We start from the raw sequence: 144,179 nt of genomic DNA on the forward strand, positions 1-144,179 counted from the left end.
TTACGCCTGCTACTTTAGATTATGTGGGATGGAACAATTGGCCCACATAATGACATCACAATTTGATCTCATTATAACAGACCAATGACTGTTCATCTGGGTAAGGGGGTGGGCTCTAGACCATCCTACAATCAGACTAAGCATTTCGAGGGACAAAGGATGTTCAGGGAAATAAATTATTAAAAACATTTGGAGTTATTTTCCTTAATAATTAAATGAACAGACGCAGTATTTCTTAGACATACACTACAGTGATGATTTAAAAATACAACTACAAAGACTGCTGCGGGCTTTAAACATCTATCTATCGAATTTTCTTGATTTCGCCTGCTGCTGTTTGGAGAATTTAGCCATCGTAGCCTCGGTTGTCAGATCAGGAGCTGCTTGGTTTCGAGCAAGCTCAGGACTTTTTTTTGTGACACTGGACTTCTCTTATGTTGCATGCAGGGCATTTTCCGCCATGAATTATAGATCGGTATCGGCCTTGGAATTATTGTTTCAGGGAGTTTGCTACTTGAGTAACATTGGGTTTCCCATTCATTTGCTGAATAATTCGTCATACCTTCAATGAGCCCCAACGTGCACCAACATTAGCTTGCAAGCTTGCGAGGTCGACCATTGTCATCAACATTGTTTTAAGAGTGCACGCAAATACCCGGGGTTTTGTTAAATTTCTACAATGAACACAACTATAAATCAATATACAACAATTTCAAAGGGTTACAGTTCATATAAGGAAATCAGTCAATTGAAATAAATTCATTAGGGCCTAATCTATGGATTTCACATGACTGGGAATACAGATATGCATCTGTGGTCACAGATACCTTTTTAAAAAAGGTAGGAGAATGGATCAGAAAACCAGTCAGTATTTGGTGTGACCACCAATTGTCTCATGCAGCGCAGCACATATTCTTCGCATAGACTTGATCAGGCCATTTTTTGTGGCCTGTGGAATGTTGTCCTACTCCTCTTCAATAGCTGTGAGAAGTTTCTGGATATCGGCAAGAACTGAAACTCGCTGTTGTAAACACCACCATGGGGCACTCTGTTCATAACATTGACATCAGCAAAAAGCTCGCCCACATGACCCCCTAAACACTGTCTGCCATCTTTTTCTTAATCTAATAATACATTCCAGTCAAATCGAATGTACAGTGCATTCGGGAAGTATTCAAACCCCTTGACTTTTCCACATTTTGTTACATTACAGCCTTTTCTAAAACTGAGTAAATAATTGTTTTCCTTTAATCTACACAATACCCTATGATGACAAAGTGAAACAGGTTTTAGAAATTTTTGCAAATGTATTAAAAATAAAAACAGAAATACCTTATTTACATAAGAATTCAAACCCCTCGTTTACACGACCGTGGGACAGACAATGTTTGTTCCCACACTAGCGACTCTGACTCTGTCGGTTACACTGTGTATAAAATATCACTTTTCCAGAATGTTCTCCAATGAAAAAAGAATAAATGCAGTATGATTCAATTAAATAACCACTCTTGGCCTCCCATCCTATTCTAACACCCTCTCGTCGGCTTTCTATTAATGTTACCTGATGAAATTGCTGTACAATATGACCTTGTTGCCAGCTGATGCACATTCAAATGCCATAAAAAAACACACTGCAAAGCTCTCATTGTCCTCTGCAGTTCCCTGATTGTATTACTGGTGATCATACTGTATCTGGAAATGTGAATGTACACCCTGGTCAGTCTACTGTTGCTAGCACATATTCTGACTTCTGAGCTCTGATTTCTGCTTCACTGATTTCAGCTCTCGTGAAAACCTGGGTTTTCTGAACATTAACACCAGAAGTTTATTACCTAAAGTTGATCAATTGAAAGTATGGGTTCACAGCTCCATTCCAGATTTGTTGGTCTTTACTGAGATATGGTTAAGAAAGAATGTTCGACACACTGATGTTAACCTGTCTGGTTTAACCTTTTTCGACAAGACATGTCTTTCAAGTGTGGTGGAGTGACAATCTTTACCAAGGAACACTTTCAATTGCTCGGTTGTCTACACCAACTCTGTCCCAAACTATTTGATTTGCTGGTTTTAAGCATTAAGCTTTCAAATAGCTCTTTGTTGACTGTTGCTGGGTGTTATCATCCATCATCAACACCGGCCTGTACCCTACCTGCCCTAAACTCTCTCTTGACCCCTTACACTTTACTTACACAATGTAAGTAACCTCATTTATGTCTCTCTAACTGCCCTGAATGCTCCTGCTGATCCCAAATCTATTGTATCCAGTAATCATGTGCCTATGAAACATAATTATCTCTGAAACTCACTGAGATAATACCTTTGATGATACAGTGGTAGCAATGCATAGTTATAACATCTACAGAAAATGCAGAAATGCCAATGGGGGCAGTGTTGCGGTCTATATTAAGAACTACATTCCTGTAAAGCTTAGAGAGGATCTCATGTTAAACACTGTTGAAGTATTATGGCTGCAGGTTCATCTGCCTCACCAAAAGCCCATTCTTGTGGGAAGCTGCTATAGACCACCAAGTGCTAACAGTCAGTATCTGGATAATATGCGTGAAATGCTTGATAATGTATGTAATATCAACAAAGAGGTATATTTTCTGGGTGATTTCAATATTAACTGGCTTTGCTCAAGCTGCCCACTCAAGAAAAAGCGTCAAACTGTAACCTGTGCCTGCAACTGGGTTCAGGTTATCAGTCAACCTAAAAGGGTAGTTACAAACAACACATGAATGAAATCATCAACATGTCGTTCTGCCCCTGAACAGGCAGTTAACCCACTGTTCCTAGGCCGTCCTTGAAAATAAGAATTTGTTCTTAACTGACTTGCCTAGTTAAATAAAGGTAAATAAAATTTTAAAAAACGTCTTTACTAATGCTGCAGATATTTACTTTAAAGCAATTTCCAAATCCAGCGGATGTGGTGATCGCAATATAGTAGCCATATCTAGAAAAAACAAAGTTCCAAAGGCTGGGCCTAATATAGTGTATAAGAGGTCATTCAATAACTTTTGTAGTGATTCTTATGTTGAAGAGGTAAAGCATATTTGCTGGTCTGTGGTGTGTAATGAGATGCAATCAGATACCGCACTTGACACATTTTTGATATTGCTTATTTATGTTACTAATAAGCATTCACCCATTAAGAAAATTACTGTAAAAACTGTTAAATCCCCTTGGATTGATGAGGAATTGAAAAATGGTATGGTTGAGAGGGATGAGGCAAAAGATATGGCAAATCAGTCTGGCAGCACAACCGATTGGCAAATGTACTGCAAATTGAGAAATCATGTGACTAAATTGAATAAAAAGAAGAAGAAACTATACTATGAAACAAAGATAATTGATATGAAGAATGATAGTAAAAAGCTTTGAAGCACCTTAAATGAAATTTTGGGCAAAAAGGCAAACTCAGCTCCATCATTCATTGAATCAGATGGCTTTTTATGTGGTACTTTTACCCCTTTTTGTGATATCCAATTGGTAGTTACAGTCTTGTCCCATCGCTGCAACTATTTTAAAGATTTTTCATTGGAAAGATTAGCAAACTTAGGCATGACATGCCAGCGACAAACACTTACACTACACATCCAAGTATATCTGACCTAATTATGAAAGACAAGCATTGTAATTTTGAAATCAGTAAAGTGAGTGTGAAAGTTATTGTTGTCTATGAAGAATGACAAGCCACCGGGGTCTGACAACTTGGATGGAAAATTGCTGAGGAGAATAGCGGACGATATTGCCACTCCTATTTGCCATATCTTCAATTTAAGCCTACCAGAAAGTGTGTGCCCTCAAGCCTGGAGGAAAGTAAAAGTCATTCAGTAACCTAAGAATAGTGTGGCTCAGTTGGTAGAGCATGGTGGCATGGCGCTTGCAATGCCAGCGTTGTGGGTTCGCTTTGGATAAGAGCATCTGATAAATGATTAAAATGTTTAAAAAAAGATTGAAGCCCCATTTACTGGCTCAAATAGCTGACCAATCAGCCTATTACCAACTCTTAGTAACCTTTTGGAAAAAAATTGTGTTTGACCAGGTACAATGCTATTTTACAGTAAACAAATTGACAACAGTCTTCCAACACGCTTATAGAGAAAGACATTCAACAAGCACAGCACTTACAAAAATGTCATGACTGATGGCTGAGAGAAATGTATGATAAAACAATTTTAAGTGCTGTTTTGTAAGACTTCAGTGTGGCTTTTGACATTATTGATCATAGTTTTCTGCTGGAAAAACATATGTGTTATGGCTTTGCACCCCCTGCTATATTGTAGATAAAGAGTTACCTTTCTAACAGAACACAGAGGGTGTTCCTTAATGGAAGCCTCTCCAACATAATCCAGGTAGAATCAGGAATTCCCCAGGGCAGCTTTCTAGGGCCTTTACTTTTTTCAATCTTTACTAACGACATGCCACTGAGTGAAGACAGTGTGTCTATGTATGCGGATGACTCAACACTATACACGTCAGCTACTACAGAGACTGAAATGACTGCAACACTTAACAAAGAGCTGCAGTTAGTTTCAGAATGGGTGGCAAGTGTCATGTCTTTGGCTATGCCGGATTAATTGCTAAAACATGCTATTCTATAAAATAATTTCTCAGTAATTAATATCACCTGATTGAGCTAATCATGTAAATGTAATTAACTAGAGAGTCGGGCACCACAAAATAACATTTATAGAGCTGTTATCTTCCGAATACACTCAAAAAAACTAGTGATATTTTACATCAATAGCAGTCAACATTAATCTTCATCTTACTTCAGTCTCATGATCTGAAAGTTGTAAATTCTTGGTTATCTGCAAGAACCCTGGCTAACAAGTTGAATCAGCAATACAAAATTGAGTTTAATTATTTATTTACTAAATACCTAACTAATCACACAGAATTACATATACAAAGGATGAATTATGCCTGGATAATTCTTTACGTCATAGGAAAACGTCCCTAGCGGGCGGAACAGATATGACAGCTTGTTACACAAAGGAAACTGATCATCCCATTGATCATCCCTAAAGCCAACACCTCATTTGGCCGCCTTTCGTTTCAGTTCTCTGCTGCCTGTGACTGGAACGAATTGCAAAAATTGCTGAAGTTGAAGACTTTTATCTCCCTCACCAACTTCAAACATCTGCTATCTGAGCAGCTAACCGATCGCTGCAGCTGTACATAGTCTATCGGTAAATAGCCCACCCAATTTTACCTACCTCATCCCCATACTGTTTTTATTTATTTACTTTTCTGCTCTTTTGCACACCAATATCTCTACCTGTACATGACCATCTGATCATTTATCACTCCAGTGTTAATCTGCAAAATTGTAATTATTTGCCTACCTCCTCATGCCTTTTGCACACAATGTATATAGACTCTCTTTTTTTCTACTGTGTTATTGACTTGTTTATTGTTTACTCCATGTGTAACTCTGTGTTGTCTGTTCACACTGCTATGCTTTATCTTGGCCAGGTCGCAGTTGCAAATGAGAACTTGTTCTCAACTAGCCTACCTGGTTAAATAAAGGTGAAATAAAAAAATAAAAAATAAAATAAAAAGGGGCTTGTTTGAGTAAAAGAGCGGGAGACTGGGGGATCAAAGGGAAGAAGCTGCGTTATCGTAAATACAGTATCTTATGCATTCTAAATTGCCACCCATTTGGAAAAGGAAAATACAATAAATATTTACTCTGAGCTGCTCTTCAGTAGGTTGGTGGTAGATGGAAGACCGTGTTGCCAAACCGTGTCCTCTGTCCTTTGAAGAATGGCTCTGGTGGTCACTTGGATAAGTTGTAGTAACGTCGTTGGGTGGTAGATGGGATACTCTTGTCTGTTCCTTCCTAACCTGCGTTTGCAGCTGCGGTCGCTAACTTAACGGCTAGGAGGTATAACTTCTGTCGTGAATAAGAGTTCAACGTTCATACCATTCGCAACCAAAGCTCATGCTGATGTTGGCTTCGTTCTATAGTTTTATCTGAACCATTCTGACATAGGATCATCATCGTACCTCATTGGAACAGGAAGTTATGTTGTCGTCAAGAGCTTATATAGGAATGAAGAGGAGGGTGTGTTTGAAAAGTTTTATAGCCCTTGTCCCTTCACAGGGGAGGGCCACTGATTGAGCAGCCCTATTTTATGAAAATCCAAATCTCACATTTTAGAAGCTAAAATCACATTTCATCCCATCACAAATAATTTCATATTCAAACATTTAAATTGAACAACAATTCCATGTGAATCTAATAACTCTGATGTATAGACTTTCCACTGTAGAGTTATGTCATCTTATCATTGATGAGAATGTCTCAGATGACGACCAAACTGACATCATATTGTCACGACTTCTACCGAAGGTAACTCCTCTCCCTGTTCGGGCGGCGCTCGGCGCTCGGCGTCGCCGGTTTACTAGCCGCTACCGATCCCTTTTCTTTTTCTGGTTGTTTTGTCTGTGTTCCTTTTCACACCTGGTTTCAATTGCTTTGATTTCTGTGGGTATATAGGGCACCTGTTACCTGCCGTAATTCGTGCAGGATTAAGTTTGTGAGTATTAGCGTTCGGTATTCTATTTATTGTTTTCGCATTTGTATGTAGTGTCGGGACTGTGGTTGTTCCTCCGTGTACTGACACAAGTTTGTTTTCCTTCGAGCGCGTTGTTTGGGCATTTATCTGGGCCAATTTTGTATTGGTGGACTATGTGTACAGATCTCTACATTAAACACGCTTCTCAAAGAAAATCCCTGCTCTCCTGCGCCTGACTCCTACACCTCTCACCGAGACGCACTTTATCACACATATTCATTAAATACCACTGCATATGTTCAATAGTTCGGATTACCAGAATATAGTTCATTTCCCACAAAATACTGATGTTCCCAGAATCTCTATGTTAACCAAGGTTTTTTTTTAATGTAACCTCAGTAGGTTCGAGAGAGGAAAAAGGGGGGAAGAGGTATTTATGACTGTCATAAACCAACCCCCCCAGGCCAACATCATGACACAAGGAAGAAGTTATTCCTAAATTTAAAAAAAAAAACTAAAAGCATTGTATTTGGGGAAAATCATTTGCTAAACATCAACTAAATATTGTAATCAGTCATGTTGAAATTTATCAAGTTGAGGGGACAAAACTGCTTGAAGTAACCCTGTATTGTAAACTGTCATGGTCAAACATATTAATACAACAGTCGCTCAGATGGGGAGAAGTCTGTCCATAATAAAGCATTGCTCTGCCTTCTTACCAACACTATCATCAAGGCAGGCCCCACAGGCCCTAGTATTGTCGCACCTGGACTACTGTTCAGTCGTGTGGTCAGATGCCACAAAGAGGGACTTAGGAAAATTACTATTGGCTAAGAACAGGGCAGCACGACTGGCCCTTAAATGTACACGGGGAGCTAACATTAATTTGTGTTGACAAGCTGAATGCACCGAGCTGTCTGTTTAAACTGCTATCACACAGCTCGGACACCCATGCATACCTCACAAGACATGCCACCAGAGGTCTCTTCACAATCCCCAAGTCCAGAACAGACTATGGGAGGTGTACAGTACTAGATAGAGCCATGACTACATGGAACTCTATTCCACATCAGGTAGCTGTAAAATCAGCTAAAAAAAAATCTTATGGAACAGCACGGACTGTGAAGAGACACACAGGTACAGACATACGCAAACGCACACACACGGTAGCACTCAAACTCTAAAAGCACGTACAATGTGATGTTGTTGTATGGTGGTATTATACATTTAGAATTGTGAATATGTAGTGGTGTAATAATGTCAATGTACTGTTTTATCTTTTGTTTTATGTGTAATGTAAATGCCTTAACTTCTTAAGGTATAGGGGGCAGCATTTTCACTTTTGGATAAATAGCGTGTCCAATTTCAATGGCCATCTAGGAACTGCGTTACAATGTTGAGAGTTGCGCAAGGCTTGAAAAGTAGCTTGGTTTGTTGTCTTCCTGTATTGAACACAGATAAACCCGTCTTCAATTTGATCGATTATTAACTTTTAAAAATACCTAAAGTTGTATTACAAAAGTAGTTTGAAATATTTTGGCAAAGTTTATAGGCAGCTTTTGAAATATTTTGTAGTGACTTTGCGCATTTTGGAAGCTGTTTTTTTCTGGATAAAACGCGCCAAATATATTGACATTTTGGATATATATGGACGGAATTAATCGAACAAAAGGACCAATTGTTATGTTTATGGGACATATTGGAGTGCCAACCAAAGAAGCTCGTCAAAGGTAAGGCGTGTTTTATATTTTATTTCTGCGTTTTGTGTAGCGCCTGCGGGGTTTAAATATGCTACCCTCTTTGTTTACTGTTGTGCTATCATCAGATAATAGCTACTTATGCTTTCGCCGAAAAGCCTTTTAAAAGGCTGACATGTTGGCTGGATTCACAACGAGTGTAGCTTTAATTGAGTATCTTACATGTGTGATTTAATGAAAGTTTGATTTTTATATCAATTTATTTGAATTTGCCGCTCTGCATTTTCCCTGGTTTTTGGCCAAGTGGGATGCAAGCGTCCCTTATACCATAAGAAGTTCATGTGTTTGGACACCAGGAAGAGTAGCTGATGCCTTATTTGTATTTTATTTAACCTTTATTTAACTTGGCAAGCTAATGCAGCTAATGGGGATCCCTAATACATATAAAAACAAATACACTAAGTCTGAATTTGTCCTGCTAGGTGACCTAAACTGGGACATGCTTAAACCACCTGAACAAGTCTTAAAACAATGGGACTGTAATGTGGTCGGTGTGTAGCTTGTGTAGAGGAGTCTGGCAGCAGATATGAGTAAATAAACGTAATATACTCAAAATAGACAAATATAATACAATAAAGCGAGCCCACATAACGGACCGTATTACATACAAAAAAATGACTCACGAACAAACATGGGGGAACAGAAGGTTAAATAATGAACAAGTAATTGGGGAATTGAAACCAGGTGTGTAAAACAGAGACAAAACAAATGGAAAATGAAAAGTGGATCGGGGATGGCTAGAAGGCTGGTGATGTCGACCGCCGAACGCCACCCAACAAGGAGAAGGACCGACTTCGGCGGAAGTTGTGACATTACCCCCCTCTTGATGTGAGCTCCAGCAGCGTGCCGACACCAACCTCGGGGACGACCTGGAGGACGAGGCGCAGGGAAATCCGGATGGAGACGGTGGAACTCCCGCAGCAACGAAGTGTCCAAGATGTCCTCCAACGGCGCCCAGCATCTCCCAGTCACATTATTGTAGACGTAAGTCCAATAATCACATACACAATAATATTTATACATTGAAAAACAAAAAGTGTGCACCCAATACAAAAAGCTATTTTTTGTGTTTACAGCTGACATACAGCCAAGAAGGATAAGGGGCTCCTTATGGACCCTGAACGACTTCGGCAGAGCAGATGACACATCAGATGGTACAGAGGCAATTCTCCCGTTCTGTACAAACGTTTTTTCAAACACACCGAGAACAGAGGATTTAAACGTTCTGGCGTCGCTCCATATTCCATACCCTAACAAGCAACGCACAACTCGGGCTATAGTACTGTTCAGTATTGCTCAGAATCCTCCCCTCCAGAAAAGTACTACTGGGCAAGGCTTCACGAGACGGCGCTCCATGGACACGGTATGAAGCCATTATATATATATTATTGGTTATACATAGTTTATTATTTATACATTTTGTAGGCTTGAATATGTTAAAACACAGACAAATAATGTTTTTTCAGGCTCCAACGAGACAGGCTGTCACGTTCTGACCTTTATTTCCTTTGTTTTGTCTTTATTTAGTATGGTCAGGGCGTGAGTTGGGCGGGCAGTCTATGTTTGTTTGTTCTATATTTTGGGTATTTCTATGTTTCGGCCTAGTATGGTTCTCAATCAGAGGCAGGTGTCATTAGTTGTCTCTGATTGAGAATCATACTTAGGTAGCCTGGGTTTCACTGTGTGTTTGTGGGTGATTGTTCCTGTCTCTGCACCAGATAGGACTGTTTAGGGTTTTCACATTTCTTGTTTTTTGTAGTCAGTTGTTCATGTGTACATTACGTATTAAAAAGAACCATGGACACTTACCACGCCGCATATTGGTCCTCTGATCCTTTTCGCCTCTCCTCTTCGGAAGAAGAGTAGGAAATCCCTTACACAGGCCCTGCAGAATCGGGAATGCTTGATAAAACCCCCCCCCCCCCCAGTTTCAGCAATTCGTCAGAACAGCCCTCATCAAAAAAGCAGAGGTATTTTAATTATGTATTGTTAATATATACAGTAGTATTATACCTGAAATGTATTTGACATTTTTGTATCTAACATATTTGTATATTTAATAACCTATTTTGTATGTATTATTTTCTTTCAGACTCCTCCCCGGCGTATAACGGCACAGAAGACTACACACATCTAGAGCACTCGGAGGATTCCAGCTCACCGAACATTCCCAATGAAACAACCAAACCGGAGGATTTTACCGTTTTAAATTACATTTCAGAGGCAGACGACCGGCTATTATGGCATGCGGCCAACCTTCTTGATTCAGCCAATTCTTTGGCGGAAACATCCGGATCTGAAATAGAACAAGCTAGGTTTATCGCAGCCTTTTCCAGGGCTCTAAAATCCCGAAAGGTTTTGCTACACAAACGAGTGGGGTTTTTACTTGAGCGACAATACCGCCAGGATCTATCATTCTGGCATAGAACAATTCCAAGTATGTTAAACAGCATTCTGATTAAAGCCTCTTACCACAGATACCGCCAGAACTCCAAGCTATAATTAAACATATGAATGAGGTGGGGGTAACAGACATAATACCGATAGATGAAAGCATATTATCACAGATTCCAGCCGAACTCCTAGAAATGATTAATCGTATGAACGAGTCACGGACGTCCGATGAAAATGTGTTATCACAGGTTCCCGAAGCCCACATATCCCTAATAAATCAGATTAATGAGAGTGACATCTTCGGGATCGCACACCCCCCAAAACCAGCCGTTAAAGCCCATGTCAGAAGAGTCTGAAACGCAATACGATGTTTTTGAGGAATTGGAAAATTGTCTATAAAATCAGGATAGAGCCGGTATCGATAGAAGTGTTCGGGTTGTGTACCGAATTACATTCAACAATACAGAGATTCTACAGTTTTTAAATTTCATATGGGTGAATCAGAATCTTGACTATGCTGTGTTTTACGTAATGATATTGGATACTCTGAAGGAACTGTTAGACAGGGCAAGAGATTATGGTGAACCACGCGATGTCTTACAGTTGGAAATTTGTGGAGATAGCCTGCATAACACGGTATCTCTTATTTTACCCAATGGCAAAGTAGATCTTGAACAATTTATCGCCCTGCTAGAACGACTTGTTCAGTCAAATTTATCCATCATAGCCGATAGGACCCTCGAGCTTGTCGTGCAAATAATACGTCAACCCCAGGGTGGTGGGGGTCAGAGAAGGAAGCTAGATAGCCTAATGCAATCAGAAATCATAAGCAATAAAACGGCCTACTTCATAAACGTTCACAATCCAGGTAATAAGCTATGCTTTGCAATAGGGCTATCCCATTTACTCAATCCTGGATGTACGGATCTAGCGGCATTACAAAAGGCTAGAGAGCTCCAAATGGCCGTGGGTCTAGGTATACAGGATGCTGTGGCTTCCTCAGACATTGTCAAATTTGAAAACTTTCTGAATATCAAGATTGTGGATATGTACCACAGTAGAGCTAATGCAGCTCTCTTGAAGTTCCAAAACAACCCCCAACCTCATCTTCAGATTCTGTACTGTTATGTGCAAAACGAACATTACTATGCCATTACTAACATCACAGCATTTTTAGGCGCACCATATGTCTGTACATTGTGCCATACCGGCTACACCCGGATGGGGGTCACTCGTGCTGGTATAACTGTTCAGTATGTCTGGATGAAAATTGTCCTATGCAACCCTTAAACTTGACACCCTGTAAGGATTGCCACCGCACATGTCGTTCGGCCTACTGTTACGAAAAACACAAAATTGAAACATTAACAAGAAATGTCCTAAATGCCATTGCATTTACAACCTTAAAATAGATAGCCCTAAATGGCATGTGTGTGGAATCATACATTGTCCAATCTGTAAAGGGCCTTTGAAAAGCAGAGATGCGGAAGTGGTTCAAGAAGTGCCACACGAGTGTTATATTCAGCCCTTGGATGAAGATGAACATTCAGATAAATACGTGTTCTATGACTTTGAGACAAATCAGCAATCGTGGGTTCATTTGCCTATATTTGTATCTATCATGACTTTCAAGGGTGAAAAGTGGTCGTCAGAGGGATTCAATTGTGCACTGCTCTTTCTAAAACACTTCAGAAAACCTCAGTACAGAAAATTCACGTTTATAGCGCAGACTGCTAGAGCCTATGACTCTTACCTTCTTCTGAACCACTTGATACAGCAAGGCGTTGCACCCAGTGTCAGAGCTCAAGGTAGTGAAATCGTGTGTTTTGTAGAACCCGCCTTCAACCAGAGATACATTGACAGTTTAAGCTTCTTACCCATGAGATTGGCTCAAATGCCAGAGGCCTTGGGTTTTGAAAACTCTGTGAAAGGTTGGTTCCCCCACTTCTTCACATCTGAGGAGAATCTACATTATATTGGATCTTATCCCAGCCCCGAAAAGTACGGGTGTGATCAAATGTCTCCCAAAGAGCATGAGAGATTCATGACGTTGTACGAGACAATAAGACATGGCACCTTTGATTTCCGTAAAGAGATGGAATCATACTGCGACAATGATGTGGTTATACTTCGTGAAGGATGCCTCAGATTCAGAGAAGAGGTAATCAAAGAAGCAAGCATTGACCCCTGGATTTGTACAACTATTGCATCGGCAATATCGTACACACTTTCTACCTACAGCATCTATAACTATCCCCTCGCCTGACAATAACCAACGCCAATTTAAGTCATACTCTGGTGGGTCCATTCAATGGTTGGAGTACTTGGCTCAGGATGAACACATTTTTATTCAACATGCTTTGAATCGGGGGGAGAAGGCGTTTGGCTCTTACAATGTAGATGGATACACACAGATTGACTGGGTTAAGACCGTGTATGAGTACAACTGTTGTTTCTTCCACAGTTGTAAGTCATGCTTTGTTCCCCAGGCCATGTGTGTCCTAACCCAAAATATGTTTGGGGAAATGTACCAAGAGTTTCAAGACAAATTGGATTCTTTCCAGGCTACTTACAGGTTAAAAGTGGAGGTTTTGTGGGAGCATGAATGGACCCCCCTCAAAAAGTCTGATCCTCATGTTCAAGCCTTCCTTTCCAGCTATGACACACCAGAACCCCTGGAACCCCGGCAGACCTTGTATGGAGGCCGTACCAATGCTTTGACATTGAGGTATGTAGCGCAACCTGACTAGACAATAGGATATGTAGATTTTACATCCCTTTATCCTCATGTAATGAGTTCCTCATGCTATCCTATGGGGCATCCGGAAATTATTAATCGCGACTTTGACTTACCTCAAAACTATTTTGGTCTGATCAAAGCAACTGTCTACCCTCCTAGGGGTTTGTTTATACCAGTGTTGCCTTACAAGGGCCCTCAAGGAAAACTTTTCTTTCCCCTTTGTCACACCTGCAGTGAAACCACAACCAGCAAAACCCATGTGATCATTCAGATCAAGAAAGAGCCCTGACAGGGGTATGGGTCACAGTTGAATTCTCTAAGGCTCTAGAGACGGGGAATCGTGTGGCCAAAATCTTTGAAGTGTGGAACTTCAGACACTCTTTTTAAAGAGTACATCAAGACCTTCTTGATATGCAAGCAAATGGCTTCAGGCTATCCTGCATCGGTCACAGATCAAGAAAGACAGGTACATTCAAGACTATCACGACAGAGAAGGCATACTTCTTGACCCTGACAGAATAGAGGTCAACAAAACCAAAAGAAGTGTGTCGAAATTGTACTTGAACCCACGTTGGGGCAAATTATCGCAGAGATGCAATATGATAACAAAGTCGATCATTAAAGACCCCAAAGAATTTTTGGAATTTGTTTTTTCGGACCAATACAAAATTTCACATTTTTCATTCTTAAGTCAAGACATTGCCCTGGTGCAATGGAGGAGCAACAAGAAGTGGGTTCTGCCCCCGGGTAATGTAAATGTGTTTCTTGCAGCATTTACCACGGCCGACTTGAACTGTACACGCTCATAGAGTAGATTCAGAGCCGGGTTCTTTACCAAGACACAGACTCTGTGGTCTATGTAAGCAAACAGGGTGATTGGAACCCCCCACTCAGCAACTATCTGGGTGGTTTAACGAGTGAACTCGAAGATGGTGACCTTATCAAAGAATGGTCCTCCTGTGGTCCCAAAAGCTATGCTTTTAGGACTAAAGACAATCACGTGGTGTTGAAAGCCAAAGGCGTGACTCAAAACTATGAAAATGCCCAGTGTGTAAACTTGGAATCAATCACACGCTTGGTCGAGGGGTTCATAAACGACAGAAATAGTGACTTGGAGATTTTGAGCTCCTACAAAAAAATTGTTAGGGATAAAAAGGGCTTCCATCTAAGGAATGCCCCACTTACTAAATGATTCAGGGTAGTCTATGACAAGAGACTGCTTTTGCCTGACGGACCACATTGCCCTTTGGCTACTGACTTATGCTACAAGCTACAGTGTGTCTTAAAGCTTAAGATATAATGACTGCTGTAGAAGGTTTTGACCCCCGGTTGCAACTACCATTTTCGGCCTTAATTGCAGGCCCATCTAATAGTGGTAAAACTCGTTTTGTAAAAGGTATTTTAGAGAATTCTGAACATGTGTTATCTCAAAAGCCTGATAATATTGTGTGGTGTTATTCGTGTTATCAACCTCTGTATGATGAATTGTTGAAGAAAATAAAAATCAAGTTTGTTGAAGGAATACCTGAATCCCTGTCTGATGATGAACTTCTCCCTCCTCATAAAAACAATCTGCTGGTTTTGGACGATATGCTATTTGCAGGTAGCGAACATCCCGAAGATATCGGGCTCTCATTAATCTGATTTATTAGGGATATGAGGGCTTCGGGAACCTGTGATAACAGGTTTTCATCGGGCTTTCCTGACTCGTTCATACGATTAATCATTTCTAGGAGTTCGGCTGGAATCTGTGATAATATGCTTTCATCTATCGGTATTATGTCTGTTACCCCCACCTCATTCATATGTTTAATTATAGCTTGGAGTTCTGGCGGTATCTGTGGTAAGAGGCTTTCAACTGTCTCAATTAGGTCTGTTGGCTCTGCCATTTGGATAATTAATGATGCACGTTCTTGGGTTATTCTGGAAGGATCCGTGTTACATATATGATTTTAGCGCCTGTATTTGCGATTTTTAATCGGAATGCTGTTTAACATACGTGGAATTGTTCTATGCCAGAATGATAGATCCTGGCGGTATTGTTGCTCAAGTAAAACACCACTCGTTTGTGTAGAAAAACCTTTCGGGATTTTAGAGCCCTGGAAAAGGCTGTGAAAAACCTAGCTTGTTCTATTTCAGATCCGGATGTTGCCGCCAAAGAATTGGCTGAATCAAGAAGGTTGGCCGCATCCCATAATAGCCTCTGAAATGTCATTTAAAACGGTAAAATCCTCCGGTTTAGTTGTTTCATTGGGAATGTTCGGTGAGCTGGAATCCTCCGAGTGCTCTAGATGTGTGTGGTCTTCTGTGCCGTTATACGCCGGGGAGGAGTCTGAAAGAATATAATACATACAAAATAGGTTATTAAATGTACAAATATGTTAGATACAAAAATGTCAAATACATTTCAGGTATAATACTACTGTATACATTAACAATACATAATTAAAATAGGACGATGGCTGTTCTGACGAATTGCTGAAACCGGGGGGGCGTGACTTTTTTCATCAAGCATTCCCGATTCTGCAGGGCCTGTCTCGTTGGAGCCTGAAAAAACATTATTTGTCCGTGTTTTAACATATTCAAGCCTAAAAAAATGTATAAATAATAAACTATGTATAACCAGTAATATATATGTAATGGCTTCATACCGTGTCCATGGAGCGCCGTCTCGCGAAGCCTTGCCCAGTACTACTTTTCTGGAGGGGAGGATTCTGAGGAATGTACTATAGCCCGAGTTGTGCGTTGCTTGTTAGGGTCTGGAATATGCGAGCGGGTGGAGGTTCCGGGGGAGTTGCCGCGAAGTTTAAATCCTCTGTTCTCGGTGTGTTTGAAAAAACGTTCGTACAGAACGGGAGAATTGCCTCTGTGCCATCTGATGTGCCATCTGCTCCGCCAAAGTCGTCCAGAGTCCATAAGGAGCCCGTTATCCTTCTTGGCTGTATGTCAGCTGTAAACACAAAAATAGCTTTTAGTATAGGGTGCACACTTTTTGTTTTTTAATGTATAAATATTATTGTGTATGTGATTATTGGATTTACGTCTACAATAATGTGACGGGGATTGGCAGCAGGCGTTTTGCTCCTGAGAATCCCCGTCTAACGCTGTCTGTTCCAGATCATTTAACCCTCAGAGCAGTTGCGTAAAGGATTGAGAACCTAGTAACGTTAGATAATATTAACATTTATGTGTCCTATATTTTTTTTAAAGTACTTATACGTAAAAAAGTACCATACGTGCAGTGCCCCCCCCCCCCCCACACACAGTTTTAAAACACATATAACTCATGTTTAATATTCCAATGATATCAATAATATTCAAACAATTCCCCGCTTCCAAATCTTAAAATATATTATTTTCCCTAGCTCACCTTCAGAAAGCAACCATTAGGAGGGATTCACGGATGATCTTCGATAACTCTTCTGGGCTGTTGGCCTGGTGTTTGTAGTTGCGCTAAAGCCATGCGAACAGAGATAGTACAGAATGAGTTTACAGATCCTGGGGTGATGTTTTTCGGGCGATATCCTGTATGTTAGAAATGGGCCTGGAGTACCCCCACAATGTTTTAGATTACAAAGGCAGGAGGGGATGTCTATACCAGTAGGAGGGGATGTCTATACATTATGTCTACCGGTATTGCCTTTTGATTTCCTACATCCTCAGGCGTAGCAGCTTGGGGGGTGTCTGATGTAAATGTATAGACCGGTAATGGGGGGACCGTTAGCATATGCGCTGATTATAAATAACAATGTTTAACCTCCAGGGGGCTGTCTGGACTTATTGTATTCTTTCTGGGGCTGTTTGACTTTTTAGCCCCCACATCTGGGTGAGATAAATTCGGATTTGAAAACGTGTGATGTTCCGATTTTAAGAGACGCCGAGACACATTTCGATGGGGGGGTAGTCAGATATCTGTACATACAGTTGGCCTGATAGTGCAAACCATGGTTTCAAATTAACCCTGCAGAGACACACACCCCCACCCCTTTGTTTTTGAAACACACACCCATACACACCCGCACACGCACACCCGCGCACGCCCACAGCTTTTCAGAAATTATTTTTCTCCGAGACATGCATGATAGTGAGAAAAGACAGAGCTCCTTCGTTAAATGGTGAGATACTGCTTTCAAAAACATTTATTTAATTCAAAATATTTAGTAAATACAGTTTAAAACATGTTATAATTAATTAACCAATTTTACTGCTCAATATTTAAACATGCCCTAATGTTTTATGTATAAACATTGGTGTACAACAGTTGTACATCATTACCAAACACAGTACTACACTTTTAATAATATATAAAATGTTTAGAACTATCTGTTGTAGGAAGACTGTATTTGTATAAAATAATACATAGGTTTTTTGAAAACGTACATGGCCATTTTCCCAGAAAAGCCTTTCTCCGACAGGGGCGCGACAGAAAATGAGAGCTTCCCGTTCATTAGGGGGTGAGATACAATTTTAAAACCATTTATTTAATTCTAAATCTTTAGTATATCTAGTTAAAAACACCAAAACCAACGCCAAGACAGGCTCTCTTGCACGCTCCATCAAAGCTCCGTAAGTTTTCACTCCAGGGAAAGATCCTCCGTCGGGCCTGTAGATCCTGGGTATGCCGTAATTGTTCACGATTTTGGAAAAGACTGCCCAGCTTATTCATAAGGGTTATGAATATGGGATAATCAATCCATTTAAAGCTAAACACTGGCATAAAAAAGTTGACATCCTTGCATGCTTTGGAAAATACATATGAACGTACAGATTTCGTCGCTTTTGCACTGTCAAATTGTTCACATGCTAAAATTGTCACTTTGGAGTCAGGGCTATACGCCATTGAAGCGATTCTTAGGGCCTTCAGATCACTTCGTCCGCAGACCAGTTCTTCCAGTGCATATCCAGGGAGCGTTGTACCGCTCAGGGCCTGTTCAATTTGACAGAGTGCTAGCCTTATTTTAAGCCATTCTCTCATCCGCAGCGCAGGAGAAAAACTCCCGGGTTTTGCCTGATAAAGGGGTTTGGGGCCGCTGTCTGTGAATATTTTAACCGTAGATTCCTCGGGTTGGAATATGTAAGACCTATGTCCCTCACTCGTACCCAAAACTCCTTTAAAATATTCTGGGGTCTCACACAAAACTTTCTCGAGGCCTTTGTCATTAGGTTCATGACAAGAGACACATAGCACCCGAGAATAGGCCTAGGAGACATAATTTTCTGTTTAATGTTCTGGGTTTTATTTAAAAATCTTGTTTAGTGTTCTGGGGCTGCATGTCTTGTTCTGGGCTTTATTTATAATGTGTCTGCCACACCCAATACCCCCAGACATTCCTGTTTCATAGACAACAGCCCTAAGGTCAATAAAACAGGGGGTGGGGGGGCCATACTCTTTGAAATGTTCAAACACATCCCCCCAGTTCAAATAGGTCCCTAGACATCAATCATCATGACAACTTCAAAGGAATAGATGCAATATATGCATAAATTAGCACACCCTCTAACGCATGAGAACAGGAACAGGATGCCCATATATAGGCATAAGCACATGATAAGTTCCGGCCAGGATGTCCTGATAGGATACCCAGACATGGGCACTCCCTAGAGCACGTGATAAGTTCCTGACAGGATGTCCTGACAGGATGCCCAAACATGGGCATACACACGTCATCCGGACATAGGGCCATCAATCAATCTTTTGACGTGTGCCGTGTAGCCTAGTGGTTAGTGTAGCCTAGTGGTTAGAGCATTCGGCTAGTAACCGGAAGGTTGCAAGTTCAAATCCCTGAGCTGACAAGATACAAATCTGTTGTTCTGCCCCTGAACAGGCAGTTAACCCACTGTTCCTAGGCTGTCATTGAAAATAAGAATTTGTTCTTAACTGACTTGCCTGGTTAAATAAAGGTAAAATAAATTTAAAAAAGTACTTTATTTGAGATTCTTCAAATTAGCCACCCTTTACCTTGTTGACAGCTTTGCACACTAGGCATTCTCTAAACCAGCTTCATGAGGTAGTCACCTGGAATGCATTTCAATGAACAGGTGTGCTTTGTTAAAAGTTCATTTGTGGATTGTATTTCCTTCTTAATGCGTTTGAGCCAATCAATTGTGTTTGAACAGGTAGGGGTGGTATACAGAAGATATCCATATTTGGTAAAAGACAAAGTCTGTATTATGGCAAGAACAGCTTAAATAAGCAAAGAGAATCGACAGTCCATCGTATGTGTTATTTCATAGTTTTGATGTATTTACTATATTTCTACAATGTAGAAAATAGTGAAAACAAAGATAGACCCTTGAATGAGTAGGTGTGTCAAAACTTTTGACTTGTACTATATATATATTATGTATTCCTTGGGTGGTTATTTCATTCAGTCATGCTACATTTTTTCTTATTTCATTGGATAACATCCTGAAAAAGGTATTCAAAGCCTGTATACACTTAGTGTACAAAACATTAGGAACAACTTCCTAATATTGGGTTGCTCCCTCTTTTGCTCTCAGAACAGCATCAATTCGCCGGGGTATGGACTTGAAAGCGTTCCACAGTTGTATCAGGTTGGCTGCATGTCCTTTGGGTGGTGGACCATTCTTGATACATACGAGAAACTGTTGAGTGTGAAAAACCCAGCAGTGTTGCAGTTCTTGACACACTCAAAACATACTACCATACCCCATTCAAAGGCACTGAAATATTTAGTCTTACCCATTCACACTCTGAATTGTACACATACACAAACCATGTCTCAATTGTCTCAATGCTTAAAAATCCTTCTTTAACCTGTCTCTTCCCTTTCATCTAGACTGATTGAAGTGGATCTAACAAGTGACATCAATAAGGGATCATAGCTTTCACCTGGATTCACCTGGTCAGTCTATCAGGGAAAGGTGTTCCTAATGTCTTTTACATTCAGTGTCTATATTTTAATATAGTAATATCTCTAGCCTCTTGTTTTTCCCCTCACTTATCATACAAGTTAATTTACAGAGATGTCATTTTCACCATTATTCCCAAGGTGATTTATCCAAGCCTTGTGGTGAGGGGGTTACACAGTGAATTCTAATGAAGCATGTTCTGTGAGGGCCAGGAGTCTTTCCAGTCCACCCTAGTTATTATAACTTATAACTACTAATGACTCCATCAAGCTCCCTCGCTAAACCAACCATTCCTACTTGTGCTGCTTTCCCACTAAGCTTCCCACCTCTGTAGAGGTGTGACAATTAGACATAAACAGGCAGAATCACTTCAACATCCAGCTAGACCCCTGACCTTAGAACTCCACAGTGCATGTTAACATGACCCATGTGGGCCAGCATATAGTACCTTTTAGACTAGAGACGTAACACTTATTACTGATGGAGTCATGCTCCAGTGATTCAAGTACAACAGCATCCAGCCCTACACAACTTGTACACACATATTTTGAGCAGATATTGTACTTTGAGGCAGGTCCAGGAAGGCGGGCCAAACCCGTGGGCTTCATGGCTCTGTTCCATTACATAATTGTCCGTGCTCATGTCTTCCTGTCTGGTGTGTGAGAGAGAGACTCTCTGGCTGACTCTATCACTTCTAGACCTGTCTATCCTCTTCGACCCAGACCTACATCACTCAGCCACCAGAGACCATACAGATGAATTATTCATGGAAATATTATGCTTACATCACACTGTGAGTCTGATGATTCATGCTAAACAGGTGTAAAGAGTTGACATTTCACTAATACAGCACTGTGCTTTTAGTATAGTACAGCTTGTCCTACTTTGTCAGTCCTGCAGAGTCGTAGTCCAGAACCCAAGTCATGGAGACCCATAACATCAAAAAGAAGGCACAAAATAACAGAAGAACAATTTTAAAAGATTTTGCCTTTTTAATAAAGAGAAATGAATACTCCCGTTGATACATAAAGATACTTTCACAAGAGCAACATTTTGTTATAATCATTTTAATTAATTTTCATAAGCATTAGACATCAGATATACAAACAGTGTGTTCTGTAGCAAATATACTCTATAGGACAGCAGCAGGATGGGCATCATGTACAAAAATACACATACAATTTCTTTCAGGTCGTACAACACTATAACAAAGCATCATATGAACATAAATATAGAGCTCTACCTGTTGTTGAACGACAGACATGCAGAAACAGAGCTCAAGCACAACCAAACATCTACTATAACTGCACATATATGACAATATAAACACCAACAACAATACCATATAAACATACAAACGATATGCTATAAACAACATTGACCAGCCATATAAAAACAAACCCAGACACTCTTAAAATCCTCTTGGATGTATTAAACGTAAGACTCTTCAGCAAAGAACATTTGGTCAAAGTCGTCAACACACGGGTCACTACACTTCCTGCTCTGCCACTCCCTCTTCCCCTGGATGAGGGCCAGAGCCACCTCTTGACTCCTACCCAGGCATGCGTCTGCATCCACCCGCCCCTGCGAGGAAAAGTAGTCCCTCACTGCCCGTGTGGTGGAGGGTGATAGGCAGATCCCTGGCTCTGAGTTTGGGCCTGCTCCGTTCCGCTGTGGCTCCACGTCAGAGACTCTAAGTCCGCTCTCAGGGAGCTGCTGATCTTTGACCCTGTGGGTCCGGGACTTGACTCTGGGCCTCTCCAGGGTAAGGCTAGAGGCTGCATCTGTCAGGCATGAGGGCTCGGAGGCTCTGCGAGGCATGGTGAGGATCTTGCGGCTGGCCTCCATGGCCGGGGTGAGGAAATGAGACTTATGCCTCTGGAGGGTAAGTGTTGAGCTACTCTGTCCATAGAACACACCCTGGGGGGGCTGAGTGACCTCACTTCCTATTCCAGTGGGCTGCTGGGTGACGTCACTTCCTGTGGGGGGTCTGTGGGTGACTTTGCAGGACTGGTCGTGCAGCAGCCGTAGCTCCCTTACGGTGAGGGGTTTCTCCGTGCCTCTGTAGAAGGGAGACCTACTCCCCTGTAGCTGTAGGATAGCCTGCTGGTAGGATGGAGGGCTACTGGACCTCCTCTTGGTGGTCACCTCTACACCTTTAACCTCTGGGGATTTTGGGAGGCTAACCCCTTCCCCCTCCCCCACTTCCTCCTCCAGATGTCCGTTGTCAGGTTGCCGAAGCGACAGCCGTCGGTCCCTCTTGAACCAAGTGTTGGGGTGCAGGCCGTGGTGGGTGGACAGGGTCCGGGAGGAGTGGGGGGGGTGGCTTTGGATCCAGTCCACTGTGTCTCTCTTGGGGGGTGAGCCCTGGGGGGAGCGGGGTGAGAGGGGGAAGCGGGGTGAAAGTGGGGAGTGGGGGGAAGGCTCAGCCAAATGGAAGCCGGTGCTGGTGACATAGTCTGTGGAATACTGGGAGAAGGCAGAGTCTAGGGAGCTGAGGGAGGAGCCTGTGGGTGAGGTTGCTGGGGACGACAGGCTGGAGCAGCTTGCATCCAATCGTAAAGGAGGGGGCGGGGCGTGCTTCAGCGTCCTCCGCTCTAGAGTTCCAACCCCTCCTCTTTCTCCACCTGTGACTACAATGTCTTTCAGCTGCAGAGCCCTGAGCCCCTGCTTCAGAAACACTTCATCTTCCCCTTCCTCCTCCTCTTCTTCCTCTCCCTCCATCGCCGCATCGTAGCTCGCTTTACGTGATGCCAAACTGTGCTTATCTGATTGGACAATCAGAGCTCCGGGGGTGTGTCCAAGGGCGGGCTCCGAGCTGCGTCGTAACCTCCGAGGGCCATGTGATTGGACAAAGGACTGACGTGGCTGTGGTTGGCGTACGGTGGAGGTGAACTTCCTGGGTCTGGGCAGTGGAGGGAGATGTAGGAGGTCAGGGTCAGGGTCTGGGTCACAGTCACTCAGCGTGATGACAGAGTCTCTGCTGTGGCTGTCTGGCATGGCCTTGTCTCTCAGAGGGAGGGACTTCTGGAAGGGCGACTCTGGGTCCTCGTTTAACTCGTTCTCCAGGCTGTCGTAGGATGAGTCATTCATCTGGAAAGATGACACATCTATGGAGGGAGAGAGAGAGGGAAAGAGAGAAGGGGGAGTTTGAGTTTGAACAAACCTCCATTTCGTTAGATAGACACAGGATTTGAAAACTAAGCATAAAGTTCTGTAATGGTCCCTAGCATACAGCTGCCATTCAAAGAGGTTGGTTTAGGTGGTTTAGGGGAGAAGGAGGAAATTGGCTGGTGTGTTAATGAGTCACTGAGAGTGTACTAATCACTGAAGTGACTGAGGTCAGCATATTGACCCCAATCAGCAAACCTCACCGAGACACAGGCTTATGGAGAGGCCACGTCTGAGAAAACACTCAACTCGGACACACACACACACACACACACACACACACACACACACACACACACACACACACACACACTGCAGCTAGTCAGGGTTAATACGCTTTTTAACGATGATAAGGGCTCCAATACACAGAACCACTGTCTTGCTGTCGACACACATACACACACACTCGTGACTTTTTTGACCCTTGTGAAGAGCTGTGTCAAATTAAACCACCTCTGTGTTGTTTCAGTTCTGCTTGGTTTGTGACCTCTCTTCCTCACTCCACCTCTAGGAGGCATCTATTTTCTCCCTGTCTTTTCTGTTCCTATTCAACTTTATCTCATCAAGTTTTCTGCCACCAAAACGAACAGCATTTGTTTAGAGCACTGTACAACATAATTTGGATTTCAATGTTATTTCTTCAGTAAATAAATGGAGACTTTGTTTACCTGATCCATGGTCACTGCTGTTGGTCTTCTGAGGGAATGCACCAAACAGAGAGGTGACATCATCTCCCAGGACCTTCCTGCAGTTCTCAATCAGTAACCGTACCAGCTCACAGACCTGGAAACAGAACATAGACCTTGTTACACAGTCACACAAGTTAATGACTGGTCCCAGATCAGGGCTCAGACTGCAATTTATACTGTAGGTTATTTCACAGGTAGTTTCCCGGGAAGACTGTGTCATGGTTTTCACAATATGTCAGCCTGTTTTATACGCCTCTGTTCAGAGGGCTACGGGAGTGAATGGACTGATAGAGAATGGCTTTGAATTTCACAGGCTAGTCTGACACAACAGAACTCCAGCAAGGGAATAAGGCTAAACTGTCTTCTCTCTCGCTCTCCTTCTGTCCCTCCCTGTATTTAGCCTGATTCTGTCTATCATGGGGGCTGCCAATCAAACTCACTGAGATAAGATCGAGAAACCCAATCATTAATCCAGAACCTGTTGTTATTGGTGAAGAAGTAGGGGGGCTTTTTCTGAGGTAAGGTATGATAGCATGCGTATTTATTGTGCAAACTTTTCTGACAAACATTTACTCAAGCTACTCAGAGACTAACATGTCTGTAGGAGCCACAAACTGTGAAATGATAACCGTGGAGTGATGGAGAAGGGAGCAGAAGTGAAGTGGGGGAAAATATGGGAGCGGAGGAGAGCGGAGGGGAGCGGAGGGGAGCGGAGGGAAGGGGAGTGTTCCAGACTGCCCAGTGCCGTTAGAGACCAGACCCACGCCAGCCCACTTTGACTTGGCTCCTTGTGAGGCCGCGACCGACGAGGGGAATGTCAAAATCTCACATTTTCCCCCTTCAGAGGCCTTGGAGCCAGTGGGCCACACATACAAACAAACAGAAAGAAGTGTGTGTTGTGTGTGAGAGAGAGTGTGTGCTAGAGAGAGCAAGAGTGTCTCCGTGTGCGTGCGTGCGTGCGCACGCGTGTGTGCGTATCCGTGTGAGTTTGCGCCTGTGTGTAAAGACAGAGAGGAGTGTTGAAAGAGGTGGGTTTGTCAAAACACACTCGTCCTCAGGAATCTGTAGGAAATGCTTTGGATTTTTTCCCAGTGAACCTCAACAGGCCCAAACCTCACCAGAAACAAACACACATTTGACACGGATTGAGAAAGATCGGGAAACAACCAGATTGAGTGTGTTCCAACAACAATGTGTCCAAAATCGACCGTAATTCAGAGAATATTATAGACGTGATGACTTATTCTTGTTATTATTAACCTTACAATACATCTGGGGCCACTCGTTACATATTGAATCATTTCAGGACTAGCATGTGTTGGACAGAGTCTAGTGGTAGGGTTAGTACTGTCATGTGTTGGACACAGTCTAGTGGTAAAGGTAGTACTGTCATGTGTGCTCCCTCTCCGGCCTCTAGGTCAGCAGGTTGCTCATTATGGCGCACACCTGTTTACCATCGTTAAAACGCACCTGCGCGTCATTAGACTCACCTGGACTCCATCACTTCCCTGATTACCTACTCAGAATATGTCAGAATATGTCACTCCCATCGGTGACTAAATCAATGTAAAATGAGAGTGTAAGTAGGTCAGTCCAGGTTTAAAGAGGAAACATACATAGTATAGCCCAGCCTGAGGCTCCTAGCAGGAGGTTGACACACTCTCTAACTCCACACTGCTGTTTGTTCTTCCATTGGACATCCTGCTTTTTCAGACAGCTACAGTAGCAGCAACAGTATGACTTTCCTTTACACCCTGTCCTGGCCCTTAGCCTCAGCCCTCCAAACCTCCAGACCTTTAGGCGTACATTACACTACCGTTCAAAAGTTTGGGGTCACTTAGAAATGTCCTTGTTTTTCATGAAAACGTAAATTAAATGAGTTGCAAAATGAATAGGAAATATAATAGTCAAGATGTTGACAAGGTTATAAATAATGATTTTTCACTGATATAATAATTGTGTCCTTCAAACTTTGCTTTGTCAAAGAATCCTCCATTTGCAGCAATTACAGCCCTGCAGACCTTTGGCATTCTAGTCGTCAATTTGTTGAGGTATTCTGAAGAGATTTCACCCCATGCTTCCTGAAGCACCTCCCACAAGTTGGATTGGCTTGATTGGCACTTCTTATGTACCATACGGTCAAGCTGCTCCTACAACAACTCAATAGGGTTGAGATCCGGTGACTGTGCTGGACACTCCATTAAAAATAGAATACCAGCTGATTGCTTCTTCCTTAAATAGTTTTTGCATAGTTTGAAGCTGTGTTTTGGGTCATTATCCTGTTGTAGGAAGAAATTGGCTCCAATTAAGTGCCGTTCACAGGGTATGGCATGGCGTTGCAAAATGGAGTGATAGCCTTCCCTTTTCAAGATCCCTTTTACCCTGTACAAATCTCCCACTTTACCATCACCAAAACACCCCCAGACCATCACATTGTCTCCACAATGCTTGACAGATGGCGTCAAGCACTCCCACAGCATCTTTTAATTTTTTCTGTGTCTCACGAATGTTCTTCTTTGTGTTCTGAACACCTCAAACTTAGGTTTGTCTGTCCATAACACTTTTTTCCAATTTTCCTGTCACGCCCTGACCTTAAGAGAGCTTTTTATGTCTCTATTTTGGTTTGGTCAGGGTGTGATTTGGGTGGGCATTCTATGTTCATTTTTCTATGTTTTGTATTTCTTTGTTTTGGCAGGGTATGTGTCAGGATTTGGCCAGGGTTGTTCCGGGTTTTGGTCACTAGATGCCCCCACTGTGCTTTTTGACCTTATGTTTTTTCCCTAGTTCCCCATTATTATTTGCACCTGTGCCTCGTTTCCCCTGATTGTATTTAAACCCTTAGTTTCCCTCAATTCTGTGCTCTGTGTTTGTATGTTAGCACCCAGCCCTAGTGTTCTGTGTATTCTTGTCGATTCCGGTGGATGCTCTTGTGGAATTCTGTTTTTGTTTTCGAGTATCTCTTGAGGCTTTTTTGTGCTATTCCTACCACCTTTTGGATTTGCCATTTTTTTGTATTGAAGGACTTCTCCTTTTTACTTTATTAAATACACCGTCTTAAGTACTGCTGTGTCTGCCTCATCTTCTGGGTTCTGCTGACTATTCGTGGCTCAGTTGGTTAAGTGTCTGTTTCTCACTCCGGAGACCCAGGTTCGTAACCGGGTCCTGACAGAAACACAGAGCCAAAAATGAACCCAGAGGCAGCCAGTTCCCAGGACCTTTTTGCCATGCTGTCCCACCACCAGGAGACTGTCCAACGCCACGAAGCCGCCCTGGTTCAGCAAGAGGCCTTAATGGCTAGACATTCTCATCTTCTGTCGGAGATGCTGACTTCCATTAAGCAAATATCTGATCGACTTACCCCGGCAACAGTTCCCGTCCCAGTACCTCAGATTCACGTACCCATGGCAGTTAACCCCCTGGCTGAACCTCGTCTTCCACCTCCCCAACGGTTCTCAGGTGATCCAAGTGCTTGTAAAGGGTTTCTCACCCAATGTTCTCTCTCCTTTGAGCTACAACCCTCGTCGTTTCCCACCGACCGGTCTAAGATCGCTTATATCATCACCCTGCTGTCGGAAAAAGCCCTGGCCTGGGCTACTGCTGTGTGGGATGCCCATAGTTCCTGCTGTGCCAGCTACTCTGCCTTTGCTGAGGAATTCAAACGAGTGTTTCAAGGCCCAAGCAGTGGTTCTGACTCAGCCAAACAGCCATCCAGTTCCGCACGGTGGCAGCAGCAAGTGGCTGGAACAACGAGGCGCTCACGGTGTGCTTTCTGAAAGGCCTTTCCGACACTATCCAAGATGAACTGGCCACTCGGGAACCACCGGACAATCTCGAGTCCCTGATCAAGTTGGCCTCACGCATTGACCAGCGTCTGAGAGAGAGAGAACTCAACCGTAGACCTCTAGCCCCTATCAGTCCCAGCTCCGAGTCCTCACCTTTATCCTCGCTGGCTCCATCGGAACCCATGCAGATTGGACGCATCTCCCAGGCTGAGAGAGACCGCCGGATGAGGAGCGACGCTGTCTATATTGCGGCAAACCGGGCCATTTCCGTTCCACGTGTCCCGGGCTCCAGGGAAACGCTCTGTCCCGTACAGACCGGGGGAACTGTAACGGGAAACATAACCTCCTCCCATCCGTCCAACTCCCGTCTGCTCATTCCAGTCACTCTCTCCTGGGACAACCACAAGCTTCACCTTCAAGCCTTGGTAGACTCTGGAGCCGCAGGTAACTTCATGGATGGTGTCTGGGCGAAGGAGAATGGCGTTCCCTCTGAACCTCTAAGTGAACCCATGAGGGTCACTACATTGGATGGAAGCCCTTTGGGATCTGGACTTGTCACTCATGTCACTACCTCCTTGCGACTTTCAGTTTCACAACACCAGGAATTGATGAACTTTCATTTGATCTCCTGTTCCGAGTTCCCTCTCGTCCTTGGATACCCCTGGCTTCACAGCCATAACCCTCACATCGACTGGTCTGTGGGCACTATCAAGCAGTGGGGTCCTACGTGCCAAGCTACTTGTATTTTCCAGAATTCCCCGAGTTCTACTCCCGAGTCTTTAGAATCCATCGACCTGACCCGAGTTCCCGAGTGTTACCATGACCTCAAACTGGTGTTTAGCAAACAGAGGGCCACCATGCTACCACCCCATAGACCTTACGATTGCCCCATCGACCTGTTTCCGGGCACTTGCCCCCCAGGGTTCGGATCTTTTCCCTATCTCCACCCGAACGAGCTGCTATGGATACCTACATCAAGGACGCTCTGGAAGCAGGCCTCATGCGTCCATCCACCTCCCCGGCGGGAGCAGGGTTTTTCTTTGTGGCCAAGAAAGACGGTGGATTACGTCCTTGCATCAACTACCGGGGACTCAATGCCATAACCGTCCGTAACCGTTACCCGCTACCCCTTATGGCCACAGCCTTCGAGCTGCTCCAGGAAGCAGTTGTTTTCACTAAGCTTGACCTGCGGAACGCATACCATCTTGTGCGGATCAGACCTGGTGACGAGTGGAAGACCGCTTTCAACACGCCTACTGGTCACTATGAATACTTGGTGATGCCCTTCGGCCTGACCAACGCCCCAGCGGTGTTCCAAGCGCTCATAAACGATGTGCTTAGGGATATGCTTAACATATTTGTGTTCGTTTACTTGGATGACATCCTCATCTTTTCGAGCTCCCTTCAAGAACACACTAAGCATGTCAGACAAGTACTCAAACGCCTCCTGGACAGCCATCTGTACGTTAAGCCGGAAAAATGTGAATTCCATTCATCCCGAGTACAATTCCTGGGATTTGTAGTGGAACCCGGTCGAGTCCAAATGGACCCCAGGAAGGTAGGGGCGGTAGCGGATTGGCCCACCCCCAAATCCGTTAAGGAAGTTCAGCGTTTCCTGGGCTTCACAAACTTTTACCGCAAGTTCATCAAGAACTTCAGCTTGGTGGCAGCCCCTCTCTCAGCTTTAACCAAGGGTGGCAATGCAAGGTTTTTGTGGGGAAGAGAAGCTGAGACGGCCTTCCAAGGACTCAAGCAGCGCGTTCTCTCTGCTCCCATCCTGATACTACCGACTACGGATGAACCATTTGTGGTGGAGGTAGACGCATCAGAGGTTGGTGTTGGAGCTGTCCTGTCTCAGAGGGGTGAAGACAAGAAGCTTCATCCGTGCGCTTTCTTCTCACACCGGCTTACCCCGACTGAGAGGAACTACGATGTGGGGGATCGTGAACTCCTAGCGGTTAAGATGGCATTGAAGGAATGGAGACACTGGCTCGAGGGGGCTTCTCACCCGTTTCAAGTGCTTACGGACCACAAAAATCTGGAGTATATCCAGCAGGCGAAGCGGTTGAACTCTAGACAAGCTAGATGGTCTCTTTTCTTCAATCGATTCCAGTTTATCCTCACCTATTGGCCCGGGTCGAAGAATCTCAAACCGGATGCCCTGTCCCGAGTCTACGCTCCTGCCATTCGAGATGACACGGACATGCCTGTCCTTCCTGCTGCTAAGATTGTGGCTCCGATCTCGTGGCAAGTTGAGGATACCGTGAGACGTGCTCAAGCTAGCGAACCGGACCCGAAAGGAGGTCCTGCCAATCGGTTGTTTGTCCCCAAGGCAGTGAGGACTCAGGTCCTTCTGTGGGGGCACTCCTCTCGCCTCACCTGTCATCCGGGCGTAGGTCGCACCTTGGAGTTCATCCAGCGTAAGTTCTGGTGGCCTACCATAAGAGAAGACGTTGCCACTTTCGTCAATGCCTGTCCCGTGTGCTGCCAGGGCAAATCTTCTCACCTCCGCCCTCAAGGACTCCTTCACCCTTTACCTGTTCCCCACAGACCCTGGTCCCATATCTCATTGGACTTTATTACTGGACTTCCTCCATCCCATGGCAATACTACTATCCTAGTCATAATCGACAGGTTTTCAAAGGCGGCCAGGTTCGTCCCTCTGACTAAGTTACCTTCTGCCAAGGAAACGGCTGAGTTGGTAATTAATCATGTGTTCCGAGTCTTCGGCATTCCTCAAGATATGGTTTCTGACAGAGGTCCCCAGTTCGCCTCAAGGTTTTGGAAGGCCTTCTGCCAACTCATGGGGGCTTCTGCCAGTCTATCTTCAGGGTACCATCCGGAGTCCAACGGCCAAACAGAGAGGATGAATCAAGAGCTGGAAACCACCCTCCGATGTATGACTCGTGACAACCCGTCCACATGGTCATCCTTTATTGTTTGGGCCGAATACGCGCACAACACCTTGCGCTCCTCCTCCACTGGTATGTCCCCACACGAGTGTCAGTTTGGCTATGCTCCTCCATTGTTCCCGGACCAGGAGGCAGAAGTCAGAGTGCCTTCAGCCTTGAAGTTCGTCAGACGCTGTCGGCTTATGTGGAGGAAGACCCGTCTTAATCTTATGCGTTCCTCAGAGGTACCAACAACAAGCCAACAGACGTCGCCGTCCCGGGCCTACCCTGCGCCCGGCCAGAGAGTCTGGCTCTCCACAAGAGACTTACCTCTACGGGTGGAGTCTCGCAAGCTGTCCCAAAAATACATCGGTCCCTTCAAGGTTGCCAGGAGAGTTAACCCAGTTTCTTATCGCCTACACTTACCCAGATCCCTTAAGATTAATCCCACATTTCACATTTCATTGTTAAAACCTGTTGTTTTTCTCCCCTTGTCCCGGCAGACAGACCTCCCCTCCGCCTCGTGTCATTGGAGGCCAGCCGGCTTATACCGTCCATCGGATACTGGATTCCCGCCGGGTGCAGCGGTCCTGGCAGTATCTGGTGGACTGGGAAGGCTACGGTCCCGAGGAGCGCTCCTGGGTTCCTGCCAAAGACATCTTGGACCCTGACCTCATTCGTCAGTTCAGGGCCCTCCACCCTGAGAGAGCTGGTAGGAACGTCAGGAGCTGTTCCTAGGGGGGGGGATTCTGTCAGGATTTGGCCAGGGTTGTTCCGGGTTTTGGTCACTAGATGCCCCCATTGTGCTTTTTGACCTTATGTTTTTTCCCTTGTTCCCCATTATTATTTGCACCTGTGCCTCGTTTTCCCTGATTGTATTTAAACCCTTAGTTTCCCTCAGTTCTGTGCTCTGTGTTTGTATGTTAGCACCCAGCCCTTGTGTTCTGTGTATTCTTGTCGATTCCGGTGGATGCTCTTGTGGAATTCTGTTTTTGTTTTCGAGTATCTCTTGAGGCTTTTTTGTGCTATTCCTACCACCTTTTGGATTTGCCATTTTTTTGTATTGAAGGACTTCTCCTTTTTACTTTATTAAATACACCGTCTTAAGTACTGCTGTGTCTGCCTCATCTTCTGGGTTCTGCTGACTATTCGTGGCTCAGTTGGTTAAGTGACTGTTTCTCACTCCGGAGACCCAGGTTCGTAACCGGGTCCTGACAGTATGGTTCTCAATCAGGGACAGCTGTCTATCGTTGTCTTTGATTGGGAACCATACTTAGGCAGCCCTTTTTCCCACCTGTCTTTGTGGGTAGTTGTCTTTGTTTGTTGGCACTAGTTTGGATTGTTTATTGTTGGAGTCATAAATAAAGGAATATGTACGCTCACCATGCTGCACCTTGGTCCTCTTCTTTCGACAGCCGTGACACTTCCTCTGTCCAGTGTCTGTGTTCTTTTGCCCATCTTAATATTTTAATTTTTATTGGCCAGTCTGAGATGGCTTTTTCTTTGCAACTCTGCCTAGAAGTCCAGCATCCCGGAGTTGCCTCTTCACTGACGTTGAGACTGGTGTTTTGTGGGTACTATTTAATGAAGCAGCCAGTTGAGGACTTGTGATGTGTCTGTTTCTCAAACTAGACACTCTAATGTACTTGTCCTCTTGCTCAGTTGTGCACGGGGCCTTCCACTCACTCCTTTTTCTGTTCTGTGAAGGGAGTAGTACACAGCGTTGTACGAGCTTTTCAGTTTCTTGGCAATTTCTTGCATGGAATAGCATTCATTTCTCAGATCAAGAATAGACTGACGAGTTTTAGAAGAAAGTTAATTGTTTCTGGCCATTTCGAGCCTGTAATCGAACCCACAAATGCTGATGCTTCAGATACTCAACTAATCTAAAGAAGGACAGTTTTCTTGATTCTTTAATCAGAATAACAGTTTTCAGCTGTGCTAACATAATTGCAAAAGTTTTCTAATGATCAATTAGCCTTTTAAAAACGATAAACTTGGATTAGCTAGCACAAGATGCCATTGGAACACAGGAGTGATGGTTGCTGATAATGGGCCTCTGTACGCCTATGTAGAAATTCCATTAAAAAAAACAGCTGTTTCCAGCTACAATAGTCATTTACAACATTAACAATGTCTACACTGTATTTCTGATCAATTTGATGTTATTTTAATGGACAGAGAATGTGCTTTTCTTTCAAAAACATTGACATTTCTAAGTGACCCCAAACTTTTGAATGGTAATGTGTTTGTTTTTTTGTGGGTTTTTTCCACCTTTATATAACCAGGTAGGCAAGTTGAGAACAAGTTCTCATCAACAATTGAGACCTAGCCAAGATAAAGCAAAGCAGTTCGACACATACAACAACACAGAGTTACATATGGAGTAAAACAAACACAGTCAATAATACAATAGAAAATAAGTCAATATACAATGTGAGCAAATGAGGTGAGATAAGGGAGGTAAAGGCAAAAAAAGGCCATGGTGTCAAAGTAAATACAATATAGCAAGTAAAACACTGGAATGGTAGATTTGCAGTGGAAGAATGTGAAAAGTAGAAATAGAAATATTGGGGTGCAAAGGAGCAAAATAAATAAATACAGTAGGGGAAGAGGTAGTTGTTTGGGCTAAATTATAGGTGGGCTATGTACAGGTGCAGTAATCTGTGAGCTGCTCTGACAGTTGGTGCTTAAAGCTGGTGGGGGAGATGTGTTTCCAGTTTCAGAGATTTTTGTAGTTCGTTCCAGTCATTGGCAGCAGAGAACTGGAAGGAGAGGCGGCCAAAGAAAGAATTGGTTTTGGGGGTGACCAGAGAGATATACCTGCTGGAGCGCGTGCTACAGGTGGGTGTTGCTATGGTGACCAGCGAGCTGAGATAAGGGGGGACTTTACCTAGCAGGGTCTTGTAGATGACCTGGAGCCAGTGGGTTTGGCGACGAGTATGATGCGAGGGCCAGCCAACGAGAGCGTACAGGTCGCAGTGGTGGGTAGTATATGGGGCGTTGGTTGGCACAAAACGGATAGCACTGTGATAGACTGCATCCAATTTAGTAGGGTATTGGAGGCTATTTTGTAAACGACATCGCCGAAGTCGAGGATTGGTAGGATGGTCAGTTTTACGATGGTATGTTTGGCAGCATGAGTGAAGGATGCTTTGTTGCGAAATAGGAAGCCAATTCTAGATTTAACTTTGGATTGGAGATGTTTGATGTGAGTCTAATAGGAGAGTTTTTTTGTTGTTTTTTTTCACCTTTATTTAACCAGGTAAGTTGAGGACAAGTTCTCATTTGCAACTGCGACATGGCCAAGATAAAGCATAGCAATTCGACACATACAACAACACAGAGTTACACATGGAATGAACAAAACATACAGTCAATAATACAGTAGAAAAAAAGATGTAGTGAGTGCAAATAAGGTCAAATAAGGGAGTTATTAAGGCAATAAATAGGCCATGGTGGCGAAGTAATTACAATATGGCAATTAAACACTGGAATGGTAGATGTGCCAAAGTTGGATGTGCAAGTAGAGATACTGTGGTGCAAAAGGAGCAAAATAAATAAATACAGTATGGGAATGAGGTAGATAGATGGGCTGTATACAGATGGGCTATGAACAAGTGCAGTGATCTGTGAGCTGCTCTGACAAGCTGGTTCTTAAAGCTAGTGAGGGAGATGGGAATCTCCAGCTTCAGTGATTTTTGCAGTTCGTTCCAGTCAGTGGCAGCAGAGAACTGGAAGGAAAGGCGACAGGCCCTTGAATTTGTCACACTGAGCTCTATCAGAGAAGTAGTTAGTGAACCAGGTGAGGCAATCATTTGAGAAACCAAGGCTGTTGAGTCTGCCAATAAGAATGTGGTGATTGACAGAGTCGAACGCCTTGAACAGGTCGATGAATACAGCTGCACAGTAATGTCTCTTAACAATGGCGGTTATGATATCGTTAAGGACCTTGAGCGTGGCTCAGCTCGGAAACCAGATTGCATAGCGGAGAAGGTACGATGTGATTCAAAATCAATAATCTGTTTGTTAACTTGGCTTCCGAAGACCTTAGAGATGCAGGGTAGGATAGATATAGGTCTGTAGCAGTTTGGGTCAAGAGTGTCCCCCCCTTTGAAGAGGGGGATGACCGCGGCAGCTTTCCAATCTTTGGGAATCTCAGACAATACGAAAGAGAGGTTGAACAGGCTAGTAATAGGGGTTGCAACAATTTCGGCAGATCATTTAAGAAAGAGAGGGTCCAGATTGTCTAGCCCGGCTGATTTGTAGGGGTCCAGATTTTGCAGCTCTTTCAGAACATCAGCTATCTGGATTTGGGTAAAGGAGAAATGGTAGGGGCTTGGGCGGGTTGCTGTGGAGGGTGCCGGGCAGTTGACCGGGTTAGGGGTAGCCAGCTGGAAAGCATGGCCAGCCGTAGGGAAATGCTTATTGAAATTCTCAATTATAGTGGATTTGTCGGTTGTAACAGTGTTTCCTAGCCTGAGAGCAGTGGGCAGCAGGGAGGAGGTGCTCTTATTCTTCATGGACTTTACAGTGACCCATAACTTTTTTGAGTTTGTGTTGCAGGAAGCAAATTTCTGCTTGAAAAAGCTAGCCTTGGCTTTTCTAACTGCCTGTGTATATTGGTTTCTAACTTCCCTGAAAGTTGCACTACACGAGGGATGCTAATGCAGAACGCCACATGATGTTTTTGTGTTGGTTAAGGGCAGTCAGGTCTGGAGAGAACCAAGGGCTATATCTGTTCCTGGTTCTAAATTTCTTAAATGGGGCATGCTTATTTAAGATGGTGAGGAAGGCATTTTTTTAAAAACAGGTCAATATCCTTACAGGATACCCGGGGCAGGTCGATTAGAAAGGCCTGCTAGCTGAAGTGTTTCAGGGAGCGTTTGACAGTGATGAGTGGAGGTCGTTTGACCGCTGACCCATTACGGATGCAGGCAATGAGGCAGTGATCGCTGAGATCTTGGTTGAAAACAGCAGAGGTGTAATGTATGTATGTATGTATGTATGTATGTATTTATGTCTGTATGTATGGACATATGTATGGGGCCCTTGTTCTTAACTGGAAGTACACGTGAGCAACTCACTCTCACCCAAATTTCCCATTGACATTAATACTTAATATAGGCAAGAGTATGATGTAGTAACACACATACACTGTGTGGTAGAATTATGTGATTGATAAGACATGAAAGTAAATTAAATAAATGAAAAGGTTTGTTAGCAGAGAGGGAAATCTACAAAAAAGTTTGAGGTTTGGGTCCATTCTCACCTTCTTGGTGGCCTCCCCCTCTCCCCGTGGGCTACAGGGGGCTGGTGTCCACAGCATGCTGGGAGCGATGCACACAGACAGATTGAAGGCATTCATCTGGTTGTCTTCTGCATTTCCTTGGATACAGTGGAGCACGGCAACCACGTGTCTGAGAAGCAAGAGGTTTTCACTGGGCAGAAGATGGACTAACCTGAGGTGGGGGACGACGACAAAGATATCAGTGATGAAAACACAACATTGACAACATCTGGTAAGACTGGATGTGTCAGACAAAGATTTAAATAGTGGGCAGAGAATGATGAGGGTGATCCTTGTTTTTCCTATGTGTTTGTGAAGGTGTGTTACGGGGAGTGTCAGTACCTATGGATGGCTAGCCATTTCTCCTCTTCCTCCTCTCTCTCCATCACTCCAACCCACTGCTCATACAGATCCACACAAAGCAGACTGCCTGGAACGTTCCGCAGGAAGTCCTGTTGGGGGACACAACCACAGGGACACAATTTAGGTTAGAACACCCCTTAAAAACGTATGTGAATATATTGAAGCAACATCTCAAGACATCAGTCAGGAAGTTAAAGCTTGGTCGCAAATGGGTCTTCCAAATGGACAATGACCTCAAGCATACTTCCAAAGTTGTGGCAAAATGGCTTAAGGACAACAAAGTCAAGGTATTGGAGTGGCCATCACAAAGCCCTGACCTCAATCTTATAGAAAATTTGTGGGCAGAACTGAAAAAGTGTGTGTGTGCAAGGAGGCCTACAAACCTGACTCAGTTGCACCAGCTCTGTCAGGAGGAATGGGCCAAAATTCACCCAACTTATTGTGGTAAGCTTGTGGAAGGCTACCCGAAATGTTTGACCCAAGTTAAACAATGTAAAGGCAATGCCAATCAAATACTAATTGAGTGTATGTAAACTTCTGACCCACTGGGAATGTGATGAAAGAAATAAAAGATGAAATAAATCATTCTCTCTACTATTATTCTGACATTTCACATTCTTAAAATAAAGTGGTGATCCTAACTGACCTAAGACAGGTCATTTTTACTTGGATTAAATGTAAGGAATTGTGAAGAACTGAGTTTAAATGTATTGGCCTAAGATGTATGTAAACTTCCGACTTCAACTGTATGCTTCTTTTCTGTAGAGATTATATGAATCCTAAAAATATGGCACATAAAGTAGAACAGAATGCTATGAAAGAATCTGTGCAACTCAACTATTATGCAGTAATATTTTAGAGTAGTTGAAAGATGGCACAGCCAGGTGTGTTTTACTGAAGCAATCTATCCTTTTACACTCAACATTGTTTGTTTGTCAGCTCAGTTGTTTTCAGTTTGTTGGCTAGGATTGGGTATAGTAATATAGTAATATGCCTAACTGAACAGCAGCACGTGTTCTGTGTGTGTGTCCTGTTCTGTCTGATCAACTACAGCTACAGGTTTCCAGTAAAGCCTTCCAACATGTGCTTTGAATTGAGTGTGTTTTTCTACCTAACCTTTGTCTTCCACTCCAATCACTTCACTACTTTCTGTCTGTCTAAGACTTTCTATGATTTCACACACACACACACACACTGGATATGGTGGTGAACGTGTGTCTACAGCTGTATTAGCTCTGTGCTGTGAATTATTCTAATGTGTTGAAGCAGGATGAAACAGATCCTTCAAACCTCCTCTCTCTCATGTCCCATTTTATCTGATCTGACAAGCCTGGCTAAACCCTTTAAACTCTGATTAATACAAAAGGACCCTGGTGTGTGTGTGTGCTTGCTTGCATTCTGTCCTACCTTGAAAACTGCAGCGGTGACGAACACAGACTCGTGTGTGAGTGTGTGTGTGTCCTCTGTCCCATTGTCCAGTCTGTCTCTCAGCTCTCTGCAGGCTTTGGCCCCTGCAGAGCGACGGAATATACCCCTGGTGTAGGGACCCTCCTGGTACAGAAACACCAGCATATCCATGACAGGTTTGGGCAGGGTGTGGTCAGGGCGGCAGACGGAACTGAGAGACCGTCCGAACAGGCGTCCCGGGGTGGGGGACAGGGAGGTGGGGGACAGGGGGACACCGTCCAGTTGGCTACTGGACCCCCTCCAGAAGGCCCAGTTTATCAACAACCTCTTCCTCTTAACAGACTTCTGACCTGGCTCTATAGGGAGAGAGAGGGAGAGAGGACATTATTATATTATGAAGTAGGGCCTACTGCTCAATAAAACACAATGAGAGGGAGAGAGAGGGGGAGAGAGATGAAGACTTAATGGTGTTTGGAGAGAGCAGAGGAAGGGGGGAGAGAGAGAGAGAGAGAGAAGGAGGCATTGATTCAGAAAGAGACGTGACTAGAGAGGGGTCTGAGTCTAATGGGGTGGAGATGGGGCAGTCTGTCTGGAGAGAGAGAGAGAGCTAGAGAGAGACAGAGAAAGAAAAAGTGTTTTGTGTGCTTAGTGAAACCATATTTCTGAGACTTGGTATATCATGTTAAGTACTTGTGAGTCCTTTGGAATTATTTCCAAAGGAAATGAATATGTAAAAAAGTATGAAATAAGTATTGTGAACCCTTTGGAATTATTTGGATTTCTGCATAAATTGGTCATCAAACTTGATCTGATCTTCATCTAAGTCACAACAATAGACAAACATTATGTGCATAAACTAATAACACAAAAATTATTGTATTTTTCTTGTCTATATTGAATACATCACTTAAATATTCACGGTGTAGGTCGGACAAAGTATGTGAACCCCTAGGCTAATGAATTGGAGTCAGGACTCAGCTAACATGGAGTCCAATCAATGAGACGAGATTGGAAAAATTGGTTACAGCTGCCTTGCCCTATAAAAAACACTCACAAAATTTCAGTTTGCTATTCACAAGAAGCATTGCCTGATGTGATCCATGCCTCAAACAAAAGAGATCTCAGAATAACTCAGAAGACTTGCATAAAGCTGGAAAGGGTTACACAGGTATCTCTAAAAGCCTTGATGTTCATCTGTCCATGGTAAGACAAATTGTCTATAAATTGAGTTCAGCACTGTTGCTACTATCCCTAGGAGTGACAGTCCTGCAAAGATGACTGCACGAGCACAGCGCAGAATGCAGGATGCTCAATGAGGTTAAGAAGAATCAGCTAGTATCAGCTAAAGACTTCTCTGGAACATGCTAACATCTCTGTTGACGAGTCTACGATACGTAAAACACGAAACAAAAATGTTGTTCATGGGAGGACACCACAAAGAAGCCCTTGATGTCCAAAAAAAAGCATTGCTGCACGTCTGAAGTATGCAAAAGTGCACCTGTATGTTCCACAGTACTACTGGCAAAATATTATGTGGACAGATGAAACTTCAGTTGAGTTGTTTAGAAGGAACAATGTAGAAAAAAAGGCACAGCACACCAACATCAAAACCTCATCCCAACTGTAAAGTACGGTGGACGGAGCATCATGGTTTGGGGCGGCTTTGCTGCCTCTGGGCCTGGACAGCTTTCTATCTTCGACAGAAAAATGAATTCCCAAGATCTGTCAGGACCCGGTTACGAACCCGGGTCTCCGGAGTGAGAAACAGTCACTTAACCAACTGAGCCACGAATAGTCAGCAGAACCCAGAAGATGAGGCAGACACAGCAGTACTTGAGACGGTGTATTTAATAAAGTAAAAAGTGAAGTCCTTCAGGAAAACATGTAACTCCACAACCTCAAAAGGAATTCCACAAGAACAAGGTAATCCACAAGGTAATCCTCCAAGACAAAAGGTAAATCCACAAGGTGGTAGGTAAAGCATAAAAAGCCTCAAAAGATACTCAAAAATAAATAAACAAGAACAAAAAACAGAATTCCACAAGAGCGTCCACCGGGATCAACAAGAGTACACAGAATACTAGGGCTGGGTGCTAACATACAAACACAGAGCAAAGAACTGAGGGAAACTAAGGGTTTAAATACAATCAGGGGAAACGAGGCACAGGTGCAAATAATAATGGGGATCAAGGGAAAGCAAAAGGTCAAAAAGCACAATGGGGGCATCTAGTGACCAAAAACCGGAACAACCCTGGCCAAATCCTGACAAGATCATCAAGACATTTTGCAGGAGAATGCAATTTGTCCGCGAATTGAAGCTCAACAGAAGTTGGGTGATGCAACAGGACAACGACCCAAAACACAGAAGTAAATCAAGAACAGAATGGCTTCAACAGAAGAAAATACACCTTCTGTAGTGGCCCAGTCAGAGTCCTGACCTCAACCCGATTGAGATGCTGTGACATGACCTCAAGAGAACAGTTTACACCAGACATCCCAAGAATATTGCTGAACTGAAACAGTTTTGTAAAGAGGAATGGTCCAAAATTCCTCCTGACCGTTGTGCAGGTCTGATCCGCAACTACAGAAAACGTTTGGTTGAGGTTATTGTTGCCAAAGAAGGGTCAACCAGTTATTAAATCCAAGGGTTCACATACTTTTCCCACCCTGCACTGTGAATGTTTACAGTGTGTTCAATAAATACATGAAAATGTATAATTGTTTGTGTGTTACTAGTTTAAGCAGACTGTGTTTGTCTAATGTTGTGACCTAGATGAAGGTCAGATCAAATGTGATGACCAGTTTATGCAGAAATCCATGTATTTCCAAAGGGTTCACATACTTTTTCTTGCCACTGTATGTTACATACCGTGTGTGTCTATGTACAGTACCAGTCAAAAGTTTAGACACACCTACTCATTGAAGGGTTTTTCTTTATTGTTACTATTTTCTACATTGCAGAGTAATATTGAAGTGATCAAAACTATGAAATAACACATACGGAATCATATAGTAACCAAAAATAAAACCAAAATAATGTCCATTGCTCGTGTTTCTTGGCCCAAGCAAGTCTCTACTTATTATTTGTGTCCTTCAGTAGTGGTTTCTTTGCAGAACAATTGATGTTGAGATGTGTCTGTTTCTTGAACTCTGTGAAGCATTTATTTGGGCTGCAATTGCTGAGGCTGGTAACTCTAATGAACTTATTCTCATGTCTTAAAGTAATGATAGACAATTGTTTCTCTTTGGTTATTTGAGCACTTGTTCATTGAAATGCATTCCAAATGACTACCTTATGAAGCTGGTTGAGAGGATGCCAAGAGTGTGCAAAGCTGTCATCAAGGCAAAGGGTGGCTACTTTGAAGAATCTCAAATATAAAATATAGTTTGATTTGTTGAACACTTTTTTGGTTACTACATGATTCCATATGTGTTATTTCATAGTTTTAATGTCTTCACTATTATTCTACAATGTAGAAAATAGTTAAAAAATAAAGAAAAACCCATGAATGAGTAGGTGTGTCCAAACTTTTGACTGGTACTGTATGTTTGACAGACTATGAGCTCTCTGTCTGTGTGTTTATTTGAGTTACGTTGCGTGTGTGGGTACCTGTTTGTCTGTCTACTTGGACTTTCTGGATAAAAACATTAAATGTGTGTGAAGCACAGTTTATACTGTGTTTATAAGGGTGGGGGGTGGACAATAAAAGGCCCTTCCACATTAGCGGCACAACACCCCTAGCTGCCCAGGACCCTGCACGTTCAAATCTGACTTTAACACTCCACTCCAGCTTTACACTCAGTTACATTTTGGAATCCAAATCAAAACAACATTGTAATAGAGCCGCTCCAACATTCTTAAACGAGCCCAAGCATCGTTAAATGTTCATAAAGTTGTAAATCACGCATCACTATATACCAGTGTGAGAAATCTTGGAGAGGGGGAATATTTAAAAGAGAGGGAACGAGGGGGAGAGAAAGAGAGAGAGGGCTGGTTGTATGGGCAATGTTTTGATCCTTTTATGGATTTTAATGGATCCATTTGGGTTTGTTGCAAAACAGATGCCATATTTCTCTCCTAGCCAATAAAAACCTTTCATTTTCTGGATGGATGGGTAAAAATATTTGGTGTCATAGTAGAGTTGACACACAAATCCATCAGTGACACCCTTCGCCATGTTTGTAAAACACTTGTTAGATGGAAATAATTAGGCTGGTGTAGCGAATATTGGACGTGTGGTTAAATGGAGGTTTATGTGTGATAAAATGCATCTCGGGTGAGAGGTGTAGGAGTCAGGCGCAGGAGAGCAGGGATGTCTGAGAAGCGTGTTTAATAATATAGTCCACCAATACAAAAACGGCACAGACAAAAATCCCAAAACTACGCTTTCGAATACTCAGAAACTCGGAGGAACAAACACAGTTCTGACACTTTACATACACGTGCGTAATAGTGAAAAACACCAAACATCAAATACAATCAAGCGCAAGACACACAAGTCTAATCCTGCACGAATTAAGGCTGGTAACAGGTGCCCTATATACACACAGAAATAAACGCAATTGAAAAAAAGGTGTTAAAAGGAACACAGACAAAACAACTAGAAATGGAAAAAGGGATCGGTAGCGGCTAGTAAGCCGGCGACGCCGAACGCCGAGTGCCACCCAAACAGGGAGAGGAGTTACCGTCGGTATAAGTCGTGACAGTAGGCCCCCCCCCCCCATGGCGCGCGGCTCCCGCAGCGCGACAACGCCGGCCTCGAGGACAACCCGGAGGACGAGGCGCAGGGCAATCCGGATGGAGGCGGGGAAACTCCATTAGCATAGGTGGATCCACTACGTCCTCCACCGGCACCCAGCATCTCTCCTCCAGACCGTACCCCTCCCAGTCCATGAGGTACTGAAGACCCCCACCCGGCGCCTCGAGACCAGTATGGGCCGAACTGCATACGCAGGCGCCCCCCCCCCCCCACCCCCGATGTCCAGGGAGGCGGAGGGACCTCCCGCACCTCATCTTCTTGAAGCGGACCAGCCACCACCGGCCTGAGGAGAGACACATGAAACAAGGGGTTAATACGGTAATACGGGGGGAGCTGTAACCTATAACACACCTCGTTTATTCTCCTCAGGACTTTGAATGGCCCCACAAACCGCGGACCCAGCTTCCGGCGGGGCAGGTGGAGGGGCAGGTTTCGGGTCGAGAGCCAGACCCGGTCCCCCGGTGTGTACACCGGGGCCTCGCTGCGGTGGCGGTTGGCACTGGCCTTCTTCGGCCCATTTAAGGTACCCGTGGGCGGCCTCCCAGGTTTCCTTTGAGCGTCTTACCCAATCGTCCACCACAGGAGCCTCGGTCTGGCTCTGATGCCATGGTACCAGGACCGGCTGATAGCCCAACACACATTGGAAGGGCGACAGGTTCGTAGAGGAGTGACGGAGTGAGTTCTGGGCCATCTCTGCCCTGGGGATGTACTTCGCCCACTCCCCTGACCGGTCCTGGCAATACGACCGCGGAAACCTACCCACATCCTGGTTCAGTCTTTCCACCTGCCCATTACTCTCGGGGTGAAACCCAGAGGTTAGGCTGACCGAGACCCCCAAACGTTCCATGAACGCCTTCCACACCCTGGACGTGAACTGGGGACCCCGATCAGAAACAATATCCTCAGGCACCCCGTAGTGCCGGAAGACGTGAGTAAACAGGGCCTCCGCAGTCTGTAGGGCTGTAGGGAGACCGGGCAAAGGGAGGAGACGACAGTACTTAGAAAACCGATCCACAACGACCAGGATCGTGGTGTTGCCCTGTGATGGTGGCAGATCGGTCAAGAAGTCAACCGACAGGTGTGACCAAGGCCGCTGTGGAACGGGAAGGGGTTGTAACTTCCATCTGGGCAGGTGCCTAGGAGCCTTGCACTGAGAACACACTGAGCAGGAGGACACAAACCCTCACGTCCTTGGCTAAAGTGGACCACCAGTACTTCCCACTAAGACATCGCACCGTCCTACCGATCCCCGGGTGACCAGAGGAGGGGGACGTGTGAGCCCACCAAATGAACTTGTCTCTAATCTCCAGCGGAACATACACCCGTCCCGCTGGACACTGTGATGGAGTAGGCTCAACACGCGATGCTCGCTCAATGTCTGCGTCCAACTCCCACCTCACAGGTGCCACTAGACACCAAGCCGGGAGGATGGGCGCAGGATCAATGGCCTGCTCCTACGTATCATATAGTCGGGATAGTGTGTCTGCCTTAGTGTTCGGCGAGCCTGGTCTATAGGAGATGGTGAACCTAAATCGGGTGAAAAACATGGCCCACCTTGCCTGACGAGGGTTCAGTCTCCTCGCTGCCCGAATGTACTCTAGATTGCGGTGGTCAGTCCAGATGAGAAAAGGGTGTTGGGCCCCCTCAAGCCAATGTCTCCACACCTTCAGGGCTCTGACAACAGCTAGCAGCTCCCGATCCCCCACGTCATAGCTTCGCTCCGCCGGGCTGAGCTTCCGAGAAAAGGAAGCACAGGGGCAGAGCTTCGTTGGCGCACCCGAGCGCTGGGAGAGCACGGCTCCAACCCCAGCCTCGGATGCGTCCACCTCCACTATGAATGCCAAAGAGGGGTCCGGATGCGCCCTCGTCGATGAGGTGGTAATTGGGTCGCCTTCTTTTTACAGAAGGCGATAGCCAAATCGGCATATTCTGAGGGAATGTGCACGGTGGAGACTTGGTCTGGACTCTCCACCGTTGTAGCACAGATGGAAACTCCTACACACCTGCCTGAGCACTCCTCCGACCACCCCTGTAGAGCCCTCTGTTGCCACGAAATCCTGGGGTTGTGACGGGCCAACCAGGGGATCCCCAACACCACCGGAAACACAGGAGGATCAATGAGGAAGAGACTAATTCTCTCCTCATGACCCTCCTGCGTAACCACACCCAGTGAAGCCGTGGCCTCCCTGACTAGCCCTGACCCTAATAGTCGGCTGTCTAAGGCGTGCACTGGGAAGGGTTTGTCAAGCTGAACAAGGGGAATCCCTAACCTGTTCGCTAAACCGCGGTCAATTAAATTCCCCGCCGCGCCTGAATCTACTAGCGCCTTATGCCGGGAAAGAGGGGGAAATTCAGGAAAAACAATCCATACATACATGTGACCAACAGGGGGCTCTGGGTGAGCCTGGTGCCGACTCACCTGAGGTGTCCGGGCAGTGCTCGGCCTGGCGTCTCGACTCCCGGGGGGACCCCCTCAGCACCGGTCAGCAGTGTGCCCTCTGCGACCACAGCTGGCACAGGAAAGGCCCCCTCCTCCGGTCGCCCTCGCTGCAGCACCTCCTAGCTCCATGGGTGTTGGAGTGGTGGAGCTGGGGGATGGAACTGACAGAGCCCGATCTGGACGTCCGCGGGTTGCCAGCAAGTTGTCCAACCGAATGGACATGTCGATCAATTGGTCCAAGGACAGGGTGGGTCTCTACAGGCCAGCTCCCTACGTACGCCCTCACGCAAACGACACCTATAGTGATCGATCAAGGCCATGTCGTTCCTTCCCGCGCCAGTGGCCAAGGTCCGGAACTCTAGAGCGAAGTCCTGAGCACTCCTCTTCTCCTGCCTCAGATGGAACAGCCGTTCACCCGCCGCTCGACCCTCAGGTGGGTGATCGAACACAGCCCGAAAGCGGCGGGTGAATTCTGGGCAGTGGTCCCTCGCCAAGTCAGGATCGTTCCATACCGCGTTGGCCCACTCCAGGGCTATACCTGCGAGGCAGGAGACGAGGGCGTTCACGCTCTCACCCCCCGAAGGAGCTGGACGAACGGTCGCCAGGTATAGGTCCATCTGGAGTAAGAAGCCCTGGCACCCGGCCGCCGTCCCATCGTACTCCCTCGGGAGGGCGAGTCGAATCCCACTGTGCTCAGGCAATGAAGGAGAGGGTAGTGGTACTGGTTGGGGTGTGGCTGATAACGGTGTGGGAAGGCCACCTCTCTCCCATCTCTCCATCGTCGCCATCACCTGATCCATGGCGGTCCCCTATCGGTGTAACACTGCCGTGTGGTGTTGAACTCCATAATTATCTTGGTGCAGGATTCTGTGATAAAATGCGTCTCGGTGAGAGGTGTAGGAGTCAGGCCCAGGAGAGCAGGGATGTCTGAGAAGCATGTTTAATAATATAGTCCACCAATACAAAAATGGCACAGACAAAAATCCCAAAACTCTCTCTCTCTCTCTCTCTCTCTCTCTCTCTCTCTCTCTCTCTCTCTCTCTCTCTCTCTCTCTCTCTCTCTCTCTCTCTCTCTCTCTCTCTCTCTCTCTCTCTCTCTCTCTCTCTCTCTCTCTCTCTCTCTCTCTCTCTCTCTCTCTCTCTCTCTCTCTCTCTCTCTCTCTCTCTCTCTCTCTCTCTCTCTCTCTCTCTCTCTCTCTCTCTGTACTTTTAGAGAGAAAGACGTATGAGGGAAAAGAAGGAGGTATGAAGTAAACAAGTGCAAAAAAGGGATGCGACACATTTTTGAAGGAATCGTAACCCTTTTTTCTGTTAATCCGTTCACTGTCGGTAAGGGATCTCATACCTATGAGCGGAGCCTGTCTGAGGTCCACCCGGCTGGGCTTGAGGATGAACTGGCACTGGGTGTCTGGAGGGAGACACTGGTCCAGCAGCATCGTCCCCTGTTCCTCCTCCAGAGGAGGAATCGCATCCTTCCCTCCATCTCCTCCTGCTCCTACATTACGAATGTGACTCATCTTGATACTGAAGGGAAACTCGTGCCCTGAAGGGTTAGAGAGGAGAGGGTCAGGAGGTTAGACGTCAGGGGACGTGAGTCTGTCCTGAGATGTGACCAGACCAGGTTTACAGTATTCAGCTAGTCTTTTACCTACCTCGTCATTAACGGAAGGAAGAATACCACAGCAGAGCAACTTTTGACCGCGGAGTAAAGAGTTGGAGGAGGTAGAAGTTGCCCCTGACCACTGATTAAGGTGTATGCTGGATGTAAAAGAGCTAAGTAGGGTTGGGTAATGGAGGTAAACTCACCAATCAGAGGATAGGGGGAGTCATCCTTATAGGAGCTCATCCACAACTGGTGGTCTTTCACACAGCCCTAGAGAGAGAGAGAGAGAGAGAGAGAAAGAAAGAATGGCACCAAAGAACACACTTCCAAAACATACTCACTCACTCACACACACTCAGAAACAAGCGCACACACTTACCGAAATGCCAAACAGTTGTAGTGCCATTCGGATTACATCAGTGGTGCTGTCGGAATTACTGACAGCTAGAGTCTTAGCCTGGGGAAAAGCACAAAAACATTAAATAAATTAACACAAGCACACACACAACCATGAAAGAACCCCCCCACACACACAGACCTGCACCACCGCATTCGTAAACTTACATAAGCACAATTCCCAATGTCCTTTGCAAATATTTTCAAAGGAATGGTCTTGGGGTCATCCTTCTCTTTCTCTTCATTTATTCGACTGGAGGAATGAAGGAAGTCAGAATTAGAAAATAACACTTTATTTCACACAAGCATAGTGTCTATTCAATACTGAAGTCAAGCCATAGAATATTACTGTCAGAGTAAGTTATGAAAATATTGTCTCCCGTCAATTTTGGTTACCTTTTGATGAGAGAAAGCCACTTCTCCTTGTGCTCCACAGAACTGCAGACAGAGGAGACAGAAGGGGAAATGAAGTCGGATAACCATCTTATTTTTCTCATCTTCTCTTACATAATGAGTCCCTGTAAAACTGCATAGTTCCTATGAATTCCTGGTGTCAAGGCATATAGTGTGTGTGTGTGTGTGTGTAACAGTATAATTTTAAACCGTCCCCTCGGGCGAACCAGGGACCCTCTGCACACATCAACAACTGACACCCACGAAGCATCGTTACCCATCGCTCCACAAAAGCCGCGGCCCTTGCAGAGCAAGGGGAACTACTACTTCAAGGTCTCAGAGCAAGTGACGTCACCGATTGAAACGCTATTTAGCGCACACCGCTAACTAAGCTAGCCGTTTCACATCCGTTACACTCACCCCCCTTTTGACCTCCTCCTTTTCCGCAGCAACCAGTGATCCGGGTCAACAGCATCAATGTAACAGTATAATTTTAAACCGCCCCCTCGCCCATACACGGGCGCGAACCAGGGACCTTCTGCACACAACAACAACAGTCACCCTCGAAGCATCGTTACCCATCACTCCACAAAAGCCGTGGCCCTTGCAGAGCAAGGGGAACTACTACTTTAAGGTCTCAGAGCAAGTGACGTCACCAATTGAAACGCTATTTAGCGCACACCGCTGACTAAGCTAGCCGTTTCACATCCGTTACATGTGGGATATTTTCAAATCCCTGGCTCTCTGTGGTCAGAGTAAGGGGGGATTACGATTAGGAATATGACCCAGGTTGTGGTGTGGTGGAGTGTTAAGAATTTACTGTTCTAGTGGTTGTTACTTGTTCTGAGACACAGTAAAACAAGTCCTGTACTGTACTGTGCTGTGCATACTCAATTAGGAATTATTAAAGGGACTTTCTCACTATAAGTACAGAGTATACTGTAATAATACACTAACCAGTCTGCTTTCATACATAGTGTGTGTGTGTGTGTGTGTGTGTGTGTGTGTGTGTGTGTCTGTGTCTGTGTCTGTGTCTGTGTCTGTGTCTGTGTCTGTGTGTGTGTGTGTGTGTGTGTGTGTGTGTGTGTGTGTGTGTGTGTGTGTGTGTGTGTGTGTGTGTGTGTGTGTGTGTGTACCTGAATGTGGCGACACAGTTGAAAGTGGGCCAGCCCATGACGAAGCTCCTTTCTGGACTGGTGGTGCCTTCACACACATCCTCCATACAGCCTGCTGTCCACATCTCACACATACGCACCTGAGCCTTCAGCTTGAAGTGTGTGGACGACCTGCAGGAAACACAAGAGGGACACAAACAGTTTAATATACTAGCACACACACACACACACACTGAATCACATATTTCTGAGCACATACAGTACATTACTTAATAGTCATGGTCGAATTCTCAACCTTCCTACATTATATACTGTATATATTTTCTACATTGTTGAATAATGGTGAAGACATCAAAACTTTGAAATAACACTTATGGAATCATGTAGTATCCCAAACATTTGAGATTCTTCACAGTAACCACCCTTTAACTTGATGACAGCTTTCCACTCTCGAATTGCCAGGGTCGAGAGGAGTTGTAGCCATCAGCATGCCCCGGAGACGGGACGGGCCATGCAGTAAACCACGTCACATCCTGTTGGGCCCACAGCGAAACCACCAGCACCCATGGTCCCGGGGAAAGTCAACAGTCACGACACCCACGCTCTGTTCAATTCCTGGAGTGTGGTAACGCTCGTAGAAGCACGCCTGCTTGCCCAGCCTACCAACCATGGTGAGGAGATGTCCGTCTCCTGTGTCCACGGCAACACCAAGCGGTATTCGACCGGCAGGCCACCACCGTGATTCCACAAGGGAGCTGCCAGATGGTGGTAGGTGTCGTACCTGAATTGTCCAGTACCCCTCCTTGTGGGACGAGATTGTCCTCTGTTCACGGAACTGTGGAGGCACGAGCTTGGAAAAAGAGTACAAGCCGGCGACCGACGAGAGCACCGTCGGACTGCCACCTGTGCGACCCCGAAGCAAGTGGTTGCCAGCCCCGGGTCTTCGGACCAGCAGTCGAGGATCCAAGGGGGCGCTGGAACCAACCTGGTGAACAACCGGAGGAGGAACCCATGCCCCCCTCCTCAATTTAGAGGGACCCGCAGAGATACCTGCCCTGAGACCCCTGAGTGTACAGTTTGGGACCACCCAGTGGGAGGATCCAAACTTGAAAGCCGCCGCAGCCCAGGTGATAGTGGTGGATGGCCAGCTGTTGTATCAGGTGTTGCACGAACAGGGGGAACTTCAAAAAGTGTTGTTGCTGACCAACCAGTACGTCGGAACTGTTCTTCAGCTGGTCCACACTTATTTGTTGGGGGCCCACCTGGGAATGGAGAAAACCTGGGAACGGATCGCCGCACGGTTCCACTGGCCAGGATTTTAAATGTATTTATTTAACCTTTATTTAAGTTGGCAAGTCAGTTAAGAACAAATTCTTATTTACAATGACGGCTTACCAAAAGGAAAAAAGGCCTCCTGCGGAGACGTGGGCCTGGGATAAAAATAAAACAATAAATCCAATATGAATATAGGACAAAACACACATCATGACAAGAGAGACAACACAACACTACAGAAAGAGAAACCTAAGACAACAACATAGCAAGGCAGCAACACATGACAGCAACACAACATAACATAACGACAACATGGTAGCAACACAACAAGGTAGCGGCACAAAACATGGTACAAATATTATTGGGCACAGACAACAGCACAAAGGGCAAGAAGGTAGAGACAACAATACATCACACAAAGCAGCCACAACTGTCAGTAAGAGTTCCATGATTGAGTCTTTGAATGAAGAGATTGAGATAAAACTGTCCAGTTTGAGTGTTTGTTGCAGCTCTTTCCAGTCGCTAGCTACAGCGAACTGAAAAGAGGAGCGACCCAGGGATGTGTGTGTACTTTGGGGATCTTTAACAGAATGTGACTGGCAGAACGGGTGTTGTATGTGGAGGATGAGGGTTGCAGTAGATATCTCAGATAGGGGAAGTGAGGCCTAAGAGGGATTTATAAATAAGCATCAACCAGTGGATCTTGTGACGGGTATACAGAGATGACCAGTTTACAGAGGAGTATAGAGTGCAGTGATGTGTCCTATAAGGGGCATTGGTGACAAATCTGATGGCCGAATGGTAAAGAACATCTAGCCGCTCGAAAGCACCCTTACCTGCGATCTATAAATTATGTCTCTGTAATCTAGCATGGGTAGGATGGTCATCTGAATCAGGGTTAGTTTGGCAGCTGGGGTGAAAGAGGAGCGATTAAGATAGAGGAAACCAAGTCTAGATTTAACTTTAGCCTGCAGCTTTGATATGTGCTGAGAGAAGGACAGTGCACCGTCTAGCCATACTCCCAAGTACTTGTATAAGCCTAAATCCTCAGAGGTAGTAATAACACCTGTGGGAAGAGGGGCATTCTTCTTACCAAACCACATGACCTTTGTTTTGGTGGTGTTCAGAACAAGGATATGGGTAGATAAAGTTTGTTGGACACTAAGAAAGCTTTGTTGAAGAGCATTTAACACAAAATCCGGGGAGGAGTATAAGACTGTATCATCAGCATATAAATGGATGAGAGAGCTTCCTACTGCCTGAGCTATGTTGTTGATGTAAATTGAGAAGAGTGTGGGGCCTAGGATTGATCCTTGGGGTACTCCCTTGGTGACAGGCAGTGGCTGAGACAGCAAATTTTCTGACTTTATACACTGAACTCTTTGAGAGAGGTAGTTAGCAAACCAGGCCAAAGACGCCTCAGAGACACCAGTACTCCCACAAGAATGAAATGGTCTAGTGTATCAAAAGCTTTGGCCAAGTATATAAAAATAGCAACACCGTCTTGCTTAGAATCAAGGGCAATGGTGATATCATTGAGGACTTTTAAGGTTGCAGTGACACATCCATAACCTGAGCTGAAACCAGATTGCATACCAGAGCAAATACTATAGACATCGAGAAAGCCAGTCAGTTGATTATTGACAGGTTTTTCCAACACTTTTGATAAATAAGGCAAAATAGAAATAGGCCTAAAACAGTTAAGATCAGTTTGATCTCCCCCTTTAAATAAAGGATGAACTGTGGCTGCCTTCCAAGCAATGGGAACCTCCCCAGACAGGTGAGACAGGTTAAAAAGGTTGGAGATAGGCTTAGCGATGATAGGAGCAGCAACCTTAAAGAAGAAAGGGTCTAGTTTTGGGGTCAAGTTTACGTAGCTCGTTTATTACCTCGGACTCAGTGACTGCCTGCAGGGAGAAACTTTGTAGAGAGGCAGGGGGAAAAGAGGTAGAAGCATCGGGGATAGTCGCATTAGAAGGGGTGAGAGATGAGGAAATGTTGGACGGACAGGGAGGCATGGCTGAGTCAAATAGGAATCCTGACTTTTGAAGTGGTGATCACAGAGCTCAGCTATGTGCTTCTTTCAGTAACAACCACATCATCAACATTAAGGAACATGGGCAGCTGTGAGGAGGAGGGTTTATTCTCCAGGTCTTTAACTTCTTGGATATAGGGGGCGCTATTTTAATTTTTGGATGAAAAACGTTCCCGTTTTAACTTCTTGGAACTCTAGGGGCGCAATTTCATTTTTGGATGAAAAACGTTCCCGTTTTAAACAAGATATTTTGTCACAAAAAGATGCTCGACTATGCATATAATTGCTACTGTTCGAAAGAAAACACTCTGACGTGTCCAGAAATACAAAGATCTTCTCTGTGCGTGCCCTTTAACGTGAGCTTCAGGCAAAACCAAGATGAGATGGCATCCAGGAAATGACAAGGATTTTTGAGGCTCTGTTTGTCATGATCTCCTTATATGGCTGTGAACGCAAGAGGAATGAGTCTGCCCTTTCTGTCGTTTCCCCAAGGTGTCTGCAGCATTGTGACGTATTTGTAGGCAGATCATTGGAAGATTGACCATAAGAGACCACATTTACCACGTGTCCGCCCGGTGTCCTGCGCCGAAATTGGTGCGCAAAAGTCACCTGCCAGTATTTTTCCAAACAATACAGAGAGTAAAGCAAGCTTCCACGAACTGCATGTCAATGAAGAGATATGTGAAAAAACACCTTGAGGACTGATTCCAAACAACGTTTGCCATGTTTCGGTCGATATTATGTAGTTAATCCGGAAAAAGTTTTACGTTGTAGGTGACTGCATTTTCGGTTCGTTTCAGTAGCCAGGCGCAATGTAGAAAACGGAACGATTTCTCCTACACACAGACGCTTTCAGGAAACACTGCGCATTTGGTGTGTAACTGAGAGTCTCCTCATTGAAAACATCAGAAGCTCTTCAAAGGTAAATGATTTTATTTATTTGGTTATCTGGTTTTTGTGAAAATGTTGCGTGCTACATGTTATTCAAAATGCATTGCTAGCTTTGCATACTCTTACACAAATTAGTCAATTTCTATGGTTCAAAAGCATATTTTGAAAATCTGAGATGACAGTGTTGTTAAGAAAAGGCTAAGCTTGAGAGCAGATGCATTATTTTCATTTTATTTGCGATTTTCAGAAATCGTTAACGTTACATTATGCTAATGAGCTTCAGGCTATAACTGTATACAGGGTTTTTTCATAGCCAAACGTGAACAAAACGGAGCGATTTGTCCTACACAAATAATATTTTTTTGAAAAACTGCACATTTGCTATGTAACTGAGAGTCTCCTCATTGAAAACATCCGAAGCTCTTCAAAGTTAATGATTTTATTTATTTGGTTATCTGGCTTTTATGAAAATGTTGCGTGCTACATGCTACACAAAATGCTATGCTAGCTTTGCATACTCTTACACAAATTAGTCAATTTCTATGGTTCAAAAGCATATTTTGAAAATCTGAGATGACAGTGTTGTTAAGAAAAGGCTAAGCTTGAGAGCAAACGCATTATTTTAATTTTATTTGCGATTTTCAGAAATCGTTAACGTTGCGTTATGCTAATGAGCCTGAGGCTTTAGTCACGATCCCGGATCCGGGATGGGGAGTTTCAAGATTAAACAAGATATTTTGTCACAAAAAGATGCTCGACTATGCATATAATTGACAGCTTTGGAAAGAAAACACTCTGACGTTTCCAAAACAGCAAAGATATTGTCTGTGAGTGCCACAGAACTGATGTTACAGGCGAAACCCAGATAAAAATCCAATCAGGAAGTGCCGCATTTTTTGAAACCGCCTCATGCCAATGACTCCTTATATGGCTGTGAAGAAGCTAGGAGTCAGCTTACGTTTTCCACGTTTTCCCCAAGATGTCTGCAGCATTGTGACGTCTTTTTAGGCATTTCCATTGGAGAATGGCTGTAAGAGACCATATAGGGTGAGTGGACGTATGGTGTCTCCGGGAGAAAACCTTGCGTAAAATACTGAGGTAGCCATTTTTCCAATCGTTTCTTATGAGAAACCAACTGCCTCCACGGATATATTATCGAATACATATGTTAAAAACACCTTGAGGATGGATCCTAAACAACGTTTGCTGTGTTTCTGTCGATATTATGGAGCAAATTTTGAAAAAAGTTTGGCATTATAGTTTAAACCTGTTAAGGCTCGGGACAATACTGCCCCCTTTGGCTGAATTGCGTGCCCATTGTAAACTGAAAAGAAATCTGTCCAAAATTGCTAATATATGCATTTAATAATTATTATTGAATAGAAAACACTCTAAAGCTTCTAAAACCGTTTGAATTATGTATGTATGTATAGTAGAACTCACAGGGCAGCCAATCTCCCAAACTAGTTTTCTCATCAGGAAAGTTGGGCCAACTTTGACGTCATCGCCCCCACCCTTCCCAACCAGCTATGGATCTGGGAACAGTTTCTATGTCTTCCGCGAGATGTCTTCTATCAGTAGAGCGTTTAATTGTGCAAATCCCGCGAGCTTTGACCCTTTGGCAGGCAAAATACTGGGTGTCGCGAGAAAATAGATGCGCGTTTGTAATGGCGTTTGTAATGGAGTCGGACCGAAATGCAGCGTGTTGGTTACTCATGTTTTTAATGAATGAATCGCGGTACATGAAATAACTGATATAAATAAATAACAACAAAACGGAACGTGAAACCTAATTACAGCCTATCTGGTGAAACTACACAGAGACAGGAACAATCACCCACGAAATACACAGTGAAACCCAGGCTACCTAAATACGGTTCCCCATCAGAGACAACAAGAATCACCTGACTCTGATTGAGAACCGCCTCAGGCAGCCAAACCTAAACTAAACACACCCCTAATCAACCACAATCCCAATGCCTACAAAAACCCCAATACGACAACACAATAACATAAACCCATGTCACACCCTGGCCTGACTAACTAATTAATTAAAACACAAAATACTAAGACCAAGGCGTGACAGCGTTCTGGCGCGAATTGTACACAGTCATTCCTCCGTTCCAGATTGTCTGAGAGGAATTGCTTTTGTCCGGTTGAATCGCCAATTGTTTTGTACGTTAATAACATCCTAAAGCTTGATTCTGCACTTAGTTTGACCAGTTTAGTCGACATATAATATGTAATTTTTAAGTTTGATGCGCAACCCCTCGGGACCAGAAGTCATTTTGGATGCATTTCAGCTGGAACTTGTCGCATTTGCTAATACAAAGACACACGACTTGAAACCAAACGATGTTTTGGGTAAGTATGACTCCTTCCACTACATTCTGATTGAAGACCATCAAAGGTAAGGGAATATTTATGTTGTATTTTGTGTTTCTGTTGACTCCAACATAGCGGAGAAATATTGCTTATGTCTGAGCGCCGTCTCAGATTATTGAATAGTAAACGATTTCTGTAAAGTTAAAAAGAAATGTGACAAAGCGATTGCATTAAGAAGCAGTGTATCTTTCTAACTATACAGTGCCTTGCGAAAGTATTCGGCCCCCTTGAACTTTGCGACCTTTTGCCACATTTCAGGCTTCAAACATAAAGATATAAAGCTGTATTTTTTTGTGAAGAATCAACAACAAGTGGGACACAATCATGAAGTGGAATGACATTTATTGAATATTTAAAACTTTTTTAACAAATCAAAAACTGAAAAATTGGGCGTGCAAAATTGCCCCATTCTCCACTGAGTTTTCCCCCTTTGAACTCCTCTTTGGGAGGAGACCATGCAGCCTACTATATCTTGGCAAGGAGGTGTGGGAAGCCCAGCCAACCTCCTTACGCAGTGTGGTGGAACACGTATAGACGATGAGGGAGTGGATAACAGTCATATGGCCATTGGTAAGGGAACGTATGGAGAAGGCCCAGTGCGCCCAAGCCGGGGTACCCAGCCCCGAGAGTTCCATGTGTCTGACAAGGTGCTCATTATAATCCCCACCACAGAAAGTAAGTTCCGGACAATACGGCACTGGCCATATGAGGTGAAAGAGAAGCTGGGACCCATAAATTACTCCGTACGGCAGCCGGGGAGACGGAAACCTCAAACAGATTTACCACGTGAATCAATTGAAGAGGTGGCACGTAAGGACAGCCTTGGCAGTGTTGTGGACAAAACCCGGGATATCAACTGGAGCAATGAGGACCTCAAACTGGCCCAAAAGCAAGCGATCCAGGAGCTCATCTGTCACGCCTTGACCTTAGTTATCTTTGTTTTCTTTATTATTTTGGTTAGGTCAGGGTGTGACGAGGGTGGCATGTGTGTTTTTGTCTTGTCTATGGTTTTTTGTATATCTATGAGGTTTTGGTTTGTCTAGGTAAATGTAGGTCTATGGTGGCCTGAATTGGTTCCCAATTGGCTCCCTCATTCAACACCACGTCCTCACCCAGCCTGGATAAACGGTACAAGGTGGAGTACCTGGGGTATTTGATTGGATGTGGGAACGTCAAGCTCCAGGAGAGGAAGGTCCAGGCGGTTTGTGACTAGCCCATTCCCCGCACCAAGACACAGGTCAAGTCCTTCCTGGGGCTGGCGGGATACTATAGCGGGTTTATCCCCAACTTTGCGGCTATAACCTCTACCCTTACCGATCTGACCAGGGCCTGCCTCCCGAAAACAATGAAGTGGTCAGATGAGGCCAAAGCGGCTTCAGGCGCTTGAAGGAAGCCCTGTGCTCCCATTCGGTTCTCGTGAGGCCCGATTTCCAGGTACCGATGCTGGTGCAGACGAGGCCTGGTGACAGATGGAGTTTACATCACAGGGCAGTGGCTCCCTCTGCTGGATGTGTCAGGTCTCGAACTGGTCCTTTTCTTTATTGGTTTAAATAAACACCCTTAAAACTGAGATATACTAGTCCGTGTCTGATTTGTGTAAATGTCTAGATCAAACCCCCTGTTCTGCCACAAGACACATAAACACATAAATAAACCTATATACTGTACACATGTCTCTGTCTGTGCACACGTGCACACCTCCGATACACACACATGTCAGGATTTGGCCAGGGTTGTTCCGGGTTTTTGTCAGTAGATGTCCCCATTGTGCTTTTTGTCCCTGTGTTTTTCCCTTGATCCCCATTATTGTTTGCACCTGTGTCTCGTTTACCCTGATTGTATTTAAACCCTTTGTTTCCCTCAGTTCTGTGCTCTGTGTTTGTATGTTAGCACCCTGCCCTAGTGTTCTGTGTGCTCTTGTCGATTCCGGGTGAAGTTCTTGTGGTATTCTGTTTTTTGTTTTTGTTTATTTTTTGGTGAGTTTCTTTTGAGGTCTTTTTGTGTTTTTCCTACCACCTTTTGGATTTGCCATTTTTTGTATTTTAGGATTTTTTCTTTATTAAATACACCGTCTTAAGTACTGCTGTGTCTGCCTCATCTTCTGGGTTCTGCTGTCTATTCGTGGCTCAGTTGGTTAAGTGACTGTTTCTCACTCCGGAGACCCAGGTTCGAAACCGGGTCCTGACAGAAACACAGAGCCAAAAATGAACCCAGAGGCAGCCAGTTCCCAGGACCTTTTTGCCACGCTGTCCCACCACCAGGAGACTGTCCAACGCCACGAAGTCGCCCTGGTTCAGCAAGAGGCCTTAATGGCTAGACATTCTCATCTTCTGTCGGAGATGCTGACTTCCATAAAGCAGATATCTGATCGACTTACCCCGGCAACGGTTCCCGTCCCAGTACCTCAGGTTCACGTACCCATGGCAGTTAACCCCCTGGCTGAACCTCGTCTTCCACCTCCCCAACGGTTCTCAGGTGATCCAAGTGCTTGTAAAGGCTTTCTCACTCAATGTTCTCTCTCCTTTGAGCTGCAACCTTCGTCGTTTCCCACCGACCGGTCTAAGATCGCATATATCATTACCCTGCTGTCGGAAAAAGCCCTGGCCTGGGCTACTGCTGTGTGGGATGCCCATAGTTCCTGCTGTGCCAGCTACTCTGCCTTTGCTGAGGAATTCAAACAAGTGTTTCAAGGCCCAAGCAGTGGTTCTGACTCAGCCAAACAGCTCCTGACTCTCCATCAAGGTTGGCGCAGCGTGACGGACTATGCCATCCAGTTCCGCACGGTGGCAGCAGCGAGTGGCTGGAACAACGAGGCGCTCACGGTGTGCTTTCTGAAAGGCCTTTCCGACACTATCCAAGATGAACTGGCCACTCGGGAACCACCGGACAATCTCGAGTCCCTGATCAAGTTGGCCTCACGCATTGACCAGCGTCTGAGAGAGAGAGAACTCAACCGTAGACCTCTAGCCCCTATCAGTCCCAGCTCCGAGTCTCCACCTTTATCATCGCTGGCTCCACCGGAACCCATGCAGATTGGACGCATCTCCCAGGCTGAGAGAGACCGCCGGATGAGGGAGCGACGCTGTCTATATTGCGGCAAACCGGGCCATTTCCGTTCCACGTGTCCCGGGCTCCAGGGAAACGCTCTGTCCCGTACAGACCGGGGGAACTGTAACGGGAAACATAACCTCCTCCCATCCGTCCAACTCCCGTCTGCTCATTCCAGTCACCCTCTCCTGGGACAACCACAAGCTTCACCTTCAAGCCTTGGTAGACTCTGGAGCCGCAGGTAACTTCATGGATGGTGTCTGGGCGAAGGAGAATGGCGTTCCCTCTGAACCTCTAAGTGACCCCATGAGGGTTACTACATTGGATGGAAGCCCTTTGGGATCTGGACTTGTCACTCATGTCACTACCTCCTTGAGACTTTCAGTTTCACAACACCAGGAATTGATGAACTTTCATTTGATCTCCTGTTCCGAGTTCCCTCTCGTCCTTGGATACCCCTGGCTTCACAGCCATAACCCTCACATCGACTGGTCTGTGGGCACTATCAAGCAGTGGGGTCCTACGTGCCAAGCTACTTGTATTTTCCAGAATTCCCGAGTTCTACTCCCGAGTCTTTAGAATCCATCGACCTGACCCGAGTTCCCGAGTGTTACCATGACCTCAAACTGGTGTTTAGCAAACAGAGGGCCACCATGCTACCACCCCATAGATCTTACGATTGCCCCATCGACCTGTTTCCGGGCACTTGCCCCCCAGGGGTCGGATCTTTTCCCTATCTCCACCCGAACGAGCTGCTATGGATACCTACATCAAGGACTCTCTGGAAGCAGGCCTCATGCGTCCATCAACCTCCCCGGCGGGTGCAGGGTTTTTCTTTGTGGCCAAGAAAGATGGTGGATTACGTCCTTGCATCGACTACCGGGGACTCAATGACATAACCGTCCGTAACCATTACCCGCTACCCCTTATGGCCACAGCCTTCGAGCTGCTCCAGGAAGCAGTTGTTTTCACTAAGCTTGACCTGCGGAACGCATACCATCTTGTGCGGATCAGACCTGGTGACGAGTGGAAGACCGCTTTCAACACGCCTACTGGTCACTATGAATACTTGGTGATGCCCTTCGGCCTGACCAACGCCCCCAGCGGTGTTCCAAGCGCTCATAAACGATGTGCTTAGGGATATGCTTAACATATTTGTGTTCGTTTACTTGGATGACATCCTCATCTTTTCGAGCTCCCTTCAAGAACACACGAAGCATGTCAGACAAGTACTCAAACGCCTCCTGGACAGCCATCTGTACGTTAAGCCGGAAAAATGTGAATTCCATTCATCCCGAGTACAATTCCTGGGATTTGTAGTGGAACCCGGTCGAGTCCAAATGGACCCTAGGAAGGTAGAGGCGGTAGCGGATTGGCCCACCCCCAAATCCGTTAAGGATGTTCAGCGTTTCCTGGGCTTCACAAACTTTTACCGCAAGTTCATCAAGAACTTCAGTTTGGTGGCAGCTCCTCTCTCAGCTTTAACCAAAGGTGGCAATGCAAGGTTTGTGTGGGGAAGAGAAGCTGAGACGGCCTTCCAAGGACTCAAGCAGCGCGTCCTCTGCTCCCATCCTGATACTACCGACTACGGATGAACCATTTGTGGTGGAGGTAGACGCATCAGAGGTTGGTGTTGGAGCTGTCCTGTCTCAGAGGGGTGAAGACAAGAAGCTTCATCCGTGCGCTTTCTTCTCACACCGGCTTACCCCGACTGAGAGGAACTACGATGTGGGGGATCGTGAACTCCTAGCGGTTAAGATGGCATTGAAGGAATGGAGACACTGGCTCGAGGGGGCTTCTCACCCGTTTCAAGTGCTTACGGACCACAAAAATCTGGAGTATATCCAGCAGGCGAAGCGATTGAACTCTAGACAAGCTAGATGGTCTCTTTTCTTCAATCGATTCCAGTTTATCCTCACCTATCGGCCCGGGTCGAAGAATCTCAAACCGGATGCCCTGTCCCGAGTCTACGCTCCTGCCATTCGAGATGACACGGACATGCCTGTCCTTCCTGCTGCTAAGATTGTGGCTCCGATCTCGTGGCAAGTTGAGGATACCGTGAGACGTGCTCAAGCTAGCGAACCGGACCCTAAAGGAGGCCCTGCCAATCGGTTGTTTGTTCCCAAGGCAGTGAGGACTCAGGTCCTTCTGTGGGGGCACTCCTCTCGCCTCACCTGTCATCCGGGCGTAGGTCGCACCTTGGAGTTCATCCAGCGTAAGTTCTGGTGGCCTACCATAAGAGAAGACGTTGCCACTTTCGTCAATGCCTGCCCCGTGTGCTGCCAGGGCAAATCTTCTCACCTCCGCCCTCAAGGACTCCTTCACCCTTTACCTGTTCCCCACAGACCCTGGTCCCATATCTCATTGGACTTTATTACTGGACTTCCTCCATCCCATGGCAATACTACTATCCTAGTCATAATCGACAGGTTTTCAAAGGCGACCAGGTTCGTCCCTCTGACTAAGTTACCTTCTGCCAAGGAAACGGCTGAGTTGGTAATTAATCATGTGTTCCGAGTCTTCGGCATTCCTCAAGATGTGGTTTCTGACAGAGGTCCCCAGTTCGCCTCAAGGTTTTGGAAGGCCTTCTGCCAACTCATGGGGGCTTCTGCCAGTCTATCTTCAGGGTACCATCCGGAGTCCAACGGCCAAACAGAGAGGATGAATCAAGAGCTGGAAACCACCCTCCGATGTATGACTCGTGACAACCCGTCCACATGGTCATCCTTTATTGTTTGGGCCGAATACGCGCACAACACCTTGCGCTCCTCCTCCACTGGTATGTCCCCGCACGAGTGTCAGTTTGGCTATGCTCCTCCATTGTTCCCGGACCAGGAGGCAGAAGTCAGAGTGCCTTCAGCCTTGAGGTTCGTCAGACGCTGTCGGCTTATGTGGAGGAAGACCCGTCTTAATCTGATGCGTTCCTCACAGAGGTATCAACAACAAGCCAACAGACGTCGCCGTCCCGGGCCTACCCTGCGCCCCGGCCAGAGAGTCTGGCTTTCCACAAGAGACTTACCTCTACGGGTGGAGTCTCGCAAGCTGTCCCAAAAATACATCGGTCCCTTCAAGGTTGCCAGGAGAGTTAACCCAGTTTCTTATCGCCTACACTTACCCAGATCCCTTAAGATTAATCCCACATTTCATGTGTCATTGTTAAAACCTGTTGTTTTTTCTCCCCTTGTCCCGGCAGACAGACCTCCCCCTCCGCCTCGTGTCATTGGAGGCCAGCCGGCTTATACCGTCCACCGGATACTGGATTCCCGCCGGGTGCAGCGGTCCTGGCAGTATCTGGTGGACTGGGAAGGCTACGGTGCTGAGGAGCGCTCCTGGGTTCCTGCCAAAGACATCCTGGACCCTGACCTCATTCGTCAGTTCAGGGTCCTCCACCCTGAGAGAGCTGGTAGGAACGTCAGGAGCCGTTCCTAGGGGGGATTCTGTCAGGATTTGGCCAGGGTTGTTCCGGGTTTTTGTCAGTAGATGTCCCCATTGTGCTTTTTGTCCCTGTGTTTTTCCCTTGATCCCCATTATTGTTTGCACCTGTGTCTCGTTTCCCCTGATTGTATTTAAACCCTTTGTTTCCCTCAGTTCTGTGCTCTGTGTTTGTATGTTAGCACCCTGCCCTAGTGTTCTGTGTGCTCTTGTCGATTCCGGGTGAAGTTCTTGTGGTATTCTGTTTTTTGTTTTTGTTTATTTTTTGGTGAGTTTCTTTTGAGGTCTTTTTGTGTTTTTCCTACCACCTTTTGGATTTGCCATTTTTTGTATTTTAGGATTTTTTCTTTATTAAATACACCGTCTTAAGTACTGCTGTGTCTGCCTCATCTTCTGGGTTCTGCTGTCTATTCGTGGCTCAGTTGGTTAAGTGACTGTTTCTCACTCCGGAGACCCAGGTTCGAAACCGGGTCCTGACACACACATACTCCTTCCTAACTTCCTAGCCTTCTATTTTTCACCCATAATGTAATTATAGCTGTCTCCACTGTATGGGTCAGCTCCACCCAGGGGCACGTGATGTTGAATATAGGTTGGAGAGAGAGTCCCGGTTCTACTGACACAACATCTCAGCAACGTTGGTTCAACACCCTGATCGTTGCCTGAAGGTTGTGTTGTGGGTGGGGAGCCCCTCGGTGGTCTTTGATCTGGGATGGATCAAATGGATTTGATTGGCTGAGAGGTAATTATAGGCTGGATAGGAGCGATGGAGGGATGGAGCAGAGCGAAGATGGGATAAGAGAGGGATATGTCTCACAGACCTGGAACGGGTGTTTTTAGACTTGCTGGAGGGAAAAGAGATGGAATGCTGTTTCACTCGCACGCACGCACGCACGCACGCACGCACGCACGCACGCACGCACGCACGCACGCACGCACGCACGCACGCACGCACGCACGCACGCACGCACGCACGCACGCACACACACACACACACACACACACACACACACACACACACACACACACACACACACACACACACACACACACACACACACACACACACACACACAGAGAGAGAGACTCACTTGGCCTTGGCGATGAGGAGTGTGTCAGTGAAGAGGAAGAGGTGTCTCTCCTGTGTCTGTGAAGCGGTCTGCAGCTGGGTGTGGGCATGGGCCAGGAACACCCTCCATGGAGAGAGGAACGCCTGCACCAGGGGACACTTCTCTGGGCTGACTTGGGACAGGCAGTTCTCCCTGTCAACACACACACACATCACACACTGTTAGAATAACAGGTCATCAGACAGTAGAGGGGTCATTTCACGTTGGCTCCCAATGGGCCAATGGGTCTAGAGGATAACTGTTTGGGGTCAGACTGAGAGGAGGTGTGGGTCCCCTGGGTTGAGTTTATGGATGAACCCTGTGCTCCCAATTTTGGTCATACAATTACACATGCAAAGACACACAGAAGCACACAGATATAACCTCTGTATCAGGTTCTAGGGAAAGATATGTCTTTCTGAATGATGTCAATATCTGCAAGTACAGTATCATGGGCAAGTACAGCAGATGGAACACGTTGGCCTTTTTCCAGGAACAACGGAAATAGTTGCAGGGCTCTGTCCTTTCCTGTTTACAGCAGGCAGTAAGATCGGATTCTCAGCTCACATTCGAGAGATAATGGCCCTGTACACACACGGGTGCGCACACAAATATTCCTAACCACCAACCCCAGAGAACTCCCTTCAAACAGTTTCTTCCTAACACTGGGAAGAACCAAAAAGCTTGGCATCAAATATCCCTGCACACTCATTTTACAGATCTCTTTTGTCATTGACTTGTGTAATTAATCAGTTATGTATTGTAATTACCTAATGAAAGACAGAGTGACTCCGATGTGCCTTGGTCTTTCTATGTTTTTAAAACTCTTCCTATTCCAAAAAGAGTGAGTGAAAGAGAATCACAGACTAAGGTCTTCAGTTTCCTATTGATTCATTGCTTCTGGGTGAGTATTAAAGGCCGGAACCATGATTCAAAACTCGGGTGGAATTTGTAGGGAAAATTGGGAGAGGTTCATACCCCTGGACCCCTAAAAATTCTGAAATATAACCCTAACTAACAACATAACAGAAGACCACTTAGAACAAGCATCAACAACTCTCAGGGTGATTATAAAACCATATCACACCTTCCTTCTCTAACCGCTTTTCTTAATACATAATATATCAAGGAAGTGTCTAAGTCATAGAGTCCACACACACACAGAACAGATTCACATAATATCTCTCTCTCCTTCTATACAGACACCAAACTTCCATATTCAACCCACATCCCTTCCCCTGAATGGTTTATTGGCAGCTGAGCTCCTGTTCCATTGAAGCTGATGGATGATTGGCTAACAACACCATTGTGTGTCATATAATGTTGATAAATTGGACAACGAGGTAATTTGCATACACACCACATACACGGCCATTTTTGTTGGGGAACAGTCCTGTGGAGCGAGATGTTGACTTTTCAGAAAAGGGTTGTTTATTCTCGGGGGGCTCCTGTGGGGTAAGGCCTCTAAGCCCAACCTTGTGAGACAACAGCACAACACAGCATACTAATGTCCCAGCATACCTTTAGGGAGAGAATTGTGAATATTGATGAGCCTGCCATCACTATATCAGACCTAGTAGCCAATCAGAATGCCACCCTCTTATCCTGATTATGGTCACATTGGCTTCCCTTGATGTACCCCGTACCTAGACTCTCGCTCTCTCTCTCTGTCTCTGTCTCTCTCTCTCTCTACCTATATCTCTATCTCTACCTCCCTTGCTCTCTCTGACACACACACACAAGGAGGTGGGGTGTGTCAAGGTTACCGGGGGCTGCAGCCAGGGGATGAGGTCACCCTGGTCCAGATGTGTGTGTGTTGTAACACCCCCCCCCCCCCCCCGTCTGGATGAGAACATCTGTAGGAAGAGACCCCCCACACATTACACATCCTTATAGGATCTTAATAATGGCTCAACTCCTTGCTGTCCCCAGTCCACCTGGCCGTGCTGCTGCTCCAGTTTCAACTGTTCTGCCTTATTATTATTCGACCATGCTGGTCATTTATGAACATTTGAACATCTTGGCCATGTTCTGTTATAATCTCCACCCGGCACAGCCAGAAGAGGACTGGCCACCCCACATAGCCTGGTTCCTCTCTAGGTTTCTTCCTAGGTTTTGGCCTTTCTAGGGAGTTTTTCCTAACCACCGTGCTTCTACACCTGCATTGCTTGCTGTTTGGGGTTTTAGGCTGGGTTTCTGTACAGCACTTTGAGATATCAGCTGATGTACGAAGGGCTATATAAATAAATTTGATTTGATTTGATTTTAAACCTAACCTAGTAATCGTATGCCTAACCCTAACCTTAAATGAAGACCATCAAGCAAATATTTGTTTTCATACATTTTTATGACAGAGACAATTTTGACTTTGTGGTTATGGTAACTAGTGACAACACAGCACAACCCAGCATGCCTTTAGGGAGAGAATGGTGAATATTGATGAGCCAGTCATCACTATTTCAGGCTGACGAGCCAATCAGAACGCCTAACGAATATCACCGCCCTCTTATCCTGATTATGGCCACACTGGCTTTCCTTGATGTACTCTCTATCTCTTTATCTCTCTCCCTCTCGCTCTCCCTCTCTCACTCTCTCTGACACACACACACACACACACACACACACACACACACACACACACACACACACACACACACACACACACACACACACACACACACACACACACACACACACACACACACACACACACACACACAGTGCAGCTGGATAAACAGCTGTCCCTCAGATGCCACACACACACAAACCCTACCTCATCTCCACAATAAGTATGTTCTCTAAGCTCTGTGACCCTCCTGCTCTGTATCCCCAAGACAGACACATTACATATCCTTATAGAACACTGTCCTTTTGCTTTGCTCTGGTTAAATTCTGTGTGTTAGTGTTTTCTCTACCATATACACTCCAACAATGAATGGCCAACAGCTCCCCTGAGAATTTGAGCTAATTTATTGTCGAGGCTAATTTATTATCAATTTGTCTGCACCTGTCAAGACCTAAGTAGTGAACTTGACTTCTCAGAGGTGCACAAAAGGTTTAACAGTTTATGATGACAATCCGAGGGAAAGGTAAATCAATTGTGGTTTAATAAGACCCCTTGGTTAGAAACAGGGGGGGAGAACTTTATGTAAATCTCATTGGCTTACTGTATGTAACTTTTGAACTTTGACCTGGTTTGTCAAACAGTGTGTTTGGACCTAGCGGTGTGTGTGTGTTTTGCGTGTTTATCGTGTGTGTGTGTGTGTGTGTGTGTGTGTGTGTGTGTGTGTGTGTGTGTGTGTGTGTGTGTGTGGGGAAAGGGTTAGCATTAGCTTGAGTTCTCCTCCAGACCAACACTGTCCAGACCAACACCACTGACACTCTGTGAAGTGCTGTGATTAACGGTGCAGTGTGTGTGTATACATGCGTGTGTGTTAGCCATCTTGTCAACCGTGGTGAGAGACCTAAGCCAAAGTGCACACTGCACCAATACACTGCTGCCAATATACCATGGTTACGTTTTGAATGAAGATGACACAACTGACAATTGGATTTATAATCCAAACTTTAGCTGACCAAGAGGACTACACTCACTTTATTCTCTTTTCCCATCCACCCAAGCTTTCTCAAATATAAACATTCACACACACCCCTGCACACCTCTTCTATTCATAATCTGTTCCCTTATCTAACATGAGTCATCCAGTTTATCCAGTGAGACCCCTGAAGTATGGGAGATGGAGTGGACTTCTGTAGTAGGGGAGATGGAGTGGACCCCTGTAGTAGGGGAGATGGAGTGGACCCCTGAAGTATGGGAGATGGAGTGGACCCCTGTAGTAGGGGAGATGGAGTGGACACCTGAAGTATGGGAGATGGAGTGGACCCCTGAAGTATGGGAGATGGAGTGGACCCCTGTAGTAGGGGAGATGGAGTGGACCCCTGTAGTAGGGGAGATGGAGTGGACCCCTGTAGTAGGGGAGATGGAGTGGACCCCTGAAGTATGGGAGATGGAGTGGACCCCTGTAGAAGGGGAGATGGAGTGGACCCCTGAAGTATGGGAGATGGAGTGGACCCCTGTAGTAGGGGAGATGGAGTGGACTCCTGAAGTATGGGAGATGCAGTGGACCCCTGAAGTATGGGAGATGGAGTGGACTTCTGTAGTAGGGGAGATGGAGTGGACCCCTGTAGTAGGGGAGATGGAGTGGACCCCTGAAGTATGGGAGATGGAGTGGACCCTTGTAGTAGGGGAGATGGAGTGGACCCCTGAAGTATGGGAGATGGAGTGGACCCCTGAAGTATGGGAGATGGAGTGGACCCCTGTAGTAGGGGAGATGGAGTGGACCCCTGTAGTAGGGGAGATGGAGTGGACCCCTGTAGTAGGGGAGATGGAGTGGACCCCTGAAGTATGGGAGATGGAGTGGACCCCTGAAGTATGGGAGATGGAGTGGACCCCTGTAGTAGGGGAGATGGAGTGGACCCCTGTAGTATGGGAGATGGAGTGGACCCCTGAAGTATGGGAGATGGAGTGGACCCCTGAAGTATGGGAGATGGAGTGGACCCCTGTAGTAGGGGAGATGGAGTGGACCCCTGTAGCAAGGGAGATGGAGTGGACCCCTGTAGTAGGGGAGATGGAGTGGACCCCTGTATCTGGCGAGATGGAGTGGACCCCTGTAGTAGGGGAGATGGAGTGGACCCCTGTATCTGGCAAGCTGGAGTGGACCCCTGTATCTGGCGAGCTGGAGTGGACCCCTGTAGCAGGGGAGATGGAGTGGGCCCCTGTAGCAGGGGAGATGGAGTGGACCCCTGTAGCAGGGGAGATGGAGTGGACCCCTGTAGCTGGGGAGATGGAGTTGACCCCTGTAGCTGGCGAGATGCAGTGGACCCCTGTAGCAGATGAGATGGAGTGGACCCCTGTAGTAGGGGAGATGGAGTGGACCCCTATAGCAAGGGAGATGGAGTGGACCCCTGAAGTATGGGAGATGGAGTGGACCCCTGTAGTAGGGGAGATGGAGTGGACCCCTGTAGTAGGGGAGATGCAGTGGACCCCTGTCGTAGGGAAGATGGAGTGGACCCTTGTAGCAGGGGAGATGGAGTGGACCCCTGTATCTGGCGAGATGGAGTGGACCCCTGTAGTAGGGGAGATGGAGTGGACCCCTGAAGTATGGGAGATGGAGTGGAACCCTGTAGTAGGGGAGATGGAGTGGACCAATGAAGTATGGGAGTTGGAGTGGACCCCTGTAGTAGGGGAGATGGAGTGGACCCCTGTAGTATGGGAGATGGAGTGGACCCCTGAAGTATGGGAGATGGAGTGGACCCCTGTAGTAGGGGAGATGGAGTGGACCCCTGAAGTATGGGAGATGGAGTGGACCCCTGTAGTAGGGGAGATGGAGTGGACCCTGAAGTATGGGAGATGCAGTGGACCCCTGAAGTATGGGAGATGGAGTGGACTTCTGTAGTAGGGGAGATGGAGTGGACCCCTGTAGTAGGGGAGATGGAGTGGACCCCTGAAGTATGGGAGATGGAGTGGACCCCTGTAGTAGGGGAGATGGAGTGGACCCCTGAAGTATGGGAGATGGAGTGGACCCCTGAAGTATGGGAGATGGAGTGGACCCCTGTAGTAGGGGAGATGGAGTGGACCCCTGTAGTAGGGGAGATGGAGTGGACCCCTGTAGTAGGGGAGATGGAGTGGACCCCTGAAGTATGGGAGATGGAGTGGACCCCTGAAGTATGGGAGATGGAGTGGACCCCTGTAGTAGGGGAGATGGAGTGGACCCCTGTAGTATGGGAGATGGAGTGGACCCCTGAAGTATGGGAGATGGAGTGGACCCCTGAAGTATGGGAGATGGAGTGGACCCCTGTAGTAGGGGAGATGGAGTGGACCCCTGTAGCAAGGGAGATGGAGTGGACCCCTGTAGTAGGGGAGATGGAGTAGACCCCTGTAGTAGGGGAGATGGAGTGGACCCCTGTAGTAGGGGAGATGGAGTGGACCCTTGTAGCAGGGGAGATGGAGTGGACCCCTGTATCTGGCGAGATGGAGTGGACCCCTGTAGTAGGGGAGATGGAGTGGACCCCTGTATCTGGCAAGCTGGAGTGGACCCCTGTATCTGGCGAGCTGGAGTGGACCCCTGTAGCAGGGGAGATGGAGTGGGCCCCTGTAGCAGGGGAGATGGAGTGGACCCCTGTAGCAGGGGAGATGGAGTGGACCCCTGTAGCTGGGGAGATGGAGTTGACCCCTGTAGCTGGCGAGATGCAGTGGACCCCTGTAGCAGATGAGATGGAGTGGACCCCTGTAGTAGGGGAGATGGAGTGGACCCCTGTAGCAAGGGAGATGGAGTGGACCACGGAAGTATGGGAGATGGAGTGGACCCCTGTAGTAGGGGAGATGGAGTGGACCCCTGTAGTAGGGGAGATGCAGTGGACCCCTGTCGTAGGGAAGATGGAGTGGACCCTTGTAGCAGGGGAGATGGAGTGGACCCCTGTATCTGGCGAGATGGAGTGGACCCCTGTAGTAGGGGAGATGGAGTGGACCCCTGAAGTATGGGAGATGGAGTGGAACCCTGTAGTAGGGGAGATGGAGTGGACCCCTGAAGTATGGGAGTTGGAGTGGACCCCTGTAGTAGGGGAGATGGAGTGGACCCCTGTAGTATGGGAGATGGAGTGGACCCCTGAAGTATGGGAGATGGAGTGGACCCCTGTAGTAGGAGAGATGGAGTGGACCCCTGTAGTAGGGGAGATGGAGTGGACCCCTGAAGTATGGGAGATGGAGTGGACCCCTGTAGTAGGGGAGATGGAGTGGACCCCTGAAGTATGGGAGATGGAGTGGACCCCTGTAGTAGGGGAGATGGAGTGGACCCCTGAAGTATGGGAGATGCAGTGGACCCCTGAAGTATGGGAGATGGAGTGGACCCCTGTAGTAGGGGAGATGGAGTGGACCCCTGAAGTATGGGAGATGGAGTGGACCCCTGTAGTAGGGGAGATGGAGTGGACCCCTGAAGTATGGGAGATGGAGTGGACCCCTGAAGTATGGGAGATGGAGTGGACCCCTGTAGTAGGGGAGATGGAGTGGACCCCTGTAGTAGGGGAGATGGAGTGGACCCCTGAAGTATGGGAGATGGAGTGGAACCCTGTAGGAGGGGAGATGGAGTGGACCCCTGAAGTATGGGAGTTGGAGTGGACCCCTGTAGTAAGGGAGATGGAGTGGACCCCTGTAGTATGGGAGATGGAGTGGACCCCTGAAGTATGGGAGATGGAGTGGACCCCTGTAGTAGGGGAGATGGAGTGGACCCCTGTAGTAGGGGAGATGGAGTGGACCCCTGAAGTATGGGAGATGGAGTGGACCCCTGTAGTAGGGGAGATGGAGTGGACCCCTGAAGTATGGGAAATGGAGTGGACCCCTGTAGTAGGGGAGATGGAGTGGACCCCTGAAGTATGGGAGATGCAGTGGACCCCTGAAGTATGGGAGATGGAGTGGACTTCTGTAGTAGGGGAGATGGAGTGGACCCCTGAAGTATGGGAGATGCAGTGGACCCCTGAAGTATGGGAGATGGAGTGGACTTCTGTAGTAGGGGAGATGGAGTGGACCCCTGTAGTAGGGGAGATGGAGTGGACCCCTGTAGTAGGGGAGATGGAGTGGACCCCTGTAGTAGGGGAGATGGAGTGGACCCCTGTAGTAGGGGAGATGGAGTGGACCCCTGAAGTATGGGAGATGGAGTGGACCCCTGTAGTAGGGGAGATGGAGTGGACCCCTGAAGTATGGGAAATGGAGTGGACCCCTGTAGTAGGGGAGATGGAGTGGACCCCTGAAGTATGGGAGATGCAGTGGACCCCTGAAGTATGGGAGATGGAGTGGACTTCTGTAGTAGGGGAGATGGAGTGGACCCCTGAAGTATGGGAGATGGAGTGGACCCCTGTAGTATGGGAGATGGAGTGGACCCCTGAAGTATGGGAGATGGAGTGGACCCCTGTAGTAGGGGAGATGGAGTGGACCCCTGTAGTAGGGGAGATGGAGTGGACCCCTGTAGTATGGGAGATGGAGTGGACCCCTGAAGTATGGGAGATGGAGTGGACCCCTGTAGTAGGGGAGATGGAGTGGACCCCTGTAGTAGGGGAGATGGAGTGGACCCCTGAAGTATGGGAGATGGAGTGGACCCCTGTAGTAGGGGAGATGGAGTGGACCCCTGAAGTATGGGAAATGGAGTGGACCCCTGTAGTAGGGGAGATGGAGTGGACCCCTGAAGTATGGGAGATGGAGTGGAACCCTGTAGTAGGGGAGATGGAGTGGGCCCCTGAAGTATGGGAGTTGGAGTGGACCCCTGTAGTAGGGGAGATGGAGTGGACCCCTGTAGTATGGGAGATGGAGTGGACCCCTGAAGTATGGGAGATGGAGTGGACCCCTGTAATAGGGGAGATGGAGTGGACCCCTGTAGCAAGGGAGATGGAGTGGACCCCTGAAGTATGGGAGATGGAGTGGACGCCTGTAGTAGGGGAGATGGAGTGGACCCCTGTAGTAGGGGAGATGCAGTGGACCCCTGTCGTAGGGAAGATGGAGTGGACCCTTGTAGCAGGAGGGATGGAGTGGACCCCTGTAGTAGGGGAGATGGAGTGGACCCCTGTAGTATGGTAGATGGAGTGGACCCCTGAAGTATGGGAGATGGAGTGGACCCCTGTAGTAGGGGAGATGGAGTGGACCCCTGTAGCAAGGGAGATGGAGTGGACCCCTTAAGTATGGGAGATGGAGTGGACGCCTGTAGTTGGGGAGATGCAGTGGACCCCTGTCGTAGGGAAGATGGAGTGGACCCTTGTAGCAGGGGAGATGGAGTGGACCCCTGTATCTGGCGAGATGGAGTGGACCCCTGTAGTAGGGGAGATGGAGTGGACCCCTGTAGTATGGTAGATGGAGTGGACCCCTGTAGTAGGGGAGATGGAGTGGACCCCTGTACTATGGGAGATGGAGTGGACCCCTGAAGTATGGGAGATGGAGTGGACCCCTGTAGTAGGGGAGATGGAGTGGACCCCTGAAGTATGGGAGATGGAGTGGAACCCTGTAGTAGGGGAGATGGAGTGGACCCCTGAAGTATGGGAGTTGGAGTGGACCCCTGTAGTAGGGGAGATGGAGTGGACCCCTGTAGTATGGGAGATGGAGTGGACCCCTGAAGAATGGGAGATGGAGTGGACCCCTGTAGTAGGGGAGATGGAGTGGACCCCTGTAGCAAGGGAGATGGAGTGGACCCCTGAAGTATGGGAGATGGAGTGGACGCCTGTAGTAGGGGAGATGGAGTGGACCCCTGTAGTAGGGGAGATGCAGTGGACCCCTGTCGTAGGGAAGATGGAGTGGACCCTTGTAGCAGGAGGGATGGAGTGGACCCCTGTAGTAGGGGAGATGGAGTGGACCCTGTAGTATGGTAGATGGAGTGGACCCCTGAAGTATGGGAGATGGAGTGGACCCCTGTAGTAGGGGAGATGGAGTGGACCCTGTAGCAAGGGAGATGGAGTGGACCCCTTAAGTATGGGAGATGGAGTGGACGCCTGTAGTTGGGGAGATGCAGTGGACCCCTGTCGTAGGGAAGATGGAGTGGACCCTTGTAGCAGGGGAGATGGAGTGGACCCCTGTATCTGGCGAGATGGAGTGGACCCCTGTAGTAGGGGAGATGGAGTGGACCCCTGTAGTATGGTAGATGGAGTGGACCCCTGTAGTAGGGGAGATGGAGTGGACCCCTGTACTATGGGAGATGGAGTGGACCCCTGAAGTATGGGAGATGGAGTGGACCCCTGTAGTAGGGGAGATGGAGTGGACCCCTGAAGTATGGGAGATGGAGTGGAACCCTGTAGTAGGGGAGATGGAGTGGACCCCTGAAGTATGGGAGTTGGAGTGGACCCCTGTAGTAGGGGAGATGGAGTGGACCCCTGTAGTATGGGAGATGGAGTGGACCCTTGTAGCAGGGGAGATGGAGTGGACCCCTGTATCTGGCGAGATGGAGTGGACCCCTGTAGTAGGGGAGATGGAGTGGACCCCTGTAGTATGGTAGATGGAGTGGACCCCTGTAGTAGGGGAGATGGAGTGGACCCCTGTACTATGGGAGATGGAGTGGACCCCTGAAGTATGGGAGATGGAGTGGACCCCTGTAGTAGGGGAGATGGAGTGGACCCCTGTAGCAAGGGAGATGGAGTGGACCCCTGAAGTATGGGAGATGGAGTGGACGCCTGTAGTAGGGGAGATGGAGTGGACCCCTGTAGTAGGGGAGATGCAGTGGACCCCTGTCGTAGGGAAGATGGAGTGGACCCCTGTAGTAGGGGAGATGGAGTGGACCCCTGTAGTATGGTAGATGGAGTGGACCCCTGAAGTATGGGAGATGGAGTGGACCCCTGTAGTAGGGGAGATGGAGTGGACCCCTGTATCTGGCAAGCTGGAGTGGACCCCTGTATCTGGCGAGATGGAGTGGACCCCTGTAGCAGGGGAGATGGAGTGGGCCCCTGTAGCAGGGGAGATGGAGTGGACCCCTGTAGCAGGGGAGATGGAGTGGACCCCTGTAGCTGGGGAGATGGAGTTGACCCCTGTAGCTGGCGAGATGCAGTGGACCCCTGTAGCAGATGAGATGGAGTGGACCCCTGTAGTAGGGGAGATGGAGTGGACCCCTGTAGCAAGGGAGATGGAGTGGACCCCTGAAGTATGGGAGATGGAGTGGACCCCTGTAGTAGGGGAGATGGAGTGGACCCCTGTAGTAGGGGAGATGCAGTGGACCCCTGTCGTAGGGAAGATGGAGTGGACCCTTGTAGCAGGGGAGATGGAGTGGACCCCTGTATCTGGCGAGATGGAGTGGACCCCTGTAGTAGGGGAGATGGAGTGGACCCCTGAAGTATGGGAGATGGAGTGGAACCCTGTAGTAGGGGAGATGGAGTGGACCCCTGAAGTATGGGAGTTGGAGTGGACCCCTGTAGTAGGGGAGATGGAGTGGACCCCTGTAGTATGGGAGATGGAGTGGACCCCTGAAGTATGGGAGATGGAGTGGACCCCTGTAGTAGGGGAGATGGAGTGGACCCCTGTAGCAAGGGAGATGGAGTGGACCCCTGAAGTATGGGAGATGGAGTGGACGCCTGTAGTAGGGGAGATGGAGTGGACCCCTGTAGTAGGGGAGATGCAGTGGACCCCTGTCGTAGGGAAGATGGAGTGGACCCTTGTAGCAGGAGGGATGGAGTGGACCCCTGTAGTAGGGGAGATGGAGTGGACCCCTGTAGTATGGTAGATGGAGTGGACCCCTGAAGTATGGGAGATGGAGTGGACCCCTGTAGTAGGGGAGATGGAGTGGACCCCTGTAGCAAGGGAGATGGAGTGGACCCCTGAAGTATGGGAGATGGAGTGGACGCCTGTAGTAGGGGAGATGCAGTGGACCCCTGTCGCAGGGAAGATGGAGTGGACCCTTGTAGCAGGGGAGATGGAGTGGACCCCTGTATCTGGCGAGCTGGAGTGGACCCCTGTAGCAGGGGAGATGGAGTGGACCCCTGTAGCAGGGGAGATGGAGTGGACCCCTGTAGCAGGGGAGATGGAGTGGACCCCTGTAGCTGGGGAGATGGAGTGGACCCCTGTAGCTGGGGAGATGGAGTAGACCCCTGTAGCTGGCGAGATGCAGTGGACCCCTGTAGCAGATGAGATGGAGTGGACCCCTGTTTCAGACGAGATGGAGTGGACCCCTGTTTCAGACGAGATGGAGTAGACCCCTGTTTCAGACGAGATGGAGCGGACCAATGTAGCAGGGGAGATGGAGCGGACCAATGTAGCAGGGGAGATGGAGCGGACCAATGTAGCAGGGGAGATGGAGTGGACCTTGGGGGTCTTATAACAATACCACCAGTGTGTTCTTTCCAAAACTCACTTCATGGTTCTTGGAAAGCAATGCCAACACACTTTGTCTTTCATAAATAGGGTAGAAGGAGTGCTGTAGGGTGGTATGGTTGTTGAGAGTGATGTTGTAGCGTAGGGAAGGACAAGAAGCCATGTTCTGTACCTACATAAGTTCTAGTGTGGACAATGACCATAGTCAATGTACCGTATATACATTAACTGTCATATAACGCCAGTGGTAGAAGGTAGTAGAGAGGGCTCCAGGCTATTAGAAATAATAAGAGAAGTGAAGCTCTGTGTTATAAAACTCTCCATAACAGGAAATCTCCTGCATGACACATGGTGCCTGGTGGCCATGGAAAACAGGGTCTTGAATATTGTTAAAACTATGTATAGTTTCTAGTATCCCCCTCCTCCCATATCTATTTCACTGCTGCAGGCCGGGGTGCTCTGTGGAAGTGTGTCCTGTATTATATTGTTCCTCAGTGTGGACTGACTTTAGCCCTGGAGTCATAAAGCTGGAGCAGGATGAAGAGACTTTTAGATGAGGTGACAGGGGGAGGGGGTGACATAAGGGCCTAAGCGAAAGGAAAGAGTAAAAGGACACACAGCACATGCTAACACACACTCATTCCCACTCATTCCCACTCATTCCCACTCATTCCCACTCATTCACACTCATTCACACTCATTCACACACACACACACACACACACACACACACACACACACACACACACTCTATGGCAGACTCACAGTACCTCCCTCCACGAGGGCAATGACCCATTAAAGCGTCAAAAGTGTTCAGCTCAACACTCCTTAGTGGTCCAGTTTCACACTTAATATGCTCCAACTCAGCCTAAAATCACTGGGTAAGCAGTCAGCACTAGAACACACATAAACATGTCAAACAACAGCAGAACAGGACAAGGTTTCTCTAGCTTCTCTAACACTGGACAAATGTGTTTGAGTGTGTAAACATTTTCCTAGCAGTGCTGTAATTATAATTCAAGTCTCCTGGGGAACTACTGTAAATGATTTGTGGGGTGTTCAGCATGACACATGCTGTTCTCTATTGATAAATCAAATTTATCAACACAAAGACTCACACGTGCGCACACACACCTCAATCTAAAGACATTAAAAACACATGAGCACACACACCTCAGTCTAAAGACATTAAAACACATGAGCACACACACCTCAATCTAAAGACATTAAAAACACATGAGCACACACACCTCAGTCTAAAGACATTAAAACACATGAGCACACACACCTCAATCTAAAGACATTAAAACATGTGAGCACACACACCTCAATCTAAAGACATTAAAAACACATGAGCACACACACCTCAATCTAAAGACATTAAAACATGTGAGCACACACACCTCAATCTAAAGACATTAAAAACACATGAGCACACACACCTCAATCTAAAGACATTAAAAACACATGAGCACACACACCTCAATCTAAAGACATTAAAAACACATGAGCACACACACCTCAGTCTAAAGACATTAAAACACGTGAGCACACACACCTCAATCTAAAGACATTAAAAACACATGAGCACACACACCTCAGTCTAAAGACATTAAAACACATGAGCACACACACCTCAATCTAAAGACATTAAAACATGTGAGCACACACACCTCAATCTAAAGACATTAAAAACACATGAGCACACACACCTCAGTCTAAAGACATTAAAACACATGAGCACACACACCTCAATCTAAAGACATTAAAACACGTGAGCACACACACCTCAATCTAAAGACATTAAAAACACGTGAGCACACACACCTCAATCTAAAGACATTAAAACACGTGAGCACACACACCTAAATCTAAAGACATTAAAACACGTGAGCACACACACCTCAATCTAAAGACATTAAAAACATGTGAGCACACACACCTCAATCTAAAGACATTAAAAACACGTGAGCACACACACCTCAATCTAAAGACATTAAAACACGTGAGCACACACACCTAAATCTAAAGACATTAAAACACGTGAGCACACACACCTCAATCTAAAGACATTAAAAACATGTGAGCACACACACCTCAATCTAAAGACATTAAAACACGTGAGCACACACACCTCAATCTAAAGATATTAAAACACATGAGCACACACACCTCAATCTAAAGACATTGAAGACACATGAGCACACACACCTCAATCTAAAGACATTGAAGACACGTGAGCACACACACCTCACTCTAAAGACATTAAAAACATGTGAGCACACACACCTCAATCTAAAGACATTAAAAACATGTGAGCACCTTCCTCAATCTAAAGATATTAAAAAACCTTTTGATGGCTGTACTTTAGAATCCCCTTGTCAGAACTAACAATGATGGATAGTGAAAAAGAGGCAATTCTCCCTCTGCATTGGCCTGCAGGGAATGTGATTTCTCATAAGTCAGGCCAGTGCTAAAAGATGGAAATGATATTACTATGCCCTAGAAAGAGAATAAATCCCCTAGAGTGGATACCAGACCTACTTTCCCTATCTAAGTCAAAAGTTGAGAGCAAACAATATAGCTGAATCTGGAACAGTGGTTTTGTTCCTGACCATTTGTTCTGACACCGGGGGCAAACTACCTGCCCTCCAGGACACCTACACCACCCAATGTTACAGGAAGGCCATAAAGATCATCAAGGACAACAACCACCCGAGCCACTGCCTGTTCACCCCACCATCATCCAGAAGGCGAGGTCAGTACAGGTGCATCAAAGCTGGGACCGAGAGACTGAAAAACAGCTTCTATCTCAAGGCCATCAGACTGTTAAACAGCCACCACTAACATTGAGTGGCTGCTGCCAACACACTGACTCAACTCCAGCCACTTTAATAATGGGAATTGATGGGAAATGATGTAAAAATATATCACTAGCCACTTTAAACAATGCTACCTAATATAATGTTTACATACCCTACATTATTCATCTCATATGTATACGTATATACTGTACTCTATATCATCTACCGCATCTTTATGTAATACATGTATCACTAGCCACTTTAACTATGCCACTTTGTTTACATACTCATCTCATATGTATATACTGTACTCAATACCATCTACTGTATCTTGCCTGCGCTGCTCTGTACCATCACTCATTCATATATCTCTATGTACATATTCTTTATCCCCTTACACTTGTGTGTATAAGACAGTAGTTTTGGAATTGTTAGTTAGATTACTTGTTGGTTATTACTGCATTGTCGGAACTAAAAGCACAAGCATTTCGCTACACTCGCATTAACATCTGCTAACCATGTGTATGTGACAAAGAAAATTTGATTTGATTTGATTTGACTCCTGACCCTATGTATGGGCACTGTCTATAGAGACTACACGTAGTGATAGGTAGCAGTTAGTTCAATAGAGGTATCTGACAAGCTGTTACTGTACCTGGACATGCTTCGTGATTTGGTAAGAGCTTTGCTGATGACCAGGGAGGGGGCGGACTGTCGTCGGTGAGCCAGGGTCTTCATCTGCTACGGAGAGAAAAGAGGGAGGGAGAGAATACTGTGTTCACTCCAGAATAGGCTAGAGTTCACATAGTTAGTGAGTCCAGAATAGGCTATATTTCACATAGTGAGTCATTATTCATATAGTCCACTGTAAGTTCTGCCCTGTAAGTTCTGCCCTGCCCTGAGCAAGGCAGTTAACCCACTGTTCCCTGGGCGACGAAGACATGGATGTCGATTAAGGCAGCCCCCCGCACCTCTCTGATTCAGAGGGGTTGGGTTAAATGCAGAAGACACATTTCAGTTGAAGTCATTCAGTTGTACAACTGACTAGGTATCCCCCTTGCCCTAATTTACTGTAGTCATACTTACAGAGGTCATGCCGGAACACATCCTGCTAGTCATAAAACACATCTCTGTCTAGCGGGGGATAAGGAGGGGTGGGGAAAGAAAGAAAGAAAGAAAGAAAGAAAGAAAGAAAGAAAGAAAGAAAGAAAGAAAGAAAGAAAGAAAGAAAGAAAGAAAGAAAGAAAGAAAAAGAAAAAAAGAAAAAAGAAAGAAGTAGGATTGTGGTTTGTGGTTTGTTGCACAATGTTTGCCATCTCTCTCTGTACTGTTGATGTTTCTAGATAAATCATCATGTCTCTCACAAAATCAGGAATTGAGTAGGCCACCACAGAAATGTATGTGAAAAAAAACGTGTGAACTGTGAAGCAGTCTCTGCCAGTGTCTTGGGTAACATACAGTACTCTACAAAAGTATGTGGACACCTTCCCATTGAACATCTCATTCCAAAATCATGGGCATTAATATGGAGTTGGCCCCCCATTTGTTGCTAAAACAGCCTCCACTCTTCTGGGACGGCTTTCCGCTATATGTTGGAACATTGCTGCGGGGACTTGCTTCCATTTAGCCACAGGAGCGTTAGTGAGGTCGAGCAATGACGTTGGCTGATTAGGCCTGGCTTGCAGTCAGTGTTCGAATTCATACCAAACATGTTCAATGGGGTTGAGGTCAGGGCTCTGTGCAGGCCAGGCAAGTTCTTCCACGCCGATCTCGACAAACCATTTCTATGTACCTCACTTTTTGCACTGGGCATTGTCATGCTGAAACAAGAAGGGGCCTTCCCCAAACTTTTGCCACAAAGTTGGAAGCACAGAATCGTCTAGAATGTAGTTGAATGCTGTAGAGTTAAGATTTCCCTCCACTGGAACTAAGGGGACCTAGATCATTATTCCTTCTCTACAAAAAGGTACAGTTGGCACTACATATTCGGGGAAGGTAGCGTTCTCCTGGCATCCACCAAACCCAGATTCGTCCATTGGACTGCCAGATGGTGATGCATGATTCATCACTCCAGAGAACGTTTTTCCACTGATCCAGGGTACAATGTCGGTGAGCTTTACATCACTCCAGCTGACACTTGGCATTGCACATGATGATCTTAGACTAGATCTTAGTTCCCGGCGAACAGTTCTTGTGCTGACGTTGCTTCCAGAGGCAGTTTGGAACTCGGTAGTGAGTGTTGCAACCAAGGACAGACAATTTTTACTCCTTCCTAATATTGAGTTGCACCCACTTTTGCCCTGAGAACAGCCTAAGTTCGTTGGAGCATGGACTCTCCAGGCAATCGAAAGCATTCCACAGAGATGCTGGCCCATGTTGACTCCAAGGTTTCCCACAGTTGTTTCAAGTTGGCTAGATGTCCTTTAGGTGGTGGACCATTCCTGATACACACGGGAAACTGTTGAGTGTGAAAAACCCAGTAGCGTTGCAGTTCTTGACAGAAACCGGTGCGCCTGGCACCTAATACCATATCCCATTCAAAGGCACTTAAATCTTTTGTCTTGATCATTCACCCTATGAATGGCACACATACACAATCCATGTCTCAATTGTCTCAAGACTTAAAAATATTTATTTAAACTGTCTCCTCAACTTCATTGAAGTGGATTTAACAAGTGATATAAATAAGGCATCATAGCTTTCATCTTGATTCACCTGGTCAGTATTGTCATGGAAAAAGGTGTTCTTAATGTTTTGTACAATAAGGTTGGCTTAGCAACCTCTTTTCAACGTGCCCTTGAAGTCTGTAAATTCTCTGTTTTACCCTATGATTTCTCACCACATCATTTCATATCGTAAACCTAATCACTATGGAACAAGGTTTAACTCTCAAAGTAGCTTGGTCAGGCTGGCAACCATATTATAACATTGCACAACATGTTACATGATGCTACATGAAGAGCTGCAGCTTAGCGGTTGGTTTTACAATTCTTAGACGATGCCATTGGAATGCAGTGGCTAAGCTCAATGAATCGATATCAATAAAGCCATCAGCATTCGTGGATCATAATATTTGATTGATTCACCAAGTGAACTCAATCATGAGGACAAGCAGTATGGAACTTTCCACAGGATCCTTTTTTCATTGGGTGCACGCATTAGAGGGCATTAGGGATAAACTGAGAACTTCCCTCATAAAAATATTTGTTATCAGAGAACAGTTTGACTTGATTCTTCCTACTACAGATGTAGGATCTTAATTTGAGTCAGTTTGCTACAGCAGTAAAATAATCCTGCAGCAACAGGAAATGTGAATTATTATGTGGATTATAATTAATGCAGATTTTTGTTGGGATTGACACATTTTTTCCAAGTGGAAATTACCAACTTCCGAAGCCCTTTTAAACCTCAAATATACTACAAATTGAAAATGGTTCCCCAACTGGTGGCCCGAGTACCAAATGTGGTAATTTATGTTCCAGCCCCTGAACTAGTGATTGATATTTGTATATGACAGAAAATGCATATTGAGTGTGTCAATCATCCCACTGGGCACACACTGTTTGAATCAACATTGTTTCCAAGTAATTTCAATGAAATTATATTGAACCAACGTGGAATAGACATTGAATTCACTTCTGTGCCCAGTGGGATGAGACTTTCAAAGACCACTTCCAATTAGCTCAACGACTTGCTTCTTTGTACTCCAGTAAAACTATTGTAAAGGCAAGCTTACCACTGACCTCATACCTTCAAAGTGCAGTTACATATTCCAAACAGGAGTAGAATGGAGGCGCTGTTAACTATAACTTGATTAATTGTTGTTGGCTCGGAATGTATTATCAGCAATAGTAAGGCAACGCGTTTATTGACATAGCATACTATACTACAAATGTGTTAGGATTGTAGGGAAATAAGTGTACATACAACGCCGCTGAGTAGCTGTGTTGAACATCGTGATATTTGCACTGAAACTGAAGCTATGTTGCAAGTCTAAAGCAATATCTATTTCATGAATTACGTGAATGATTTATGCAAATTAACATTAACAAAACTAAATGGGATTGTATGCTGAGTGGGGCGACGGATGGGCCAGACAGTAGGTAAATCCATTGACTCTGCTCCCAGTGCGCACGTAATGTTGCCGCTCAAGCACAGCGTGACTGTTGTCTGTCTGGTGACTTGTGATCTGAGAGCAGATTATCAGCATGTTGCATAGTTTATTTGCTTTCATAGTTCATTTGCTTCCATATTTTAAACATGACCAATTATGTATCTCATCAAACTTTGAGTAGGAGACTCACTCGAATATATATATTTTTTAAATGGATGTGAAACATTCTGCCGAATATGCTATCTTAATACGTTTCATCTAGGTATATGCAGTAGGTGGCAAGGCGTAATTTTACACATGCATCTCCACAAACTGAATAACATTTATCCGAATCAATTTTAAAATACGCCTGCATTAACTTTTTTTTCTTAGAACGCATTAGTAACCATAATATAATTATCCAGCAGCTGTCTGATATTATGAAATACACAAAAAAGAAACACTAGTAAGTATGAAATCATATTAAAGGTTAAAGCGCAGGAATCCATCCCTCAAATCAAGTGGCACAAAGAGAAGACCCAGACTGAACAAGCTGGAAATGTAGATGATAACATACCCTCAGCTTCAAATATGACCAGTAACGCTCAATAGCATCTGTGAATAAAGCACACAACCTCAATTAGGCTGGAAGCCAAATTATCATATCAATTCCCATTTAGCCTATACTTTGCCAACAATACAACTGCATGGCATGCTACCTGGCGATAGACGATATAGAGCAAGTAGAAAACCCAATGACAAACCCAAAAGAAGACCAATACTATCCCCCCACTACATAATGGCACAATAATACGTTATAATGCAAATTTAAAAAATCCACAATTCTCTAGTTACCTTTTTGCTGTCTGGTAGCGAGCAGAACTTGCTTTTCCCTGCCAAAGAGCCAGACCTATTCTGTCCGATAGTTCCCTGCTGGGGAGACATGGTGTCCATCAAGGCTACTACAGTAGATCGACACCGAGTCGGCTGCCTGCTGCCTCAGACCACAGCGCACGTATTCCTGTTCCCATTGCATCCAAAATTATCCAGCGACAGGACCAAACGAAGAAGACAAACCGGTGGGAAATCCCCCATTCACGCCAATAGAATGGATAAAAAGGAAACAAAACGCGTTAAATAAACCTGGACTGAGTTCTTTACTGACAGCTCACAGAACGCACTGATAGACAATCCTCTCTCGTCCTTGTCAACATTCGGTTTGAAGCGCAGTAGTTGTCTCGGCTCAAACCCAGGGGTGCATTAATTTCGTCGGTTCAGTTGCAAAACGTTTTGCAACAGAAACAGTTTACTTCAAACGGAAAACGTTTTGAAACTAAAACGAGAGTTTCAATTGGACAAATGGCTCTTTCGTTTGGTTCTTAAACGGTAAACGATTTCCATTGCAAGACGTAATGAATACACCCCATGTGTAAATGTGCCTCTACAGCCTGAGCTGAAGGAGGTCCTAGCGCCGCTGGGTTCCTAACCTGAAAATTAGCACTACTTGAGGTGGTAACAGCTCAAGCACAGGAATCACATGAAAACAGTTTGCAGACCAGGTGAATGAATGTACTCTGCATGCCAAAAATAACATGAATAATGTTTAAAAAATCCAACGCATGATTTTTCTCCATAGCTATGAAACAGTCCACTCCACTGTATGCACACCCAACAAATCCAACGCATGATTTTTCTCCATAGCCATGAAACGGTCCACCCCACTGTATGCACACCCAACAAATCCAACGCATGATGTTTCTCCATAGCCATGAAATATAGCATATTCGGCAGAATTCTTGCAATGGAAATCGTTTACTGTTTAAGAACCAAACGAAAGAGCCAAAGGGACGTATCTGAATTTGTCAAATGGAAACTCTCGTATTAGTTTCAAAACCTTTTCCGTTTGAAGTAAATGTTTTCTGTTGCAAAATGTTTTGCAACTGAATCGATGAAATGAATGCACCCCTGGGTTTGAGCCGAGACAACTACTGCGCTTCAAACCGAATGTTGACAGGGACGAGAGAGGATTGTCTATCAGTGTGAATGTGTGAATATACACTACTGTTCAAAAGTTTGGGATCACTTAGAAATGTCAGTGTTTAAAAAAAAGAAAAATGTGTCCATTAAAATAACATCAAATTCCACAGAAATACAGTGTAGACATTGTTAATGTTGTAAATGACTTTTGTAACCCTCTTCACCCACCTCCTTACTATCAAGTTGATGGTTCAGAATTGGGTCATAACTTTGCCACACACACACACACACACACACACACACACACACACACACACACACACACACACACACACACACACACACACACACACACACACACACACACACACACACACACACACACACACATACTTCTCAGAGAGGGGAGAAAGGAAGGGAAAGGAGAGGAGCGGTGAGGTTGGCCTTGCTGATAGACTGGAGGTGACTAAAGTTTTAGAGGTGGTGGTAGAGGGTTTGGGCAGAGAGGAGACGCAGGGGTCCGACAAACAGACATGGGAATCCTCCACTCTGGGAAGCTCTTACTCACTATCTCAGTCCCAAAAATTAGGAAATGTTTCCCTTAATCATTCCTAGTCTGAATCCCCAGTGACAAACACCGGGAAGAAAATGAAAGGCAGAAATTTCAACATTACTCTGCCACAGTCGCTACGCCTCTCTTGGTCTCTTTAGGTTTCTCAAAACATTAGTCATGGGAGATTTGGAAGAGAGAGTTGAGAGAGTGAGAGAGACAGACAGAGAGTGAAATTGAGAATTGAAAGACAGGGTTTGTGATTGAAGTGACCATAGAGGTGGCAGAGATACACAAAGAGACAACTATGGGTTACCATGGGTTAGCCTCTTATAGACAGACATATATATCTTTAGAGAGACCTACAGAGAGACGGACAGATAGAGGGACACGGGCAGGCAGTCTGACCGACAGTATTAGACGGAGGGATAGAGGGACAGACAGTAAGAAACCCAGGGACAGTCAGACGGTCTTAGCCTGTCTGCCTTTCACATCTGCTCTCCCGTGGACACACACACACACGCCCCTCCCCCAGCTAATCTGATTAACTAAACTACCCAGAGAGCTGACTACCCTAATAGCTGACTTGTTAGTAGAGAGCATCGATGTATGTGTGTGTGTGTACATGAGTGACCAGAGAGGACCGGTTTAAGTTGTCCCCTAGGGGTGGAATGGTTTTGGTTTCACAGAGGGCTCAAACTGGTGTTAGAGAGGAGATGGATGAGCTGAACAGGCGATATGTTCATAAGACCCAGGACCCATTGTGTATGTGATGATTTAGTTGACTAAATGTGAGCCAGAGGGTCCTATGTTAACTGTAAGAGAGTAGCCTTTGAGCCACAGAGTGGAATTAACCAATTCATGATGTAATGGAATAATTGGTTTTGGGACATTTTTAGGCTTGAGCAGGGTAGGAAGTAAATGGGTTGGGATGCACTGGAAAGTTCAGGAAATGCCCTCTAAATTGCTATTGCTACATAAAACAAAGCTGTCGCCCTACATATCTGTCCTGGCATGTCACTGACAGCAGAGCAACTGCAAAGGTTTTCATCCAGCCAGTTATGCATGACCACACTTGGTCTCTGTCAGGACAGTCCAGCAAGTAGCCAACAAAGGCAGGCTAATGTTGACCGTTTAAAAGAAGGAGGATAGTGGAGGAAAGTGTTTATGTGTGGCAGGCTGGTTTATCACTGGCAATGGCTTTGTTAATCAGCGCTAAATGTTTACACTGTGAGAGCCGCGCTGTGTATGTGTGTGTTTGAGCTGCTATCAGCGCCAGGGACCTCTTATCGTCCTCTCAGGGGTTAAAGGTCAAGGGTCAAGCCCTGCATTCCAGAAGGGGTCAGAATCATTAGATGAAGGTCACCACTGACTTCATCCAGAGGACAGATGGTGGAAGGTTTGGTGAGGTGGTCATTAGGATGAGTGGTTGGCTGAATGCATCCATTATTTTTGGTAAACATACGCCAGGGTTAGTTAACTAACAAAATTTATTCTAACTGAATGAGTGAAGACCATGACTAGTTAATTAGTTGAATCAGTTGTGTTATAGCTGGGCTGGAACAAAAGCCTGCACATACTATGGATACAGAATATCTAAGTGAATGTTACATATAGCTACATATCACACTGCCTTGGTTGCCCCACAGTGATTGCCAAGTCCACAACCTCCTCCATAGGTTGAAAGGTCACTAGAGGTCAGATTAGCATCTGGCAAGTACAGGGTTGCGTTCAGTACAACAGAGCTTGGTGCAACGTTGAATTGAATGGAAACGGTAGTGCACTGAACGGCCAGTTGAAAAACATGATTTTGGTGGCCCAAAACGCAGTTACCATATGGTGGGCAGCATGACTTTTTCCAATTATTTCCAATGGTCATACCCATCTTGATCAGGCAACATACACCACACCCACCAAACGGGATTAAACACACCTCAAAGGCTGTTAAAGAATAGTGTGCACCATTCGTTCAGTACAAACTGTCACCCGACATAGCAAACGTTGAAGCAAACTGAACGCACCCCAGGACACAGAAGTCATGTGACCTGTTAGAGGAAGGTTCAGAGGGGTCAAAAATCCTGTTGCAAATGGTTGAGGTTGTGTTACAAAATAACCTAATCTCAGCAAGTGAACTTGTGTAAGAGTTATGTGAACGGAACTGACTTACAGTGGGGAGAACAAGTATTTGATACACTGCCGATTTTGCAGGTTTTCCTACTTACAAAGCATGTAGAGGTCTTTAATCCAGAAAATCACATTGTATGATTTTTAAGTAATTAATTTGCATTTTATTGCATGACATAAGTATTTGATACATCAGACAAGCAGAACTTAATATTTGGTACAGAAACCTTTGTTTGCAATTACAGAGATCATACGTTTCCTGGAGTTCTTGACCAGGTTTGCACACACTGCAGCAGGGATTTTGGCCCACTCCTCCATACAGACCTTCTCCAGATCCTTTAGGTTTCGGGGCTGTCGCTGGGCAATACCGACTTTCAGCTCCCTCCAAAGATTTTCTATTGGGTTCAGGTCTGGAGATTGGCTAGGCCACTCCAGGACCTTGAGATGCTTCTTATGGAGCCACTCCTTAGTTGCCCTGGCTGTGTGTTTCGGGTCGTTGTCATGCTGGAAGACCCAGCCACGACCCATCTTCAATGCTCTTACTGAGGGAAGGAGGTTGTTGGCCAGGATCTCGCGATACATGGCCCCATCCAACCTCTCCTCAATACGGTGAAGTCATCCTCTCCCCTTTGCAGGAAAGCAACCCCAAAGAATGATGTTTCCACCTCCATGCTTCACAGTTGGGATGGTGTTCTTGGGGTTGTACTCATCATTCTTCTTCCTCCAAACACGGCGAGTGGAGTTTAGACCAGAAAGCTCTATTTTTGTCTCATCAGACAACATGACCTTCTCCCATTCCTCCTCTGGATCATCCAGATGGTCATTGGCAAACTTCAGATGGGCCTGGACATGCGCTGGCTTGAGCAGGGGGACCTTGCGTGCGCTGCAGGATTTTAACCCATGACGGCGTAGTGTGTTACTAATGGTTTTCTTTGAGACTGTGGTCCCAGCTCTCTTCAGGTCATTAACCAGATCCTGCCGTGTTGTTCTGGGCTGATCCCTTACCTTCTTCATGATCATTGGGGCAGCAGGGTAGCCTAGTGGTTAGAGCATTGGACTAGTAACCGGAAGGTTACAAGTTCAAATCGCCGAGCTGACAAGGTACAAATCTGTTGTTCTGCCCCTGAACAGGCAGTTAACCCACTGTTCCTAGGCCATCATTGAAAATAAGAATTTGTTCTTCACTGACATGCCTAGTTAAATAAATATTTTTAAAAATGATGCCCCACGAGGTGAGATCTTGCATGGAACCCCAGACCGAGGGTGATTGACCGTCATCTTGAACTTCTTCCATTTTCTAATAATTGTGCCAACAGTTGTTGCCTTCTCACCAAGCTGCTTGCCTATTGTCCCGTAGCCCATCCCAGCCTTGTGCAGGTCTACAATTTTATCCCTGATGTCCTCATCAGCTCTCTGGTCTTGGGCATTTTTGAGAGGTTGGAGTCTGTTTGATTGAGTGTGTGAACAGGCGTTTTTTATACAGGTAATGAGTTCAAACAGATGCAGTTAATACAGGTAATGAGTGGATGAACAGGAGGGATTCTTAAAGAAAAACTAACAGGTCTGTGGGAGCCGGAATTCTTACTGGTTGGAAGGTGATCAAATACTTATGTCATGCAATAAAATGCAAATTAATTACTTTAAAATCATACAATGATGTAATGGATTTTTGTTTTAGATTCCGTCTCTCACAGTTGAAGTGTACCTATTATAAATATTACAGACCTCTACATGCTTTGTAAGTAGGAAAACCTGCGAAATCGGCAGTGTATCAAATACTTGTTCTCCACACTGTATATGTACAGAATCAACATCCCTCAAAAACACATATTTAGGACATGTTTTGGCACGGTGCATAACTCTGCTGTGAAATCACTGGTAGAGGAATACATACAGCAGGACACATGGTGCTATGTACAGGACAGGAGCAGAAAGAATCATGTTCAATTGTGAGGGAGCGGCTCTGAAGATTTGTAATTTTATGGGATTCTGTTCCGTTGTGGGTTTGTTAACCAGCAAGAGGAGAGGGAAGGCGTGGTTTGGTTGATATTAAAAGGCATGGTGTGTGTGTGTTTTAATGAGAGTGCAAAGCTAGCCTTGCCCATTCACTGTGCAGGGACAGAAATAAACTTGGATGCAGAATTACAGTGTTGAAGTTTTTCCATTTTCAATCCCAGAACCAACCCTCTCCAATGTAATTACGCATGCACGCACAAAACAAATGCACACACAAACACATGCACGCACACACGCACACAGACAGTACATACACACACACTTGGACAGAGGATCCTCTCAGTTCCTCAGCAATATTTGTAGACTGTTTATAACTTACAGAACTGAATATGTCTAAACATGCTTATCCTCTAATTATAGAGACACCACCCAATTAACCCTTCACTAAGCCCTGCCCCCCTTGGTTACTGTTGCAACATTGTACAACATTTTCCCAGGGGGACCAATTCCCCATTCAACCACTGGTGAAATGCCCTCACAATGATCTCAAACTGTGTTTATAATACAAAATGAAATTAAACACAGATGACCCCTTGTTAATCAGGAAACTCTTGGGTATGTTGTGGAGGACTATCATTACAATTGCACCCCTGGAACTTGGTAAACCGATGTTTGTAGTGTAGCTAAACACCGAATGTCTCTTAATTCACTGTCAGCATGCAGTCTATGCTATAACCACTTTTGGAGCTAACTAGTATCCTGATGTTGACAGCAGATGGGAGTTGTATGCATAACATTTCTAAATTAGCTAGCTAACATTCATTTTGAGAAAACAAGTTATATTAAGTGGCTAGCTAGCTAGCCTTAGCAATGATTGGTGGTCAAATGAGACGGAGCTAGCTAACCAGCTGAGCTAGCAAACATATAACAAAAGTATAATTTTGGATTAGAAACTTACTCCATGAATTTAGGAATCGCAGAAGCAAGTACTCAAGTACTTAAAAAAAGAAAACTCTGTTTGTATGCCACTTGTAAATAACAATACAATGGTTAAATTATGAGCCTAGTTGGTTTAGCCACATTAAAGACAGGAACCTTCCCACTATCCATGATTGGCTGAGATAATGGATGGGCTGGACATCCCGAGAGATGAGTTCGGATTGGTCTGCCATGTACCACGCTTCTGTCTATAACATGAGCTGCTCAGTATGGAAAGGTAATCCTTTCTAACGTGGCTATTTTGAAAGATATCACAAAGAACTACACAAGGTTTGTTAATGCAAAGGTATGATAGCAAAGGAGATGGAGAAAATTCTAGCATTTGTTGCAAATCATTCAGAGGGAGTCAAAAAGAGAACACATAGAAGAAGGCTGTTGTATAAAACACCTGTCTCAGTAAGGACAGACACCGGGGACAAGAAGCAGGTACAGGGAGTGAACATTTAATGAATAACGAAACAGAACAGCAACAGAATACGGGCAGCATCTGGACAGGGGAAATGGAAACGACAACAATGCTGATACAGGGAACACACAGGGAAGCAGACAGAAATAGGGAAGGCAATCAACAAATTAAAGGAGTCCAGTGAGTCCAATGATGTGCTGCTGCACGTGATGGCGACCGGTGATGAAGCGCGGGTGCGCGTAACAATGGTGACAGGTGTGCATAATGAAGGCAGTCTGGAGCCCTCGAGTACACCCCCTCTAGGGGCACCACCTGGCGTCCCCCCTGTGCGAGCCTGATGGACCGGCCGAGGCATGGGTGCTGGACAAACCAGCTGGGGCGTAGAAGCCCGACGAAAATGGCAGAGGCGTGGGAGCCTGGCGAGCCGGCTCAAGCGTGGGAGCCTGACGATCCAGCTGAGGCGTGGGAGCCTGACGATATGACTGAGGCATGGGAGCCTGATGGCCTGCTGAAGCAAGACGTGGGGTGGGCGCCTGCCGAGCCCACCAAGGCAAGAAGACCCCCGAGCCAGCTAAGGTGTGGAAGTCCGACGAGCTGGCTGAGGCATCCCGGTTCCCTCGGCGATGGAAGCTTAAAGAGTGTGCGGGCCGTCTTGTTCATTACTAGCTATATGATATGGTCATTATTTGAACGAGCTAGCAAGCTAACAATATAGAAAATAACAAAAACATTGTTTAGAAAGTTGCTTTTAGTTGCCTGGTTTGCTAGATTGACATATACTAAATTCATTTTTAAACGGTTGGGTTTATTGGTGTTAAAATAGACCAGTTGCACTATTTTAGACCACCAGGCTGCTGATGTCATGCGTTTTTGTGTTTATACTGTTTCATAACGACAATAACAAGTTTGATGTCGGACGACAATAGAATGTTTATGATGCCACTGCGACAACGGTCTACAGACATGTCGATAGACGTAGTATAAACCAGCCATTAGTCTTGAACTCTTTGGTTGTTTAGTACACTACCTCTCACTCTGTATAGCAAATGGCCTCACATGTGAATCCTTAAAGAGATGGGTGGGGCTAAGGCTTAAGAGGGTGTGAACGATTCTGAATGAGTATAGCCAAAGAAGAGGTCTCCAGTAGGTGTACCAAAACATTCAAGGAACATTTTCTTAAAAGTGGGGTTACAAGTGAATCAACTTTCAAAGCAGAACTACTTTCCCATTGTTCCTCAATTGTAGGGTATGATATCCAATGTAAAAACATGATGTCAAATTTTGCTACATAAGACCGAATCAAGCCGATCGGACACAAATTAACAGTAGGCTGAGAATAGTATGTGGGTCAATGCATTTACAAAGTCCATGAGTTTACAAAGAGAGGACAGTGGTTAAAAAACGTGATGTACTTGAGTGTTTGAAATAGACAAGAGTGTGTGGAGGGAGAAGAGTGGCTTATGTGAGTCAGGATTTTCAGGAAGTGGAGATGACTCATGGTTTTCTTTATCAAGTACTGTGGTGGCATGCTGCATGGTGACAGTCGAAACATGACATCTTTGTGATTCGCACTTCAACAGTGTTTTGATTTAGAAAAAAATCGAAACACTTGCATTTGCCATGGTAGACGTTATTTTCCAAACTTCTCAACTCACCCTAGCACTGTGCCCTAGCGGCAAGCACTGTAATCAGTGAGTATCAGTAGGGTCAAAGGTTAGTAATGCTCTTGCATGATGGATTGAAGGTTTGGCTCCAGAAAAGGAGCTTCTGCTACATCTACTGGGCAGACAGTGTGTCCACTCACTTGGAATGGAGAGGAGAAGAACTTATGATGTGGTGGTGTCCTTTGTTTATCAGTTTAAAAAATATAGAGTGGGAATTTGAGATGGATTCACTCAGAGCACCTTTGGAATGTGAATACAATATGTACATGTCTCTTTCTTTATGTTTACAATGTGTGAGTGTGTGCCCTTTGGTGCTGCAGATTCATTTTAGGGAGGTGTGAGCAGAGGGACTCTGATGATGGTCACACAAGGGACTAATGGACAGTTATATTTCTTAGTTATTATTGAACTGCACTCCCTTTCGCCCTCAGAACAGCCTTAATTCAACTCTACAAGGTGTCGAAAAGTGTTCCACAGGAATGCTGGCCCATGTTGACTCCAATGCTTCTCACAGTTGTGTCAAGTTGGCTGGATGTCCTTTGGGTGGTAGACCATTCTTGATACACACAGGAAACTGTTCAGCGTGAAAAACCCAGCAGCGTTGCAGTTCTTGACACACTCAAACCGGTGCGCTTGGCACCTACCCTGTTCAATGTCACTTCAATCTTTTGTCCTGCCCATCCACTCTCTGAATGGTGCACATTCACAATCCATGTCTCAACTGTCTCAAGGTTTAAAAATCCTTCTTTAACCTGTCTCCTCCTCTTCATCTACACTGATTGAAGTGGATTTAAGAAATTACATCAATAAGGGATCATAGTTTTCACCAGTCAGTCTATGTCATGGAAAGAGCAGGTATTCCTAATGTTTTGTACACTGTATTTCTTAGTGGGCCTCATGCCAAAAACACACCAATTCTTGCGCTTGCGCTTGCGCTTGCACTTGCACTTGCACTTGCACGCACACACACACACACACACACACACACACACACACACACACACACACACACACACACACACACACACACACACACACACACACACACACACACACCTAGGGAGAAGTTCTTAACATCAGCATTTAATGAAATATTTTGTTGCCATAGAGGGAAACTGGTCCTGAGGAGAAATAATGGAATCCCATAACTAACCTTCACCTGCTAAAAATCTCTCTAATAATCAGGCAAATGCCCCTCTGTTTCTCTTTATATTCTCTTCCCTCCCTCCCTCATTCGTCTCCCTCTGCCTCCCTATCAACAGATGAGCCAGACTTGTGGAAAGCCGCTATCTTGCTCTCTGTTCTCATGTATTGATGATAAAGTGAAAATGCAGCCGGTAGATAAACTTCACTGTGCTCAAATTCCTATCAGATTAAAGTGAACATATAGGAGACAAGAGACACAAACCTCATTGCAGAGGAGGGAGTTGATTAAGTTATTTATACCACCTACCTCTCACAACATTCAGTAGACATTAAAAGACAGAAGAGAGAGGGAGATGAGAGAGGAGAAATGAACCAAATAAATGCCATTCTCTCTCTCTTTGGTGTGTGTTATCTTGTGTCTGACGGGTTTGCTTTTTGCCCTAGTTCTCCCCAGAGACAGATATTGACTGTGCTTCTGCCCTGACAATATATGATATCTGTACATTTTCAACCTGCCTGTCAGTGCAAGAATTGGCCACAGGATTTATCAACAGTGTCAATCAGACGAGTAACAAGAAATCGAAAACCAAAATATATTAAACCATAGCACGGTACAGGGGTTATCTGTCAAATCAAAACACAGTGTTCTGTAACTGATGTAGGATCTTAATTTTATCACCCCTTTGCAAGGGAAACATTGTAGTGTATTTGAGCTTTAAAAAGGCTTCAGAAATGTGTAACTTCCACTGTGAAATTTCAGACTTGATTTTCCCTTACAAAAATGTGCATTAATTATAATGCACATAATAATTAACATTTCTTGTAGCTGCAGGATTATTTTCCTGCTGTAGAAACATTTGCTAAAATTAAGATCCTATATCTGTTAGCTTTCAGAGATTAAACTGACACCATGACACAACACATGTTGATACAACACACTGCATGTACATGTTCATTACTGTACAGTAATTCATTTTAGCATGCAAGCAAGCAAACATAAAACTATCAGCAGTATGGTTCAAATTCATTCATCATTAAACCGTTGAAGGAATTTGAAACCACTAGTGTTGTTCTCTTCTCTCTGGCTGAATGCAGACTCTGAAACAAGATTTTCCCTCCCTCCCGGAAAATGTCCCTGTGTTCAATAAAAGCTCTCTCTATTTTCTCCTTCCAGCTGTCCTGTCGGTCATCCATCATCTGCCACATCCCAGAATAGAACAGTATAGCCCAATGGATGAATCAGATGCTCCATTGCTTCGTTGGGTGGTTGAAGGAAAACTTTATTTCTCTATTCTCTGCTCTATCACTCTGAATTCTACAAAAGTCCACATGAAAGCCAATTATCCTGTTTATATTTTTTTCAAGCACTGTGAATGGACAGCCTTCTATGCCTCGATGGAGGTTTCACACAGTGAGATTGGGTGAGAGCTTCAAACAGAATAATAAGAAAAAATAAAACATTGTGTTTTTACTACATTATTCCCAGCCAGGATTCCCTGGTGCAGAAACCATCGTGGCCCAACCAACCTAATGACCTAATTGCTTCACGGATGGCTTGGGAGGCGGAGCAACCCAGAGAGCCCAACTCAAACCAGCCAATCTAATAGGCCATCTTGAAGCAGCTTGGCTCACAACATTCCAACTATGATGTGGAAATAATCCCACCAACATCGGCCGCAGAATAGTACTTCCAGAGAAACAGATATAGTAGACAGAACTGTGCGAGTTCTGGAAATCAAACCACAGAGACAAACATCCTATCTCTCTTCCTCATACTTCAGTGCCTAATTGTTCAATCTGATCTCTAGATCATGAATTTACTAGATAGTGAATGACGGCCTGGAGCACTCTAGTTCTTTCTCCATTTCTCTAGTGGCTTGTGTGTTAAAAGGTAGCCATGTTGACTCATGTTGTCTTTGACCAAATCAAACCCTGTTAACCCCTACCTACCCCCTTTACCCCCTACAAACCCCCCACACTCTTTAATCCTCCCTGACCCAGGCGCTCATTCTGGGGGGTCGGCTAATTCTCCTTCATCTAATTGGGGGGGGGGCTGTTTGCACCAAAGGTGAACAGTAGAGGGAGCTCCTCCCCTTTCTCGCCCTTCTCTCCCTCTCTGGCTTCTTGCCCTTCTCTCCCTCTACTCCCTCTCCTCAGAGTCCTCAAAGCTGTTGTCCAAAAGGGCGCCTAGGGCTGTCAGAGCCCATCTCATTATAAACTCTATTATCCCTCCATTCCTCCATCCCTCCTCCCTAACCTGAAAACATGGGGTCATTGAGACATAATCTTTCTTATTTGGTCTAATACCTTGCACTGCCACCCCGACGTCTAAGATCCGACCGCCTCAGCTTTCAGAGACAGATCAATTTGAGGGTTGTTATTGGCATCTACAGAACTGTACTTCCGTAAGTACATTTCTGGGAATGGGTGTGATTCTGAGAGAATGTGTGCTGCGTAAAGATACAAAATGACCATACATGAACAAATATTTGTTACAGTAGACTACAGTAGATCAGTGTTAGCCACCTGTTGATTAGGCAACAAATGGACCCCCCTCTCCATACACTCTGCTTGCAGTATGTGCGTGCACATGTGTGTGTGTGAGATAATAAGGATGTGATGGGGACACAAACCTGATTATATCACTCCCTCTATGTACACAACAACTACCCACATTTCCCCTCACCAACCTAACAAGCTCACGCTATAGAGTCAAGACACATGCATTAACACATGCAATCCACACTTACATTTACTCTAAGTAATATTTACTCTAGTAAATATTTGATCTAAATGTAAAACGCTTGGAAGACCTGGTTCAGGGAACAGATCCAAAAATTGTAAAAGAACAAACATTTTCAAGGAAGAGAAATGAAACCTGAAACGAAAGTGATCCATACTGTTCTGGAACAGAAACTTTATATTAAAAGCATGGGAACCGCTTAATAATGTTGTTTTATGTTCCAGGCATTTTTTATATTCTCACAATAAAACGCAACAAGGTGTCTATGCAAAGCCCTCGCTCTGTCACTAAGAAACGTATTCCAGTGTCTGCCTGCAAGATTATAATATTTGCCTGTGCGTGTGAGTGTTTAGGCTACCTGGCCCTTCCCCCTCTGGAGCATAGGCTACTGTACTGACGTTACAAGCGCGATTCAGAAAATAGGAAGAGAGATTTTTAATTAGCTAGAGAAGAATGGATAATGCTAGTTAAGGATACAATAGGCCTAGAAATCCCGTTTCACGTTGGATTTGTTAACTACAAGGTAAGAAGTGTTTTTATTTCTGATGCTGCTATGCACATACAAGCTTGTTAGCCAGCTAGCTCAAAGGACATTCAAAGTTCTTCCATAGAAGCCGCTCCACCAAGGTATAAGTCTGTGGACCTCAGATAATGTATGCAATATTAAGATGCCCAGCGCTTCAAGCCTCTTCCCCAACTCTCTCTCGCTTTCTCCCCACCCATAAAATTTCAGCTGCATCTTGCAACAGTGGAACATAACAAAAAAAGAGTACTTCTATTCAGAACAAAATGATTGGAAAATAATTTTGGTTCATACACCTGCCTATAGCACATTCCTCTTTCACGCCCCCAAACTCTCCTGATCATTACTATTCTGTAATAACTCATATGGAGTCAATATATTGCTAATCCAAACAAAAACCTGGGCCGCAATTTTTTAAATCACAGACCTTATAGGTTTCTCATGTTTCATTACCAGCATCCCACCGCATTCTGCTCACTGCTATACCAAGCACATGTGATGGACACACATACACTCTCTCACACACACACACACACACACACACACACACACACACACACACACACACACACACACACACACACACACACACACACACACACACACACACACACACACATGCATGCACACACTCCTAACTTGCTGCTAACATGCTCACACGAAGGCACCTGATGCTCCACTGTAACCCTGTGAACTACCTTCAGAAAGACAGTCACAGTCATGGGACTCTGTACTGGTGCCAGATTGGTCACACAGGTCACATAAATATAGTTATATACACTGAGTGTAAAAAACATTAGGAACACCTGCTCTTTCCATGACATTGACCAGGTGAATCCAGGTGAAAGCTATGACTCCTTATTGATATCACCCATTAAATCCACTTCAATCAGTGTAGATGAAGGGGAGGAGGCAGGTTAAAGAAGAGTTTTTGAGCCTTGAGACAGTTGAGACATGGATTGTGTAGGTGTGCCATTCAGAGGGTGGTGAATGGTCAAGAAAATTATATTTAAGTGCCTTTGAATGGGGTATGGTTTGAGTGTGTCAAGAATTTAAACACTGCTGGGTTGTTCATGCTTAACAGTTTCCTGTATCAAGAATGGTCCACCACCCAAAGGACATCTAGCCAACTTGACAACTGTGGGAAGCATTGGCGTCAACATGGGCCAGCATCCCTTGTAGAGTCCATGCCCCAACGAATTGAGGCTCTTCTGAGGACAAAAGGGGGTGCATCTCAATATTAAGACGGTGTTCCTAATGTTTTGTACACTCAGTGTATATTACAAGGTCACATATTATCACAAGGAACACTAACCCACATATTAGAGCATATGGCAAAGTGATGTGTCTGAATATTCATCGAGACTGACATGATGTCATGAATGATCAAGTCTCTATATTGAATTTTATTTGTTTGGATTATTTGACCACCTTAGAGATTTCAGTTGAGAATCTTTAGAGGTAGAAGATAGCCATAGCTGTCTATCCGAAATGTACAATGTACTTCACACGATAACTATATTAACCCAAAAGGAAAACTACAAATTCCACAGCTAGTGAGCAAGACTTGATCAACAGGTGTCGCTCACTCACTCACAGGGGCAGACTGGGACCAGAAATCGCATCTGGCATTTCTAACACGCAGACAATTTTTTTCCTTGAGGCCTCCATTATTAACCTGATAATGCTAATTTAGTGCACATATTTTTTGTTAGACAGGCCCACTAAGCTAAAAATGGACCAGCCCTGTCTGCCCCTGCCCCTGCTCAAGCTTCATCAAAAAACAAACACTGAGGCCACATTGCCAAGGCCCAGTGTAGAATTATATCCTAATACAAAACATGAATAAGTGTGCCATGTGGGTAGAAAAGACAAAATATTAATAAGGTAAGATAAGGTAATGTGGTTTTTCACTCACTTTCACCTGGTAGAACTCTACACAGCTCCCAGACCTGTCCCTCTTGTGGTCTTCAAGATTTCCGTCTCCAAGTAAGAGCTCCATGTCTAACTTCTTCTATACATCTCCTCTCAATTTATCTCTGAGTGTCTGTGTGTTTAGACACAGGTTCAGTCACAGGTAAGTTGAGATACAGCAAGTTTGAGATTTAGTTGGTCTAACTTGATTTCTGTATTTCTTCCTCCTCTCTTCTTCCTCTTCTTCTCTTTTTCACCTATCACCTCTCTCCCTCCCTCTCTCTGTCTCTCTCTCAGGCGTGGACTACCCACACATTCACATCAACAACTGTCTGGGTGTGTGTGCTGCCTCAGGTCCTGGTAGCAAGCAGATAGAGAGGAAATCTGAAGCTGAGCCCTATTTACTTAGAGTCCTCCATTAGTAGATGGAGAGAGCATGGCTACTCTAACCAATGCTCCACTCTTTGGCCTGCTTGGCTGTCTCCAGGCTGCTCCATGCACGTTATCCCATCCAGAGTAGCCCCACCATGGGAGGGTGAGTCAGGCAGTGTGCTGCGCTGTCCAGGCTATCTCTGTCTGTCCCTCTCAGCTCAGCATTCTGTTAGGTGGAAGATCTGCTCACACAGGTCGGAGGAGGGGATAGGGGAGGGGCTCAGGTGGTAAGGGGTGGGGTTTGTGGCGCCCTCCAGGCATATTTAAAAAAGGAGGGAAGCAGCGAGCAAATTTTTGCAAATCCCCAACACCCCCCACTCTCTGCCGCCCCTGCCTTTAGTTCACTCTTAACAGATTACCCTCTATCTCCAAATTCCACACGTTACTCTTCTCCACCTCTGGGCCATTTCTCATACAACTCCTCTATAGCCAGTCAACTCTTGAATCACTGATCTCGCCTCTCCGTGTCCTCTATTCCTTTATCTCAACCTCCTCCCGTTTATACCTGGAGGTGAGAGAGATCATGGAGAGGAGAGGGGAGGAGATGGAGAGGTAGAAGAGATGGGAGGGGAGATAAACTGCCGGCTAAAGCCCAAGGTCAGAATAACAAACGGTGACTTGTCTGTCAGTGTCACTCAGGGCTGCTCCCTGTTGTTGGGCTCCTTCACATCCAACACTGACTCAATACCCATTCAAATTCAAATAAATACATGTCATTGTTTTGTCCCAAGAAGCACAAAACGCCAATGTAAGTGAAGACAGGCAGTATTTGTCTTCTGCTTTGGCACTGTCCACTCTTTTATGCAAGTCACACGTGTTTGACTGAGAGTATGTGATTGTGTCTGTTTATTTGTCTGTCAGGCATTATGTTTATGTGTATGTATGTGTGTGTGTGTGTGTGTGTCTCCATGTACTGTATGTGCATTGTGCGTGTGTTTACATACATGTTCAGTACTATACCATTCAGAATGGTGCAATGTCTCATGGAACAGGTGCCAGGTTGGACAGCCAGTCTGCTGGCACAGGAACAGGGTAATAAAACACATCCTGTGTCTGGAAGCCTGTCTGTCAGCAGGGAAGATTAGGGAATCCCACCGGTGCCTGCCTGCCACCAACACAATGTCAGACTGACAGCCATGGTTATGGAGGTTTAGTGTGGAAACCAAAACACACAGAGGTGCATCCCTGTAGAGTGCAGACTCTCTCTCCCTCCTTAACCTCTCTCTCTCTCCTTACCCCTTCTCTCCCTCCTTTGCTCTGCACCCACCTGTGCGTGCCTCCAGTAAGAGGCGTGTGGAGACGTTTCAGTGAAAAATAGAGGATTAGCTACCACCACTCAGCCAGAGACATTTAGAATGGCTTCAGTCTCATTCACAGGATAAAGCAAATCATCCTGGAGAAACTAAACTAAACAAAACCAAAACAGTGAAAGAATAATCCTGGAGGGCTAATAAGGACTAAGCTGGAAGAAGAAAACGTGCCCACTTTATGCAAACCTGAGTGTGAGATGTGTTGAGAGAACGAGGCTGGCTCTATATATAATTCTGTCACACAATAGAGATATTTATGATAGCAGACTTTTGTTAGTGTGTTGTCATGATGCAAACATACACACTGACATTACTTTATACGGTGATAAAGCCAAGGATTCTAACCCTAGAGCCAAGGTCCCCCTGACAACACTGCACAATGAACATGGACGGAAGGTTTGCCAAGACCATCTGAGTATCTGATATTCACTGTTCATAACGTTTCTCAATACGGAATCGTACATTTGAATTTAACTGAAAGTAAGCTAGTAAAAATAACAGATCACTTGGCCTTAACCAGTCGGTCTTTCTAGGAGTAATCCTACTTCTCAGAGAGTTGCAAGGGAAAAGATCTGTGCTGGTAAAGAAGGCCATATTTTGATGACATTTGACTGCTCTGTGTATACTGTGTTGATTAAGTAATGTACCATTACTATAAACAAACTCTTATCACAACATGCATATGTTTATGTTCTCCAATTTCAATGGTTCATGAAAGCAATGTGAGTGTATATGTATGAATTACACTCCTATCAGCACGCTAAGAGGCAAATGTAACTGTTTGTGTAGTATAGTCATTTATTATGATGGGGATTTTCTCTGCCTTAAGTTTTGGACAGAGATTCACTACATGCATGAAATGATGCCTAAAAACTATCCTTACACACACAAAAACATGCATCTTTTCTCTCTCATATGCATTGCACATGCATTGGTGCATTTACCAACCCAGTATCACAGATTATTATGAAATAGACATAAATTGCTTATTGGAATTTTGTGACAGGCACACCAAAAAGTGTATTTTTTGTGTGCAGTACACTATTATGTTTTCAGTGCGTTTCAATCACAAATAAAGACTGTATGTTACTTAACACAGAAACGATAGGAGGGAGATTGGGTGGACATGTAATGCGATAGGATAGAGGTTGGGGGGCAGGTAATGCGATAGGAGGGAGATTGGGTGGACATGTAATGCGATAGGATGGAGGTTGGGGGGCAGGTAATGCGATAGGAGGGAGATTGGGTGGACATGTAATGCGATAGGATGGAGGTTGGGGGGCAGGTAATGCGATAGGAGGGAGGTTGGGGGGCAGGTAATGCGATAGGATGGAGGTTGGGTGGGCATGTAATGCGATAGGAGGGAGGTTGGGGGGGCAGGTAATGCGATAGGAGGGAGGTTGGGTGGGCATGTAATGCGATAGGATGGAGGTTGGGTGGGCATGTAATGCGATAGGATGGAGGTTGGGTGGGCATGTAATGCGATAGGAGGGAGGTTGGGTGGGCAGGTAATGCGATAGGATGGAGGTTGGGTGGGCAGGTAATGCAATAGGAGGGAGGTTGGGTGGGCATGTAATGCGATAGGAGGGAGGTTGGGTGGGCATGTAATGCGATAGGAGGGAGGTTGGGTGGGCGTATAACTCGAAAGTATAGCAACCTAAAGGTTGTGTGTTTGAATTTCACCACGGATAACTTTAGTATTGTCGCTAATTAGCTACTTTGCAACTACTTACTACTTTTGAGCAAACCCTGACCATTTAACCTGTGCCTGTCACAAATTTCGAATAAGTAATTTGTGTCTATTTCACAATAAGCTGTGATACTGTGTTGGCATTTACACAACATGCTGATGTGGAGATTTACTTCCAGCTAAACAGTCTTATCATCTAGCAGCAGCATCATTCTCTCACATCACATTTTAAACAACCACCTTTGCTTCTGTTTTTTTCCGCTAATGGGATCATGGCCCATTGAAGCTTCATTAATCCCCAGCAGCCACCTGACAAGTCGTGCTAACAATGAGTTTAAAGGGAGTGTGAAAGAATACATCTAATTAGGTATCTGTCTGTCTAGGCCACCCACGGCCCACGGTCACCCCACCACACCGTGTTTTCATTTAAAACTCTTCATGATATTCTCATTATTTTCCCGCAGGAGAACTAGGCCATTAGATAGAGCATTTTCTCAGACCACGGGGTGGTTGTTAGTGTAGCACTAGGCTAGCCGACCTGATTAGCACATCAGGAGAAAGGCAGGCAGGGTTCCATAGGGTCATCCAGTAAGCTATGCGTTCAATCAGTTGGCTATGCTATAGAACTGTAGTGGGGTTATGAAACGTTTATGTAGCTACAGGAGGAACTATGTTTCTAGAGGTACTATGTTTCTCGAGATTGATTAAAGAACAAGTACACTGAACAGTTGTCTATATGCAGAGATGGGTTGACAATACCTTATGATTCGGGGCTTTAGACTGTAAAAAAGATAGAGACACAGCTTTTGGTTAAGCTAGTGACTTACAAAAAATAACAAAACATAACAATTCTTAAAGGAGAAGTTTACCCAAAATCCAGAAACTCCCAAGTGATTACATACATTGGAGAGAGCCTGGCATTACATTGAAACTAGTTCAGTGCAGTTTGCCCTCTCCCCCTCTCTCTCCCGGGATTTCAGAACTAAGACAGTTGCAAAAACGGGTCATGTGACCTGCTACGTTTCTGGATGCAGGCCTCACTATGCTCCATTGTCAGTGAATGCTTGATTTACAAATCCGTGAGCTGTGGACAAATTCATTGTTTTATTGAAAGCATACAGCCAAATTAGCTAATTCTGTCAAAATTACTATCAGTTTTGAGTCAGGAGGTGTGTACTGTATAACCGCTTGGTACGGCAACTGCTCCGCCCACAACCCTAAGCATTTCGCAAGCATTTCGCTACACTCGCATTAACATCTGCTAACCATGTGTATGTGACCAATAAAATTTGATTTGATTACATGAAATCAAGGGAGGACGACACCAAATTTCACAGTTTTCCAGTGAAAGACACATAGAGATGCAGAAAATGGTGAGTAGCAATTATAAATAGTAAATTTGATGTACAAACTTCTGCCGCCAACATTACATCCCTGTCTCCACCCCTTCCAGGTGTCACTTATTTTCCCCAGTGTATTTATCCCTGTTTCCTGTCTCTTTGTGCCAGTTAGTCTTGTATGTTTTTCCCATTCTCCTGCTTTTTGCTATTCTCCTTTTTCTGGTCCTCCCAGTTATGACCCTTGCCTGTTTCTGGACTCTGTAACCACCTGCCTGACCATTCTGCCTGCCTTGACCATGAGCCTGTCTGCCATTCTTTACCTCCGGGACTCTGATCTGGTTTGGACCTTTTTGCCTGTCCACGACCATTCTCTTTTTATATTTTATTTATTTATTCTTTATTTAACTAGGCAAACCAGTTAACAAATACTTATTTTCAGTGACGGCCTAGGATCAGTGAGTTAACTGCCTTGTTCAGGGGCCGAACAACAGATTTTTTCCTTGCCAGCTCGGGGATTTGATCTTGCAACGTTTCAGTTGCTAGTCCAATGCTCTAACCACTAAGCTACCTGGCAACCTGCCGCCTGATCCTCTTGCCTACTCCTTTTAGATTAATAAATATGGAGATAAGAGGTTTTCATCAGACGGCAACGATATGTGCCCTATGCATTTATGACAGGGGGTTGAGAAGGTTTGAAGGTAAGACCCAGATGCAGACTGTGTCAAAGTAATAATGTTTATTACAGCAACAGGGGCAGGCAAACAACAGGTCAAGGCAGGCAGGGGTTGATGATCCAGAGTGGTGGGGCAAAGGTACAGTACGGCAGGCAGGCTCAGGGTCAGGCAGAGTGGTCAGGCAGGCGGGCTCAGAGACAGGACAGACAAGGGTCAAAACCAGGAGGGTGAGAAAAAGAGAGACTGGGGAAAAGCAGGAGCTGAGACAAAACGCTGGTTGACTTGACAAACAAGACGAACTGGCAATAGACAAACAGAGAACACAGGTATAAATACACAGGGGATAATGGGGAAGATGGGCAACACCAGAGGGGGGTGGAGACAATCACAAAGACAGGTGAAACGGTGTTGTGTTGAAAAAACATAGGCTATATAGTGGTTTGAGATAATGTGAAAACAAACCCACTAACGGTCCCACTCATAGAGGTTTATTATAAGCGATCATTCAATGAAGTAAAGTTTAGCTACTTACTCGTTAGTGAACTGCCCATTTGGCACAGCTGGAACAGGGTTGTGTCTCCAATTCTGTTTAGGAATATGGAAAAAAAAAATTGTGGGCAGCAAAATGTATGTGGTTGCAAAAGCAGACTAACTACACGTCATCATCAATAAGTTCCTCCATGTCTGTAAGAATTATAGTCACATATTCAAATTCTCGGCTGCACAAACATTCCTCATTTGTCAGCATTGGAGTGCAATTGCCAGAACTGCACCACCAGTCTGTGTTGATCCTGGGGAAGGGTTGGGGCTCTGGTCCAGCTGTTGCTGTGGCCTCTGTGTCTAAAATGGTGGCTGACATCTGAAGTTCAATTCCCCTCAATTCTTCATCAGAATAAATAAATAAGGTTCGACAACATCAACGCCCCTCTATTAGGCTACTCTTCTTCCTCACTTGCGACTCTTTCGTCGTTAGACATGTTCTTGTTTTTTGCAAGAGAACTGTACTGTCTTTCGTGTCCTCAATACTTCTACCCCCCAAAATAACTGTAATCTATGACATCAAGCTCCATATGAGGGCATATCCTGACTTTTCAACGTAGCAAAGTTTCCAATATGAGGGCAATCATGCACAGTTGTTACCCGTCTCCGCTGCTGTGGAGAGTCAGCTACATAAAATAATGACATAAAATAATGTTTTAGGTGCGAAAGTACACATTTCCTGACTCAAAACTGCCAGTACCTTTGACAAAAATAGCTAATTATTCAGTACGCTTTCAATAAAACAATGAATTTGTCCACAGTTCGCAGGTTTGGGGATCATGCATTCACTGACAAAGGAGCAGAGTGAGGCCTGCATCCAGCAACGTCACGTGTCAGGTGACCAGTTTTTGCAGCTGTCTCAGTTCTGCACTCCAAAGAGAGAGAGAGAGGGGGAGAGGGAAAACTTGACTGAACTACAGTAGTTTGAATGTATGGAATGACTTGGGAGACTCTGGATTTAGGTAAACTTTTCCTTTAATCTCTAAATCGTGGCCAAACTGGCCCCCAGAGCACATTAAAACCACAGCACACAAAAACAATAGTTGCGGTCTGTCAGTGTTGCAATTCCAGTTTCAGTAATTAGGCAGGCCAGGGGTATCAATCCTTCACTCACATGACCATGTTGACATAGTGATGACTGTAAGAGACAGGCGTGATCCTGAGCATGTTGAAAAAATAGCACACATGCCTTATCACCCCAGATCCAATGGCAGAAAAACGACAAGTGAAAGGTTAATGTTATTCTTGGAGATGAGTGGTTTTAGCGAAGGCTTGGCAGGTGACCTGACCTCACCTGGGCCGGTCTTCAACAATAACGCTCCAGGAAAACATTCCTGAGTCGTGATTGGGAGGAGGGAAGGAGGGGGGAGGGAGTCAAGGGGTGCAGTCAGCCAGTAAGAGACCACACACAAAGCACTGAATGTCTGCTGTTCACCTGCCTTTCACCTGCCCTTCGTCCGCCTGTTCACTGCATGGTATGTTTTTGGGACCAACAACAATGGCGTTTGACTGCCATCTGATTTTGTCCGCCTTGCAGGTCGATACAGACATTTTACTCTGCACCAATCAGAAAAGAGGATTTTTTTTTAAATACGGAAAAAAATAGGGTACTTTTCACACCCCCTTGCAGCTTGCTAAATGAGCCAGTCACACTTCATATGCAATGAATGGGATGATAGCTAGCTAAGTGCACAGACACAATGCACACAACACTAAATCCTCATCTAAGCTAGCTATCTGGCCACTGTAACTAGTAACATTATAAATCAATCACAATGGATTAGTTTCATGAAGCAGCTGCCTGTTAACTGCTGATCGAGTCAGTGGAGTGTCTTTAGCTAGCTAGCTATGTTGTGCTAGCTAGCGAATTACATGCTAACCATTTAGCTAACATTAGCTAGCTAGAAATGTGCCTAGTTGGGCTAGCACTGTCAGTATGGGATTATGGAGAGTGGATTAAATTATTTCTTCATCATCTTGCTAGCTAGCTATCTAGCTGTGGCCATCTGGATAGTATCAACAAGGGCTTTCTAACACAAGCAGCTAAAGTGGATAGCTGACATTGGCTACCTACAACTAGCAACATTGGGACATGCCAAACAAAGCTTATGAAAGTAATGCTACTGGCAATTTCTGGTTGGGAGTATTTTAACAAAACTGACGGATGATGATCTGTGCGGATCTGTGCTATGTAAAAACCAAAAAGATTTCCGACATTTTGTTCAGAGGTGCTCAGTAGTCCTACTCTCGGCAGGCAGACGCTCAAAAATCCTACCGGTCTGAGCCCTAAGGTATACAGGCAATCAGTTGGCTATGCTATGGAACTGTAGTGGGGTTATGCCATGTTTATGGCGCTACAGGCCAGTGGTAGTATGTCTCTAAACATTTATTAAAGAACAAATCCACTGAACAGTTGTCTATATGCAGGATGGTTTGACAATACCATTAGTCTATAAAAAAGTTAGACAGTTTATTTTATCTTACTAGGCAAGTCAGTTAAGAACAACTTCTTCTTTTCAATGACAGCCTAGGAACAGTGGGTTCAGGGGCAGAGCAACAGATTTGTGCCTTGTCAGCTCGGGGATTTGAACTTGCAACCTTTCGGTTCCTAGTCCAACGCTCTAACCACTAGGCTACACTACAGTTTTGGTAAAGCTAGTGACCCCCAAAATGGTATGAATCAAAACAATCCTTAATCTCTAAATTGTGGTCAAACTGGCCCACAGAGAACATTAAAACCACAGCACACAAAAGCAATAGTTGCAGTCTGTCAGTGTTGAAATCTGTGCCTCAGTGATTAGAAAGGCCAGGGATACGTATCAATCCTTCACTCACATGACCGTGTTGACATGGTGATGACTGAAGGAGATAGGTGTGATCCTGAGCATGTTGAATAAATATCACACATGCCTTATCGACCCAGATTCAATGTCAGAAAAGCGAAAAGCGAAAAGTTAATATTATTCTTGGAGATAGGCCTAAGTGGTTTAGCGAAGGCTTAGTGCATGTTTAGGTATATCTCTATCTCATCTCTTCTGAACTAATCTCCACACATCTGCTCTCATATGGAGTGGAGGACAAACACATGAAGTGGAGGGCAAACACTGCTCTCACATGGAGTGGAGGGCAAACACTCTCTGAGGAATCCATGTGTGCATCCCCTTCATCCCCTTCCACTCACAAACATCTTACTCTCATTCACCAGGCATGAGCTAGGGTTGAAGTCACACGGGACTGTTGTGCCTATTGCTGGTACAGGGCTCGCAGCAGGCTGGCACCGCCAATAATCATACTGGTTGTAATAATCTAGATATCTGCTTCAGTTTCCAGCACCGGTACCAGCCCTGTCTCTCTTTCTCTCTCTCTGTGTGTGTCTCTCTCTCTCTCGTGATGTACTCTAAGAAGATTACCTGCTGCTTTGTGTTTAATTATCACGGCTCATGCTGGGTTACGAACACCACTGATCCAGCACATAAAATTACAATTAGAATACATTTAATTTTCCATGATCGAGCATGCAATGTACTACCAAAAATCTGATGGTGACTATAAACCCTAGCGCCTGATGTCGCCAGTAGCCAATAATTCCAATCACCCTCACCCATGGCCTCTGGAAGCCGACTCCCTGCTTCTGCTCTGACTTCCATTGCCGTTTCCATTGACCCATATTTTGTTTTATATACAGGCTAATGTCATCCCCTTCAGTTGATCCCTTAGCTTCATGCTGCTAGCGTGTTGCTGACCTAATTCTGAGGCCATAGACTCATTCCTGTTGGGTTCAACCCTCCCTATGGCTGATACACAGTATGATGCAGGGTCTCATTGATCTAATTTATAATAGCCATCATCATGCCGCAAATTAGCCCCTTGTGAGAGAGGCTCTCTGGCTTCTGTGTTAATGGGAGAATTAGCGTCCTCCTCTAATTTTCACCCCCCCCCCTTGTTTTGTATACTGCTTCTACTTGTTGTTTATTATCTATGCATAGTCCCTTTACCCCTACCTACATATTCAAATTATGACGACTAACCTGTAGCCCCACACATTGACTCGTTACCGGTACCCCCTGTATATGGCCTCATTATAATTTTATTTTTTACTTTAGTTTATTAAGTAAATATTTTCTTAACTCTGTTTCTTGAACTGCATTGTTGGTTAAGGGCTTGTAAGTAAGCATTTCACGGTAAGGTTGTATTTGGCGTATTTGATGCATGTGACAAATAAAATGCGATCTGAACATATGCAAAACGAAATGGACATTTGAGTAGCCCACTTTAGTGTGGAAAAGAAACACATGGCTTGTCATCACAATATCTAGTAAATGTCAGAAAAAATTGGTCAGAATATGCTTTTCACCCCAGTTTTGCTGATACTGGGGAAATAATTCAATCCCAATTTACCTTAAATAGCCGAAGCAAAGTTACGTTTGGTCATTGTAAGAATAAGAGAGATAGAGAGAGATAAGGAGAAAATAAGGAAGGGAGCAGTCCTTTTGAGGAATATTGCTTGCTTGTGTGTGTGTGTGTGTGTGTGTGTGTGTGTGTGTGTGTGTGTGTGTGTGTGTGTGTGTGTGTGTGCGTGCGTGTGCGTGTGTGTGTGTAGAGGTTTCTCCATGGCAGGGGCACATGAGCTCAGCCAGCCAGGCATGATGCCGATGATGATGATGACTCAAGTCTGCTTGGAGGGTCAGCCCAGCGCCCAGCACTCCTTCTTTGTCAACTACAATCCTCCTCTCATCCTGCACTCCCTGCTAACACATCACATGGCCTCTCACTCTGCATCTCTGGCTCAATACTCTAGAAATACCGTTTGAGCTGTGCTGTGGCCTATTTCAAAACAACACGGTCAGCAATTCCTCCCTATACAGCAGTACTCACTCAGGCTGACTAAAGTAAACTTGGCCATGAAGACCAAATAAAATGTTGTTTACAGTTTTGAGATGATTGTACTAAAAATCACAAAATGTATTTGTATTGGTAGTGTGGCAGCACATTCATTACTTTGGATACATTGTGCTGTTTGTTAGACTCTGGCTGGGTCCTGCCCCAGATCCAGCTAGATGCCTCAAACCAAATTAATGAAACGGATAAGATTGGCAACGTATAAATGGGTGACATTAGGCGGTGCCTATCTTGCTCATTCATTTAGGAGGCATAGCTACAAGTACAGCATGGATCTGCACAACAAATGGCATTGGCCGTGGGCTCATCTTAACATTAAACCACTTTTGGGTTTGGAACCATATGAAAAACATAACGTTTTGACTCAGCTATCACTTTAAATCTAGTTTACATCTTGATGGATACTTCAAAGCATATGAACTTTTCACTCATGAAGAAAAGCATGTGCAACACTCTTACTGATACATATCAAGTATATGTTCAAGCGTATGTTTAGGAGAATATTAGACAGACAGCACATATTAGGCAGTCAACACACATAATGATACAGTAGTAGGCCTACATATCAAGTATATGTTCAAGCGTATGCTTAGGAGAATATTAGACAGCCAGCACATATTTGACAGTCAACACACTAACCATAACAGTATATCTCCCTGACATCACATCATATTTACCATACCTTGATACTGTCACGCCCTGGTCTTAGTATTTTGTGTTTTATTTATTTATTTGGTCAGGCCAGGGTGTGACATGGGTTTTGGTATGTGGTGTGTTTTTGTCTTGGGGTTTTTCACAGGTATTGGGATTGTATCTTAGTGGGGTTTTCTAGCTTAGTCTATGGCTGTCTGAAGTGGTTCTCAATCAGAGGCAGGTGTTTATCGTTGTCTCTGATTGGGAACCATATTTAGGCAGCCATAGTCTTTGAGTGTGTTGTGGGTGATTGTCCTTGTTACTGTCTATGTGTTACTTTGCACCAGTATAGGCGGTTTTGGTTTGTAGTGTTTGTGTTTAGTTGTTTTTTTTATTAAACATGAATCTCAATAGCCATGCCACATTTTGGTCCGACTCTCTTTCGCCTAAAGAAAACCATTACAGATGCACAGTAGAAATGCAGGCCATACAGATGGTGTAGGATCTTAATTTGATCATCCTGTTGCAGGAGAACTTTATTGCAATGCAGGAAATGTAAAACTTGTAGTGTAGTTTGTAATTTCAACTTTGAAGTTACATACATGAATTTCCCTTATGAGAAATGTATCAAGCCCCCCCCAAAAAAATGTAATTAATTATAATCCACATGATAATTCACATTTCCTGTTGCTGAAGGATTATGTTCCTGCTGCAGCAAACTGGCTTGAATTAAGATCCTAAAATGAAGATCCAACATCTCTAGCTAAAAGTATTATGATAACGATTCTGTAATGTCTTACTTCAACACTGTCTGTTCTGTATGACAGATGTACTGCCCTCTGTAGAGACATGAGAATATGGTGATTTATTTGCATGTTTTTCCAAAAGTTTCTTTGATGATTTTGATGTGGACAAGGGGGCACACGCCCCCCCCCTCCCACCATACTCCATTAACAGGAGAGCCTCTTGAGACTCTAAGTGTCACGTTCTGACCATAGAGAGCCCTTCATTTCTATGGTAGAGTAGGTCAGGGCGTGATTTGGGGGTTTTCTAGTTGTTATTTTCTATGTGGGGTTCTAGTTTCATTTTTCTATGTTGGTGTTTGGTATGATTCCCAATTAGAGGCAGCTGGCTATCGTTGTCTCTAATTGGGGATCATATTTAAGTAGCATTTTTTCCACCTGTGTTTTATGGGATATTGTTCTGAGTTAGTGTATGTTACACCTCTTTGTTAAAGTTCGTTGTTTGTTTCGGTCTTTCTTTGTTGTTTTGTGCGTTTCTAATAAATAATATGTGGAAACCATATTGCACTGCAGCTTGGTCCGATAATTATTCCAGCGAAGGTGACACAGAGAGCAGATCAGTCAGGATTTCTTCACCTTATCCTGCTAGTAGCCAAGCCCCACACATAGGCAATCAAAACCAAAGCTACACAATATGGAGGTCATTAGAAGGAATGAATGACAAACCTCACTGGCAACAATGGGCTGGCACATTGGGCAATGCCCAGGAATGCCTCTGGGACTTGCAGCGAACCCACCACTAAGCTATGTGTGGCACCAGGCCCTTGCTAAAATCAAATAAAATTTTGTTGGTCACATACACATGGTTAGCAGATGTTATTGTGAGTGTAGCTAAATGCATGTCATCTAACAATTCCACAACCACTACACAATACACACAAATCTAAGGAATGGAATAAGAATATATACATATAAATATATGGATGAGCAATGACAGAGTGGCATAGGCAAGATGCAATAGATGGTATTCAATACAGTATATACATGAGATGAGTAATGCAAGATATGTAAACATTATTAAAGTGACCTTATTAAAGTGACTAGTGATCCATTTATTAAAGTGGCCAATGATTTAATGTCTGTATGTGGGCAGCAGCCTCTCTGTGTTAGTGATGGCTTTTTAACAGTCTGGTGGCCTTGAGATAGAAGCTGTTTTTCCGTCTCTCGGTCTCAGCTTTGATGCACCTGTACTGACCTCGCCTTCTGGATGGTAGTGGGGTGAACAGGCTTGGGTGGTTGTTGTCCTTGATTATCTTTTTGGCCTTCTTGTGACATTGGGTGCTGTAGGTGTCCTGGAGGGCAGGTAGTTGGCCTTCTGGAGAGCCTTGCGGTTGTGGACAGGGAGAAATGATGATGGAGACCAAACCCAATCTTTCAAGCAAAACATTGCCTGCATGAAGGAAGACATGTTCTATTATGTAATATCCAAGTCACATTCAACAACATCACAAACATTGGTGCTTTCTCCTCATGGAGTAATGGCCTCAGCCATCTGATTGTATTGTTTTACAGAATGGGTTGTGGAGACACCATGAGGGGCAAATACAAACATACATGAATACTAAAAGGGACACAGTGTGAGTCAAACCTCTGAGTCTATATGACAGCAACGGAGGATGATGACATATCTGACTAGCCTAATATAGCAAGCGTAGAAAGACACTTGAGCAGAGATCCCACTTCCGTTTTTCAGGGAAATAGAAGTAAAAAAGACTGTATCCCTGAAAAGCATAAACTTCTGCTTTCTGCCAACACTGCTATAAATTGTGCTATAAATTCTATAAATTCTATATAAGTGCTACAAATTCACAGACAACACAAAGATTCCTTGATGTCCTTCCAGACTCCCTCTGTCTACCCAAGGATGTCAGAGGACAAAAATCAGTTTACCATCTAACTGAGGAACTCAATTTAACCTTGCGCAATACCCTAGATGCAGTTGCACCCCTAAAAACTCAAAACATTTGTCATAAGAAGCTAGCTCCCTGGTATACAGCAAAAACCCGAGCTCTGATGCAAGCTTCAAGAAAATTGGAACGGAAATGGCGCCACACCAAACTGGAAGTCTTCCGACTAGTTTAGAAAGACAGTACCGTATCGAAAAGCCTTCACTGCTGCTCGATCATCCTATTTTTCCAACTTAATTGAGGAAAAGAAATACAATTCAAAATGTATTTTTGATACTGTCGCAAAGCTAACTAAAAAGCAGCATTCCCCAAGAGAGGATGGCTTTCACTTCAGCAGTGATAAATTCATGAACTTCTTTGAGGAAAAGATCATGATCATTAGAAAGCAGACTCTTTAAATCTGCGTATTCATCCAAAGCTCAGTTGTCCTGAGTCTGCACAACTCTGCCAGGACCTAGGATCAAGAGAGACACTCAAGTGTTTTAGTACTATACACAATGAAAATAATCATGCCCTCTAAACCTTCAAGCTGCATACTGGACCCTATTCCAACTAAACTACTGAAAGAGCTGCTTCCTGTGCTTGGCCCTCCTATGTTGAACATAATAAACGTCTCTCTATCCACCAGATGTCTACCAAACTCACTAAAAGTGGCAGTAAAAAAGCCAAACAGTGACCCAGAAAATATAAAAAATTATTGGCCTATATCGAATCTTCCATTCCTCTCAAAAATTTTAGAAAAGGCTGTTGCGCAGCAACTCACTGCCTTCCTGAAGACAAACAATGTATATGAAATGCTTCAGTCTGGTTTTAGACCCCATCATAGCACCGAGACTGCACTTGTGAAGGTGGTAAATGACCTTTTAATGGCATCAGACCAAGGCTCTGCATCTGTCCATGTGCTCCTAGACCTTATTGCTGCTTTTGATACCATCGATCACCACATTCTTTTGGAGAGATTGGAAACCCAAATTGGTCTACACGGACAAGTTCTGGCCTGGTTTAGAGCTTATCTGTCTGAAAGATATCAGTTTGTCTCTGTGAATGGTTTGTCCTCTGACAAATCAACTGTATATTCCGGTGTTCCTCAAGGTTTTGTTTTAGGACCACTATTGTTTTCACTATCTATTTTACCTCTTGGGGATGTCATTTGACTTAACTTTCACTGCTATGCGGATGACACACAGCTGAACATTTCAATGAAACATAGTGAAGCCCCAAAATTGCCCTCGCTATAAGCCTGTTTCAGACATAAGGAAGTGGATAGCTGCAAAATTTCTACTTTTAAACAGACAAAACAGAGATGCTTGTTCTAGGTCCCAAGAAACAAAGAGATCTTCTGTTGAATCTGACAATTAATCTTAATGTTTGTACAGTCGTCTCAAATAAAACTGTGGAGGACCTCGGCGTTACTTTGGACCCTGATCTCCCTTTTGACGAACATATAAAGACTGTTTCAAGGAGAGCATTTTTCCAACTACGTAACATTGCAAAAATCAGAAACTTTCTGTCCAAAAATGATGCAGAAAAATTCATCCATGCTTTTGTTACTTCTAGGTTAGACTACTACAATGCTCTACTTTCCAGCTCCTCGGATAAAGCACCAAATAAACTTCAGTTAGTGCTAAATACAGCAACTAGAATCCTGACTAGAACCCAAAAATGTGATCATATTACTCCAGTGCTAGCCTCCCTACACTGGCTTCCTGTCAAGGCAAGGGCTGGTTTCAAGATTTTACTGCTAACCTACAAAGCATTACATGGGCTTGATCCTACCTATCTCTCTTTTTTGGTCCTGCCGTACATACCTACACGTACGCTATGGTCACAAGACGCAGGCCTCCTAATTGTCCCTAGAATTTCTAAGCAAACAGCTGGAGGCAGGGCTTTCTCCTATAGAGCTCAATTTTTATGGAATTGTCTGCCTATCCATGTGAGAGATGCAAACTCAGTCTCAACCTTTAAGTCTTTACTGAAGACTCATTACTTCAGCGGGTCATATGATTGGGTGTAGTCTGGCCCAGGAGTGGCAAGGTGAACGGAAAGGCTCTGGAGCAACGAACCGCCCTTGCTGTCTCTGCCTGGCCAGTTCCCCTCTCTCCACTGGGATTCTCTGCCTCTAACCCTATTACAGGGGCTGAGTCACTGGCTTACTGGTGCTCTTTCATGCCGTCTCTAGGAGGGGTGCGTCACTTGAGTGAGTTGATTCACTGATGTGATCTTCCTGTCTGGGTTGGCGCCCCTCCTTGGGTTGTGCCGTGGCTTTACTCGGCCTTGTTTCAGGATAGTAAGTTGGTGGTTGAAGATATCCCTCTAGTGGTGTGGGGGCTGTGCTTTGGCAAAGTGGGTAGGGTTATATCCTTCCTGTTTGGCCCTGTCCGGGAGTATCATCGGTTGGGGCCACAGTGTCTCCTGACCCCTCCTGTCTCAGCCTCCAGTATTTATGCTGCAGTAGTTTATGTGTCGGGGGGCTAGGGTCAGTTTGTTATTTCTGGAGTACTTCTCCTGTCCTATCCGGTGTCCTGTGTGAATTTAATTTTGCTCTCTCTAATTCTCTCTTTCTCTCTCTCGGAGGACCTGAGCCCTAGGACCATGCCTCAGGACTACCTGGCATGATGAGTCCTTGCTGTCCCCAGTCCACCTGGCCGTGCTGCTTCTCCAGTTTCAACTGTTCTGCCTGTGATTATTATTGTTTGACCATGCTGGTCATTTATGAACATTTGAACATCTTGGCCATGTTCTGTTATAATCTCCACCCGGCACAGCCAGAAAAGGACTGGCCACTCCACATAGCCTGGTTCCTCTCTAGGTTTCTTCCTAGGTTTTGGCCTTTCTAGGGAGTTTTTCCTAGCCACCGTGCTTCTACACCTGCATTGCTTGCTGTTTGGGGTTTTAGGCTGGGTTTCTGTACAGCACTTTGAGATATCAGATGATGTACGAAGGGCTATATAAATACATTTGATTTGACAAACAACCACATATTTCAAACGTTGTATGACTGAGTCCAATATAGGTGTGCCATCATAATGATGATTGCACAACCCCATGCTAACATGTTCATGATGAATGCTATTGTTTTGCAAATAAAAGTGTTATTCACTGCTTCTAAAGATTTAGGGGTGCTCAGTGCTTATGACAGTGTCGCTCACTTCTTACGAAGGTGCATTGTCTTACATCAGGTAGCGCAGAGAATCATCTGCACTGATCGGTTGAGGGATGAACATTATGTAGGTGTGACGCTACCTTTCAGAAAAACAATGATGCTTATGGTGTTATGTTGTTTATCTGGTTTTAAATCGAAACATCCTGTGTCAGTTACATTTACATTTACATTACATTTAAGTCATTTAGCAGACGCTCTTATCCAGAGCGACTTACAAATTGGTGAATTCACCTTCTGACATCCAGTGGAACAGCCACTTTACAATAGTGCATCTAAATCATTAAGGGGGGGGGTGGTGAGAAGGATTACTTATCTTATCCTAGGTATTCCTTGAAGAGGTGGGGTTTCAGGTGTCTCCGGAAGGTGGTGATTGACTCCGCTGTCCTGGCGTCGTGAGGGAGTTTGTTCCACCATTGGGGGCCAGAGCAGCGAACAGTTTTGACTGGGCTGAGCGGGAACTGTACTTCCTCAATGGTAGGGAGGCGAGCAGGCCAGAGGTGGATGAACGCAGTGCCCTTGCTTGGGTGTAGGGCCTGATCAGAGCCTGGAGGTACTGCGGTGCCGTTCCCCTCACAGCTCCGTAGGCAAGCACCATGGTCTTGTAGCGGATGCGAGCTTCAACTGGAAGCCAGTGGAGAGAGCGGAGGAGCGGGGTGACGTGAGAGAACTTGGGAAGGTTGAACACCAGACGGGCTGCGGCGTTCTGGATGAGTTGTAGGGGTTTAATGGCACAGGCAGGGAGCCCAGCCAACAGCGAGTTGCAGTAATCCAGACGGGAGATGACAAGTGCCTGGATTAGGACCTGCGCCGCTTCCTGTGTGAGGCAGGGTCGTACTCTGCGGATGTTGTAGAGCATGAACCTACAGGAACGGGCCACCGCCATGATGTTGGTTGAGAACGACAGGGTGTTGTCCAGGATCACGCCAAGGTTCTTAGCGCTCTGGGAGGAGGACACAATGGAGTTGTCAACCGTGATGGCGAGATCATGGAACGGGCAGTCCTTCCCCGGGAGGAAGAGCAGCTCCGTCTTGCCGAGGTTCAGCTTGAGGTGGTGATCCGTCATCCACACTGATATGTCTGCCAGACATGCAGAGATGCGATTCGCCACCTGGTCATCAGAAGGGGGAAAGGAGAAGATTAATTGTGTGTCGTCTGCATAGCAATGATAGGAGAGACCATGTGAGGTTATGACAGAACCAAGTGACTTGGTGTATAGCGAGAATAGGAGAGGGCCTAGAACAGAGCCCTGGGGGACACCAGTGGTGAGAGCGCGTGGCGAGGAGACAGATTCTCGCCACGCCACCTGGTAGGAGCGACCTGTCAGGTAGGACGCAATCCAAGCGTGGGCCGCGCCGGAGATGCCCAACTCGGAGAGGGTGGAGAGGAGGATCTGATGGTTCACAGTATCGAAGGCAGCCGATAGGTCTAGAAGGATGAGAGCAGAGGAGAGAGAGTTAGCTTTAGCAGTGCGGAGCGCCTCCGTGATACAGAGAAGAGCAGTCTCAGTTGAATGACTAGTCTTGAAACCTGACTGATTTGGATCAAGAAGGTCATTCTGAGAGAGATAGTGGGAGAGCTGGCCAAGGACGGCACGTTCAAGAGTTTTGGAGAGAAAAGAAAGAAGGGATACTGGTCTGTAGTTGTTGACATCGGAGGGATCGAGTGTAGGTTTTTTCAGAAGGGGTGCAACTCTCGCTCTCAGTTACATTACAAGAGCTATGTCCGTCCCCTAACTACTTGTTTCAGATGCTGTATATGTCTTTCTGTGTACTAAGTAAATATGGCAGACGCTATATGACATAAACAGCATTCCTGCCTCCATATTTGTCAGGATTTGGCCAGGGTTGTTCCGGGTTTTGGTCACTAGATGCCCCCATTGTGCTTTTTGACCTTATGTTTTTTCCCTTGTTCCCCATTATTATTTGCACCTGTGCCTCGTTTCCCCTGATAGTATTTAAACCCTTAGTTTCCCTCAGTTCTGTGCTCTGTGTTTGTATGTTAGCACCCAGCCCTAGTGTTCCGTGTATTCTTGTCGATTCCGGTGGATGCTCTTGTGGAATTCTGTTTTTGAGGATCTCTTAAGGCTTTTTTGTGCTATTCCTACCATCTTTTGGATTTACTATTTTTGTATTGAAGGACTTCTCCTTTTTACTTTATTAAATACACCGTCTTAAGTACTGCTGTGTCTGCCTCATCTTCTGGGTTCTGCTGACTATTCGTGGCTCAGTTGGTTAAGTGACTGTTTCTCACTCCGGAGACCCAGGTTCGTAACCGGGTCCTGACAATATTATTAGCATTGTTTGTGTGTGAACTGTCTGTGGGTCAACAGGAAGTGGCACTTAGGGATGGACAGTGTGCACTGAAACAAGCTGTTATTTTCCCATCATCCCCCAGCCTGAGTATAAAAACATGTGGCGATCTAACCCCCCTACGGTGTATCTCCTTGGCACGACTGTAAGGACACTAGGTAAATCTATTATGTTTATAGTTTTGTTTCTGTGTGTGTGTGTGTGTGCATGTTCGTGCATTGGGAGAAGACGGGGCCAACCCCACTTTTCAATGACCCTATTTAGAAATCTTGCCTCTCCCTATTGCCTCCCAGTATTTTTATTTTATATTATTTTATTGAACCTTTATTTAACTAGGCAAGTCAGTTCAGAAGAAATTCTTATTTACAATGACGGCCTACCAAACGGCAAAAGGCCTTCTGCGGGGACGGGGGCTGGGATTAAAATTGTCAAATTAAGTAAAAATATAGGACTAAAAAGTATCAGTAGCCTACACAACAAAGGGCCAGTGCACCTTCCTTTACCCTCTCTCGCTGCTGTTACATAAACCTCCCCTTCAAAACCTAACACATAGCTAACTAAGTGGGAAATTTAATCAGCGGTATGTCCTCCCATTACACAACCAGTACAGGTTGTCACTGGAGAGAGAGGCAGAGAGGGAGAGGGTTAGAGAGAGAGAGAAAGAGAGAGAGAGAGATTGAATTTAGAAAGAGAGAGAAAGGCAGAAAGGAGATCCGCTGGGATGCTTCCTTCCTCAACCAAATTAATTTTAAATGCTGAGGCTCTGTAGCTGAAGCTAGCCTGTGGGTAGGAGTTAGCGAGGCTTAGCGTAACTAAGAGCTATAACCTCCACCTGTCTCCTCTTCCCTCTCCACAACATCCCTTCAGGGACTCTGGCTGCTGCCACTACATAAAAGCAACCTCTGGCCATGCATAAATGTCAGAGGAACATTGTGGAAAATGTGTTGCAGGGGTGGAAAGGTGGAGTTCTGTGGTTTTAAGTGTTGAGAAATGTTGTTTGCTTCTGAATGACATTTACCCAAGAGGGAACATGTGCTGCATGAAGTACTGTTTGTAGATACGTTGTAGATACACATTGATCAGGGCTAGAATAATTTAACAAACATCAGATTGTCTTTGAATAGCCTTTGTCAAAAGGTGAGAGGACCAGGGATGGCATTTTAAAATTAAGTAATTTTACAGATGCTCTTATTCAGAGTGACTAGGGTGAAGTGCCTTGCACAAGGGCACAGACTAATTGTATTTTCTTATCTAGTCAGCTCTGGGATTTGAACCAGCATCCTTTTGGTTACCGGCCCAATACTCTTAGCCGCTAGGCTACTTGCCACCCAATTCTAGGGTAAAGTATTGTAGTAATCTCCTACTACTGAGCCAGGTTGAATGTTTCAGGACAGCGGAGTCAATCACCACCTTCCGGAGACACCTGAAACCCCACCTCTTCAAGGAATACCTAGGATAGGATAAGTAATCCTTCTCACCCCCCCCCCCCCTTAATGACTTAGATGCACTATTGTAAAGTGGCTGTTCCACTGGATGTCAGAAGGTGAATTCACCAATTTGTAAGTCGCTCTGGATAAGAGCGTCTGCTAAATGACTTAAATGTAAATGTAAATGTAATGTTTCTCAAAACTCAATTGCATTCACAAGATTAGGTCATAAAAAGAAGGATTAGGTTAGAAAATACTGAATTACATCACATACCACATGGACTGACATATTTTCATAAAAGAGGAGTTTGCCTTGCATCCTGGGAAACAAGAGGATTATGGTCTATTACAATACAGGCCTTTTATTGTTTTGTTTCTTCCATTATGTAACAGTTTCATGGACCTTTGGATGACAAGGTACATTCTTGGACTACAGAGGCTGCTGGAGAGCATTGTGGAGAGACGGTACAGTATGGTTTTACACAATATAGCCTATAGCGTTCCTGAGACTTTGTTTGAAACAACCATACAGTATACTGTATGTCAGATAAGAGTAGATGCAACACTGTGTACACACCAACACAGTTCTGTTTTTTGATAGAGACGAAGTATGGTGGTGACTAAAGCTATGTATGGTAGCTGAAGGCTTCCCACTGGGCACATACGTCAATTCAACATCTATTCCACGTTAGTTCAACATTAATTTCATTGAAATGACGTGGAAACAACGTTGATTCAACCAGTGTGTGCCCAGTAGGTTGTCGTCATTCTCAGTCTTTGCACTTGGTTAACAAGATTTAGTAAATGACAAACAGAAAAAGTCCTTTCCAACTTAGAGCAGGCAAACAGCTGGACATGATCTGACCGAAACTGGTATCAAACATCCATCCCCCCCCCACACACACGCACACACATTCTCTGTCAGTGAAGAGATGTGGTTTGAGTTCTTTCTGAGTTTTGTTTGTCACTTCCAGATGGCAGATGATGCAACTATTTGGGTCAGTGATGTTTCACATTTGCTTTAATCCAAAAAAGGCATATTACATCAACACTTGTGGGAGCTCTGAAGGAAGGGGAGGTCTTACAGTGAACTGAATCACACAAACAAACTCTCACAATCACTTTTAACACACTTTCAACATAATATATTTTCACAAAAGATGCCGCCGTCATGTGCCTAGTCACTTAACTAAGGTGTTAACTGTAGATCTGTGAAACTCAGTGTACAAAATAGACAAGGGATTTAATTATAAATTATATTTAAAAGTCTTCGCCGACATAAAGTTACTGTTTACCAGTACAATCCCGGTACACTACTTTACTGAGGGGCGGAGGTCAGCGGCTGTGTACACAATGACAGCACTGGTCACGTCTTATAACAATTAAGGTAATGGTGTCACGAATCCCACTTCCTGAGTCTGTGTTTGCCTGTGTTACTGTCCTGGAGTGTGTTTCCGGTGTCCTGGAACGCACCCTGTCTGGTTGCCGGGCGAATTAGCTTGTTGGGAGATCGATGTTCACCCACACCTTTATCCCTTCAGTAATCTGCACACCTGTCCTGATCATCACCTCTCCCCTTCAAAAGCTCTGACCTGACATCCATTCCCTGCCGGATCGTTAGCCATGAACAGTATGTCGTGCCATAGTATCAGCCTCAAGTTAGATAGAAGTTGTTTTGTTGTTTTTTACGTATTGCTTGCCTTAAACTTACCTCCGTTTGTTCTGTCTTCAGTTACTCACCCGGATCATTTACCCCATTCCCGCCTGGTCGTCGGAGAATTCCGCTACCCCATTGGATCCACCTATTTACTCCCATCAACTCACCACCGCCGCCCGCTACGCCACCTGGATATATCTACCCATTCATATTCACTTGTAAATAAATACTCACCTTCTTCCTACTCTCCTTGTCCTGGTCTGCTTCTGGGTTCGATTTTGAAAGAACGTGACAGAATGATCCGGCCAGCGATGAACCCAGCGGACCTGGACTCCGTTTGCCATACAATTACCCAGCAGGAGAAGATGTTGGGACAACACAACACGGCGCTACACAAGATAGCGGGTTCAATCCGGAATTTATCGGATAGATTAACGAGTATCCAGGAACAGCTCAGGTTGCCGGCGGATCATCCACCACCTGTTTCACCCATATCACCTGCAGATTCGGGAGCGGGTTCCTTCCGTGAGCCCAAGGTTCCGACACCTTGAGAAGTACGAGGGAGATCTGGGAGGATGCCGTTCATTTCTTTTACAGTGTGGGTTAGTTTTTGATCTGCAGCCCTACTCTTACACCACAGATAAGGCTAGGATTGCTTTTGTTATTGAGCTACTGCGTGGTAGAGCTCTGGAATGGGCTTCAGCTGTTTGGGAACGACGGGACACATGCATGACGTCATACCAGGGTTTCACGGCAGAGATGAGAGAGCTTTTTGACCATCCAGTCCGAGGTAAGGACGCAGCTAAACGTTTGTTCTCTCTTCGCCAAGGAGCTCGCAGTGTGGCAGACTTTGTGATAGAATTCAGGACATTGGCTGTGGAGAGTGGTTGGAATGAGGAATCACTACAAGCGGTTTTTTGCCAGGGGTTGTCGGAGCAACTCAAGGACGAGCTGATCTCCTATCCAGAGCCTAGTGACCTAGATAGTTTGGTCACCTTAGCTATTCGGGTAGATAATAGAGTCCGAGAGAGAAGGATGGAGAAGCAGTGGGGTCCATCTAATCAATCTGAGACTCGGTTACCATTCGGGTCAGGAAGTGGACCAATGGGTTGATCATTTTCCCTCACACGGGATTAGTGGAGGAGTCCTGCCTCCAGATCCTGAACATATGCAAGTGGAGCGGCACGGGTTAACTAAGGACGAGCACCAACGTAGACGTGAGACCAACAGCTGCCTCTACTGTGGTAGCTCGGGACATTACATCTCCGTTTGTCCTCAGCGCCCGTTAAACTGCTCGGCTCGTTAAGTTTGGGAGGTTTGTTAGCGAGCCAGTTTCAACCTCTCAAGAGCCCTGTCAGACCTCGTTTTCCTGCTACCCTCATAAATAAGAATCAGAGTTTAGCGATTAACGCTTTCATCGATTCAGGTGCCGATGACAGCTTCATTGATGCCGACTTAGTGGAACAGCTGGGGCTTTCCAAGGAGCAATTACCGGAAGCCATTGAAGCAACCACTCTGAACGGCAGTAGTCTGGCTCGGATCACTAAGAGGACTGAACCGGTTAAGATGTTGTTGTCGGGGAATCATTCAGAGGTTATTTCTTTTTTCATTTTGCCTTCCCCCCATGTTCCTCTGGTTCTTGGATACCCCTGGCTAAGAGAAAACAATCCTTCGTTCGATTGGGTGACTGGCAAGGTAACTAGTTGGAGCATTGAGTGCCATGCTAACTGCCTCAGGACTGCGTGTTCTCATGCTGTCCCCAGTCGGGTCAGTGAGTCTGCTCCTCCTGATTTGTCCCTGGTTCCTGAAACATATCACGAGTTGGGTGAGGTGTTCAGTAAGCAGAAAGCTCAGTCACTTCCTCCCCACCGACCTTATGATTGTACAATTAAGCTGTCCCCTGGAGCTGCCTTTCCCAAGGGACGGTTATACAGTATTTCTCGACCAGAGCGGGAAGCCCTGGAGACCTACATAAAGGAGTCTCTTGCTGCAGGTCTCATTCGTCCCTCGTCATCACCCCTGGGAGCTGGATTTTTTTTGTGAGTAAGAAGGATGGCTCTCTTCGACCTTGTATTGATTATTGGGGGTTGAATGATATTACGGTCAAGAACAAGTACCCCTTGCCCTTGATGAGCTCCGCTTTCGATTCTTTACAGGGTGCTACTGTGTTTACGAAGCTTGATCTACGCAATGCGTATCATCTGGTTCGGATCAAAGAGGGGGACGAGTGGTTGACTGGATTCAATACACCTATGGGACATTTCGAGTACCAGGTGATGCCGTTTGGACTTTCCAACGCTCCAGCAGTGTTCCAAAGTTTGGTGAATGACGTGCTGAGGGATATGATCGGTCTGTTTGTGTTCGTTTACCTGGATGACATCCTGATTTTCTCCAAGGAGCTTTCCAGCCACATCCAGCATGTTAAGCAGGTCCTGCAGCGGTTATTGGAGAACCGTCTGTTTGTGAAGGCAGAGAAGTGTGATTTTCACGCCCACACCACATCCTTCCTCGGGTACATCATCTCAGGGGTGAGATCAAGATGGCCCAAGAGAAGGTTCGGGCGGTTCGGGATTGGGCCCGGCCCGGTACGAGATTGCAGCTCCAGAGATTCCTGGGATTTGCGAACTTCTATCGGAGGTTTATCCGTGATTACAGCCGGGTGGCCGCCCCTTTAACTGCTCTGACGTCTTGCACCAGAATTTTCTGTTGGACTCCTGAGGCAGATCAAGCATTTCTGAACTTGAAGAGCCGATTTCTCTCTCAACCTGACACTTCCCGTCAGTTTGTTGAGGTGGACGCGTCTGATGTGGGGTTGGGCGCCATCCTGTCCCAGCGTAGCTCCACTGACGGTAAACTCCAACCCTGCGCCTTCTACTCTTGTCGTCTTTCACCAGCTGAGAGAAAATACGATGTGGGTAACCGGGAGCTTCTCGCTGTGAAGCTTGCCTTGGAAGAGTGGCGTCACTGGTTGGAGGGAGCGGAGCAACCGTTTGTGGTCTGGACTGACCACAAGAATCTGGCTTACGTGCAATCGGCTAAACGTCTCAACTCCCTTCAGGCCAGGTGGGCTTTGTTTTTTGGACGCTTCAATTTTTCCCTGACGTTCCGACCTGGGTCGAAGTACGGCAAAGTGGACGCCTTGTCCCGGATGTTCTCCAAGACGGATGAGAGTGGGGCCAAGACTGAGATGATTCTTCCCCAGAACCTTGTCGTGGGAGCCGTTACATGGAGGATTGAGGAGGATGTGATGGCGGCCCTTCGGACGGTAACGGTCCACCCGGTCGGTTGTTCGTGCCTGAGTCGGTCCGTTCTGCTGTTCTTCAGTGGTCCCACGCCAGCAAGATAGCTTGTCACCCTGGCGTTGCTCGGACTATGGCGCTACTGCGCAGACGATTTTGGTGGCCTGCCATGGGAAAAGATACCCGGAGGTTTGTTGCCGCATGTCCTGTTTGTGCTCAGAACAAAAGTACCAATCGGCCCAGCTCTGGGCTTCTTCACCCCCTACCTATTCCTCGGCGACCTTGGTCGCATCTGGCCCTGGATTTTGTCATGGGATTGCCCCTTTCTGTTGGGAACACGGTCATTCTGACTATTGTGGACAGATTCAGCAAGTTTGCTCATTTTGTCCCTCTCTCCAAGCTTCCATCTGCCACGGAGACGTCCGAGATCCTGGTTAGGGAGGTTTTCAGGGTCCACGGATTGCCCAGTGACATTGTTTCTGACCGTGGTCCTCAGTTTACCTCTGCTGTCTGGAGATCCTTCTGTTTGGCCATTGGAGCTACAGTCAGTCTCACTTCTGGATTTCACCCACAATCTAATGGTTAGGCGGAGAGAGCCAACCAGAAGATGGAGTCCACGCTGCGTTGTCTTGTCTCCTCTGATCCCACCTCTTGGTCATCTCAATTACCCTGGGTCGAGTATGCCCATAATACCCTTCCTTCATCTGCCACTGGGATGTCCCCCTTCCAATGCCTGTACGGATACCAACCTCCCTTGTTTCCTTCTCAGGAGAGGGATCTTTCGTTTCCTTCTGTCCAGGCCCACATTCGTCGTTGCCACCGGACCTGGCATCGGGCCAGGAAGGTCCTCCTTAGAGTTTCTGACCGGTATCAGATCCAGGCGAATCGTCGCCGTATTCCAGCTCCCGCTTATACCATCAGAGATAAGGTTTGGTTGGCTACACGGGATCTTCCTCTACGGACTGAGTCGAGGAAACTGTCACCAAGGTTCATTGGTCCGTTTGTGGTGGAGAGAATCATTAACCCTGTTGTGGTCCAACTCAAATTGCCGGCAACGCTTCGAGTACACCCCACCTTTCATGTCTCCTGCCTCAAGCCGGTTCTCCTCAGTCCTCTGTTGCCCCCTCCTCCTCGGATGATCGGAGGTGGTCCTGCCTACACGGTGCGCCGCATAATGGATTCCAGACGGCGGGGTTGAGGTTTCCAATATCTCGTGGATTGGGAAGGATATGGTCCAGAGGAGAGGAGTTGGATTCCTCGGCGTCAGATCCTTGATGACGACCTGCTTCGTGACTTCTACCGCCTCCACCCTGGCGCTCCAGGTAGTCCGCCCGGTGGCGTTCGTTGGAGGGGGGGTACTGTCACGAATCCCGCTTCCTGAGTCTGTGTTTGCCTGTGTTTCTGTCCTGGAGTGTTTCCGGTGTCCTGGAACGCACCCTGTCTGGTTGCTGGGCGAATTAGCTTGTTGGGAGATCATGTTCACCCGCACCTGTATCCCATCAGTAATCTGCACACCTGTCCTGATCATCACCTCTCCCCTTCAAAAGCTCTGACCTGACATCCATTCCCTGCCGGATCGTTAGCCATGAACAGTATGTCGTGCCATAGTATCAGCCTCAAGTTAGATAGAAGTTGTTTTGTTGTTTTTTACGTATTGCTTGCCTTAAACTTACCTCCGTTTGTTCTGTCTTCAGTTACTCACCCGGATCATTTACCCCATTCCCGCCTGGTCGTCGGAGAATTCCGCTACCCCATTGGATCCACCTATTTACTCCCATCAACTCACCACCGCCGCCCGCTACGCCACCTGGGTAGATATATCCATTCATATTCACTTGTAAATAAATACTCACCTTCTTCCTACTCTCCTTGTCCTGGTCTGCTTCTGGGTTCAATTTTGAAAGAACGTGACAAATGGCTGCTGTTATGAATGAACCATTATCATCAGGGGATGGCTATCCTCTTCTTTATAGTTTATTTACTAGTGACAGAGCTTGGCTTTTCCATTTACAGTAATGTGCAACTTGATTGTGTATTTGTATTAATTATGGATACCCATCCTGGGGTCAAGGCAGCTATATAATTTCAACAATATACTATACATTCATAATAGATTTCACAACATACTAAGTGTGTGCCCTCAGGCCCCTACTCCACTACCACATATCTACAACACAAAATCCATGTGTACGTGTTTGTATGGTGCGTATGTTATCGTGTGTGTAGGCATGTGTCTGGCGCTATGTTTGTGTTGCTTCACAGTTCCCGATGTTCCATCTGTTTTTTAAATCTGATTCTACTGCTTGCATCAGTTACCTGATGTGGAATAGAGTTCCATGTAGTCATGGCTCTATGTAGTACTGTGAGCCTCCCATAGTTTGTTCTGGACTTAGGGACTGTGAAGAGACCTCTGGTAGCATGTCTTGTGTGGTATGCATGGGTCTTTTAGCTGTGTGCTAGTCATTTAAACAGACAGCTTTCAACATGTCAAAACCTCTCAGAAATACAAGTAGTGATGAAGTCAATCTCTCCTCCACTTTGAGCCAAGAAAGATTGACATGTATATTATTAATGTTAGCTCTCTGTGTACATCCAAGGGCCAGCCGTGCTGCCCTGTTCTGAGCCAATTGCAATTTTCATAAGTACCTCTTTGTGGCACCTGACCTCACGACTGAACAGTAGTCCAGGTGTGACAAAACTAGAGCCTGTGGGACCTGCCTTGTTGATAGTGCTGTTAAGAAGGTAGAGTAGCACTTTATTATGGACAGACTTCTCCCTATCTTAGTTACAGTTGTATCAATATGTTTGACCATGACAGTTTACAATCCAGGGTTACTCCAAGCAGTTTAGTCACCTCAACTTGCTCTATTTCCACATTATTTATTACAAGATTTAGTTTAGGTTTAGGGTTTAGTGAATGATTTGTCCCAAATACAATGGTTTGAGTTTTTGAAATATATAGGACTAATTTATTAATTGCCACCCATTCTGAAACTAACTGCAGCTCTTTGTTAAGTGTTGCAGTCATTTTTTAAATTTATTTTTAATTTCACCTTTATTTAACCAGGTAGGCTAGTTGAGAACAAGTTCTCATTTGCAACTGCGACCTGGCCAAGATAAAGCTTAGCAGTGTGAACAGACAACACAGAGTTACACATGGAGTAAACAATTAACAAGTCAATAACACAGTACAAAAAAGGCGAGTCTATATACATTGTGTGCAAAAGGCATGAGGAGGTAGGCGAATAATTACAATTTTGCAGATTAGCACTGGAGTGATAAATGATCAGATGGTCATGTACAGGTAGAGATACTGGTGTGCAAAAGAGCAGAAAAGTAAATAAATAAAAACAGTGTGGGGATGAGGTAGGTGAAAATGGGTGGGCTATTTACCAATAGACTATGTACAGCTGCAGCGATCGGTTAGCTGCTCAGATAGCACATGTTTGAAGTTGGTGAGGGAGATAAAAGTCTTCAACTTCAGTGATTTTTGCAATTCGTTCCAGTCACAGGCAGCAGAGTACTGGAACGAAAGGCGGCCAAATGAGGTGTTGGCTTTAGGGATGATCAGTGAGATACACCTGCTGGAGCGCGTGCTACGGATGGGTGATGCCATCGTGACCAGTGAACTGAGATAAGGCGGAGCTTTACCTAGCATGGACTTGTAGATGACCTGGAGCCAGTGGGTCTGGCGACGAATATGTAGCGAGGGCCAGCCGACTAGAGCATACAAGTCGCAGTGGTGGGTGGTATAAGGTGCTTTAGTGACAAAACGGATGCCACTGTGATAAACTGCATCCAGTTTGCTGAGTAGAGTGTTGGAGGCAATTTTGTAGATGACATCGCCGAAGTCGAGGATCGGTAGGATAGTCAGTTTTACTAGGGTAAGTTTGGCGGCGTGAGTGAAGGAGGCTTTGTTGCGGAATAGAAAGCCGACTCTTGATTTGATTTTCGATTGGAGATGTTTGATATGAGTCTGGAAGGAGAGTTTACAGTCTAGCCAGACACCTAGGTACTTATAGGTGTCCACATATTCAAGGTCGGAACCGTCCAGGGTGGTGATGCTCGTCGGGCATGCGGGTGCAGGCAGCGATCGGTTGAAAAGCATGCATTTGGTTTTACTAGCGTTTAAGAGCAGTTGGAGGCCACGGAAGGAGTGTTGTATGGCATTGAAGCTCGTTTGGAGGTTAGATAGCACAGTGTCCAAGGACGGGCCGGAAGTATATAGAATGGTGTCGTCTGCGTAGAGGTGGATCAGGGAATCGCCCGCAGCAAGAGCAACATCATTGATATATACAGAGAAAAGAGTCGGCACGAGAATTGAACCCTGTGGCACCCCCATAGAGACTGCCGGAGCATGCCCTCCGATTTGACACACTGAACTCTGTCTGCAAAGTAATTGGTGAACCAGGCAAGGCAGTCATCCGAAAAACCGAGGCTACTGAGTCTGCCGATAAGAATATGGTGATTGACAGAGTCGAAAGCCTTGGCAAGGTCGATGAAGACGGCTGCACAGTACTGTCTTTTATCGATGGCGGTTATGATATCGTTGAGTACCTTGAGTGTGGCTGAGGTGCACCCGTGACCGGCTCGGAAACCAGATTGCACAGCGGAGAAGGTACGGTGGGATTCGAGATGGTCAGTGACCTGTTTGTTGACTTGGCTTTCGAAGACCTTAGATAGGCAGGGCAGGATGGATATAGGTCTGTAACAGTTTGGGTCCAGGGTGTCTCCCCCTTTGAAGAGGGGGATGACTGCGGCAGCTTTCCAATCCTTGGGGATCTCAGACGATATGAAAGAGAGGTTGAACAGGCTGGTAATAGGGGTTGCGACAATGGCGGCGGATAGTTTCAGAAATAGAGGGTCCAGATTGTCAAACCCAGCTGATTTGTAAGGGTCCAGGTTTTGCAGCTCTTTCAGAACATCTGCTATCTGGATTTGGGTAAAGGAGAACCTGGAAGGGCTTGGGCGAGAAGCTGCGGTGGGGGCGGAGCTGTCGGCCGAGGTTGGAGTAGCCAGGCGGAAGGCATGGCCAGCCGTTGAGAAATGCTTGTTGAAGTTTTCGATAATCATAGATTTATCGGTGGTGACCGTGTTACCTAGCCTCAGTGCAGTGGGCAGCTGGGAGGAGGTGCTCTTGTTCTCCATGGACTTCACAGTGTCCCAGAACCTTTTGGAGTTGGAGCTACAGGATGCAAACTTCTGCCTGAAGAAGCTGGCCTTAGCTTTCCTGACTGACTGCGTGTATTGGTTCCTGACTTCCCTGAACAGTTGCATATCATATTTCAGTTGCTGTAGTAGCTGACATGTATAGTGTTGAGTCATCCGCATACATAGACACACTGGCTTGACTCATGTCATTAGTAAAGATTGAAAAAAGTAAAGGGCCTAGAGAGCTGCCCTGGGGAATTCCTGATTCTATCTGGATTAGGTTGGAGAGGCTTCCATTAAAGAACACCCTCTGTGTTCTGCTATACAGGTAACTCTTCATCTACAATATAGCATAACACATATGTTTTTCCAGCAGCAGACTATGATCGACAATGTCAAAAGCTGCACTGAAGTCTAACAAAACAGCCCCCACAGTATTTTTATCATCAATTTCTCTCAGCCAATCATCAGTCATTTGTATAAGTGCTGTGCTTGTTGGATGTCGTGCTGAATGCATGCTGTTGAATAAGTGTGCTGAAAGTCTGTTGTCAATTTGTTTACTGTAAAATAGTATTTTATCTAGTCAAACACAACTTTTTCCAAAACTTTGCTAAGGGTTTGTAACAAGTCAGCTACTTGAGCCAGTAAAGGGGGCTTCACTATTCTTAGGTAGCGGAATTACTTTTGCTTCCCTCCAGGCCTGAGGGCACACACTTTCTAGAATGCTTAAATTGAAGATATGGCAAATATTGATAACCCATTTAGCTGAATGCGTGGGGTCAAAATAAAAGCCCACCTAGCTTAGACTGCAAGAGAACAACTTTGAATTCCTGAAGTTATATAGACAAGGTTGAACTGGTTCAAACAGAAAGTGTGTGTGGGTGTGGTCAGCCCGCTATGTAGTTACCACAACAAACAGTCTCCCCTGCCTCCTCTAACCTTAGCACAAAGTGTCATGCAATGGTCTGAGGTGTAACTTATACAAGGAATTATGTAAGGTCATTCTATAGCAAACCTAAACGCCTAGCACAGTCCATAGCACATCTTATCTCTCTAACTGACACACACACACACACACACACACACACACACACACACACACACACACAGAGGTCTAGAGAGTGACGTACACACTAATGAACGTATAGCCCTGTGCACAACGCTGGTGTGTGTGTGCGTGTGTGTGTGTAGGGAATGCACGATGGCTCTCCTTAAGCGATTGAGTAATCCCGTATGGCACACACATGTTGCTGCAGGGCTGAGGAGGCTCCATATGTCTTTATTAAGGCTGTTTCACAGGCTATCAGTGTTCATTAACACACACTCACACATGTCCACTCTTTCTCGTACACCACCAACGCTGCTTTCCAACCTTCCCTCTTATTTCCCCTTTATTCACATTTTACACTTCTCCCACCTCTGTCAACCTGACATGTCATCGCTCTTTCACCTCTCCTCTATTCCCTCTTTCATCATACCTATTTTCAGGCTTTAGTCTTTCACTCCACAGTTGCAATGCTTGATCATGTTTTTAAGTGCCCTTAGTCAATAGTGTCAGTTCATCTGTTTAAAGACAAAGTTAATGCAATTGTGGCCTTTGGTGTTCAGGGACCTGTCACCAACAAGCACACTTCAGCCACAGGCTTGCTTGGCTTATGTGTTTTGGCATCAAAAATGTAGACAGACCAGTACAGAATGTTCTTCTTTAGTAAACACCAAAATAACATATTTTTTAGGACCACAGGAGTCTTATGTGCTACATTTGGGAGACCTGGTTGGAACCGGAACCATACTGCAACTTTGCTGGTCAAAAAAGCGAGCAATATCCAAACTGATGAATGAAGTTCTGTTATGAAGGAGTAGGCCTACTGTACATGTGTCCTCCACGTTGGTCTGGGAAAGCTTGGAGCATCGATGCTGCATTGGCAGAGCATTGTGCTGAGGGGGAGGATGACAAAACATTCTGGAGACGTATGGGGGAATGGTTTAAGATCTTCCCAATGTGTTCTACAATCTCACAAAACATTTTAGAAAAATGCTCAGTGTCGTTATTCTCCAGGGTTGGGGGGGGATTGTATTAGTATAAAATAATATAATTTCCCCACTTGTTTAGCATGCAATATGGCTCAGTATTGGTGTTTTTTGTTCACCTTTATCAAGGGTGACAATAATTGTCACGCCCTGACCTGAGTATTCTTTGTTTTCTTTATATATTTTGGTTAGGTCAGGGTGTGACATGGGTGATGTATGTGTTTTTGTACTGTCTAGGAGTTTTGTAGGTTTATGGGGTTGTGTACCATCTAGGTGTTTATGTATGTCTATGGTTGCCTAGATTGGTTCTCAATTAGAGGCAGCTGTTTATCGTTGTCTCTGATTGGGAACCATATTTAGGCAGCCATTTTCTTTGGTTATTTCGTGGGTTATTGTCTATGTGATGTTGCACGTTTGCACTCAATTTTGATAGCGGTCACGTTTATCTTGTTATTTTGTTTGTTAAGTGTACTTCGTGTTTTTTCATCTTTCATTAAAAAGATGTATTCACATCACGCTGCGCTTTGGTCCCCTCACTACGACGATCGTGACAGAATAACCCACCAACAATGGACCAAGCTGCGTAGTAACAGCCTGCAGCAGCGGCAAAGAACGCAGGACTCATGGACTTGGGAGGAGATTCTGGACGGCGAAGGAACCTGAGCACAGCCAGGGGAATATCGCCGTCCCAAAGCAGAGCTGGAGGCAGCAAAAGCAGAGAGGCGCCGGTATGAGGAGGCAGCACGGCGGCGTGGCTGGAAGCCTGAGAGGCAGCCCCAAAGATTTATTGGGAGGGGCACACAGGGAGTGTGGTGAAGCCAGGTAGGAGACCTGCGCCAACTTCCTGTGCTTACCGGAGAGAGAGGAACCGGGCAGGCACCGTGTTATGCGGTGGAGCGCACTGTGTCCCCGGTGCGTGTGCATAGCCCGGTTCGGTACATTCCAGCTCCTCGTATCGGCCCGGGCTAAAGTGGGCATCGAGCCAGGTGCCATGAAGCCAGCTCTACACATCTGGTCACCAGTGCGTCTCCTCGGACCGGCATACATGGCTCCAGCCATACGCTTGGTGTCCCCGTTTCGCCAGCACAGCCCAGTGTGGGCTATTCCACCTCGCCGCACTGGCCTGGCTACGGGGAGCTTTCAACCAGGTAAGGTTGGGCTGGCTCGATGCTCAAGATCTCCAGTGCGCCTTCACGGTCCGGTCTATCCGGTGCCACCTCCACGCACCAGCCCTCCGGTGGCAGCCCCCAGCACCAGGCTGTCTCTCCGTCTCATCCCTACAGGTGCTCCCGTCTGTCCTGAGCCGCCAGAGTCTCCCGTCTGTCCTGAGCCGCCAGAGTCTCCCGTCTGTCCTGAGCCGCCAGAGTCTCCCGTCTGTCCTGAGCCGCCAGAGTCTCCCGTCTGTCCTGAGCCGCCAGAGTCTCCCGTCTGTCCTGAGCCGCCAGAGTCTCCCGTCTGTCCTGAGCCGCCAGGGTCTCCCGTCTGTCCTGAGCCGCCAGGGTCTCCCGTCTGTCCTGAGCCGCCAGGGTCTCCCGTCTGTCCTGAGCCGCCAGGGTCTCCCGTCTGTCCTGAGCCGCCAGGGTCTCCCGTCTGTCCTGAGCCGCCAGGGTCTCCCGTCTGTCCTGAGCCGCCAGGGTCTCCCGTCTGTCCTGAGCCGCCAGGGTCTCCCGTCTGTCCTGAGCCGCCAGTCGGCCAGGAGCCGCCAGAGCCGCCAGTCGGCCAGGAGCCGCCAGAGCCGTCAGCCGGCCAGGAGCCGCCAGAGCCGTCAGCCAGCCAGGAGCCGCCAGAGCCGTCAGTCAGTCCGGAGCTGCCACCTCAGTCCGGAGCTGCCCCTCAGTCCGGAGCTGCCCCTCAATCCGGAGCTGCACCTCAGTCCGGAGCTGAAAGAGGCGCCTTTCCGTCCAATGGCGCTCTCTACGATGATTCTCAGTCCGGGGTCCGCTGCGAGGGTCCCCGCTCCTGAGGCGCGACCCTCCCCTTTAGATGAGGTTTTTGCGGCCGGAGTCCACACCTTTGTGGGGGGGTACTGTCACGCCCTGACCTGAGTATTCTTTGTTTTCTTTATATATTTTGGTTGTTCAGGGTGTGACGTGGGTGATGTATGTGTTTTTGTACTGTCTAGGTTTTTTTCTAGGTTTATGGCATTGTGTACCATCTAGGTGTTTTTGTATGTCTATAGTTGCCTAGATTGGTTCTTAATTAGAAGCAGCTGTTTATCGTTGTCTCTGATTGGGAAACATATTTAGGCAGCCATCTTCTATGTGATGTTGCATGTTTGCACTCAGTTTTGATAGCGGTCACGTTTGTCTTGTTATTTTGTTTGTTTAGTGTACTTGGTGTTTTTCGTCTTTCATTAAAAAGATGTATTCACATCACGCTGCGCTTTGGTCTCCTCACTACGACGATCGTGACAATAATGTTGGACCTGGCTATACCTGCTTTCTGTTATACATATTAAAAATGACCATCTCTACATAACAGGCATGGAATGCACGTGTGTCACACAACTGTAAGTATGAGCTTTGACAAGGTATCTTCTTCACACAGTATTTGAACATTTTGAAAAATAATTCAAATTCCCTGTGTGGAATAGTAATAAACTGAATTCTCACCTGAATACTAAACTGTAGTACTACGCTGAACACCCACTACCCAAAGTATGACAGAGATACTGTATGTATGCATCATCCCTATGCGTCCGTGGCACATTCCCTATAATTATAGTTTTTAAAAAGTGGGTTGCCATTCCTCCTCATATTTCCAATGCATGATGTTAATATTATCACTATCCTGTAAAAAGCTCTGGAACCGGTCAAGCTGGGTCAACAGCGTTTCTGTGTGGGGTTTTTTCTCCTCAGCACATGCAGAGTGAATTTCCACAGAGACTGATGAAAAATGATTTTGGAAATGGTACCATGTGAGAAGCCTGGTACAGGGAGACAGACCACCATGGCATTGTCTATTTTAGTTAAAGATTGAAGTCTACTCTTATTCAATCTTAATCAGTTAATGCCTCATTGTTCCTGACATTGACTGGGCTGTTCAGCTCTGAGGGAGGTTGACTTTTTGGATGTGTCCTGGTTCCAGCACCAGTCGTCCTGGTAAATCAAATCAACGTTTATTTGTCACGTGTGCCGAATACAACAGGTGTAGACCTTACAGTGAAATACTTACTTACTGGCTCTAACCAATAGTGTAAAAAAGGTATCAGGTGAACAATAGGTAAGTAAAGAAATAAAACAACAGTAAAAAGACAGGCTATATACATTAGCGAGGCTACATACAGACATCGGTTAGTCAAGCTGATTGAGGTAGTATGTACATGTAGATATGGTTAAAGTGACTATGCATATATGATGAACAGAAAGTAGCAGTAGTGTAAAAGAGGGGTTGGCAGGTGGTGGGTGGCGCGACACAATGCGGATAGCCTGGTTAGCCAATGTACGGGAGCACTGGTTGGTTGGCCCAATAGGGGTAGTATGTACATGAATGTATAGTTAAAGTGACTATGCATATATGATAAACAGAGAGTAGCATCAGCGTAAAAGTAGTGTTGTCCTTGGTTAATTCTGTTAAAGTTTATCCACCATCAATTGACCTCATCAGCTTAACAAGCTGTTATCTAACTTCTAATGTATCTAACACCCTCTCTCTTACAGTACACATACTGTACTTCTAAAATCCTTTTATTTTAATTTAGAGCTAAAGTTAACCTGGAAGAGGAAGACATCAGCTTGACGACAAAACGTCAGTCACCTGGAACGGCGGACAGCTCTAGAAAGAGTCTTGGTGATTCCAAACTTCTTCCATTTAAGAATGATGGAGGCCTCTTATGTTATTGCTGCAAGCATCTAAATTATTCTAAATTATTTCCCCCTAAACCTACCCCCCCCCCCCCCTAATTGGAGTAAACTAATTAAATATATTTCCTTCTTTATTATTTTCCCCTAACCCTACCACCCCTCCCCTAATTGCAGTACACTAACAGACAACAAAACTCTACAAGAGTGTGCAAAGCTGTCATCAAGGCAAAGGGTAGCTACTTTGAAGAATCTCAAATATAAAATATTTTTGATTTGTTTAACACTTTTTTGGATACTACAGATTTCATATGTGTTATTTCATAGTTTTGAAGTCTTCACTATTATTCTACAATGTAGAAAATAGTAAAAATAAAGAAAAACCATTGAATGACTAGGTGTGTCCAAACTTTTGACTGGTACTGTACATTCAAACAATCTTGCATATCTTAATTCTTTCCCACAATTGCTGAATAATACACATCATAATATTAGCACCTCTAGGAAGGATTGTTACCCATAACAACAGCCAGAAGTAGGAATTCTACATTTTTGTCAACAGATGTGGGATGCATACACTCACTCACCCACCTCTGCCCATCTCTCCCCTTCCACCCATAGACTGACCTACACCCCCCCCCCCGCCCCCACACACACAACCTCAAATGTTCAACGGTTATTCCATCCCTGAGCCAAACTCAAGAGAAGACTTTATGTGTGAATGCGTATAGTTTTATTTAAAAATGTATATCCCATATCTGTGCAAAAGTGAAGACTATCGCTCTGTCACAACTCCTGCTAAGCAGACACATGGGCTCTGGCATTTGCAACCATTTTCCTTACTCACTCACTTTACTCATCACACTTTTCCAATCACACAAAACACACACCCGCTCTTCTCTCAGAAATATACCCGTTCATACCCACATACTGTGCCATTTATGTCCTCGGTTTGTCATGTTTCTATTAATACTTTTGTGTTCAAGTTCCTTGTATTTGGGGATTTATTATTTCATGTATTGTCCTATCTTTTATCTATTTATAAATACTATACCTAAAAAATAGAATACAAATTATTTTTCAACATTCCCTAACTTGAATAGTATAGTGTATTTATAGTTTCTTTATTAACGGTTGTATTTGATTATTTCTGTTTATTTTTTTACTACAATCCCTACCATTAATAGTGTTGGATGTTTCCATTTTATTTAGAATAGCCATGGAGTGGTCTTGGTGTCTCAGAAACAGTTGGTTATCAATGTATAGCTTGTCGACTACGAGAGCACTGAGAGCACTGTACATTCTTAACCAAAGACCAAAAGCTACAGCCAAGTCCTCTGTGTGTCAATATCCTCAAAGGCTAAATAAACTGGTCCTGATTTCTTCATTGCTGAAGCATACAGTACTGTAAATACATACCTCTAGACAAAGACCATGAGTACAATGGAGGATTTAAGTCAATGGGGCGAAAAATCAAGTTGCCACTTCCCCTTTTGTTGAAAGCACATTCCACATATTTCTGGGCATGCTTCCTGAATTTACAGATAGTTCTATTCCAATCTTGAAGTTGAAATGAAGGGATTAAGAAAACTTAAGCATTGGAATGTGGTCGTACAGGAATCAAGTGAATGGGGCAATATGTTGACATTATGGTCGGTCTGAAAACGTGTTCTGCTCAACCTTCAGTCCTATTGACCTATTTTCACAGAGGAGAGACCAACAGTGCTGGGGCCAGGCGAATGAGGTATGGCTGTATTCCAATGTGGCCCTCACTCCATCCACACTGTAAAACAAAGCAAAGAAACACAAAAACGCACAACACTCAAATATTTAGAGTCTCACTTAAGCTTAATTGCTGTGACTGCAAATTTTCTGATTGGACAGGTTTTATTCCTCCACTGTTTTTACTGTGTAAATCTGATCCACTTGTGCGACATTGTCTGTTTGACAGGTAGAGCATATAGAACACAAACGTATTGTCACGACTTCTGCCGAAGTCGTTGCCTCTCCTTGTTCGGGCGGTGCTCGGCGTTCGATGTCACCAGTCTTCTAGCCATCATTGATCCATTTTTCATTTTCCATTGGTTTTGTCTTGTCTTCCCACACACCTGTTTTCAATCTCATTCATTACCTGTTGTGTATTTAACCCTCTGTTTCCCCTCATGTCTTTGTCAGAGATTGTTTATTGTCAGTGTAGTGTTTTTTGTATAGGTGCGCGTCGGGTCTTCGTACCCATATTTGTTTATATTCATTTTTCTTATTAGTGTTATGGAGCATGTTACTTGGACATTTATTAAAAGACTCCATTTTACACTCCGTTTGACTCTCCTGCGCCTGACTTCCCTGCCACCTATACACATATTTCTGACACATATGAATTCCTCTCATCTCTCACTCTGAGCCGACTATGGCACTTGTGCAATATCTTAAAACAGCCCAAAAACCCAATTCACAGTTATGTTGTTGCGCGTAGACCCAAATGTCAATGAAAACCTGTCTTGTTATTATCCTAAATATTGTGCAGACTCTGCCTCAGCATGAGAACCATTACATTAAAGTCTTAATGGATGTCACAGATTGAGCCGCTGCACGACACCAATGAAATAAAATTATATTTCCAGATTACATTCAGAAAGTGTTCATAAAATCCTGTTCCCCAATAAACTGGGAATACCTCTACACGATATATCGCCATGGTAACCCATTGTTTTACAAGATGGTGGCGGTATCCAACGGGCGAGGTCTTTGGTGTGGGCAGATTAGTTCCACATGTAAATGACTCAAACCCAGTAGGATGGAGAGACATCATCAGTCCTATATCGCATAAACAAAGGGGTGTAGTCCCAGGCTGATGGTCTATGCTTGCATCTGGCTAATATAGTGCAGTAAAATCCCAAGCACACAACATCTGGGTGCAGGGGTAGAGGGAGACATTACAAGAGGCAAAAAATGGCCTAACAGCCTCACTTAGAGGTATTGTCATCATGACCACTCCTCAAGAGAACGCCTGGTTTGACAAGCACTTCATCAGTCAGTACACACATAGAACTGTGTCTAGCTACCAAAGTGTGTTAGTGTTGATCTTTTCATTACAGTGACTTCCATCCCAGAGTAAGTACTAGTGTGCCTGTGTGTGTGTGTTCATACGTGCATGTGTCTCCCTGTTTGGTTGAGTGCTAATGCAGTCACCTAGAGCAGTGTCTTCTCTCATTACGAAGTAGTGTGGAGCCTGGAGCTGAGTGATGGGAGCTAACTCTCTTAACATGAGGGAACGTCCATGGTCATGAGTGTTAGCTAGGTTAGTGGTTATGCTAATGCCAGGAAGCCAAAGGGCCATTTAAGGCACCATATGAAATGTGACTAGGGTCGAGCGATCAACGACAGTGAAGAGAGACACAGAAGGCAAGATAGGGACAGAGAGAAGAGGGGCGGAAAAGGAGAGATAGAACATCAAAGACTAGAGGGAGTGCCTGCGGAGGGCATCGGAAACCCCGGCAGGGTGAGGGGTAATAATGATACAATGGGCAAAGGAGTGAGTGTGTGTGTTTGTCTGTTTATGTGTGTGTCCATGCGTGCACCTCCAGATATCTGCCAGTCAAACCATCGCTTGGTTGAACCCATGACCTCAATTAGATACGTCTACCAAACATTGTCATTCATTAGAAAATCTACAAACAAACACAAGACTACCAAGCATCCAAACTGTTAGCCACCAGTGCTGTGCCTTGTGCTCTCCATGCATTTGAGAACAGCACATGTACATGTACATACTACCTCAATCAGCCTGACTAACCGGTATCTGTATGTAGCCTTGCTACTGTATATAGCCTGTCTTTTTACTGTTGATTTTATTTCTTTACTTATCTATTGTTCACCTAACACCTTTTTTGCACTATTGGTTAGAGCCTGTAAGTAAGGTCTACAGCTGTTGTATTCGGCGCACGTGACAAATAAACGTTGATTTGAAGCCAGTAGCGAAATAAATGGAGCGCTAGTCATGTGAGAACACACATCCACTACAGTTTTGATAAAGAACTTAAATTTGTCTTAAATGTCATGGAGTCTCCGGTACAGTTGCTCATTCCGTGCACCAGACTCGGAGGTCTACATCACTGGCCTGAACTGTGTCATTACGCACACCTGGTCCCCATATTCTCCCCTGATTAGTAATTGTAGAAATGTGTCCTTTGGTTCCCATTGGGTTTTCGATTATTGTTTCAATGTCCGTTGTGCCTGTGAGTACCTGTGCTGTGTTGTTTTGGCTTTCGTGCCGTTTGGATGTGCATATATGATTACGGGTCACGTCACGTAGCGTGATGTATCATTGTGCAAAAACTATTACGCATTCCTGTGCCTGTCTCCCGATCCTTCACACCAAGTGACATTAATAAAAAAGTATGTTATCTAATATCTATTTGGACAGAATTCCTCATGGTAGGTTTTATATACAAACATGGCATTGTGCAAAAACTATTACGCATTCCTGCGCCTGTCTCCCGATCCTTCACACAACGTGACATTAATAAAAAAGTATGTTATCTAATATCTATTTGGACAGAATTCCTCATGGTAGGTTTTATATACAAACATGGCATGCCTTTGTAGCTCAAGACAGGGTGTAAGATGTATCTTAAACTGGAGGCAAAGATTCTCCCTAACTAGAGCTGAACTGACTTACAGCATATCTCAGGAAGCACTTCCTTAGAGAGGGCATGGAACCTCTTCCCTGTAGATAAGATTTCTCTCTATCCTGAAAAAGACTAGAAGGTAGGCCAGGGCTCTACCTTCAAATGTCCAATCAGAATGACTATGATGGAGAAATGTATGGAACCAGTAGAACCAATGCCTTCCTTGAATTTGACATGCTTCAAGAACTATCAAGATGCAGTGGGATTTCTGTTTATAAATAGGTTATAGTGCTTGCATGGCACTTTCCCAGCAACCAACACATGTGTTGTGTTTTTTCCCATCAACTAAATCAATTAAAATCACCTTGTATTGTTCACATACACATATTTAGCAGACGTTACTGCGGGTGTAGCGAAATGCTTGGAACAAGTGTTTTTGCAACAGAGTACTCCGGTGTTTTTATCATGTGTTGTGTTTGTGATTGACAGGAGGAGGGTCTCATCTCCTTTTTTGTCAAATCAAATTACATTTTATTGGTCACATGCACGTGTTTAGCAGATGTTATTCTGGGTGTAGTGAAATGCTTGTGTTTCTACCTCCGACAGTGCAGAAATATCTAACAAGTAATATCTAACAATTTCACAACATATACCCAATACACACAAATCAAAGTAAAGGAATGGAATGAAGAATATATAAATATATGGACTAGCAATGTCAGAGCAGCACAGACTAAGATACTGTAGAATAAAATACAGTATATACTGTGCATATGAGATGAGTAATTCAAAATATGTAAATATTATTAAAGTGACTGGTGTTCCATTTATTAAAGTGGCCTGTGATTTAAAGTCTATGTATATAGGCAGCAGCATATAATGTGCTAGTGATGGTTATTTAACAGTCTGATGGCCTTGAGATAGAAGCTGTTTTCAGTCTCTCGGTCCCAGCTTTGATGCACCTGTACTGACCTCGCCTTCTGGATGGTAGCGGGGTGAACAGGCAGTGGCTCGGGTGGTTGTTGTCATCCTTGATTATATTTTTGGCCTTCTTGTGACATAGGGTGTCCTGGAGGGCAGGTAATTTGCCCCCAGTGATGCATTGGGAAGACCACACCACCCTCTGGAGAGCTCTGCGGTTGCGAGCAGTGCAGTTGCCATACCAGGCAGTGATACAGCCCGACAAGATGCTCTCAATTGTGCATCTGTAAAAGTTTGTGAGGGTTTTAGGTGACAAGCCAAATTTCTTCAGCCTCCTGAGGTTGAAGAGGCACTGTTGCGCCTTCCACTGTGGGTGGACCATTTCAGTTTGTCAGTGATGTGTATGCCGAGGAATTTAAGGCTTTCCAACTTCTCCACTACAGTCCCGTCAATGTGGACAGGGGGGTGCTCCCTCTGCTGTTTCCTGAAGTCCATGATCATCCTTTATTTTGTTGATGTTGAGTGAAAGGTTATTTTTCTGGCACCACACTCCCAGAGCCCTCCCCTCCTCCCTGTAGGCTGTCTCGTCATTGTTGGTAATCAAGCCTACTAGTGTTGTGTCATCTGCAAACTTGATGATTGAGTTGGAGGCGTGCTTGGCCACGCAGTCCTGGGTGAAGAGGGAGTACTGGAGGGGGCTGAGCACGCACCCTTGTGGGGCCCCAGTGTTGAGGATCAGCGAAGTGGAGGTGTTGTTTCCTACCTTCATCACCTGGGTGCGGCCCGTCAGGAAGTCCAGGACCCAGTTGCAGAGGGAGGTGTTTAGTCCCAGGATCCTTAGTTGAGTGTGTGTGTGTGTGTGTGTGTCCTTCTTCCTAGAGACACTGACAACATCTGTTGCATCATTTCTCAAAAGTGTACAGACATCCCATCTCTCTTCATTCAATGACAGAGAAACAGTGTACAATAAGGTCTAACCATTCACACTATTTTTTTAATTTCACCTTTATTTAACCAGGTAGGCCAGTTGAGAACAAGTTCTCATTTACAACTGCGACCTGGCCAAGTTAAAGTAAAGCAGTGCGACAAAAACAACAACACAGAGTTACACATGGGATAAACAAACCTACAGTCAATAACACAATAGAAAAATCTGTATACAGTGTGTCCAAATGAAGTAAGGAGGTCAGACATAGTGGCGAAGTTATTACAATTTAGCAATTAACACTGGAGTATAGATGTGCAGATGAGGATGTGCAAGTAGAAATACTGGTGTGCAAAAGAGCAGAAAAACAAAAACAAATATGGAGATGACGTAGGTAGTTGGGTGGATGGGCTATTTACAGATGGGTTGTGTACAGCTGCAGCGATTGGTAAGCTGCTCTGACAGCGGACACTTAAAGTTAGTGAGGGAGATTGAAGTCTCCAACTTCAGTGATTTTTGCAGTTCGTTCCAGTCATTGGCAGCAGAGAACTGTAAGGAAAGGCAGCCAAAGGAGTAGGGACACTATGATATCCCCAGAGTACATCAGACCAGATAAATCAAATCAAATCAAATGTATTTATATAGCCCTTCCTACATCAGCTGATATCTCAAAGTGCTGTACAGAAACCCAGCCTAAAACCCCAAACAGCAAGCAATGCAGGTGTAGAAGCACGGTGGCTAGGAAAAACTACCTAGAAATGCCAAAACCTAGGAAGAAACCTAGAGAGGAACCAGGCTATGTGGGGTGACCAGTCCTCTTCTGGCTGGCTGTGTCGGGTGGAGATGATAACAGAACATGGCCAAGATGTTCAAATGTTCATAAATGACCAGCATGGTCCAATAATGATAAGGCAGAGCAGTTGAAACTGGAGCAGCAGCACAGCCAGGTGGACTGGGGACAGCAAGGAGTCATCATGTCAGGTAGTCCTGAGGCATGGTCCTAGGGCTCAGGTCCTCCAAGAGAAAGAAAGAGAGAAAGAGAGAATTAGAGAGAGCACACTTAAATTCACACAGGACACCGAATAGGACAGGAGAAGTACTCCAGATATAACCAACTGACCCTAGCCCCCCGACACATAAACTACTGCAGCATAAATACTGGAGGCTGAGACAGGAGGGGTCAGGAGACACTGTGGCCCCAACCGATGATACTCCCAGACATGGACAAACAGGAAGGATATAACCCCACCCACTTTTCCAAAGCACAGCCCCCACACCACTAGAGGGATATCTTCAACCACCAACTTACCATCCTGAGACAAGGCTGGGTATAGCCCACAAATATCTCCACCATGGCACAACCCAAGGGGGGGCGCCAACCCAGACAGGATGATCACATCAGTGACTCAACCGACTCAGGTGACGCACCCCTCCCAGGGACGGTATGAGAGAGCCCCAGTAAGCCAGTGACTCAGCCCCTGTAATAGGGTTAGAGGCAGAGAATCCCAGTGGAAAGAGGGGAACCGGCCAGACAGAGACAGCAAGGGCGGTTCGTTGCTCCAGAGCCTTTCCGTTCACCTTGCCACTCCTGGGCCAGACTACACTCAATCATATGACCCACTGAAGAGATGAGACTTCAGTAAAGACTTAAAGGTTGAGACCGAGTTTGCGTCTCTGACATGGGTAGGCAGACCGTTCCATAAAAATATAGCTCTATAGGAGAAAGCCCTGCCTCCAGCTGTTTGCTTAGAAATTCTAGGGACAATTAGGAGGCCTGCGTCTTGTGACCGTAGCGTACGTGTAGGTATGTATGGCAGGACCCAATCAGTGAGATAGGTAGGAGCAAGCCCATGTAATGCTTTGTAGGTTAGCAGTAAAACCTTGAAATCAGCCCTTGCTTTGACAGGAAGCCAGTGTAGGGAGGCTAGCACTGGAGTAATATGATCAAATTTTTTGGTTCTAGTCAGGATTCTAGCAGCTGTATTTAGCACTAACTGAAGTTTATTTGGTGCTTTATCCGGGTAGCCGGAAAGTAGAGCATTGCAGTAGTCTAACCTAGAAGTGACAAAAGCATGGATTAATTTTTCTGCATCATTTTTGGACAGAAAGTTTCTGATTTTTGCAATGTTACGTAGATGGGAAAAAGCTGTCCTTGAAATGGTCTTGATATGTTCTTCAGAAGAGAGATCAGGGTCCAGAGTAACGCCGAGGTCCTTCACAGTTTTATTTGAGACGACTGTACAACCATTAAGATTAATTGTCAGTTTCAACAGAAGATCTCTTTGTTTCTTGGGACCTAGAACAAGCATCTCTGTTTTGTCCGAGTTTAAAAGTAGAAAGTTTGCAGCCATCCACTTGCTTATGTCTGAAAAACATGCTTCTAGCGAGGGCAATTTTGGGGCTTCACCATGTTTCATTGAAATGTACAGCTGTGTGTCATCCGCATAGCAGTGAAAGTTAACATTATGTTTTCGAATGACATCCCCAAGAGGTAAAATATATAGTGAAAACAATAGTGGTCCTAAAACGGAACCTTGAGGAACACCGGAATTTACAGTTGATTTGTCAGAGGACAAACCATTCACAGAGACAAACTGATATATTTCCGACAGATAAGATCTAAACCAGGCCAGAATGTGTCCGTGTAGACCAATTTGGGTTTCCAATCTCTCCAAAAGAATGTGGTGATCGATGGTATCAAAAGCAGCACTAAGGTCTAGGAGCACGAGGACAGATGCAGAGCCTCGGTCTGATGCCATTAAAAGGCCATTTACCACCTTCACAAGTGCAGTCTCAGTGCTATGATGGGGTCTAAAACCAGACTGAAGGACTTCGTATACATTGTTTGTCTTCAGGAAGGCAGTGAGTTCCTGCGCAACAGCCTTTTCTAAAAAAAATTGAGGAATGGAAGATTTGATATAGGCCGATAGTTTTTTATATTTTCTGGGTCTCTGTTTTAGCTTTTTCAAGAGAGGCTTTATTACTGCCACTTTTAGTGAGTTTGGTACACATCCGGTGGATAGAGAGCTGTTTATTATGTTCAACATAGGAGGGCCAAGCACAGGAAGCAGCTCTTTCAGTAGTTTAGTTGGAATAGGGTCCAGTATGCAGCTTGAAGGTTTAGAGGCCATGATTATTTTCATCATTGTCTAGGAGCACGAGGACAGAGATATAGTACTATATAGAGATATAGTAGAGAGATATAGTA

The 144,179-nt window shown here is 45.3% G+C and overlaps 1 protein-coding gene across 4 annotated transcripts; it reads right to left on the reverse strand.

Annotated features, from left to right (window-relative positions):
* Positions 1 to 21,266: 21,266 nt before the first annotated feature.
* Positions 21,267 to 82,739, reverse strand: arhgap20 (Rho GTPase activating protein 20). Of its 4 annotated transcripts, none has more exons than XM_064944228.1 (15): positions 82,346 to 82,429; positions 82,068 to 82,105; positions 78,053 to 78,135; positions 62,749 to 62,919; positions 48,613 to 48,762; positions 47,480 to 47,521; positions 47,252 to 47,336; positions 47,067 to 47,144; positions 46,891 to 46,957; positions 46,430 to 46,627; positions 37,885 to 38,240; positions 36,457 to 36,566; positions 36,097 to 36,286; positions 24,131 to 24,245; positions 21,267 to 23,401 (listed from the first exon to the last, which is right to left on the reverse strand). In XM_064944228.1, exons 3-15 carry the CDS (start codon positions 78,133 to 78,135, stop codon positions 21,723 to 21,725), a joined length of 3,324 nt encoding a protein of 1,107 aa, XP_064800300.1. In that variant the 5' UTR covers positions 82,068 to 82,105; positions 82,346 to 82,429; the 3' UTR covers positions 21,267 to 21,722. The 4 variants fall into 4 exon arrangements, with proteins under 4 accessions (XP_064800300.1, XP_064800299.1, XP_064800298.1 ...); XM_064944227.1 differs by having other exon boundaries at positions 78,053 to 78,138; XM_064944226.1 differs by lacking the exon at positions 82,068 to 82,105 and having other exon boundaries at positions 82,346 to 82,739.
* Between the last annotated feature and the right edge of the window lie 61,440 nt (positions 82,740 to 144,179).

This window comes from Oncorhynchus masou, chromosome 29 (assembly GCF_036934945.1).
Source record: "Oncorhynchus masou masou isolate Uvic2021 chromosome 29, UVic_Omas_1.1, whole genome shotgun sequence".
Lineage (NCBI taxonomy): Eukaryota > Metazoa > Chordata > Actinopteri > Salmoniformes > Salmonidae > Oncorhynchus > Oncorhynchus masou.

Excerpts from the sequence above, each read along its gene's own strand:
- arhgap20 (XM_064944225.1), bottom strand. The coding sequence starts at position 82,444 with ATGGACACCATGTCTCCCCAGCAGGGAACTATCGGACAGAATAGGTCT. Across the intron at positions 47,522-48,612 it reads AACTGTGTCGCCACATTCAG|TTCTGTGGAGCACAAGGAGA; the intron begins GTACACACACAC and ends CTCTGTCTGCAG. Across the intron at positions 38,241-46,429 it reads CAGACAGGCTCCGCTCATAG|AGCCAGGTCAGAAGTCTGTT; the intron begins GTATGAGATCCC and ends CTCTCCCTATAG.